The sequence below is a fragment of the Meles meles genome, chromosome 4 (assembly GCF_922984935.1).
Source record: "Meles meles chromosome 4, mMelMel3.1 paternal haplotype, whole genome shotgun sequence".
Classification (NCBI taxonomy): Eukaryota; Metazoa; Chordata; class Mammalia; order Carnivora; family Mustelidae; genus Meles; species Meles meles.
In genome coordinates, this window is record NC_060069.1 from 163,229,008 (window position 1) to 163,351,494 (window position 122,487).

At 60.1% G+C, this 122,487-nt stretch overlaps 5 protein-coding genes across 8 annotated transcripts; all 5 read right to left on the reverse strand.

Moving 5' to 3' along the window:
- Positions 1 to 7,799: 7,799 nt before the first annotated feature.
- On the reverse strand, positions 7,800 to 41,001 carry UBE2G2 (ubiquitin conjugating enzyme E2 G2). The gene is made up of 6 exons (XM_046001706.1): positions 40,859 to 41,001; positions 25,411 to 25,446; positions 25,277 to 25,322; positions 14,605 to 14,723; positions 12,147 to 12,287; positions 7,800 to 8,472 (listed from the first exon to the last, which is right to left on the reverse strand). Exons 1-6 carry the CDS (start codon positions 40,899 to 40,901, stop codon positions 8,360 to 8,362), a joined length of 498 nt encoding a protein of 165 aa, XP_045857662.1. The 5' UTR covers positions 40,902 to 41,001; the 3' UTR covers positions 7,800 to 8,359.
- A 1,548-nt stretch (positions 41,002 to 42,549) lies between these two features.
- Positions 42,550 to 54,044, reverse strand: SUMO3 (small ubiquitin like modifier 3). Its single transcript, XM_046001707.1, has 4 exons — positions 53,914 to 54,044; positions 49,126 to 49,254; positions 45,747 to 45,818; positions 42,550 to 43,806 (listed from the first exon to the last, which is right to left on the reverse strand). The coding sequence occupies exons 1-4, from the start codon at positions 53,932 to 53,934 to the stop codon at positions 43,729 to 43,731; spliced, it is 300 nt and encodes a 99-aa protein (XP_045857663.1). The 5' UTR covers positions 53,935 to 54,044; the 3' UTR covers positions 42,550 to 43,728.
- Positions 54,045 to 55,320: 1,276 nt separating this feature from the next.
- Positions 55,321 to 62,851, reverse strand: LOC123939748. 2 transcript variants are annotated; one of them, XR_006817964.1, is made up of 3 exons: positions 62,440 to 62,851; positions 60,052 to 60,475; positions 55,321 to 55,659 (listed from the first exon to the last, which is right to left on the reverse strand). XR_006817964.1 is itself a non-coding variant. In XM_046001568.1 (2 exons), exons 1-2 carry the CDS (start codon positions 60,380 to 60,382, stop codon positions 59,634 to 59,636), a joined length of 645 nt encoding a protein of 214 aa, XP_045857524.1. In that variant the 5' UTR covers positions 60,383 to 60,446; the 3' UTR covers positions 59,533 to 59,633. The 2 variants fall into 2 exon arrangements, 1 of the variants encoding a protein (XP_045857524.1); XM_046001568.1 differs by lacking the exons at positions 55,321 to 55,659; positions 62,440 to 62,851 and adding an exon at positions 59,533 to 59,947 and having other exon boundaries at positions 60,052 to 60,446.
- Positions 62,852 to 66,351: 3,500 nt separating this feature from the next.
- Positions 66,352 to 82,166, reverse strand: LOC123939821 (PTTG1 interacting protein). Its single transcript, XM_046001755.1, has 6 exons — positions 81,960 to 82,166; positions 75,430 to 75,482; positions 73,964 to 74,072; positions 71,022 to 71,196; positions 70,237 to 70,283; positions 66,352 to 67,964 (listed from the first exon to the last, which is right to left on the reverse strand). The coding sequence occupies exons 1-6, from the start codon at positions 82,072 to 82,074 to the stop codon at positions 67,918 to 67,920; spliced, it is 546 nt and encodes a 181-aa protein (XP_045857711.1). The 5' UTR covers positions 82,075 to 82,166; the 3' UTR covers positions 66,352 to 67,917.
- A 3,247-nt stretch (positions 82,167 to 85,413) lies between these two features.
- On the reverse strand, positions 85,414 to 121,008 carry ITGB2 (integrin subunit beta 2). 3 transcript variants are annotated; one of them, XM_046001749.1, is made up of 17 exons: positions 120,519 to 121,008; positions 108,182 to 108,329; positions 100,654 to 100,714; positions 100,445 to 100,533; positions 97,665 to 97,845; positions 96,703 to 96,873; positions 95,995 to 96,236; positions 94,597 to 94,752; positions 94,192 to 94,287; positions 92,200 to 92,289; positions 91,202 to 91,342; positions 89,616 to 89,803; positions 89,289 to 89,533; positions 88,971 to 89,190; positions 88,349 to 88,554; positions 86,179 to 86,345; positions 85,414 to 85,860 (listed from the first exon to the last, which is right to left on the reverse strand). In XM_046001749.1, the coding sequence occupies exons 1-17, from the start codon at positions 120,977 to 120,979 to the stop codon at positions 85,798 to 85,800; spliced, it is 2,925 nt and encodes a 974-aa protein (XP_045857705.1). In that variant the 5' UTR covers positions 120,980 to 121,008; the 3' UTR covers positions 85,414 to 85,797. The 3 variants fall into 3 exon arrangements, with proteins under 3 accessions (XP_045857705.1, XP_045857706.1, XP_045857707.1); XM_046001750.1 differs by lacking the exon at positions 120,519 to 121,008 and adding an exon at positions 108,461 to 108,480 and having other exon boundaries at positions 108,182 to 108,334; XM_046001751.1 differs by lacking the exons at positions 108,182 to 108,329; positions 120,519 to 121,008 and adding an exon at positions 102,853 to 103,174.
- Between the last annotated feature and the right edge of the window lie 1,479 nt (positions 121,009 to 122,487).

A 122,487-nucleotide genomic window follows, 5' to 3' on the forward strand; every position in this document is an offset into this window, starting at 1 on the left:
GGAGCACCCCTGCAGTCTGGCCGCCGCCCCGAGGCCGGCACGCCCAGCAGTGGCCAGCGATCGCGCACCTGTCTGCCAGGCGGCATCCGGGCCCAGACCGTGGTTACAGACACACTTTCCAATAAAGGGCCTGACGTGCAACAGTGGCACACGGGGGCACACGGGGGCACAGCTGCGTAGCCAGAAACTGGCCGAATCGACCTAATGTGGAGATGGACCCTCAGAGACCCCCATGGGACCAGCATGTGTGAGCGTGTGGACCAGAACGAGACACTGGGGAGCGTGAAATGCGCATGAACGAAACACCCACGTGGGAACCACACAACCTGAAAGACAGGGACTCCCCGTTCCCTCCGGATGCACTGGCGAGCTGGCCTGGGGCGGCCCACAGCCGGGCACACCCCCGGGCTACTCAGATGCCCCGTGGCTCTCCCAGGGCTAAAGCCCAGCAGCTCGGGGGTGGGCTCATGGCTGCACCAGCTTCTGGAGGGGCCACATCCCGTGGCTTGCAGCTCCTCGTCACGGCTCCTCCTCTGACTCGGAGCCCCCACCTCCTCCTAGGAGGGCCCCGTGGTACCATCGGACCACGTGGATAATGCAGGTCACCTCCCAGCTGGAGACCGTAACCGATCGCACCTGCCGGGTGCCCTCCATGGACGGCAAGCTCGCTAGCGGCCGGCGGGGGCTCACAGGTGTCTGAGCCGCGACTCCGCCCCCTCACTGTTAGCAAGTCAAACCTGAAGGCCGGGCAGGACAGCAAGCTTCAAGCACAACTGAGAAGGGAAACAGTGAAGTAGCCAATAGGTCAGAACAGAACACCAACACAGGCACGACAGGCGGGCTGAGCAGGAACAGGGCAGGTGGCGTCCCCCCACCCGGGGAGCAAAGGCAAACACTCAGTGGGGGAAAACCTGTGCTCACGGGGAGGGCTCCCACGAGAACCAGCAGAGACAACAGGGCAGAGGCCGTGCGGCCAGCCCGGACCTCACCCAGCACCGTCCCACACCTAGAGAGCCAACGGCCTTGCTGTGTTCGGAAAGAGGTGGGAGATCACGTGTCCCTGCTGACGGCCCCGGCCGCGGCCCCGCCCCGTCCCCACAGAGGCCTCGGGGATGCAGGGCGCTGGGTCCCGGCCACGGGGATCCCGACCCGTCCCCATGGAGGCCTCAGGGATGCAGGGCGCTGGGGTCCCGGCCTTGGGGATCCCGACCCGTCCCCCATGGAGGCCTCGGGGATGCAGGGCGCTGGGTCCCGGCCACGGGAATCCCGCCCCACAGCTTCCAGGAAGAGCTAGTCTGCCTGATGCGGACATCTGACCTCACGGGCAAACGGGGACTGGGGGCAGGAGGGGGTTCCTAAGAGCTGTATTTATTACTTGCATCTTAAAAATTTGAAAGGAAACTAGTGAGAGTTTTTAAAAAATACAGCTGAGCAGAATCTTGGCTGGTAGATTCCTGCCTGAAGACCCCAATTCCCAGGTGTGCCCACAGCTCTGGAGTAGGGGAGGGGCCCAGTGAGGGAGGGCTTAGGAGGGGTGCCATGGCCTAAGCCTCAGGTGTGGGCACCACTGTTCCCCAATCCTTCCAGCCCAGAGAGGCCACGTCCCTAGCGCCAGGCCCCAGGTGACCGCCGCTGTCCACTGGCTCTGAGTGACGCGACCGCGTCACCGGGATCTGCTTCCACCCGGCGCGGCTCGATACCGCATTCTCCACCATCCATCCAGGTCCTGGGGCCACCGGCCCTTGTCTGAGCTGCCTGGTGGAGGGACACACGCAGGGGACGAGGCAGTGCCGGGCCGCTGTGTTTGTCCCTGCCCAGCACTCTAGCTGGAGGGAGCTGGTGTGGGACCCGCCGTGGGCCTCCGGTGGTCCGGGTCGGGGGCATTTCACCCCCTGAAACGCCCTGCGGATGTGGGCACAGACCAGCTCGTGGCAGCTGGTGGCGTCCGCACATGGGACTGTTCAGATCACAAATGTCCCTTTATGGCAACTGCAATAAGGCTGAGCTGCAAAAGCTTTCAAAGGCTTGAGTTTAGTCATTTTTATTTAGATTCTGTACTTGTTATCATTTGTATTTTACAAATGAACTATAACCTGCATTTTCCATTTCCATACATACACTTAAATACCTTAGCAGATCCTTTTTTGTAAACACCAAAAAATACTCCCTAACTTTTATATTTAATTTCCATATTTTACGGTAATGTGTTCACATTCTGTACACTTTGAACATATGGTTTTTAAAGATATTTTAGACCAACACCGTTAACAGACATTAATGAAAGTTTCGCGTGACGGAATTGGCAACTTGGCTGAAGGTGAGGAACAGAAATCACATGGATACAGACACGAACGAGGCGCGGACCACCGGCGTCCGGCTCACCACGCGCAACCTCGCCCGCGACGCAGAACCCTCGACCTCGGCTAAGCCGCGAGCCTTGTCGCTCGGAGCTGTCAGGCGCAGGAACGCGGAGCCTCAGGCGCAAGACGGGGCAGAAAGTCTGACTTACTTAGCATGGCTTTTGTGGTTTCCGTGCGTGGCCCCGGCAGTGGCCTCCCTCGTGGGCTCGCTCCAGCCCGTTGCTGTCTCCCCGGAGAGCCGCACGGAGGGGAGGGGGCCCCGCCAGCGGGTTCGTGCGGCCCCATGGGGCAGGGGCCCCAGGCACCGCCCACACTGGCAAGAAGAGCGTGACGTCTGGGGGGCCTCTGCAGGGCCCCAGGCCCACCCTGGCTAACCACAGTCGCACACGGTTTGGAGACGTGCACAGCAGCGCGGGTGGCCACCAAGGCCAAATCCTGCACACCCCCAGGCCTTGCCCCAGAGGATCCCCCTCCCCAGAGTGCAGGCGCCCTTGGGCCCCTCCTGCAAGGCTGCTGGTGGGGGCAGCTGTCTCCCCCGTGGTGGTGCTCGCCCGGAGCTCAAGCGTGTGCGGGCTGGTGCACTGTACGTGATTCATGGGGCCCATTTATTGGGACAATCATGCTGAATTCAGGTTAATGGCTTTTTAATCATTCTCCCGGTGGCACAGGAGAGCACTTGAAGGCGATCTACAAGTGCCAAGCTCGGTGCGGTAAGCAGGTCCCACCTGTGGCCTGGACGGCAGCCCGGGCGCAGGGGCGGTGGGCACGGGGTGGCCCGCGGGCCAGCTGCAGGGGCCTGCCGCGTCCCTGGTCCAGCACGCGCAGTGGTGGCCCCCGCACGGGTTTCCAGACACGTCGACGTGAATGTGCAACACGGCAGCGTGCCGGCCTGTCCTGCTCACCGCCCTGCTTGGTGAGCCTGGACGCAGCACCCGCCCGGCTCCCTCTCCCTGGTCTCCTCGCACCCACCCCTGCACTCCGCAGCACAACGGAGCATCCCAGAGGGCGAATCTGGGAACGGGGAGACAGGGCACACCGCTGCTGCACTGCCATGGCCCCCCAGTGGCCCCCTCCCAGGCACTGCCACGGAGACGCGAGCCTTCCCCCAGCGCTCACCGGCGCGCCCTCCGTGGGCTCCCTGGCGGAGCAGAGGTGAGGCCTGCCTGCCCCGCAGACAGCTCCAAGGGGCGCACACGGCCACGGTGACGCCTCCGCCACGGGCTCTCTGCCTCTTCAGATATGCCTGACCTCCAGGTCTGGGTAAGACCCCCAGACGGTGTGGGTTCAGAGAGGATGGTCTAAAGCCAAACACTGCTGGGAAACACGCTTTAAAGGTCATCTCTAGAGGGGAAGACCTGGCATGAAATGGGAGGCGCTGATTTCCGCGTCCCTCCCCAGACCCCACCCGCCAGAGGAAGAAGGCAGAACGCGACACCCCCTCCCCCGAGTGCCTGCGAGTGAGCCGCCCAACAGCCTGGAACACGGCCAGAGACACCTGCTCGGGCGAGGCCACGGCTGGACGAGGGTTTTGGGTCTTCGCCCTACATTTGTGGAATTCCGCCGATAACTCTGTCTGCGGTAACAGCCAGTACCGAGCGAGGACGGCGAGCGTGCGGGCCCCACCGCAGCGCTGATGGCAAGCACAGGGGGCGGAGAGCAGGCACGTGTCTCTGGGCGGGGGACAAGGACTGAGGTCAGACTGTGAGCCCCAGGGATGGGAACGTGAGGACACAGGTGCCACGGATCCCGTCCCGGGGCAGCGTCCATGGCAGCACAGAGCTGGGCCCCCGGGGCAGAGCACGGCCGGCAGAGGGCAGACTGGAGAGTGCAGGGAGGGTGCCGGGAGGGCGCTGCCGGGTGAGTGACCTGCGCTCCGCAGAGCCCAGCCCCTCAGCACCCGCAGCCCTGCCCCCAGCGCGCAGTCGGGAACCCAGCTCCCCAGGCCTTCGGGGGCCGCAGCATCTCCCCTGGCCCGCGGTCTCCATGGCCAGGCTCCCGAGGGATGCTCCAAGGACACTGGTGTCAGGGGCTGTGTTCTTGTCACATGTGTCCCAGCTGCCACCACGGGAGGAGAGCGACGTGCTCCGACAGCGGCCAAGCCAGCTCTGCCGCTCTGGGGTCCCCGCCAAGTGGGCGCTGGCAGGCGCCGGCTCCCGCTCCGCCAGGGCTCCGTGTCTACCATCCCTGCAGACCCGGCGCTTCCTGCAAAGCGTTGGGGGCCCAGGTGCCCACTGCTCAGGCAGGCCCCGAAGCCACGGCCTCACACCCAGCAGGAGCGGCACGCGCACATGCGAGTGCAGGTGCACGGGTCCACACACGCGGGGAAGCCTGCTAAGTGAGTGCAGGCCTGCGTGCCACGGGCACGTGCGCAGAGGCGCGGTCTTAGTGAAGACGGGGGATGTGCTGGGTGGGGCAGCACCCGAGGGGGCGGGAGGGAGGGACGGGGCACCCGGGGCCCCACGTGGCCGCTCCATCAGACGGGAGCCGGTCCAGGTGGGAGAACCCCGTGAGAACCCCGCGCCGGCTCTGCCCTGAAGCCGGGCTCTTTCATGTGGTTCCAGCTCCCAGAGCACATTACCTGGGATTCAAAGAGCCGTTAGCGCAAGACAGTCCCTCTCTCTTGTTTGCATCTGGACGGGTTCCAACGTCAGGTCCTCTGCTGGAACGGTGGGCCCGCACACACATGCACGCACGCACACGCACGCACGCAAGGGACCTGTCTGCACCGCTTCCCGGCAGCACCAACCGGGAGGCCGGGGACCCAGGCGGGCCCACGAGGTCGCTGCCGTCCACACGCTCACACACGCAGCTCGCCGAGGGGGCCCGAGGGGCAGGCCTGCCCCACCGCCCATGTGGACAAGCCCGTCCCACCACCCTGGTGGCTTCTGGGTCTGTGACCCCACCCAGGGGGGCGCAGCCCCTCTGAGGCCCACGGGCCCTGCTCTTGCCCCTGGAGAAGGCAGGCTGGTCCCACAGCTCTGACGCACGGCCCCTGCACTGGGGGGGTCAGTGACCCCCACACCCGGGGCCACTGGGAGCCGCCCCCAGGCTGGCGCAATGCAGGGGCCCGGCACCTGCCACAAGGAGCACACAGGCCTGCGGAGCACAGGTCAGCGGTCAGGACAGCAGCAGCGCAGAGACGGACAGTGCAGTCCCATGGCCTCCCCCCCAGCTCTGAGCCCCCCTCACCAGACACCCAGCACCCCTCAGACCCCTCCCCAGCCCCGGGAGCTGAGCTCCCTCCTGAGCGGGGTCCTGATGCCCTGGCCAGGTGGGGCTCCCGTGGAGGTGCTGAGCCCCCTGCCCCCTCCCCCAGAGGACCAGCACCACGACAGCCTGGGGCTCCGGGGAGAAGCTGAGCGCTACGGAAAGCCCCCCACGTCCGCGGCTAGAGCAGGGCTTCCACGGCCTGCGCGTCCACTGAGGGGAGAGTGGGAGGGGCCAGGAGGGCCAGGAGACCCTTCCCGGCAAGCCGATGCACGCTCGGCTCTTCCACACGCGCTCCTCTCCCTGCAGCCGCGCTCCGTGAGGGGGACACGGGGCCAAAAAGGAAAGCAAGGGCAGAAGACCACTGTGAGCACCCCCTGACCTCAGGCTGGCAGGCCGGCCTCTGCCAGCAGCGCCACTGCCCCCGGCATGCACACGCATGCACACGCACACATGCACGCACACACACCCTGTCTACGGAGAGGCGGCGCCGAGCGCCCCCCCAGCAGGAGTATCAGCGTCTCGGGGGAAGGCAGGTGGGGAGGTGGTGGTGACCCGCAGGGCCCCGCCCCCGGAAGCAGGTGCAGCAGGACCAGAGGGAGAGGGGCAGGCCCAGCCCAGGGCGTGGGGGGTGCAGAGAACCTCCAAGGGGAGGCGAGGGACAGGGCGGGCCCACAGGTCAGCTCTGCTGGCACCAGAGGGGGCTCGTGCTGCCGCAGGAACTGAGGACGTGGGGGACACGGCTGGTACCCAGGGCCCATGAGAGGAGCCTGGCTGCGCTGGGCTGCACCGGGGGGGGGGGGTGCGACCCTGACTCCTCAACCCATGAAGGGCATGGCCCGTCCTCCAACCACCAGTGAAGGGGCAGCTCCCAGAAAAGCGCCGGAGCAGAACCAAGCCCATCGAGTGTCCCCGAGCAAGCACGGGCGCCGCCTCAAGCTCACAGGGAAGAACCAGCAGCCGAGGCCGCCCAACGGCACCTGTCGCCTCAGAGTCCCGCCAGAGTCACTCACTTTCCAACGTCTGCAGAACCGTGTGGCCTCCACATCGACCGAACGGTGGCCCCCGAACGGTGGCGGGGGCGCCGCGCTCCGAGGAGAGGCCGGCCACAGCAGGGCTGCTGAGCGCAGGGCCCCTGTGGGGAGAGGGCACGGCGGGCGGAGCACAGGAGCGAGGAGAGAGCCACTGAAGCACACCTGGGCCTGGGGGCAAAGTGACACCCCCCCCCCACGGCTTCTGCCATGCGACCCTTGGCCGGGGGCCTCCACCGCCAACCCTGGGTGCAACTGGCCCTGGGTTTTTGCAGGATTCCATAAAGTTCAGCAAGGACAAATGCTATGTGGACTGGGGGAAAACAGAGAACTTTATTTTCAACATAGTAATTAAACTGCACCACAGAGCAAGGACACTCTGTTTCCACTTAATAAGTACAAGTGAGTGCAAATACTTTGTTGGTGCAGAGACCGCCCGTTGTCCTTCTCCAGATTCCGCGGAGCCCGGCCAGCGCGAACCCCTCCTTCCCTCTGCGGGAGAGGCCTGCAAATCCCACTGGGGACTGCACCTCTGCTTTCTGGCGCCCTTCCGGGTTCAAGTGCTCGTACTGAACGTCAGCGTGACGACGGCTCCCCCAAGAGGGAAAGACTGTTTCCTCACAGAAGCCCCATGGGGACCGAGCCCTTCCCACCAGCACCCAGCGACACCAAGAAAAGACTCGTCCGCTCAGCGTCCGAAAGGGGGAGGAGGATGATGGAAAGTGTGACCTACTGTCTGTCTTACAACAGTCCCTTATTTCAAAAATAGAGATTCCTACTTAAATTTGACGTGTCTGAAACCGGCCAGGCACCCGACTCTGAGACACGTCCGTCACTGCTCGTTCACGGAGCCCCTGGCGCGGTGCTGCTGGGCCCCCTGGGCTGCCGGGCTCCGGGGCTGCAGCGAGATCACAGACCACCGCTAAGTGCCCTGCCCCCACGCTGGCAGCGCCCAAGGTCGGGGATAAGGCACGCCTCTGCGCCCGGCACTCACGAGGGTGAGCGTTCCCTTCCCAGGCCACGCTGCAAACGACAAGGCCGTCTCAGTGTCAGGCTCCCGCGTCTACACGGGGCCGCGTGTTCCTGCCCTAGTGACGCGCAAGTCAGCGAGGACACAGATCTAACTATGACCGGGAAGACAGCGTCCGTCCTCACAACCAGCAGTAAACCTCTTTGACGCACCCCATTTCTCATCAATCCGTGTTTTTAAAAAGCATTTATTTCCTGAAAGTATCTCTAAGTGTGGTAGTGTGTAACACACGACGAACAAAATGATGTAACGAGATTATAAGGAAACAGGCGGGAAGTGCTCTGAAGCACGGAAGCCAAGTGCCATCCCCGGCCGGGCCCACAGAGCCAGCCTGCCGGCCGCTGCTCGGGCTGCGAGGCCCCGCTTCCTCGGAGGAGCGTCACTGGTTCTAGCCCCCAGGAGTGTGGCACACACGCCCCCACCGACTGCGACAGAAGGGAAGCCACGGGCTGTGCGGTGCACCCCGCCGGGAGAGGGGGTGGGGACGGCTGTCACCATCTCCCCAAAGCGCCAGGCCAGCAACACAGAAACACTGCCTCCGGCGGTCATCATCCTGCACACACCACAATCTCAGAGAAGAAGCCTGTCTGGAGCGGGAAAGGTAGGGAAACGAGAGCTGTGTGGTTCTGCAAGCTTGCCTTTTTTGGTACCAGCACAGAGCGTCATTGTCGCTACGCGTTCAGCAGAGAAAGCCCGGCCGCGGCTGGGCGCCGTGTCTGCGAGGCCGGGCCTCAGAGCCCCAGGGACTTCTGCGCCAGCTGCCGGGCCACCCGGCAGAACTGCTCCCGGTCGTCCCGCCACATCTTGGAAGCGTCCACGTTGGCACCACTCTCATCGTTGGGCTCTGAAAGAGAAGAGACGCACGCCGTGGGAAAGGGGCTCTGGGAAGCAAGGGCCGGGCGAGGTCTTCCAACTCGCTTACACCCTCCACGTGTCCCTCCGGAGCCGTGTCCCAGAACCACGCGCTAGGGGAGGGAGCCGGCTCTCCGACAGACCCACCGAGGGGGGCTGGGAGGCGGCGTGAAGTCGCGACACACACGTGGCAGGAAGACTGACCCTCGTGACCCCTACATCCCGAGCGTCTTGAAGACAAACGTTCTATCTCGCTCTGGACACCCTGGGCCGAACTCCTCCATCCAGATGCCCGCCCAGCTCCTGCCACGGGCCAAGGCAAGGTCGATGCCCGGCCCCGGGGCACACCTGACCCCAAAAGGTGCCCCAGACAGATGAGGACACACACACAGAGGCAGGAAGGCAGGGAGCCAGAGACCCAGAGCGGGCCGGGAGTGGGGCCCACGGGGCCAGGAGCCAGAACAGCAAGAAACGCTGGTTGGGAGCAGAAAAGACAGCCAAGAGGCCAGCCGCGAGCAGGACCCGGGCCCCTCCCTCCTGCCCAGCCTTGCGTCCCTCTGTGGCCGCCCCATCTCTGTCCCTTCAACCATGATGACTTCTTCCTCCCATTTGTTCAAGAAGCTTCCTTGGCAGGTCCTGGGTGTGAGGTCCAGTGCAGGGGACTGTGTGTGCGGAGGGCGCACCCTCCAGAGCACCTACAGACAGGACCGTCCACACGCGCATCGTTCCAAACTCGGGGCTAGAGTGGGCGACGGGAGAACAGGACGCAGAGGACTGGGGATCCCGCAAGCCTTGAGGAGGGGGTGTGCTCAGGGGACCCCTGGGCAGGCCTGACGGCAGGGAGCACACGAGCACGGACAGGGCCAGCCCAGCTCCCTGCCCAGCACCGGTGACAGCAGGAACCCGGGGCCCAGAAGGCTCACAGAGGACCAAGGGCCACAGGCTCCTCTCAAAGCAGGCCAGGACGGAGGGCGCCGAGTGGGGCAGTAGCCACAGCTGAGCTGGGGGACAACCGAGCTGAGAAAGTGTCTCAGAGCACAGGGCACGCACTGGGACAGCAGCGTGCAGGAAATAGGATGAAACACTCTCTTTTTTCTTTCAAGCAAGCTCCACGCCCAGTGCGGAGCCCAATCCCGGCTCGAACTCACAACCCTGGGATCAAGACCTGAGACGAGATCAGGCGCCGAAACAACCGACTGAGCCACCCAGGCGCCCCTCCGGGAAAACCTTCTAACCGTCAGCCTGGGACTCTCCCTCCCTCCACGCCTCCTTGCTCTCCAAAATAAACAGATAAATCTTTAAGAATGAGGAAGTAAATAAAACCTTTTAAGAAAAGAATTTACAGCAGGACTTTACCGGTGGACTTGCAGGACTTGCAGCTGACGTCTGCAGACCCCGACCCACCGCCTCTCACCCGGCGGCCCCTCAGGCGGGAGGGAAGGTCAGGGCCTCTGCCCTCACACACGCACGGACGCCGCACGTCCTCACCTTCGTGCCGCCGAAGGGCCACCGAGGCCCCCCGAGCCTCCCCCCGCGCCTCCCCCTCCTCTTCTTTTCCTCCTGGTGGTCCAGGCTATCGCCCTAGGTTCCCTGAGGAACCCCCTCCTTCCTCGTGCCCTTTTGCACGCTCTCTGTCCTGCCCCTCAGCCACCGTCTCATCCGGACGTGACTCAGCCTCACCTGCACAGCGGGCCTCGGCCGAGCGGCCACCAGGGACGGACACCCCCACTCCAGACGCTTCTCCCAACTCTGCGGGCTCCTGTCCCGGAGACGGCAGCCCCCTGCCCCGGTGCCGAGGTCAGAGACACAGGAGTCACCGCGCACACCAGCGAGCCTGTCTCCCAAATGCAGTCCGTTCTTGTGGCCCCACAGCGGTCCCCGGCCTGCAGAAGTCCTTGTCCCCCAGCCCATCGCAACACTTGCCCGACAGGCTCCCTGCCGCAAGGACAGTCTTGCCGAGGTGCGGCTGCGTGGCCTAATGTCCCTGGCTGAGCTCGAGCCGTAGCCGGTGCGGGCAGTGTCCCCAAGCGAGCCACAGGCCTCACTCCGAATGCCCCTCCCGCCCCCTTAGCTCGGTACCTCCTCCACAGGACAGCCCCTGTGTGTCCAGCTCGGGATGTGTCAGTGACTGGCCGCCATGGGCGGATCTGGAAAGTCCCCTCAGAAAGCAGGCTTATGGCTAGGGTCTGGGACACACTGCGCTGGACACCCCAGGACCCAGCATCAGCGACACGGCAGATGCCCCAGGAAACACCGGCTCCACAACGCGATCCCCGAGGACCGGAGCTCGGCTCACTCTGGCCAACGTACAAACTCATCATCACGATGTGCGTATATAAGTAATTCAGTGAAAAAGCAGAAACGGCGTACGTAGATGAAGCACAAACAGACACGACCGTGACAGAAGACAGAGGAGGAGGACACAGGAGGACGGAGGAGGACGGAGGAGGACACAGGAGGACGGAGGAGGACGGAGGAGGATGGCGGAGGACTCAGGAGGATGGAGGAGGACGGAGGACAGAGGACGGAGGAGGACGGAGGAGGACGGCAGAGGACGGAGGAGGACGGAGGAGGACGGAGGAGGACGGAGGAGGACGGCGGAGGACGGCGGAGGACGGAGGAGGACGGAGGACACAGGAGGACACAGGAGGACGGAGGAGGACACAGGAGGACGGAGGAGGACAGAGGAGGACGGAGGAGGACACAGGAGGATGGAGGAGGACGGAGGAGGACACAGGAGGACGGAGGAGGACGGAGGAGGACGGAGGAGGACGGAGGAGGTCGGAGGAGGACACAGGAGGACGGAGGAGGACACAGGAGGACGGAGGAGGACGGAGGAGGACGGCGGAGGACGGAGGAGGATGGAGGACACAGGAGGACACAGGAGGACGGAGGAGGACGGAGGAGGACGGAGGAGGACACAGGAGGACGGAGGAGGACACAGGAGGACAGAGGAGGACGGAGGAGGACGTAGGAGGACGGAGGAGGACAGAAGAGGACGGAGGAGGACACAGGAGGACGGAGGAGGACGGAGGAGGACAGAGGAGGACACAGGAGGATGGAGGAGGACAGCGGAGGACACAGGAGGACGGAGGAGGACGGAGGAGGACGGAGGAGGACGGAGGAGGACACAGGAGGATGGAGGAGGACGGCGGAGGACACAGGAGGACGGAGGAGGGCGGCGGAGGACACAGGAGGACACAGAAGGACGGAGGAGGACGGAGGAGGACAGAAGAGGACGGAGGAGGACACAGGAGGACGGAGGAGGACGGAGGAGGACGGAGGAGGATGGAGGAGGACGGAGGAGGACACAGGAGGATGGAGGAGGACAGCGGAGGACACAGGAGGACGGAGGAGGACGGAGGAGGACGGAGGAGGACACAGGAGGATGGAGGAGGACGGCGGAGGACGGCGGAGGACACAGGAGGACGGCGGAGGACGGCGGAGGACACAGGAGGACGGAGGAGGACACAGGAGGACGGAGGAGGACACAGGAGGACACAGGAGGACACAGGAGGACGGAGGAGGACGGAGGAGGACGGAGGAGGACACAGGAGGACACAGGAGGATGGAGGAGGACGGAGGAGGACGGCAGAGGACACAGGAGGACGGGGCAGCCCCGCGCTGTCCAGCCCCCCCATCCCCGGGCCGGGGCGGCCGCCGTACCTGCCAGCATGCTCACCACCGACAGCAGGATCTTCTCCACGCTCTGCACGGGGCTCCACCGCTCGGCGCTGCTCTCGTAGCCCATGGGGTCGTCGCCGGGGGCGTGCAGGATGGAAATGCAGACTCTGCCGTCAGGGTAGACTGTGGGGGCGAGGACGCAGCAGGTGAGCCGAGAGAACGGGGACAGCGCGCGGCAAGTGGGCAGCGGCGCAGACACGGAGAGCCAGCTGCTCGCAAGGCGGCGGCAGAGCCCAAGGCCCCGAGTGCCGCACCCTGGTGCACCCAGCCGGCTGGGCCCGTGCTCACCGACCGGGCTCGAGGCCGGCTGCCTGGCCCCAGACACCCCCCACGGCTCCGCCTCCACAGGGATCTGGAATTTTCAGCATCTGAAGGCACTAATGACCAGTAACCTGGCAGAGAACGAGTTGACCAAAATAACTCTCGTAATGAGCGTTACTCACGCTAATTGTCAGAGCTGATTTCTAAGATTTTCCAATGCCCCCGTGACACCCCGGCACTAACTGGACTGTGGAAATCTATGTCCACGGTGCCAGGATGAAGGCAACCAGGATTACAGAGACCTCTGGAAGGAAGAAGGAGGTGCCCTGCCGTCTCCCGGGGCCTGCCTCTAACACACAGCCGGTCCTCTGTGCCCCGGAGGTCCGCCGTGTCCCGTCGAAGCCACGCCCCCCAGCAGCGGCAGGAACCAGAGGCCTGTGCTCGGGGTGGAGACAAACGCGTCTCTGTTCCCAGTGTGTGACCGAGCCTGCCAAGGACACTGCAGCGCCCGCCGCTTCTCTCTCTCACACGGGAGAGCCTCGGGCGGCTCGACGTGGACCCAGGACAGACTCCGCTGTAAACTGTAAGGCCGTAGGTTATAATAACAGAAACGACAGACAATTCAGGATAAATGTTTGTAACTCCCCTTCCTCGTGAGCGCAGAAGCCCCAACCGGAGACACCCGAGTGGCTCGGACGCCCACACACGTGCGCCACCGAATCTCGACCGTGGCCACCTCACAGCCGGCATTCTCGAAAAAACGGTGCTTCTGAGCACCTGCCGCGCACACAGAACTGCATCAGTGTGAGGATAGAAAAGTCCGAAACAGTCTGTCTGAGGAGGGAGCTAACGACCCCCACGTAACATCAGCAGAACGCGAGACGATCCAAATGAGGGTCTGGGCGGCCAGTCCCACAGGGGGCACGATCCTGAGCCCCACTGGCAGGGGTGGGGGTCTGGGCAGGCCTCCCCCCACTGGTGGAGGTGCGCAGGCTAGGGGAGAACGGCGAGGTGGGTTCATTTGTTATTAAGCCAAGGGGTGTCAAAGGCTCGGCAAGTTCTGTAAATGCTCTCGTGGATTAAATGAGCCTTGAGCTGTTTTATATGCAGAAAAGTACAGGAAAATAAATACTCAAATAAGAAAATACTTCATTTCTACAGAACAGGGCATCTTTCTCGCTTTTATTCTCCACAACCATTAAGATCATGATTTTAGTAGCGATAATCATTTATAAAAAAGAACATTATCCTAGGGGCGCCTGGGTGGCTCCGTGGGTGAAGCGTCTGCCTTCAGCTCAGGTCATGATCTCAGGGGCCTGGGATCGAGCCCCCCATCGGGCTCTCTGCTTCTCCTTCTCCTTCTGCTCCCCCTGCTTGTTCTCTTTCTCCTTCTCTCTCTCTGATAAATAAATCTTTTTAAAAAATTTTTTAAAAGGAACATTATCCTAAACGTGATCATTAAAAACGTATTTTCTTACTATACTATACGTACTACATACACTCTTATCTACGACCTTCTCTTGTAAAGGAAAAAGTAAAAACCAGAGCTATCCAGGAATCCAATTCCTACCACTGGACACTTTCCCAACTTAAATCCATAAATGTAATTAATGACGGAATTCCCCCCCTTTTAAAATACATGTTTATTTTAGAAAAAAGATTTACAAAAACCAAAAAAGATGCCATTATTGAAAGAGAATCACTTTCAACATTTTTGTGCCACATTTCCAGCTACGTACGTTTACACACGAATTGTTTTGAGAAAAAGTAAATTGTAACAAGAACGATTACACGTGACCAGCTCTGCTAGTCGACACAGAACTATCATTCTGGATTATTAAGCTCTAGATCACTGAAAGTATCTGTATAGTACTCGGATGTACAGTCTAGCGTGGCTGCTGAAAACCTGGACCGCTCTGACGGTCCCCACTTCGGAACCCACAGCGGGCCGGGGCCGGAGTCGCACTGTGCGCACACCCAGCTCGCGTCTCTGACTGGCCCGCGGGAAGAAGGAGCGAACAGGTCAGAGGGCGCCCAGCATCAGGGCCACATTCACCATCCACGTCACACTGTCTTTCAACTGATGCTGCGGTTTAACACACGGGTTACACTTCCTGGGCTCTGCGTCCCCGCACGCAGCCCCTCACTCCCCGTCGGAACCACGCCCCACAGCACTTACTGTTGGGATGAAACATCTCGCAGGTAAATCTCATCTTCGGGGGACTTAACGGGTAATCCAGCGGGAAGCTCAGGATGGCAGGAAAGACCCCGAACTCAAAGCAGGTGTCTTCTGGGCCCCTGGGGGACAGAAAGGACAGAGAAGCTCAAGTACGTTTTCCAGGGCCCACCACACCAGTGGGGAGCCGGGAGATTTCCACTGCGTCACAAGCGCCCGTGAAGAGACCATGTGACTGCTGAGACCATGTGACTGCTGACGGTGAACCGCTGCTTGTCTCTGAGCAGGGAAGCGACGCCTCCCCGCCCACGGCAGTTGGGTCAGACGTAGGGACAAGCGCAAACCCGAATCACAGGCACAGCGTCTGCACTAGAGGAGGGAAGCGCGGGCGGCAGAGCCTCCCCGAAACACGGGACCGGAGGAGAGAGCCAGCAACTCCGGCCTTCCTGTCCCCTCGCCTGGGAAAGGCGCCGCAGGCACGCGCCACAGCACAGCGCATTGAATGAGGCGTAAGAGTTGCTGTTTCAGAGGCTATTTTGAAATTTTCAAAAGCGCCCAAGAAACGATTTTGTCACCTTCAAGAAACAGGCAAGGAGCACCCGTGACCCCTGACGCAGCTCCTGCGGGAGCCGGGTGTGCACACGCGTGCGGCAGAGCCAGGCCGGCGCTCCCCGGGGTGCAGCGTCACGGGGCACCTGCGGGCCTGTCTGCCTGGGCTTCCGTCCCCATCACACGGGGAGTGGCAGAGGCGGACGAAAGCACTGCTGAGTCCTGTCAAACCCCAACACAACACGTGTGAGTTAACAATATCCGGGCCCCCATGTGGGCCACGACGGCAGCGGCTAGTAGGAGCCCTCCCTTACGGGTGTGCGTTAGGGTCGCTCATATGACCGCCTCTAGGAGGGCCTGTCCCGCTGAGCCAGGATGCGAACCAGCAGCTCTGCAAACAACCACCCCAGGAGCCCGAGACCCAGGCCGCTGCAGGGGCAGCTCGACGCCGGAGACAGGCTCCCTTTCCAGATGAAAACCAGATTGGCTCAGGAAAAAAACAGCTGAAATAGATTTCTTCTGACACAACCTTCATTGTTTAAAAATCATTTTCTCGGGGCTCCTGGGTGGCTCAGCGGTTTAAGCCTCTGCCTTCAGCTCAGGTCATGATCCCAGGGTCCTGGGATAGAGACCCGCATCGGGCTCTCTGCTCGGCAGGGAGCCTGCTTCCTCCTCTCTCTCTGCCTGACTCTCTGCCTACTTGGGATCTCTCTGTCAAATAAATAAATAAAATCTTTAAAAAAAATTATTTTCTCGAAGTATGAATTTGTTTCAAATCAATGAGACTATTTTGATTCAGCAAAATAACAACATAAACTTGCAAGCAGTATCAACGACGTTCATGTCCACAATTAAGGAAAAAGAAAAAATTCAAAAGGACATGGGACAGGGGGCTTTCCTGTCACTTGTGAAGCTGCCCAGGGCTTTCGACAGCGCCTGCCGCGGATGCCCAGATCACATCCCGGGAGGAAGGGGGCCCAGCTGCAGCAAAGCAGTCAAAACGAGACACGGCGAGAAGTGTTTGGGGGAGCACTTTTTTTTTTTCCCCCATTTAAAAGACCGACCTTGATTTTGAGAACTGTGCCCTTGCTACTTTGGGGGGAAACCACAGTGAATAACTACTTTGTGTTGCAGGTGTGAGTGTCCCAACAGCGCCCACAGCCTTGGCGGGAAACCAGGACTGGGAAAGCCACATGAAGAGGGACCAGCAGCGGGCAGGGCGCCATCCCGAAGAAGGGGCTGCCAGCGGCACAGGGAGCGGGCGCTGCCCCCAGCAGCAGCCAGCGAGCAAGGCGGTCTGAGGCCTGCTCTGCACTTCCCATCCCGGACGCCTGTTCCTCTGTGGGCAGATAGTGACTGTCCCTTTCCCCGCCCTCCATCCGCAGGTCCCCAGCAGTGGGGTGTCTGCAAGCTCCGCTCCCCCCAGGGTCAGCAAAGCTGGGGAGGCCGGCGATCACAGAGCACGGCCACGGGCCGAAGGCGTCCAGGTCAGAGTGAGGCACCCAGCACGGCTCCCGGGAGGCCAGCGGCCACAGGCAGCCCTCCAGCGTCCGTCAGGAACGCTCCCCGGTGCCTGGTGCCTCCGCATCGCGGGCACAGCCAAGTCAGAGGAGAAAGAAATCTGGGTAGTGTTTTGGAACAAGCCAAATGTATTTGCTCAACACTCTGGTAAGTTCTTTGTTTCTCATAACAAGGCTTTCTTTAACACTTAAAAAAAAAATCCCCCTGGGTCCCCTGTAGCCTCAGAAGCATGAGCAAACATTTCCCTAAGGGCTCCCACATCTTACATGCCAAAGCTGGTTTCAAATGCCCTAGTTCGCTACTGGTTTGAACGGAGGGTTTCCCTGTCCTCCAGGACGCCCTGCGGCCGCGACAAGCACACGGGGGCCCGTGCCCAGCGGGCCTGCTGACTCTGGAAAATGCTGTCGCGGAGCTGACGCAACCCGTGTTATTTCTGGACGAACCTTGGTGCCACATTCCAGAAAGCCTCACTTCTCTCTCACTAAAGGCCTCATCTCAAAAATGCTCAGATAAAATAAAGTACAAGAAAGGAAACAAACTCATCTGAAACATACCAAGTCTTCAAAGCCAGCAAGTTGTCGTCCATCTGTCCACTAAGACAACGGTCTGCCCTGTTTCAGAGCTCGGAGGCAGGGACTCTCCATCCCTGAGACGAGCATCCGAGGGACATGTCCCACCGTGCTCTACGTGGCGAAGGGAACCACCTTCCAAGCCGCTCCGTCCGGCCGCCAGACTGCGGGAAACGACGGGCTGAGCGGACGCTGGGAGGGCCACACTCGCGGCCTGAAGCTGGCCACTGGCCAGCCACGGCCACTGATGAGCCACGGTCTCCCTTCTGGACGGTCCACTGTCCGGCCCACCCTGAGCCCTGAGCTGCCGAAAACACGCGCTCACGCACCGAGTCCCTGAAACCAGCACAAACACTCCCTTAGTCCCTGCACGCTACATCCCAGTGCGCAAACGCTCTCCCGTCCCCGGCTGGGACCGCGCCGACGTGACACGGGAGACACCAGGCTGCGCGCCGGAGGCCGCAGAGGCCGTGGCGCTTGCCGTGTGCCCTGGCTGTCTGCGTGGGAGGGAGCCGGCGGCCGCCAGGAATGTTCTCAGCCCGCGACCTGTATATCACTGCGGCTGCAGCAGCGCAGAAGCCGGCCGTCCTTTCCAAGCCCACACAGCACACCGACAAACATCCCAGACACCCAGACAAGGCTGTAGGTCAAGGAGAGCGTAAACCACTCGCGAGCGCCTAACCGCAGCTGCACGGCTAAGGGAGAACGCGCTCTCCCGGGTCAGGACCACTCGCAGCGGGCGAGGAAGGAGGCCACTCCGAGACCGCAGTCATTGCCATCGCGGCCGTGGCGCTGCCGAATCCCCAGAGCACCCGGCAGGCGGGCTGGAAGGAGGCCTGCTGTCGGCTGGGGCGTCTCCCCCTCCTGCCATCACTGCCCCTCAGCGGAGCGCCCCAGCTCACCCAGGTGGGGGGTGGCCCTGGCTCTGCCGGGGCTCCTGGCCTTTACTCCCTCTGGCCGCCGGGCTCTAGGCCTCACCAGGACGACCGGAGCGGCAGCTGCACGAGGCCCCCCAGTCACTCTCCGGGCAGCAGGAGCCCACGGCCTGGCAGGAAAGACGGCATGGGCTCCCGGGACTGAGGCTGGGGCTGAGGGGGGCTCCGGGGCAAGGAGCAGGCGGACACAGCCGGCCGGACAGCGGCTTTGCTGCATTCTCCGTCATGTGTCGTGCTCTGTGCAGCCTGATCGTCCCAATGTGCGAACCCGGGCCGAGAACCACGGGAGGAGGACGCGTCTTCTGCTTCGGGAGAGCACGGCGCAGCAGAGTTTCTCAGCCTGGACCAGTCCGTAGGCAGGCTGGGGCGTCCTCTAATGTGGGGTTTTCTGTGACACAGACATCCCCGAACACTGAATCAGATGTATCTGACCCATACTGGAACTAAACGAGCCTATCATTCCCAGAACTTCCGTTCCGTTCTGACGAACCCAACCTTCACGACGTGAACTGACTTTGACTAGAAAAGAGTGTGTTGGAAAACACTCAAATACACGAGGTGTATAAAATAACAAAATGCTCCCCTCCACGTCCCCTCCGGACTCGCCTCCCCAAGGCCGACACAGGGAAGCCTCGTTACTCTCCAAGCTCGTCTCTGCTCATCTACTCACACACCTTCATCCGCAAAACTGAAGTTTTTCAAATTAAAAATGTATCATGGAGGGGCGCCTGGGTGGCTCAGTGGGTTAAAGCCTCTGCCTTCGGCTCAGGTCATGATCTCAGGGTCCTGGGATCGAGCCCTGCATCAGGCTCTCTGCTCAGCAGGGGGCCTGCTTCCTCCTCTCTCTCTGCCTGCCTCTCTGCCTACCTGTGATCTCTGTCTGTGAAATAAAAAATAAAAATCCTTAAATAATAAAAAAATTTTTTTTAAATGTATCTCGGCACGGCTGACAAGAATTTGAAGAGACCTAATGAAGTGGCCTGTGAGAGAGCCCTCGAGGCTGTGCAGGCGGCAGCCGTCCTCGGACCAACTCCACACCATCCCTGTGGAACTCCCTGCGGACACCAACACGCTGATCCTAAGATCCAGAGGGAGATGCGAGGGACCCAGGGAGAGGCAAAGAATCTGGAGGAAGAGAACAGAACGAGAGGATTCGCACTTTCCAATTCCAAAACCTCCTCTAAAGCTACAGGAACCAAGACTGTGACGGCGGGAGGAGGACAGGCCCAGATCAACGGTGCATAACTCGGAGTCACACAGAAGCCCGCGCGCGTGTGGTCCGCCGATTTCCGCCGGGGCCGCCAAGGCAAGTCCGCGACCCGCGCCGATGACTGGAGCTGGGCCCTCCCGAATGCCGTCTCCAGCGCGACCCCAACGGCCCAAAGATGCGAAACACAAACATGAGAGCTGCAAATAGAACACACAGAAGAAAACCTCCGGGACCTTGGGCTGTGCGACACCGAAAACCTGGACCATAAAAGAAAGAAACCGCTGAAATCACACATCTGACAAAGGGTTTGTACACAGACAAACGCAGACTCCACAAGAGGAGTCCACTTCATGGGCAACCGCCGTGCAGGCCACCAAGACGCAGGGGCGGCCCCCAGAGAGCCTCTGCACCGTGAGTCACAGGAGAAGTCACCCACGCCCACGGTGAGCGCCCCGCACACCCACGAGGCAGCGGGGAGGGCGTCAAGCGCGGGTGAGGGTGAGGGGCGGAGAAGGGGGAGCGCCGGCCGTCCCGGTGGTCAGGCAAAAGGGCGAGCTGCCGGGAAAGCAGCGCGGCGGTTGCAGCCGGTGAACGCGAATTCGTCCCGTGGGCCCGGCGGGGCGCGCACACGATGCAGACGCCGCGCAGGGACGGCGGCGGCTCTCGCCACAGCAGCCGGCACCCCCATGCCGCGAGCGGACAGGGCAGGGGCAGCCGATGCCCCCAGGGGACCCGGTTCGGGGGCAGGAGGCAGCGACACACACAGCAGGTGCAGGAGGCATGGACGCGTTCTGAGAGTGGGAGAAGCCAGACGCCCGAGACGGGGTGCTGTAATTCCATTCGCAGGAAAGTCCAGAAGAGCAAATCCGTAAGTCAAAACGCAGGCGACAGGCGGCCTCCAGCCGAGGCTGGGAATGCAGACCGACGCGAGGCACGTTGGAAACGTTGCAGAAGCGTCGCGGGGATGGCCTCAAACCTCTGTGAACTGACTGAAGTCTCCGTCGTCGACACCTGACACAGATGAAACTTGGTTCTCGGCCGCAGCGCTGACCCCAGGGCCCAGGGGCCCAACTCCCCAGTGGTAACGACAAGGAGGGTCTCCGGACCCCACCCGACAGCATCCCAGCGACCACACTGGTCCAGGCCGTCGCTCCCTGGTTTGCTCTTCCCACTCGGTGACACGCCAGAGACCTTCCCACGCCGGCAGCAGAGTGCGCTGGAGCCGTCCCGGTGTCACACGGCATCCGGCGCCGGACAGCAGCGTGTGCCTCGCATCACGTGGGACGACGACGTTTCCACTCCTGAGTCACGGCAGGGAGTGCGGCAGGAGGCCGCCTTGCCCAGGGGCTGCCGGGCCGGAGCCCCCCGGAGGCACAGGGCTGTGCTTCAGTCAGCAGGCGCACCGGCAGGGTGGCCGCACGCCCACGGGCCCGGCGTACGGGGTGGCCACCGTGACCCTGCCCTCTGCACCCGGCCCCCCAGGCCGAGCGCGGGCGGAAGAGCCCCACGTGGGGGTCCTCACACCCACAGCTGTGACGTGTGGGGGGAGCTCACGAGGGGTCCCCAGCCTCTTGGAGGGGGGGAGTCCTCACCGGAGCCCCTGGAGGGAGTGAGGCCGCGGCTCGGGCAGGGAGACCGCTCACAGCCGCCGCTCCGAGAGCCCTGGGGAAGCACAGAATAGGGCAGCGAGATCCCCAAGGCCTCCCCCCTCTTCTAGCCCGAGGACAAAGAGCCGGCCTGCAGCACGGGGCTCCCCCAGAGAAGCACACCCACGGTGTGTGGACAGGGTCCCCAGATGGCCCAGCGCAACAAGGCCGCACGGGCCGGACTCGGGACCTGGAAGAGGCCAAACGGGACACCACGTCCCCACACGGATGGCGCGTCAGTCTGTTTTGCTCCGATTAAGGGCCGAGCGGCAGGCACGCGGGCACAAAGCCGTGCCCGTCCCCCGCCCGCGGGCCCCACAGCTCCCCGTCTGCTGGGAAGCCTGGTCGTCTTCCGGGCCACGGCTCAGACTCCACCGTATGCCCAGCCGGGAGCCAGCAGAATTACCTGCCACCTATTTTCTTAAAGTTTTTATTGAAGTCATCTCTGGACCCACGTGGGGCTCGAACTCATGACCCCAACATCAAGAGTCGAACGCTCTTCTGGTGGGGCCAGCTGGGCGTCCCAGAGGGCCTTCTACTTCTCCTCCGAGAGGAGGCTGTGGCAGTTTCACTCTTCCGTCCCCCTCCTGTGCTCCCGTCGCACACCCTCCGCCTCCTTCTCTCGGGGCACACATGGGCCCCCCGTATCCTTCGCACCTGTGGCCCAAGCACCCTCACTGCACAGCCGAGGAGAGACGGGGGCCCCGTGGGTAAGACCCCATGGCCCCGTGCCCCCCCGGAAACAGGGCACGCATGGTTTCAGAAACACTGGGGCACCACAGAAACTCCGGAGACAATCAAAGAACAAAAGAGAGAAAAGAAAACCTATCACTAAGGAGCGAAACTCAGCCAGGTGTCTGCGAAAACGGCAGCGTGAGGCCGATCAATGGGAGGACAGCTAATTCCCTAATAGGTGTTTTAAGTACATTTGTAAACGGCCTCTTGTTTGTAAAAGGGTCTAGAACAAGACCCAGACCCGGAGGCTCACCAAATCCTGAAGCAGGGCAATTCCATGCTAACGCAACAGCCTTACTCAGATATGAACGTGCGGAAGAAACCGGAAAAGCTCTCCTTACTTTTTTTTGAAGTTGAAGTTGAGGTGTAACTGACACACCATGGTCTACGTCCAGGAGGGGGACAGCGGGGGCCAGGCTCTGGAGACACTACAGGACGACCGCTGTCAATCGAGTGAACACCCATCACCATACGAAGTTACAAACTGTTCCTTCTTGTGATGAGGACTTGCAGATTCACTGTCTTGAGGACTTTCACTTACCGACTGCAGGGTCACCAACCCTGGTCACCACGCTGTCCCTTACACTGCCAGGACAGAGTTATTTTGCAGCTGCAAGTTTGGGCTTTTGTCCTCCTTTGCGCATTTCACTGCCCCCCCCCCATTCCTCCGGCACCCATCTGTTCTCTGAGTTTCGGGGTTTTGGGGTTTTCAGATCCCACCTGAGAGATCGCATGGTATTTCTCTTCCTCTGACTCATTTCACTGAGTATAATATCCTCAAGGTCCATCCACGTTTTCACCAATGCCAAGATTTCCATCCTTTTTAAGGCTGTTATCCCGTGTGTGCGCACACGTGCGTGTGGACACACACCGCCTGTTCTGTCCACTCATCCACCGCTGGAGAGCAACTCTGGCTGCTGTAAATAATGCTGCCGGGAACACGGGGATGCCGACGGCTTTCTGAGTCGGGGTTGGTGTTGTCTCTGGGTAAACGCTCAGTAGTATAATCGCTGGGCCTAGGGCAGCTCTGTTTCAGTTCTGGGGACGCTCCACACAGTTTTCCGGAGCAGCTGCGGCAATGACATGCCTCCCCTTTCTCCTAGCCTCGCCAGCACCTGTTGTTTCTGGTCTGTTTGTGTGAAGCCGCTCTGACTGGTGCGAGGTGATGCCTCCCTGGGGTTCTGATGCGCTTTCCCGGGACGCCAAGTGATGCTGAGCACTTTTCCAAGCACCCGTCGGCCATCTGTGTGTCTTCTTCAGAAAAGCGTCTGTTCAGGTCCTCGACCCGTTGTTAAATCAGATGATTTAAATTTCTGGAGTTGAATTCTGCCAGGTCTTCATGTATTTTGGAGAGGTCACAGGCACGGGATCGCAAACCTCTTCTCCCATCCTGTAGGCAGCCTTTTCGTCCTGTCAATGGCTTCCTGCGCTGAGCAGAAGCTTTTCAGTTGGACATTGTCCTGCTTCTTGATTTCTGCTTTTGTTGCCTTTGCATCTCATTATGACCGTGTTTCCAAAATACTGGTCCAATATTGTAGTGTTTATCTCAAATTAGTACCAGTGACCCTAACAGGTTTAGTTACCCCAACACTTTAGAAACCATACCGGAAGGCTCCCATGTCCCTTAGCGGGCTTCTAACTAAGCCTGCCGACGGGCACAAGCCACTACCCTGCAAACTGTCAGACCTGCCAGGGGGCACGCACCTCTGCACTCAAGCCTTCCAAAGCCCCGTGTCCCTCCCCACAGGCTCGCGGCCAGGTGGCACGCACAGCTGCCTGCACGAACACGGAGAGAGCGCACGGTACACAGCAAGTGGAAAAGCAGGGCTACGACTCAGGTTCCGACGATATAACCTGCTGTTTCCTAAAAAATAAAAGGCTCGGTGCCAAGTTCCACAGACGCCGGACGGTGCTGAGCCGGACACTCGCCATCCCATGGCAACTGCTTCAGGGGACAAAAGACACAAAAGTACAGACTGCAAAGACATCCTTATGCCAGGAACATTTCGGCACGGGAAAAACAGCAGGCATCGCAGGCCCAAGCAATCAGACGGCATGCACGCGGTACTTTCTCTGGACAGTGTAAAAGATTTTGCTTTATCAAAAACCCTCATTCTGGGGCGCCTGGGTGGCTCAGTGGGTTAAAACCTCTGCCTTCGGCTCAGGTCATGATCCCAAGGTCTTGGGATCGAGCCCCACGTCGGGCTCTCTGCTCCACGGGGAGCCTGCTTCCTCCTCTCTCTATGCCTGCCTCTGCCTAGTTGTGATTTCTGTCAAATAAAATATTTTAAAAAAAAAACAACTTTAAAAAAAAAAACAAAACCCTCATTCTTCTCCACATGTTACTCTAACCTCCAGGGACGACACCATCGGTATTCCTCAAGCACAGAAAGCGTGAAGAGCTGATGTGACGCTGGCCCTGGGCAGACCCCAAGGGGGGGGCCGGTGTCTGAAGGCCTGGCTGCCCCTCCCACGGAGCACTCCTCAACCCAACAAATCCAGCCCCAACACCTGCCGACTGACTGCGGCACCTCGTCTTCCTACGGAGAGAACGGAGAGGCCGGGGTCACTCAACTGCACAAATGTCACGAAGCACGTTCTGCTGAAAACACAGCGAGTCTCAGACAGGCCGGTAACTCGGAAACTGCCCGCTAAAGTACGAGGAAGGCAAACAGAGCGTCTGGGTCATAGGAATCTAGAACATTCTAGATTCGGGGGTCTGTTTGTGACATCACTAAGTGAAATGGGCAATCCACGCATAAGCTTTCCACGGCAGGGCCAGGAACCACACGGCTGGCCTCAGAACTAAGCCGCGTGCCGGGGTCAGGAAGGCCAGACGAGGCACCTGGAGAGCAGCAGCAGCAGCAGAGGGGCTCCGTGGGGAGGAGAGAAAGAGGGAGGTGTGGGTGCACAGGCGCGTAGGGCCAGAGGCTCACTCACACCCCAAGGGGCCCATCTCCACTCAGAGCTGAGGACTCCTGGGGAGCCCTCGGGGAGCGGGGAGCGGTTCTCCCCAAGGTGAGAACCACCGGCGCTGCCTAAAGCTAAACCAGCGCAGCCACACAACGTTCAAAACGTATTACTGTGCGGCATCTGGGGACTCAGTCGGTTAAGTGTCCACCTCGGACTTGGGGTGTAAGCCCAGAGTCCTGGGGTCGAGTTCTGCATCGGGTTCCTGCTCAGTGGGGAGCCCACTTCTCCCTCTCCCGCTCCCCCTGCCTGTGCTCGCTCGCCCTCTGTCAAATAAACACAATCTTTAAGAAAAAACCTTAACTACTGTAAAACTCTAGAAATACAACATCGACTAAACCTTTCGCTGGCTCTAAGGAGACATTTCCGCTTCTCAGGATACACATCTGTGCTGTTCTCTGCTCTGAGACTAGCAGACTAGAACGAGCTCAACTCAGGAGACACACGAAGAAACGGACACTTGGAAGCACTGCCGAAGGGATTCAAAGGTCTCGTATCCGGGAAAGTCGTGAAAACCAGAAACACATGTAATGAACTTACATGATCAGGGCCTCCCACTCGAAAAAGTTCTCTTCATTCATGGGGCCTGCAGAGGAAAAACAGTTTCCGCAATTAATTGCGAAGCAACGCTGGCGATCAGAAGTCGATTATAAGAGGTTAAGTCGGTGTCTTACCTGCCACAATTCCTTCTGGAGGATTCAGTGTTAATTCTACAAAACGAAAAAGGAAAACCATTATGAAATACAATGGGCATTACGTTGGCATTTTAATAACACTTTTTAAAAGTATATAAGAGGGCACCTGGGGGGCTCCGTGGGTTAAGCCTCTGCCTTCGGCTCAGGTCATGATCTCAGGGTCCTGGGATGGAGCCCGGAGTCCGGCTCTCTGCTCAGCGGAGAGCCTGCTTCCCCCTCCCCCTCTGCCTGCCTCTCTGCCTACTTGTGATCTCTCTCTGTCAAATAAATAAATAAAATCTTTAAAAAACAAAAAGTACACAGTTAAAGTTCTGGTCACAAGACCATTCAAACGCGGATGCTGCTGCTTGTCCATTCACTCGCTTCCCGGTCCCCTCGGAGCTCTGAGGAGCAGCCAGAGCCACGGGCAGCAGCGGTCCGAGCACTAACCGTCCATTCCATGTCTCTGCCCAGCGCTCCTCCGGCCAGTGGACACGCAGGGGCAAAGGACAGACAAGGGCCCTGCCTTCAGTGAGCTCATGCGCTCGTGAAGGGAGACGGTAGACCAGGCGCACTCGTGAAAAGAGAGTTTCAGGTCCCGCAGAGTACAAGGTGACAAAGTGAGAAAGACGCACCCGCGGGGGCAAGTGACGCCTCGCTGGGAAGGTGACACAGGAGGGGCTCCTTTTTTTTTTTTTAACTGAGATATAGCTGACTCATCCCGTCAGTTTCGGGTACGACACGGGGAGTCAGTATCCGTTCATATTCCGAAATGGGCAGGGCACGTCTAGTTAACATCCACTGACACACGCTCACAAATCCATTTTTCTTTCGAGGAGAACGTTTAAGATCTGCTCTCTGGGCAACTTTCAAGCGTACAACACGGCATTACCAACTGCAGTCGCTGTGCTGTGCACGACATCCCGGGCCCCGCTCCTTTTATAACCGAAGTCGGTACCTTCCGACCACTTCCACGCTTCCTGCCCGTGGCGATCCCCCTGGCTACCACGAGGCGTCCTGTGTCTGTGAGCGGCCGCTCCGATTAAGAGTCCCTACGCGGGTCAGACCGCCTGACACCCGTCCCCGTCTTACTCCACTTACTGCGACGCTCCCGAGGTCCCTCCATGTTGTCGCCAACGGCAAGATTTCATGCTTTGTTGTGGCTGAGTACCACCCCCTGGTACAAGCATTATCCATAACAGCCCCCAAAATGAAAACACCCAGATATCTACCTACAGTAGACGAGATTAAGAGACTGTGGAAGTCGCACAGGGGACAAAAGCGACAATAAATGATGCTACACGACATAAAGTCGTGCGAGGAAGCCAGGTGTCTACTTATCGCCACAATACTCCCCACACTACACACGTACGCACGACACAGAACACACAACACGAACCACACGTACCGCTAGATTTCACTGATGACGGTCATTAAACACCCGGCAAGCTGAGCTGCAGCGCTTAAGAGCGCAGGCTTCGGCGGGAGAACAAAGCAAGGCGGTGATTCTCCTGCGAAGACAGAGCTGCTCTGGGGCGTGGGGGTCCCACACTGTGGGGTCCTGGGGAGCTGCAGACTTCTTGCTTAGTCGGGGCAGTGATGCTCCGGGAGCTCACTGAGGGGAACACGTCCATCCCTGCACCTGTCCTCACACCGGCTGATTTCAAATTAACCAACTTTTTTTAAAAGATTTATTCCTTTGCGAGAAGAAAGAGGGCATGAGCAAATGGGGCGGGGGTGGGCAGAGGGAGGGACAAGCGGAGCCCTCGCAGAGCCGGGAGCCTGCCGTGCACCCGCGGGCCTCGGGCCCAGGACCCCGACATCATGACCTCAGCCAAAGGCACTTAACTGACCGAAACACCCTGGCGCCCCTCAAATTAATGAAGGATTTTAAGAGTTGTTACCACGACAGCCTGGACGGGGAGGTGACGGCTTGAGTCAGCGTAGTACGTGAGAATGGGGTGGCCGGGGGGGGGGGGGTGGTCTGTTGTGCAGGCGGAGTGACCGGGGGGGTCTGTTGTGCAGGCGGCGGAAGCGGCGTGGCCCGGGAGGAAGAACAAGGCTGTTCCGGGTTCCCGGCCGAAGCACTAAGCGAACGGCAGCACTATTCCTGCGACGGAACAGGAAGGGACAGGCTTGAAGGGAAAGCGGGAATTCTCATGTAAACACATGAAAATGGAGACTAAGAAACACACAAGTGGGCGCCTGGGTGGCTCAGTGGGTTAAGCCGCTGCCTTCGGCTCAGGTCATGATCTCAGGATCCTGGGATCGAGTCCCGCATCGGGCTCTCTGCTCAGCGGAGGGCCTGCTTCCCTTCCTCTCTCTCTGCCTGCCTCTCTTGTGATTTCTCTCTGTCAAAATAAATAAATAAAAAAAAAAAAAAAATCTTAAAAAAAGGAAACACACAAGTAAAGAGGCTCCTGGGCGGCTCAGCTGGTTAGACATCTGACTTGGTTTGGGCTCAGGTCATGATCTCGGGGTCACGGGATCGAGCCCCACGTCCGGCTCTGCATTCAGCGAGGAGTCTGCTTGGGATTCTATCTCCTTCTCCCTCTCCCCTTTCCACCACTCACTCTCACTCTCTAAAATACGTAAAATAAACCTTAAAAAAATAAAAAGGCAGGTGGCTGGAGGAACAAGTGTGAGGCTCCAGGGAGAGACGACACTAGCCGGAGACATCTACGCGCACACAGAAGGGACAGAGCCGCCGGAGCAGTCCCCCAGGGAACACTTGGAAACTCAGGTGCCACAGGGACTAGGGAGTGCCACCGCCACGGAGGGAGAAGGGAGCAGGAATGCTCCCCGTTCTGCCAGAAACGAGTCCTCCGCAAGGAAGGCGAGCCGCCGAGCCAGCCGAATCCACCGAGAGCCACAGGTGTCCCGTGGCCATGCCAGCCCCGCCGGCCGCGGGAAGGGAAGGGACAGAGGGGGCGCCAGAGGAAGTCGGGGAAGCAGGGCAGCAGACACCTGGGAGGGGGGACGAGGTGCGAACGAGGAGCAGCAGCAGGAAGGCGGAGCCCCCCGGGTGTGGCAGGACAGACTCTGTCTCAGCCCCTTGTCACGTCTCTGTCCCTGCATGACGGCAGACCTGGAGAAGTGGCCCCGGGGGGATCCCGGAACCCAGCTCACCAGGCTCTGCACACCCAGTCATCTGAAATCCAGTCTAGTTTCCATGTCTAAAGTCAAATCACCTTATTATAAGGAAAACCAACACTTAAAGCAGGCGAGTTGCCAACCGCTGGGGCGGGCTGTGGGGGTGCCCGAGGGCACAACAGAGCAGAGACAGCACTTGTTCCCCGGGAGCCCTGAAGGGGTGCTTCCCCGCAAACGAGCTGGCTGTGTTCTTCACCTGTGGCCCGCTGGACCTCCCCGCGGGACACCCTCCTCCGAGGGAGGGCAGAGGATGCTCTCTGGGCGGCTGCAGACACCAGCACCCAGCCGCCGCCCACCCGCATCCTGATTCAACAGCGGCACCTACTGGTCAGAGGAGAATGGCGCGGCCCGAGCTCCCCCAACGGCGGAAGGGGTCCTGACAGCCTTTCCTTTCCCCGCTTTGTTTCCAAAACACACACACCCACAGCGCTTTCACGTTTACTGGTAAAAACAAATTCAAGAAGAAAAACTCTTAACAATATCAGAGAAGTCTGCACAAACTATAGCCCTGAATCCTTGAGAATGTTAATTTGTTCAAAACATTTTCTTAATAGTGGCTTAAAAACCAGCCACCACACAAAATGCTATATAAACTCAGCCTTCCAGCCAGCGATCCCAGTCTCAGAACCTCCCCTAGCGACAGACACACTGGCACAAATAGGAAAAGATGAAGGCATTAGGCTATTCATTTCAGAATTATTTGTAGATTCTCTCCCCTTCTGCCCCCCTCAACTCTCTCTCTCCCTCTCTAAAAACAAACAAACAAAAAAAGAAGTTACGGAGCGAGGAATACAAAATCTGACCGAAATACAGCCTAGATGAAGCAGAAGAAAGGGTCAGACAGCTCAAAGTCAAGGAGTGGAACTCACGTGATCAGAGCAGCAAGAAGAAAAAAGAAAAAAAAAGTGAAGATAGCTTAGGGGCTTATAGGACAACATCAAACAGACTAATATTTGGATCATGGGAAAAGAGAGAGAGAGAAAAGGTCAGAAATCTCCTTGAAGAAGTAACAGCTGGGGGCGGGGGAGAGTAATGGCTGAAAACTTCCCTAACCTGGGGAAGGAAACAGACATCCAGATCCAAGAAGCCCAGAGAGTTTCAAATAAGAGGAACCCAAAGGGACCCACACCAAGACACATTACGATTCCATGTCAAAAACTAAAGACCAGGAGCGAATCTTAAAAGCAGCAGATGAGGGTAGGGAAGGTCATGGAAGGAGGATAAATCAGCAGCGAGAGAAAAACAGCTTATCACGTACAAGGAAACCCCCTAAGTTTCTCAGCGGATTTTTCAGCAGAAACTCTGCAGGCCAGAGAGAGTGGCATGAGGTACTCAGTGCTGAAAGGAAAACCTCTAACCAAGATAACTCTACCCAGCGGCAAAGCGATCATCCAGGAGTGAAGGAGATATAAAGTGTTTTCTGGAGAAACAAAAGCTCAAAGAGTTCATCACCACTAACCCGGCCTTCAAGGAACGTTCTTCTTTAAGCTGAAAAGAAAAGGTGTTCACAAGAGCATGTGTGAAAGAATAAATCTCACCGGAAAGTTGAATATATAGTAAAAGTAGTGGGTTAAGCACTTACAAAGCTAGGATGAAGGTTAAAAGACACAGTAAGTAAAAATAACTATGATTATAATAGTTAACACACAGATAAAAGAATGTACAGTGGGACATCAAAACATCAAATGTGGGGGTGAGGGAGAGTAAAAACGTTGAGCTTTAGAAACTTAAGCTATTATCAACTTAAAATAGACTGTTACAAACATAAGTTGTTATACGTAAGCCTCATGGTAGCTAGCCACAAAGCAAAAACCTGGGGCAAACCTACAAAAGATAAAGAAACACAAGCATACCACCTGAGAAGGTCATCACACCACAAAGAAAGCAGAGAAGAAGAAAGGAGCAGAGAGGAGCTACAAAAAAAAATGTCAGAAGGGACGCCTGGGTGGCTCAGTGGGTTAAGTGTCTGCCTTTAGCTCAGGTCACGATCCCAGGGTCCTGGGATGGAGCCCCACATCAGGCTCAGTGGGGAGTCTGCTTCTCCCTCTGCCCACTGCTTCCCTGCTTGTGCTTGCTCTCTGTCAAATAAATAAGATTTTTTAAAAAAACTGTCAGAAAACAATTAATGAAAATGGCAACAAGCCATGCCTATCAATAATTACTTTAAATGTAAATGAACTAAACTCTCCCATCAAAAGACAGGGAGTGGCTGAATGGGTAAAAAAAGTCAAGAGCCGTCCCCATACTGCTTACAAGAGACGCACTTCAGATGTCTGGACACACACACTAAAAGTGAAGGGATAAAAAAAGATATTCCACGCAAATGGAAACCAAAAGAAATCTGGAGCAGCTATACTTCTACCAGACAAAACCGACTTTAAAACAGAGACTGTATTAAGACACAAGGAAAGGAAGTATATAATGATAAAGGAGTCAATCCACAAGAAGACATAATATTTGTAACTATTTAAGCACCCAACACAGGAGCCCCTAAATATATAAAGCAAATTTTAAGAGAACTAAAGAGAGACAAAGTAATACAATAATAGTAGGGGATTTTAATACCTCACTTTCATACAGAAAATCAGTAAGAAAACACTGGCCTTAAATAACACATTAGACCAGATTGGCTTAACAGATATTTACAGAGCATTCCATTCAAAAGCGGCAGAAGACACATTCTTCTTAAGGACAAGTACAACATTCTCCAGGACAAATTACATGTTAGGCCACAGAATAAGTCTTAACAAATTTAAGAGGAGTGAAATCATATAAAGCATCTTTTCTGATCACAGTAATGTGAAACTAGAGATGAATTACATGAAGAAAACTGGAATATTCACAATTATATGGAAATTAAACAACATGCTACTAAATAACCAATGAGTCAATAAAGAAACCAAAAAATAAATTTAAAATAATACCTGGAAACATAAAATTAAAATGCAGGAAGCGTAATATACTAAAATTAATGAGATGCAGCAAAAGCAGTTCTAAAAGAGAAGTTCATAGTGATAAGTGCCTATGTAGAGAAACAGGAAAAATCTCAAATAAAGCACCTACTTTACACCTCAAGAAACTAGGAAAAGAACAAGTGAAGCCCAAAGTTAGCAGAAGGAAGGAAGGAACAAACATTAGAACAGAAATAAATGAAATAGACTAAAAAGACAACAGAAATGATGAAACTAAGAGCTGGTTCTTCAAAGATAAAATCGACACACCTCTAGCTAGACTCACCTCGTTAAATGGAGAGAAGACTCAAACCATAAAAGTAGAAATGAAAGAGATGTTACAGCTGACACCACAGAAATACAAGGGATCACAAGAGACTACCATGGACAACTGCCGGCCAACAAACTGCACGCAGAAGAAATGGATGAATTCTTAGGAACACACAACCTCCCAAGAGTGAAGCATGATGAAAGAGAAAATCTGAACACACGGATGAGTGGTCAGGAGACTGAATCAGTAATCAGAAACCTCCCAACACACCCAAGTCCAGGACCAGATGGTTTCACTGGTGAATTCTACCCAACATTCAAAGAATTAATTAATACCAGTTCTTCTCAAACTCTTACAAAACAAAAACAAAAACAAAACAAAACGATACAGAGGGAACATTTTACAAAGCCAGTTTTACCATAATACCAAAACCAGACAAGAATATCACAAGGGAATTATAGGCCAATATCCCTGGTGAACACAGATGCAAAAATCCCCAACAAAATATTAGCAAACCAAATTCAACATATAGTAAGAGGATCCTAGAGCATGATCAAATGAAATTTATTCCAGGAATGCAAGAATGGTTCAACATCTGCAAATGAGTCAATATGACAGACCACATTAACAAAATGAAGGATAAAAATCATACGATCATCTCATCGGGTACAGAAAAGCATCTGATAAACTCCAACATCTGTGTATAACTCTCAGCAAAGCAGGCGGAGATGAAACACAACTCAACATAATAAAAGCCATATATGAAATCCCACAGTCGATACCAGACTCAATGATGAAACGCTGGAAGGTTTTCCTCTAAGATCAGGAACAAGATAAGAATACCTCTTCTTACCACTCTTATTCAACAGAGTAGTCAAAATCCTCCCCCTTTAGGCAAGAAAAAGAAATAAAACACACCCAAATTGGAAAGGAAGAATTAAAACTGTCACTATCTGCAGCATACATGATATTAAACATAAAATAAAGACTCCACCAAAAAGCTGTTAGAATAAACAAATTCAGTAAAGTTGCAGGATACCAAAAAAAATCAATACACAAAAATCTGTTGTGTTTCTATACATAAATAGTCAACTATCAAAAAAAGGAATTAAGAATCCCCTTTATAACTGCATAAAAATGAATACCTAGGAATAAACTTAACCAAGGAGGTGAAAGACCTGTATATTGAAAACTACAACACACTGAGGCGCCTGGGTGGCTCAATTGGTTAAGTATCTGCCTTTAGCTCGGGTCACGATCCTGGGGTCCTGGGGTTGAGTCCCGCATCAGGCTCCTTGCTCCGTGGGGAATCCGCTTCTCCCTCTCCCTCTGCCTGCCATTCCCCCCTGCTTGTGCAATCTCTCTCTCTGACAAATAAATAAAAATAAAATCTTTTAAGAAAAAAAAAATACAAGACATGAATGAAAGACTGAAATGGAAAGATAGCCTATGCTCATGGACTGGAAGAATTAAATTATTAAAATGTCCATACTACACAAAGCAATATACAGATTCAGTGCAATCTGTATCAAAATTACAACGGCACTTTTCAAAAAATAGAGCACGCCTAAAATTTGTATGGAACCACCAAAGACCCAGAGTAGCCAAAGCAAACTTGAGAAAGAACAAAGCTGGAAGCATGACGCTCTTTGATTCCAAACTATATCACAAAGCTACAGTAGTTAAAACACTGAGAACTGGCGTAAAAGCAGATACATAGATTAGTGGAACAAAATAACCCAGAAATAAATCCACACATATATGGTCTATTAACTTAGAACAAAGGAGCCAAGAATACACAATGGGGAAAACACAGGTGAGTACACTTTTCAGACACAATGCTGTTATGCAATCACATAGTGTAAACACAACTTTTACATGTCCCAGGAAACCCAAAAATCCACATGGTCAGCTTGCCTGTAATACTCACTTTCTTGTGATCTGAAACTCAACCCACAAGATCGCCAAGGTAAGCCTGTATGCAATGGAATATTTGGGGGCGGGAGGGAGGGGACTGTTGCCATTTTCAGCAACACGGACAGACCTGGAGGACATCAAGCTAAGTGAAATAAGACAGAACAGGGGGCCTGGGTGGGTCAGTGGATTAAAGCCTCTGCCTTCGGCTCAGGTCATGATCCCAGGGTCCTGGGATCGAGCCCCACAACGGGCTCTCTGCTCCACAGGGAGCCTGCTTCCTCCTCTCTCTCTGCCTGCCTCTCTGCCTACTTGTGATCTCTGTCTGTCCAATAAATAAATAAAATCTTTAAAAAAAAACACCAAAAAGACAGACAGACAGAACACCTGGCATCTCCCACACATGGAGGCTACAATGTATATAAGAAACAAGGTCATAGATACAAAGTACAGACGGGTGGTTGCCAGAGGCGGAGCAGAGCTTGGGGGGGGTGGGGAGGCACAGCGTGGCAATGAGAGAATTTTTCTGGTTTGGGGTTTTCTTTTTTAAATAAATTGAATTTAAAACTTAATTTAAAAAACAAGCACAGAAAGTGGTAGAATACACTAAGATGTCTTAAAAATTAAAACAATGTAAAACTACAATGAGAGACCACCACACACCGAGCAGAATGCCTAAACATTTCAAACGCCGTCCCACCAAGCACGGACAAGGCAGTGGAACCCCAGAACTCTTTGACACGCTGACGGCAGAAGTGTAAGGTGGTACAGCCACTCGGGAAGACAGTTTGGCTGTTTCTTTAAAAATCAAACATGAACTTCCCAGGTAAGCCATGCATTTGCCCAAGAGAGATGAACGTGTCAGTCCACGGAAAGACACCAGCGCTGTTAGAGGATTATTTGCATTAACCAAGAACTGGAAACTGCACAAGGGTCCACCGAATGCAGGAACACACTCTGGTCCGTGCAGACAGCGGACGGTCACCCTGCGGCGGAAAGGCCACAACTCAGAGGACGGACGGCTACAGAGATGCGCTGGATGAAAAAATCCCAACGAAAGGAAAGACGAGACAATCTACAGGGACTCAGAGCAGATGGGTGGGTCGTTACCCGGGGCCCGGGGCCCGGGGGCACACGAAGGCACAGGAGAGCTGGATCCAGAAGCAGGGGGACACTTCTGGGGCAGTGGGCACGCCCCTCACCCTGACTGTGGCCATGGCTTCAGCGGTGTGTGAGTCCACCAAACGTGTCGTGTGTAAGTTAAACCTCAACGAAACAGCTTTAAAAAGAAAAAAAAAAAGACGCCTGAGGAGAAAGACACCACAAAGGCTGAACAAAGACAAAGAACAAACAGGGACAAAATACTCACAAGATACGTAACCAACAACGGATCAGGGATACATAAAGGAATAGAGAACATGCGAAGAACCTACAAATCAGTAAGAAAACGACAAACCGCTCTGTGGGAATTTGGGAAAAGACAAAAGGGACATTTCACAAAGGAAAACACATCAGCCACCTACAAACGTGACAGGACGCTCAACTTCAATCACAGCACACAAATTAAAACCACAAGGGACCATGTCCTTAGGCACCGCGGTGCCTGACATAGACCGCGCCCCACACCAAGGCGTCAGGGAACGTTCCAGGCAATGTGCAGTGACAAGCACACGGGGAACCAGGCTGGCACGAGCCAGGAACAGGGATTACGTGGATTACGAGCTCCACGGCTGTCTTACACCTCGGATACAGACTTGCACAGACGCACCAGCCATGGCCACACCAGCATCACATACACACACATGCGTACACACAGACACATATATACGTAAACACACAGACACATATAAACGAAAACTGGAAACAACCCAAATGCCCACCCATAAAGGACGGGAGGAATTCTGGCTTCCACATGGACTAGACCTCCACCCAGCAGGGAAAAGGAACCACAGCTGTAGCAGGACAGGCCGAACTCTCAGAATCAGTGCTTAGAACACCCACTGCACGATTCCGTCTGGATTATTAAGGCAACACCAGGCAAAAATGAACAGTATGTTGCTTGTAAGCCCACTAAGCAGTAAAACTACAAAGAAAAGGAAAGGAGCCCGTTACTAGACGCAGCACAAAGATTTCCAGTCGCCGCCAGCGCTGCTTCTTAGGGTGATCCCTGTGTACAGACGGGCCTTCTATTTCCCATCGGAACAGACCGGTTTACCTTTACACATACGATACACTTCACAACACAGAAGTGTTTTTGAGAAGTTCAAAAGGGATACTGCCAGGGAGGAAGGACAGTGACCGGAGGGACAGATGGGAGTCTGGGAGTTCGGGGAAGGCTTCCGCAGGGGAGCAGGGCATCCAGGGGAAGAGAGTGCTGATGCCCGGGGGAGAGGGGTGCCCAGGATGCGGCCGGGGGTGGGGGGTAAGGGCACCAGGGTCAGAAGTCAGAGAGGCGGGGCTCACTGCAAGGCCTTCGGTTCTCACGGCAACAGCAGGCGCTGGGCAGAGGGATGTGGGCCGACAAGCTGGAAGGGGCTCTCCTCCGGCTGTGCGGGGAACAAAGCAGGGCAAGGGCAGAAGCAGGAGACCCTTCAGGACTGTCCTGGCTGTAACCCAGGCCACAGCTGAGCGGCTGGGCCCAGCGTGGGACCCCAGATAGAGTCTGAAGGTCGGACAACAGGTTCCACGGGAATAGAAAGCAAAAGGAGTCATCGAGGGCGAATCTAAGGTTTGGGGCCCAAAAACGTGGACGAAGGGGGCTGCTGGCCCCTGACACAGGGGGACTGCGGGGAGCACTGGTGCGGGCAGGGCAGGCACTCAGTTCTCCACGTTCAAGTTCGCGGTTCTTATTCAGTACGTCCGAGGCGGCGCAAAGCCCCCAGAATCTGTGCCTGCGACCTTGTTTGATGGTGACCCTGCTGGGGGGGGGCATGGATGAGGGTGGGGTCCTACGCCAGTGCCTGGCAGCTCCGTAAGAGGGAAGACGGCCAAGTGAAGACAGGCGGAGATGTGGGTTTCGCTGCCACAGCAAGGAGCAGCAAGGGCTCCCGGCGGCCACCAGAAGCTGCCAGAGGCCGGGAGGGACCCCCCCCCCCGCCCCAACGCCTACAGAGCGTGGCCCTGCCGACACCTTGGTCTGGGCCTTCGGGCCTCCAGAAGAGCAGCAGAACAAATTCCTGCTTCGTGAAGGCCCTCGGTCCGCGCTACTTTGTTAAGGAGACCCTGAAACCCAATGCCTGAGTCTATTTCTCACACTCATCAGGAAGGCTGGATGTGTGACAATAAAACATAAAAAAGGTCCACATGGGTTCTGGGGCGCCTGGGTGGCTCAGTCAGCGGGGTGTCTACCCCGTGATCTCAGCTCGAGTCCTCGTCTGGCTGGGTGTGGAGCTTGCCTAAATACAGAAGAAAAAATTCTGGGTTCTTCTTCTGACTCTCCTTTTTCCGGTTGTAAGAACCTAAGCCAATCATTCTGCCTCTCTCCTTCCATTTCCTGCAAGATGGGAAACACCGGGGCCGAAGAGAACCCCATCCACAGCTCCACAGCCCGTAAATTTCCGCAGCTCTGGGACTATTCCCAAATACGAAAAAGTGCGCCTGGGCGCTCTCCCCGTCACCTACTGAACCCTCACGTCACAGAGGGGCTGTTCTACCAAGTCCCCCCGCACGGCGGACGTGCCGCCCTCGTGTGTGCTGAGACAAATGAGACGCTAATGCACAGAAGATGAGGCTCACTGGAACGTTACGACGTTTCTAGACACAGCAACAACAGCACTCCCCTCGGTGACGTACCGTATTCGTTTTCCCCCAGGGTCACCGCAAACTCAACGACTTCGAACAGCACTCACTTGGGGCGCCTGGGTGGCTGAGTCAGTGAATTCAGCTCAGGTCATGGTCTCAGGGTCCTGGGATCAAGTCCCACCTCAGGGTCCCTGCTCTGGGGAGAATCTGCTTCTCCCTCTCCCTCTGCCCCGCCCCCCTCGCCCCGGCCCCACTCTTGCTCTCTCTCTCTCAAATAAATAAATAAAAACCTTAAAAAAACAAAAAACAGCAAACCACCTACGGATGATATCCCAGTTCCTGTGTGTCACAAGGGGCAGGTGGTTCCCCGCTTGGAGTCTCACGGGACAGCGTCAAGGTAGGGCTACCTGGCAGGGTGCCACCCCAAATTCACTCAGGTTCTTAGGAGAACTCAGGTCCCTGCGGCTGTAGGACACAGGCTCCCCAGGGATCAGTCCTAGGTCCTAAGGGCCACCCCGTTCCCCGGTTCCTGGCCTCCCGCGCGTCTTCCACGCCAGCCACGGCAGGCGGAGTCCTCTTCCTGCTTTGAATTTCCCGAACCTCCCCTCCCGCCTCACCCCTCCTGGCTTCCTCTACAGTTTGGGGGGATTATTAGGTTGTACCCCAATAATCCAGGTTAATCTCCCGACCTGTAAATCGGCTACTCGGTAACCTCCAAGCCACCCCTCCGGAGTGGCCCCAGCAGCACTAGACTCGGGTCTGGCGGGTGGAGCAGGGGCCGGCGAGTGTACGGAGACGCTGGCGGGGCTCCGCCGTCCACAACTACGCCAGGACGTCACATTAACACAGAAAAACACATATGATACACTTGTGTGGTACAACTTTGGAAGTCAGGTGTTACTTGCATTTCATTCCTGCAAATGACAGGAGTGTTGAAATATTGGATGAGGTTTTCGTAAATCCAGTAAAAGCAAAAATCATCTTTCCTAATGCAACTATCCTCAGCAAATACAAGTTCAGCAATGCAGAGACGGGATCAGAGCAGCAGCCTGAACCTAACCCCCACACAGGCTTCCCTGATCCCTTCCTGCAGACCGGAGACAGTGATGCTCGTTGCATCTCGAGAAACACCGACGGGCATGGCGAGAACGACAGGTGTCCCCGCACGGACCGCCCCAGCCCAGCTGCCCACGAGGGGGCAGAGGCAGCAGCGTCCCACTCTGTTCACACTCTGTTCACACTCTGCCCCCGGACGCACTCCACAGCAGAGGACCAGGCCGGAGCAGTGAGGAAACGCGTGTCCTGAAGAGCCCAGCTCTGCCCCGCCCTGGCCTGCTGCAGCCACACGCGGGCTCTCCCTGCGCAGGGCCTGCTGGTTAGACACTGGGCTGCTTGAACATTTACCAGTTACTCTGGCTCATTTCTAACCTTCTGAAGGCGTCCTCCGGGTCATCACAGCAACAGCCCCGAGAACCGAGAGCCACCTAACGACTCCTCCCAGAGCAGCCAAGGCAGAGGTGAAGGCCATGCAGGGCCAAGAGCTACTAAGCAGCAGCAGGTGCACCCCCTGACGGTGGCCGTGGAGGCCGTGCTCTCCGCCCCAGGTAGGCCGCGGCCTGTGTCCAGCAGCAGCTGGGGACACGTTCCACACACCCGCTGGGGCGTGACTTCTGCCAGCTCTTCCGCAGAAGCGCTCCGCTGGAAACAGGCAGGACACAGAACGTTTCCACTTCTCGGTTCCACTTTGCTGTCCCAGACATCAGACACTCCCCCGGCTCAGCAAGCGCCCAGGTCTCCGAGCACCCCTGGAAGAACGACACCCCGCTCCCTCGGAACAGCAAAGCCCAAATCTGACCTGTCGCTGCCCGCGCATCACAAGGCGCTTCTCCTCCAGCTACAGCTTTGGTCTCAACCTCTGGGCGCCCCGTCGGTTTCCCCTCTTACCCACCAGCTCTCCCGTGGTGCGAGTGCGGGGCTCCGCATGACAGGAGCCAGACGCAGACACTGACACGGACACAGACAGGGACACAGACAGGGACACAGGCACAGACACGGATGCAGACGTGGGCACGGACACAGACATGGACACGGATGCAGACGTGGACACAGACACACGCAGACACGGGCACACGCAGACAGGGACACAGGCACAGACACGGATGCAGACACGGACACGGACGCAGAAACACTGACACAGACACGCAGACGCAGACAGGGACACAGACACGGACCCAGAGTCAGACACTGACACGGACCCAGACACATGCAGACACGGACACACGCAGACACGGACGCAGACACGGGCACACGCAGACAGGGACACAGGCACAGACACGGATGCAGACACGGACACGGACGCAGAAACACTGACACAGACACGCAGACGCAGACAGGGACACAGACACGGACCCAGAGTCAGACACTGACACGGACCCAGACACATGCAGACACGGACACACGCAGACACGGACGCAGACACGGACACGGACGCAGACACGGACACACGCTGACACAGACACACGCAGACACGGACGCAGACACGGATGCAGACACGGACACACGCAGACACGGACACACGCAGACATGGACGCGGACACGGACGCAGACACGGACACATGCAGACACGGACGCGGACACGGACGCAGACACGGACACACGCAGACACGGACACGGACGCAGACACGGATGCACACAGTCACGGACACACACAGACACGGACATGGACGCAGACACACTGACACAGACACGCAGACATGGATGCAGACACGGACACACACAGTCACGGACACACGCAGACACGGACGCAGACACGGACACACGCAGACACGGACGCAGACACGGACACACGCAGACACGGACACACGCAGACACGGACGCGGACACGGACACACGCAGACACGGACACACGCAGACGCGGACGCGGACACGGACGCAGACACGGACACACGCAGACACGGACGCGGACACGGACGCAGACACGGACGCAGACACGGACACACGCAGACGCGGACACGGACGCAGACACGGACACACGCAGACGCGGACACGGACACACGCAGACGCGGACACACGCAGACGCGGACGTGGACGCAGACACGGACACACGCGGACACGGACGCAGCCCCCGAACCCCACTCTTGCAGCGGGCGGCGCGGGCACGGGACGGCGGAGGCTCGGCCCCGCCCGCGACTTACGGAACGAACTCCCGCTCCGGTGGCCAACGGGCGGCATGACGCGGGGGTTCAGCCGTCCACCACCTCCCCGTCGCCCCCAGCTCCGCCCGCGCCCGGCCCGCCGGGCCACACCGGGAACCCGGGCTGGAGGAGGGGCCGCGGGGCCGCGGATGTGGGAGGCAGGAGCGGGGCAGGGGCGCGGGGTCGGGGGCGAGGGCGGGAGAAGGCGCGCGGGCCGCACTCACGTTTGTACTCGGCCATCAGCCTCTTGAGCGCCGTCCCCGCCATCGTCCGGGCAGCCGCTGTGCCCTCCGGCCTCGCCTCCTAAGCGCGGGTCCCTCCCGCCCGCCGGGGCTGCTTCCGGGTCGCCGCCGGGGGCCGCAAACCCTTCCGGGGCGCGCGGCGCGCCTGCGCAGTGGGGGTTTGCCGAGGGCCGCGGCGCAGGTGCGGCGTCGGGGGCGTCCGGGTGTCGGGGTCCCGGGCCCCCAGCTTCCGTCGGGGCCTCGGCCGCTGTGGGGGTCCGGCCGGCGTGCGGCGACCCGCCTCCCGTCGGCCGGTGTCCCGGAGAGGGCTGTGGCCGCCTGTTGCATCACACTGGCCGGGCCTCGGGAAGGTCGGCGCGGGGGCGGGGTCGGGCCGGGCGGGGGACGGCGGCCTGCGGACAGCACCGGGTCGGCACCGGGACGGCAGGGGGTCGTGGAGCCCGGCGGGCGGGGTCCCTGTCCCTGTGACCCCGTGGAGGGGCTGGGACCGAAGGCCGCCCCTGCAGGGCCGCGCACGCGTGGCAAGGGCCGTTTCGGGGTGACGCTCCGGCGCAGAGGCGGTCAGCGCGCAGGTCCGCGCGCAGGGCTTCGGGGCGGTGGGTCCGAGAGGTCGCGGACCCGGGTTCTGCGCGGCGACAGCGTGTGCTCCCAGCCCGCCTGCCCGTGCCCGCCGCCCGGCTCCCCCGCCGCTGTGTGCCGGGCACTGGGGTCAGGGGTCCTTTCTTGGTGTCTGGTTCTGTGCCCGGTGGGCGCACGGCGATGTGGGACCCAGCCCTGCCTCTGAACCCCGTTCTGAACTGAGTTGGCACACGTCGTACTTTGTGGCCCTGCCGTGCAAAGCTTACACACCCGAAACCTGGAAAAGTTTCAGGGCCGGGTGGCTCCACCCGTCAAGCCTCTGCCTTCGGCTCAGGGCAGGACCCCAGGGTCGGCTCCCCGCTCCGTGGGCGGTCTGCTCCTCTGACTCCGCCGCTCCCCCGCCTGTGCTCTCCCCACCCCCGATACATAAAATCTTAAAAACAGTGGTTGCGTCCACAGCACGGACGTCCTTCCTACATCCTACACTCCTGTGTGGAACTCACTGCGGAACGCCCTGTACCACACACGAGCATCCCGCGGAATTGCCCGTGACTGTCTGCCCCTGCACCCAGAAAACACGGTCCACGAGGGCAAGCAGTTTCCACCTCGCTCGCTCGTGGAGCAGCGTTAGTGCCTGAGCGTGGCAGTCCGTCCGCTGAGCGGAGTGAAATGTGTCAATGCAGACACGCCTCCCGAGCGTGCGTATGTTAGGGCAGAAGCGCACAGGACGTTCGCCAACACTTGCTTCTCAGATGGCTGGCCACGCACTGCACAGAGGACGAGTCTTACCTTCAAACACCAACAACCAGGGAAGCCCAAACTTACGTCCCCATCCATCCAGGTGACGCTCTGGAGAGGAAAGGTGTCATGATGCCAGTTCCCAGCCACAGGCTGGGAGAGCTCGTGAGGAAGGAGGGGGACAGCCAGGACTGGCATGTGTGACCTGCCAGGGTGCAGAGGGTGGCCGTCAGGTGAACACTCCCTTTTCACCAACTAGCCTGAAGATGCCAGGGGCCTCCCTGAATGGTCCATAGGGATGGGGCACTGTGACAGCACGGCCCAAGGCCAAATGCAGTACTTATTACAAGCCCGGAGACAGAATACCAAACTATATTTACTGTTTACAGTAGCAAAGGACAACAAATAATGTACAAACCGGTGAACAAACAGAACAGAGCCAGCAGACACCCCCCACCCCCACGCCCAAAGAGCAGGACACAAAGGAAATGCAAACACCTTCAGCGAGATTTCAGGCAAGCAAGAGATGACAGTCACGGTCACGCTCGGTGACTAGAACAAGGCAGCGCTGGGTCCATACACAAAGACAGGAGGAAAACTATCCGTTTAATTGGTGCAGATCCCAAAACCTCACAGAACCGAGATCACGTACTAAAGCGCACGTCCCACACCAGTTTGGAAAGCAGCGTAGCCCACGTCGTTGGGGCGACATGGAGTCGCCTTTCCACGGGCTTCATGGATGATACACCCGGAAGCAGGTCTTTCACACGAAAACAAGGGCACACCAGCAGTACTGAATCCTGCTTCCTTTAGAGAGACCATAATTACTCAGAGGAGAGAAACGTGAGGCCAGGGCCCTGTGACCAAGGGAGACCCGTGGGGGTGACTTTCTTCTCTAGGAAGGGGAAAGGCCTGTCTCTGCAGCCCCAGGCACCAGGCAGCGCGTGCCCATGCCCAGGACCTGCTTATTTCCTTTTCACCTTTTAAAAAGCATTTCAGTATCTTCCCTTCAACTTTACCGTATCCTGAAACGCAATACTTCTCAGCATTTAAAAAACCTATGCCTACACGAAATAGGGAAATTTGTCTCCCTTCCCCAAGCTGCCCCCAAACTTGTCCAACAGAAGCGCCCCCACCGCGGTGCTGTGAGCTCTCCAACAAGCAGTGGGGTGGGGAGGCCACCCCTGCGGGCCGGTCCCCACCTAGACCACAAGTGGACATTCAGACCACAGGTCGGGGGGCAAAACTGGAGGGGAGAAAGGACAAAAATGAAAGCAAAAACAAACACCCAAACCCTCAGAACACATTTAACCCCAACAGAGACAAGTGCCACCGGCCCGATTCCAGCCGCGGGCTCTCCCTGCACACAGTTCTGAGCTGCCCTCGCCAAATGTCAAAAGAGAGGGAAGTAGTTTTGGTGACCGTCCTTGGGTTTCCGCAGACTCCTTTGTGATGGGCACGGTCTCTCGTTCACTATTCAACAGCAAACGCAAGGACGATGACACGGTGGGGACAGTCCCTGTAGCGGGGCGCCCTTAGACACAGCCGCTCTCGGGCGAGCCTCCCGTCTGCTGCTGGAACACATCGATGGTGTCTTCGTCCTCCATCTCCAGCTGCGGGGGGTGCGGTGAGAGGGGAGAGTGGTTAGTTTCTTCACCATCCCAGGAATGCCGAGCGCCCTCCCGAGCAAATACACAGGCTCACCGCGCAGTCTTCCTCCCCTGAGAGGACACCGTCCAGCCTGGCCACATCTGTGCGTGTCGCACGGGGACAGATGCCCGGCTGCACACTTCCCGTGAGCCCTACTCATCCCCCAAGCTTTCCCCCACAGAACTCACAAAAGATGTTCAAAACTAAGGACTTAGAAAAACTAAGCCTCTGAGGGCACCGGCCTGGCTCAGTCAGAAGGGAGCGGGACGTGTGATCTTAGGGTTGTAAGTTCAAGCCCCACGTTGTGTGTACAGATCGCTTAAAAATAATGAAGTTTCAGGGGCGCCTCGGTGGATCAGTGGGTTAAGCCTCTGCCTTCAGCTCAAGTCATGATCCCAGGGTCCTGGGATCGAGCCCCACATCGGACTCTCTGCTCCGCGGGGAGCCTGCTTCCCCCTCTCTCTCTGCCTGCCTCTCTGCCTACTTGTGATATCTCTCTCTCTCTGTCAAATAAATAAATAACATAAAATAATTTAAAAAAATAATGAAGTCTTCAGAAAGCAAACTAAGTCTCATTAAAAACTAAACAAGCGTCTCAAGTCTTGACTGCCCGTGACCCCCAATCCCATCCCACTTAGGAGCGTCTAACAAGCGGTGCCCGTCACGCCTGTGGACCCCAGAGCCACATGCCACGAGGAGGGTCTGCTAAGAGCAAGAGAGCACTGCTGAGGCAGACGTGTCTTGCCGCTGGCTCTTCTCTCCCGGCCCGGGGTGCTCCCACGTCTACCCCGATCTCCCCCACTCAGAGTCTGCGGAGGCTGGAAGCTCCGATGCTCCCCAGGGACGCTCTCCCAAGGGCAGAGGAGCGGGGCCGAGACAGCAGGGCCCCTCCCCAGCTCGGGCCCCAGTGGCGGCCAGAATGACAGGCAGGACAGCCAGGGTGCTCCCCCAGCCCCCCAGCCCGCGGGAGCCCCCCACGGCCCAGCACCCCAGGTGAGCGGTGCGAGACCTCCCCGAGTGGCATGCACGGCCCCTCGCTCGGCGGTCCAGTCGCGTGGCCCCATCCGCCTGAGTCTCACAACCAGGACCAAAAACAGTTATCGTCTCGCTTCACAGAGAAGACGGAGACTCCAAGACGATCAGGGGCTCTGGATCACAGGGTCCCCAGCTGGCAGCGGCAGCAGCACCCCACCCTCAGCGCCCTCTCTCCAGGCCCACAGCCCTCCCGCTGCGGTGTGCCACGCGGTAACGGGAGGGGTGCGTGGGCCCCGGGAGTGAGCCCGCACGATGGGTGACGCCGTCTGCGCCGGTCTCGCCGCCCAGCCCCACCCCGGGCTCAGCACTGGAAGGTGCAAGATTGGGCGGCCACCGAGCGGCCAGGCCAGCGCCCCGGACAAGGCGCAGGCGCTGGGAGAGGGGCAGGGGTGCGGGCAGCGGTACCCCGTCCTCCGTGCCATCCGCCAGCACGGGGGACGACGTCCAACTTGTCTCCTCTGAAAAGCGAACCCCAAATTTAAAACTTAACTAACTGGGGCGCCTGGGTGGCTCAGTGGATTAAGCCGCTGCCTTCGGCTCAGGTCATGATCTCAGGGTCCTGGGATCGAGCCCCGCATCGGGCTCTCTGCTCAGCAGGGAGCCTGCTTCCTCCTCTCTCTCTGCCTGCCTCTCTGCCTACTTGTGATCTCTCTCTGTCAAATAAATAAATAAAATCTTTAAAAAATAAAAAAATAAAAAATAAATAAATAAATAAAACTTAACTAACTGATTAAAATCATTAAGAAACGGCAGGTATCATATCGTGCGTGAGGCCGCCCAGCAGTGCTCAGACAAGCCCCCCCCCCCGGCACAGTGGAGACGGGAGCCCCACCCCGCCCCAGCCCCGTGGTGGCCCCGGCTTTCCCACCTGCGCGGGGGTGTCTGTCTCATTGATCGGCTGCCCGTCAAACCGGAATCGGATCTGCCTCATTGACAAGCCCTGAAAAGACACACCAGTTACCGTTCGTGTTTCCAGGTGACACACTCATTCCAGAAAAGAAAACGTTTATCTCAAAACATCAGGATTCAGAACATACAGCCTTACGCCCCACGCGATTATAGAACGAGCCCGCGGGACGACCCACACTGTGGGATGCATGGCACGGACATTCCAGAAGCCCCGGCTCTCACACCTTCCAGCCCCCGGGGTCGCACCCTGCCCAGCCCCCACTTCCCCCCAGAAGCGACCAGAAGCTCACACGGCTGGGGCCCCTGCCTTTAAGAAGGTCCCAGAGAGAAGGGTCGGGTGGCCGTCACAGGGCTGCGTGGGAGCGGGAAGCAGGCTGGACAGCAGGCCCCGCCGGGGAGGAGCCCACGCAGACTGCTGCGCCGGAGGCCAGGGCAAGTGCGGCGGGGAGACAAAGAGCCCTCCCAAGAAGCAACTCTGATTCCTCCCCAACCGAAGAGCAGGACTGAAAACTGCATCTCTGCTCCCTCCTGAAGCATCTGACCCAAAACCCAAGGCATGAAGCACAGGGACACAGAGAACAGGAGAGGGGAGGGACCAGCAGACGCAGACGTGGCCACCCGCAGGGCGCTGCATGGCCGTGGATACTAGACCCCAAGGTCAGGTGTGAGTGGGGCAACAGGACACGGACCCCAGAGGCCCAGGGCTGCTCACAGCGAACGCTCCAGGACTGCCTGAAAACTGGCACAAGAAAGGTCCTTCCAGACCCCCAACTTGGGGGTCCCCCTGCCCCAAGCGGCCAGGCACCGCCCTTCCCCGGGCAAAAGATGTACTTTCCGGAGAGATGGGCTCCGAGCCCTGGGCTCAGGACACCAGGGACAAGTGACAGCAGCCAGTGTGGAGGCCAGCCACCGGCCGAGCCCCAACTGCCCGTCCAGCGGACGCCCAGGACGCAGACGGGCGGTGGGGAGGTCTGCTTCCGGGAAATTTAATGGCTCACAGGTCATGACACCTGCAAGGCACCCCCCGCGCGCCCAGTGCTGGCAGGCCACCCCACCGTGGCGTCTGGGCTCTGTGCATGTGGCTTCTCGCCAGCTCTTGGGCCTCACTCATAGATATGAGCAGCAAACCACGGGCTCAGAGACGGAAAGCAAGCCTCCGATGTGCGGGCCATTCCACCAGCGAGGAAGGAACGGGTCCGCAGGCACCGGCAGGGAGGGCCCGGAGGACACAGACCCTGGAAATCCTAGAGACAGTCACTGCTGGGAAAAAGCAACCCTCGGAGAACAAGGAAGAACGAAGCGCGTTTGGAAACTAGAAATCACGGCAGAGGCCAGCCAGCCCAAGAAAGATGGGAGCACGAAGTCAGAAGAACCTCCCAGGAAGAAAACCAACGGCATCAAGCACCAAGCCCAAAGCCAGGTGGGCAGAAACACTCCTGAGTGACCGACTGGTCCAGAAGAGAGAACTCCAAGATGCAGGGGCGTCCCGAACACAGGGGACAGGACGGGAGAGTGCATCATCCTCAAGGAACCAACGTCAGCCACGTTTCCTGAACTAAAAACAAGTTTCTACACGGAGGGGCGCCTGGCCGGCTCCACAGTGAAGCCCGCGACTCCTGATCTCAGGGTGACGAGTTCAAGCCCCATGACTGGTGTACTGATTACTCTAAAAACAAAAAGAAAGAAAGAAAGAAAGAAAAAGAAAAAACGCAGAGGGTCGCCTGGGTGGCTCAGTGGGTTAAGCCTCTGCCTTCGGCTCAGGTCATGTTCTCAGGGTCCTGGGATCGAGCCCCGCATCAGGCTCTCTGTTCAATGGGGAGCCTGCTTCCCCACCCCCCTCTGCCTACTTGTGATCTGTCAAATAAGGAAAGAAAGAAAGAACGAACGCACCAGGAAAGTGAATGGTACAACCACGCCCTTCAAGCCATGGCAGTGACGTTTCAGGACACAGAATAAGGTCTCAAAATCTCTCAGAGAAGAGCAAAGTTACATCAAAGGACAGAGAACTGGAATGTCACTGCACTTGCTACGCCAACACGGGGAGAAGTCGACGTGGTGAGAACGTGCAGCCGATGATGACAGGCTGAGGTTTACAAAAAGTCGGTCACCTTCAGACACACCGTCTCGGAGACGCTGCGCTCTGTAAACCTCCCACAGCTAGATGCCAGAAGTCATGCTCTGCCCAAACAGAGGAAGATTAATCCAGAAAATACACAGGACGGGGGCCAAAACCATCTCCAGAAGCATCCTGAGGGGGCTCTGCGAGGACGGCCCGGCCACCGGGACAGCGGGGCAGGAAGGGAGGGACAGGAGACTGCAGGGACGGGCCCCCGGGGCAGCGGGTGGACAATACAGGTGATGAGTTCACCATGATCACCCAGAAAACCACACGCGGGGACGGCCTCTGAGACCAGATCTGGAAGGTGGGGAGGGACACGAGGAAGGCACACTGTGAGCCCAAAGCGTTTTGTGTAACAACAGGTCCCAAGGCCACCATCCGCAGAGCCAAGAATGGGAACAGGCCAGCAGGATTTCCAGAGTGTTCAGACACAGCTGCCTCCCGCTAAGAGGACCAGGGCATCGTGGAGAGGCCGGGCAGGACCTGGTCCAAGAGCCCGCGTCCCGCACCGCAGAGCGATGTGGACAGAAGCCCCCGCGGGGAGGGATGTGGAGGGTGTCAGGTCCCTGTGTGTGAATGAGAACCAAGGACTGCGAGCTTCAAAACAGTGACGTGTGTGGGCCAGTGACCGCAACACCAACAGCAGAGGGCGAGGCCGTCACTGCGGGAGGGCGCTGGAGACCCCGCCCACGGCTGCTGGCGCCTGAAGCCAAGGGAGGAATCAAGGGTTCTCCGCAAACCCGACCGTGAGCAGGGCCGTGTCTCCACGCACACGCTCCAGCCACTGCAAGAAGTAACAACGGAAGCACACGTGTCCACGACTCTGCAACTGTGCCCCTGACGGACACGGCCACACACGCCCGACTGGGGGGAGCAGGCAGTGGGACCCGGCTGTGAAAGGGCTGACACGCCGCCTGATGAGACACCACCAGGAGCAGGAGGACACAGCCAGCCAGGGGCGAGCGTGCGCGTGCACAGACACACGCACCCACGTGCACGCATGCACACGCACTCGTACACATGTACGCCATGCTCGTGCACTCACTTCCAGGAATGCCCTCGTGCACACACATACACCCACGCACGCGCTCATGCACACACATTCGTGCACACATGCACACGCGCATCCAGGACAGCGAAGCTGGGAGCAGGGGGCACCGCCTGCTGCCACGGAGCCCCAGCTCAGCGTGGGAGCCCCGCCACGGCACGGAGGACGCACCTGCCGCTCGCAGTACGCCTTCATCAGCTTGCTCAGCGGGGTGTGTCTCTTGATTTTGAACTGGACCACGGAGCCGTCCTGCCCCGCCACCTTGAGGTTGATGTGGTCGTTCTCGGTCTTCACGCCCTCCTGCAAGCACACGCGAGACCGCGTCTCAGCACCGGCCCCAGCCCCCCGCACCGGGGCCCCCGCACGGCCACCATGCTCACGGGCCGCGGGTGGGACCCGCTGGGTGGACGGCTTCAGGAGCAGCCCGTCCTTCTCCGGCAGCCCCGAGTCCCTCGCACAACCGCTTCATCTCTGCACAGGACGCTCCCAACGTCTACACAAGTCGACAGAATTCACAGGTTATGAGCTTAAAGGACAGAATCTGCTTAATGACGCTGGGAAAAACCCACAACCCATCTTTGCTGTAGGAGGACTTTCCAACATCCCAGCGTGCGCACACTTCCCAGGACCGCGCCCACACTTCCACGGACCACCACGACAAACGAGACAAGCACCGCCCATGACATGAGCTCGAGGGCAGCGGCCGTGTTCTGGGGGTAGGGGTCACCCCACCGGCCGCACCCCTCTCCGGCGTGCCCACGGCGGGTCCTGCAGGCACCGGGCCATCTCACTACTCTGGGAAGACAGGAGTCCTTTATTTTGAGCAAAATGAGAAAGCTGGCCCGGGGCCCTTTGAAAATCAAGCCCGATGTGAACTGTGTTCGCCGTCCTCGCGCCGCACACACCCCGTCTGGCTCCTGCGCGTCCTGCAGGATGGGCCCCATCTGTCCCACCCCCGCGGCTGCCTCCCCTTCCCTCCTGCAGGGCCCTGCGCCTGGGCTCCCAGGGACACGTAGGGCTGGACGAGCAGCAGCCCCCGAGGCAGGACTCCAGCAGCGCCGCAGAAGGCGGACCCGCTGGGGCACCCTGTGGGCAGGGCCAGGGCAGGCATGCGGGCACCCTGATACCCTCCCTCTCCGGAACGCAGACTCCGCGGTGCCCAACCGGGCCCTGCACGTGGGGTGCTCACTGACCCACGGCCAGGGTGGAGCTGGGCACGCATCCCCCAGAGATGAAGGATGCATTTGTCAGGCTTTTTTTTTTTTTTTTCCAAATCAAGGTTTTATTTCGGAATAATTGAACATTTACAGAAAAGAGCTGGAACCGCACGCGCCCCTCGCCAGGCTTCCTCGCGTGAACGCCCCCGCGCCATCTCCATCTGTGCCCCTGGGAGCCCAGAGCTCACGGCCTCAGTGCAGACGGAATGCACTTCTCTGCCATCTCCCCAGGTTTCCCAGCGGCCTTCCTCTCTTCCAGGATCCAACGCAGGCCACCACACTTACATCCGTTTAGAGACAGGACTTTTTTTTTCAATTTTTGCTGTTAAAATACACATAACAGAGGTGCCTGCGTGGCTCAGTGCTGAAGCGTCTGCCTTCGGCTCAGGTCATGATCCTGGGGTCCAGGGATCGAGCCCCGCATCGGCTCCCTGCTCAGCGGAGAGCCTGCTTCTTCCTCTCCCTCTGCCCGCCGCTCCCCCTGCTGTGTTCTCTCTCCCTCTGTCAAATAAATTAAAAAAAAAAATACACGTAACATAAAACCCACCATCTAACGGCTTCTGGCTGGTATTACACGCAGATGTGACGTCCTCCGACCTTCACCGCACCCACCTCCAGAACCTTGTTCTCGCGGCAGAACTGGGACTCGGTGCCCATTGAACCCTAACTCCCCTCTGCCCAGCGCCCCATTCTGTGTCTCTGTGATTCCATCCCCTCTGGGCATCGCATGAGAGTGGATCACACAGTGTTTGTCCTTTTGGGACCGGCTTATTTCACTTGGCAGGATGTCCTCTAGGCTCAAACCCGGTGCGGCAGGGGCCCGTGTTGACGTCCTTCCGCCACAGGGATGGGCCATGTTTCCCGTGTCCGTTCCTCTGTATTCATCCGTCCACAGACCCCTGGGTTACTTCCATGTTGTAGCGGTTACGAATAATGCTGCCGTGAGCTTGGGGGGACAAGTATCTCTTGGAGACCCCGCTTTCCATTCTTTGGGGCAAACACCCAGGAGGATCGTGGCTCCGTATGGTGATTCTATTTTTAATTCTTGTAGGAACACCCATACTCACTCTGCGGTGACTGCACCATTGGACGTGCCCGCCCTGCGCGGGCTCAGCAGGGGGCTGTTTCTGACGTCGGAGAGCAGCCACCCCCATCGCTGGTTCTGATTCGCGTTTCTCTATTCGTGACACTGAGCGTAGCCGACGGGCTCGGTGGCCATTTGTGTACCTTCATCTCGAGAGATGTCTGCTGGAGAGCTTTGTCCAATTCTGAATAAAGTTCTTTTTCGCTCTTGAGTGTGAGGAGTGCCCTCCGTATTCTGGATATTAATCCACGATCAGACCCGTGATTTGCCAACATCTCCCCCTCTGCAGGTGGCTACTGATTCCGGGGACGGTGTCTCTCGATGCACAAAATGTCTCGTTCTCGAGGAGTCGCGTTGCTGTTTTCCCTTGTGGCTGGTCCTCTGGTTTCCTATCCAGGAAATCACTGTGAAGTCCACTGTCCTACATTCTCTCCTAACACCTTCATTGCCTTGGGTCTTACGTTTTGGTCCCTGATCCATCTGAATTGCTTTTTGTATACGGTGTGAGGTAAGGGTCCAACTCTGTTCTTTCACACGTGCGTGGAGAATGCATTTGCTTTTTTAACGAAAAGATATGAAAGTGTCAAGACAGACACAGGGACTAGAACGCAGAGCAAACAGTCACACAGGGCAGCGGCTGCAGGCCAGTGCAGGAAGGTAGCAGAATTAGGGAGGACACTTCAGGCTGGTGCGGGCAGGGAACATCACAAGCTGCTCTCCCTAAGGGAAGGATACCAAGAACAAACGGCCTGTCCCAGACCCCTGGTGAATTCCTGGTAAACCCGCAGTAAAAAGAAAAAAGAAACAATGATCACAGATCACCAAGGTCACCCTCTGCATCAGCTATCCAAAGGAGCAGACACTGTTTTTCCAGCTGACCCCCCAGGTTTTCTTGCCAGCACCACGATGGCCCACAAGTGCACCCCCATCCTCTCTCCAGGCCTGGGAGGCACAGGCTTTCCTCAGTTCAGAAGCAGCGCAAACGAGGTTATCCTGCCCGGCACAGGGAAGCTGGCCACGTAGCAGCAGAGTCTGAGGACACTAAGTCAGGAGGGCTGGAGCTGTCCTGCGGTTCTGGAACTTCAGTGAGAGGTACCCACGCGGAAAACCCTAAAGGCATTTCTATTTGCCCCGGCAAGCAATCAACCCGAGATGGGAAATCAGTAAAAGGCCGGGCTTCACCTGCCTCTGCCGCGAGGCAGCGGCTCTGGAGCGCGGCCTTCTCTGATGTGCCAGTGGGCACGGTGCCAGCCTGCACATGGCCGGGACGGGGGCAGGGCCCTGGGCTCCACGAGTGTCCGCTGCACCCCAGCCCCTGCCTGCTGTGTGCACGGAGGCCCAGAGGCACAGGGACTCCGGAATCAGGAGCCTACGGGCAGCACCCACCTCAGCGGATGTTCTGCTTGGGCAAAAACGATGGACCCCAACAGCGCAGACCAAAAGCCTCAAACGCTTGTTTTTGACACGAGCAGTTCCCGTAACTCAGACTTCACTAAGAACCGACACAGCACCTAAGTGAGGAACTCACAGGGAGCCGGAAAGGATGGAGGAGCACAAATCCGGGGGACATGATAGGGAGGGGGCGCGGGGGAGGGGGCGCACACTGGAGGACGCCAGGGGGGCCAATGACCTGGACACCAGGAGCGCAGCGATGCGCAGGTGATGTGGGGGGAGGGGCGCACACTGGAGAACGGGATGGGTAAGGGGACGCGCGCACCGCAGGGCAGCGACGGGGTGGGGCGCACTGGAGGGTGCCACGGGAGGGGTTGGGGAGGGGCGCGCACTGGAGGGCAGCGACGTGGAGGCGACGGGGAGGCACGAGCGCGCACGGAAAATGTCCCGGGGCGGTGGCGCACACCCGGTCCACCCCGGTGGGACGCGCGGACGGGGGGTGGGGGCGCCCACCGGAAGACGCGGCGGGGAGCTGCGCGGACACCGGGGGCGCAGCAGGCCCGGCTGGCGGCGGGCTCCCGCGAGGACCCGGCGTGCACCCTCTCGGCGCCCTGCGAGGGCAGAGCGGGGCGCGCGCGGACGCCGCCCGGGGATACGCGGCCCGCGGGGGCGGGGGCGGGGGCGCAGCGGCCGGCAGGTCCCAGCGAGGTCTGGGAGAGGCGCGGCCCGGGGAGAACCTGACGGTGCGGGCAACGGCGAAGCCAGGGCCAGGTCCCAGCACAGGGCTGGTGGGGGGAGACGGTGGGTGACTCCGGAGGTGGCCAGGGGGTCCCGGAGACGGCGGGTCCCGGCAGGAAGCGCCCCGACGGGGAGGGTCCGGGCAGGGGCTGCCTCTGCACGGCGTCCCACGTCCGCCCCAGCGGGGCTCCCCGGAGCGGCGGGGCGGGGCCTGGCCGAGGGGCGGGACCCGGGCCGTCGGGCGGAGCCTCTGTGGGGCGAGGCGCGCCGCGGGGGCGGAGCCTGGGTGGGGCGGGGCCGGGGCCGGGGCGGAGCCGGGCCGGAGGGGGAGGGGAGGGCGTGCGGGGGGAGGGGCGGGAGGCCCAGGGCGCGGGGAAGCCCCGCAGACGCCGCCTAGCCCCCACACCCCGAGGTCGCGGAGGGCGCCCGGGGCGGGCCGGGCCGGGTCGGACCGGGGTTGGGGGGCGGCAGCGACGGCGCGGGCGCGGGCCGACCCCGGGGCCCCGGCCCGCACCCGCCGGCCCTTACCTTGGGCTTCTCCTCGGACATGGCTGCGCGCGGCGGCGGGAGGCGGCGGCGGGGAAGCAGGCAGCGCCGGAGCGGGCGAGTCACGCTCTCCGCCCGCCGCTCTCCCGCCGCAACTGCTCGCGGGGCCGCGCTTTGCCCCCCAAATCCCTCCGCGCCGGTTGGCTGCCGTGAGGTCACGTGGCGGCGCGCGTGCACGAGGCGCGCGCCCCGGGTGTCGGGCGCGCGCTCGACTGGGCCGAGGCTCCTGGTGGTTGGAAATGCGTCACGGGGCGGGCCGGCGCCATCCGGTGGGCCCGACAGCGGGGGCGCTCAGGGCGCCAAGCGACCCGGGGCGCTCAGGACACCGAAGGGCCCGGGGCGGGGCGGGGGGGGCAAATATACAAGGGGGTGCTCAGGGCAGGGAGGGCCCCGGGGGCAGGGTGGGGAGGCCACATGCAGTGCCAGGGGGCGCTCAGGACACCGAAGGGCGGGGGGGGGGCAAATATTCAGGGGGTGCACAGGGCACCGAGGGGCCCGGGGGTGCACACGGGAAGGGGGCGGTGAGGGCGCCAAGGAACCCCACGCAGGGGCGGCTGCTCCGGACACCAAAGGGGTGAGGGGGGGAACAGGGTCAGAGACACTCAGGGCACCAAGAGCCCTGGGGCTGTGAGTAGGACCAGGGGCTGCTCAGGGACCCAGAGGCACACAGGGAAGGGGAAGTGGGGGACGGGAGGGGCCCAGGGGCACCCAGGGAAGAGGAGTGCTCATAGGTAAGGGGCAGGGACAAAGATGGGCATGTTATCTTAGGGACTGAGAAGGGCCTGTCCACCTTCTTGATGCCCCAGTCCACAGACCTCGTCCCTTGCCGACTTGGGCTCTGCCAGCCAAGCCTGGGCACACCCACTGGTGGGGGGGGTGCGGTTTTCAGAGCAAAAGGAAACGAAGGCCAGTGTGGTGAGCCATCTGTGGTGGGCACAGGGGACCCGGTGCATGAGTTGCCTCAGAAGGCAGCCCCACTCCTGGAAAAGGCTCCACTGGCCCTCGTGAGGAGCCTCATGTCCTGTCGGGAGCAACCGCAGGTGGAGGAAGGTGGTCAGAGGCGGGCGCACCTGTCTACTAGCGACAGCTTGCACGTGTTCACTCTGCGCGCCCACGGGAACGCCAGAGCCTGCACCCCCCACGAGGGCGCCGGAGGGGGGACGGAGCCCTGTGCTAGGCCTGCCCGGCCTGGCTACTTGTCTCCGGCTGGAGCCGGGCTTCCGTCTCAGCTGCCTCCACTTCCCTCTTACCAGTCCCTCCCGAGCCTGGTGACTGGGAGCCAAGCTCCTGGCGGGGGCGCTGGGGGATGGGTGCGGGAGGCTGAGTTGTGCCCGCCTTCCTGATGTTTCCGAACGCACACGACACGGCAGAAACTCAGCACACGCAGAATCTGAATAACACCATTAATTCCATATTAGGTCTCTCAGAGAACGTCATGAAGTCGTAAGAAATCATGCAGGGCAGGGTTGTGCCCTGGGATGCAGAAGGCTGGAACCGTCATCAACCGGTCTGAAAATGAGAAGCTGGGAAACCTCCAGAAACACTGCTTTTCTCAAACTATCGCAGAGCTGGGATTGCAGCTTTGCCATCCCTAAGTCCAGGCCCCTCTAATCGGTTCAGGAAGATACTTTCCCAGGTCTCGGGATCTGACCTTAAAGTCGTTGAAGGTGTCCCTTCGTTGTCCTCACTCGGCCTACATCCTGGGCCTGGCCCTCTGGAGGTCTGTCCCTGAAGAGGAAACGGGGGTCCCTGTAAAAGTCCACCCAGATCCAAGGACACGAGGCCTGCCAAAAGGTAGGGCTGGACCAGGGCAACAGAATGTCCACCTGCCCCCACCACATGCACACACACACGCAGACACACAAACGCACGCCCACACCAAGACAGCCAACAGCAAGAAGTAAGCTGGGGGCCCGTGCTCCATCTCAGGGAGAGAGACCCTCGCTCTCCCCGAGGTGGGGAAACACGGGGAAGCCTGGACCCGAAGGTGGAGCAGGGACACTGAGAAACTCCAGCAAACCAGCCTCCCCCTCAGCGCTGGGCAACGCCGGCGGAATGTGTGTCCGTGGACACACTGAAGAAACCAGTACCACAAAACCCCGACCCAGTCACCTCCCAGGCCCCAGACTCAACCCCCTGGGAGAGGAGCATCCATTTCTGGGTAGAAATGCCGGTCGGCTCGGTCTCTGTGGTCCTGTAGATGGCATCTGTCGTTTAGTCAACGATTCCAAGACACACACACAAAGGAAGAAACCCACAATCCAGAGAGGAAAATCCAGATCCGGAGAGACGCAGAAGCTAGGATGGTCTGGCCGGCGTTGTGTCCAGGCTCTGGTGGAAAAGGTCAGCAGCGTGAAGGCAAAGGTGGGACTTCCCAGCCCGGAGACGGAGACCGGGAAGGGGGACGCTGGAGACAAGAGCGCCGATGAAGAAGGACTTCTGCGGGCTCATGAGCGCAGAAGACACGGACAGGAGAGAATCCAGGAGCTTCTCGAAGAGTCGAGAAACCACCCAGACTAAAAGAGGGGAAACGGGAACCAAGAGAACCGAGCAGATGAAAGTGCTGGAATAAATCATTTCAAACGGCCCGACGTGCATGACTGGAGACACAGAAGAGAGAAGGGGAAGGAGAAAGGTTTGCAAAAGTAACGGCTACGGGTTTTCTTTTTTTTTAATTTTTTTTTTAAAGATTTTATTTATTTATTTGACAGAGAGAGATCACAAGTAGGCAGAGAGGCAGGCAGAGAGAGTGAGAGGGAAACAGGCTCCCTGCTGAGCAGAGAGCCCGATGTGGGACTCGATCACAGGACCCTGAGATCATGACCTGCGGCTACGGGTTTTCTAACCATAAAGAGACCACGGCTTGGATCCGAATTCAGGAGACCCAGCCGGGATTTATGCCTGCAGCAGGCACACCTGTCCCCCGCTGGTGGACCGCAAACAGAACAACACGTCCCGAAGGCAGGCAGGGACCCACGCGCGGCAGCCGGAAGGGCAGCGCACCTGTCGCGGATACGGCGCCAGCCAGAGGACAGTGAGGACAGTCTGCCGAAACGTGGCCATGGCCCGAGGAGCAAGCCTCCAGCCCGTGGTCCTCCGCTTCGGCCACGCGTCCGAATCATGGGGAACATTTGGGGACAAGTGCTCGTGGCCCCATGAAATCTGGAGACAGGCTCCGGCATCGGTGGGCTTAAAAATTTCTCAGGCCACGCAGAGAACCGCCAGTGTGGGTGTGCGGGGTGAGCCCGCGGCTCCGGGTGGGAAGCTGGAGCGGGTCTGTCACGGGCAGCCCGCCACGTGCCCTCAGCCACTGTGAGGACACTGCAGGCACCGCGCGGCTCAGAAGTCGCAGGGAGCCCTGCAGGATGGAACTGGGCCACTGCTCTCGGTGGGGACAACGTGGTCCCGGGCGGTGGGTGCCAGATGCCACAGTACGTCACCCAGGCGGAGAGGGAACCGGAATTCTGTGAGCCGTGGGGGTCGTGAAGGCTCGTTGATCACAGGGACCCTCGGAAGGGAACCAACACACAGTGAAGCCACCAGAGGCCAGTTCTAGGTCTGTTGGATGGAATCCCAACGGGGACTCCTGGCCCCCTCGCCAGGTGCTAGGGCTGGTAAGGATGGACCCTGTCATTCAGGCACATGCAGAGACCGTGAATTGGCCCCCAGGCCTTTCCCAGACGGACCCGTGGCCATTTTCAAGGGTCGCGGGGTCCCGGAGCAAAGGGAGCTCCCTGAACTTCTGGAGCCTTCTATCCTGGCTCTGTGGAGACCCCAGCCAGCCACGGAGGCCTACGGGTCAGAGGAGAAGGGCCTTGCCCTGAATCCAGCCCACAGGGCCTAGTGGGAACCAGGGGCCCCAGAGGGTCCCCTCACTGGCTGTGGTTGTAGAAAGGGCCGATAGGGGGCGCCGGGGCTCTTAATTTCGGCTCCTGCCTGGCTCTCAGGGGCTTTGGATTGAGCCCCACGTGGGGCTCCACGCCCTGCAGAGTCTGTTCCCATCTCTCTCTCTCTCTCTCATAAATAAATAAAATCTTTAAAAAAAAAAAGGCTGGATGGGCGCTGACCCAGGGTGACTGGGGTCCTGCAGAAGAGAGGTGGGCACAGAGGGGAGGCCATGCGAGGACAGGGGACAAACGGCTGGCCCACACCTCCACCACTGTCGTTTAGACGCGGACGTTTAAATCCTCCTGGCCGTGGGAGGTCGTCGCGGCAGCCGAGCACACCCACGCACCCCACTGCTCTGGCTGCCCCGGAGCCGGGTGCGCCCGGAGAACCGCTGTGGGCCGTCCGACGCCTACGGGGCAGTGATGCCCACAGCAGCGACCCAGCTGTGCCCGTGTCCCCGACTCCTGCCGGCAAACGCACTCCGAAGCCTTTCCCTCCCGCGGTGGGGATGCGGAATGTCTCCACTCTGTCCTCAGGGTTTCCATGGTTACAGGGCAGAGGGACCGGTGACATCACCCTGAGCTCCTTAGGCTGGATGGGGACAGGAGTGGGCAGGAGGCTTTCTGGCACCTGTGCTCCCCGAGGCAGCGGCTCAACCCTTCCCCACTCAGGGGCAGCCACAGGGGTGCCTTCCTGGGGATCTGGCTGCCAGGGACGTGTCGGAGTGTCCCTGCAGGGAGGACGGTCACCATGCACTGAGCACCGCGAAGGTGGGGCTGCACTCGGGGGCCTCTGTGGACTTCGGAGGTGACCTGGTCCACATGTGCTGTGCTGCTCTCCCCCACGTGTGGGAGCCTCCTTCAGGCTGCCACTCTGGAGAGGCGCCTGGAGCTGCCCGCCCTGGGCCTGTCACCAGCAGACCCTGCCACACGGACGCCTTGTGCGCCTTCGGGCAGGTCCCAGGAGAAGAACCACACAGAGACCGTCTCTCGCCGTTGGGAGGAACACTTCGCCCTCTGCTGACGGCCATTCTCCCCCTTGAAATCAGGTCCTTGCTGGGCGGGGGGGGGGGGGGGGGGGGCGGGGCTCCCTGCCCAGGCTGCCCAGCACAAGCGTCTGACCCACCAGTCTGCAAGTGCACGTGCATCTTGGGGTCGCGAGGAATGGGGTGGCAGGTCGGGAACAAGCCCAGGCCCAGCACCACAGAGGCTCCAAGGTCCCGCAGGCCGACGTCCCACCTCCAGGCCCAGGGTCAGGAGCATCCCCACCCCCCACCCCCAGGCAGGGGTCAGTCTTTCCAGCTCTGAGATGCTGGGGAAGTGCGATCAAAGAGCTGAAATGGAGCCTCAACCTTGGGGCTCCCCGAGTCCCTCCACAGCCCACCTACGGGACCACAGACCCCGAGAGGAGCCCACACGCACACCGCTCTGGCTTTTCAAGGGGGAGCCTTTTCCTCTCCCAGCCAGGCTCACCAAAGCAAATTCAGGAACCGTCTGCTTGGTCTGATGCAAACAGGCTGTCCTAAAGCCACGCCAGCCATGCGGTGTGGCCCGAAGGACAGTGAAGGGCAGGCCTGCCGGGACTCGGGTATGGCCCACGCCACCTGCCGGTCGGCCCCTGGAGCTCATCGTCACTGGGACTCCGGCCTGGACCCTGGGCTGGGGAGAAGTGCAGACCCCACGCTCAGTCACGGACCTCCCCGGAGAGACGGGACCAGAGGCCACAGGCAGGTGACACGGGCGTGGACACCCAGTGCCTCCAGCTGGTGCTGGCGTCGTTCTAGAGAGCTGAGACTCAACAGCCCAACGGCCAGGTCATGTGCCCATAGCCCAACAGTTCTCGCCGCAGTGCCCGGTCCTCAGACCATCAGCTGGGCCACGGGGCCCCAAGGGTCCACCCTCGGGCACCACCCGCTGTCCCTCGCAGTCCAGTTGGTCATAACATGCCAGTGCCAGAAGCGCCTTAGGACAGCCCCCCGCCCAGACGCCCACACCTGGGTCACCTGCTCGTGGCCTCTGACCCCGCCCCACCCCAGAGCTCCTTTTCTCGGGTATGTCATCCTTGAAATGGGCTGGGAGAGAGAGCCCAGTGATGCTCCGGGAGACTCCGCATGTGAACCTGGTCATGCCTACAGGAGACACAAGCTGGCCATCCGGATGGGGCTCTTCTGATCTGGGAACCAGCCTCGTCCTCTCCCCACAACCCGCTCCCACCCAGCAAGTCCCTGCTTACCTGGAAGCCTGCAATTGCGCAGCCAGACTCTGTCTTTGTTCCTGCCCAGGCCTGGAAGGTCCTGGAGACCCTCTACCGGCATGAAGTGCCCAAGATGAGCATTGTCCTGCTGGCCCCAGCTGTACCGGGGACTCGGGACCCGCCGGAGCAGCTTCCATGGGGGCAACATGGAGGTGAGGGCCACAGGCAGAGCCGTTTTCTCCCCCCAGGCTCCTGCGGGCAGACGGTGGCAGGCGCCACCACAGAGGGATGCTCGTGTCCAGGCCTGTCCCTCCCACCAGGCCGTGGCACATACGTCCCTCTCCCCTCTCCTAGGGTTCTTGGGACACATCTGAAGCAGGAATGCGCATCTCCAGTGGACGCAAGTCCAAGAGAGGCTTCTTTCAGGCCCTTCACTGAGTCAGGCTGAGAGACTGGGGAGCCCCTGCAAAACATACAATTGGGTTCATCTTTTACACCTGCACCAATGAAAATTCCAGAAAGATGGAAAACTCTGATGGCAAATCAAAATTAAAAAGGCACCAGGAGCGCCTGGGTGGCTCCATCGGTTAAGCGTCTGACTCTCAAATCTCAGCTCAGGTCTTGATCTCAGGGTTGTAAGTTCAGGCCACACCATGGGTTCCATGCTGGGCGTGGAGCCTACTTAAAAAAAAATTTTTTTTAAGGCACTAGAAAAAAACATAGACAATGTATGCTCATAATTTTGGAATGAAGAAAGGCCAAATACAACCACTGAAAAAGCCATAAAGGAAAACTGATGTTTATCTACATAAAAATACAAAATTTCTTCATGAAAAAAAAAATTTGTGGAATGAATGGATGGATGGGTGGGTAGGTGGGTGAGTGAATGGATGGGGGATGGATGTGTGGATGGATGGGTGGGTGGATGGATGGATGGAAGGAAGGATGGATGGATGGATGGATGGATGGATGGATGGAAGGATGGATGGTTGGGTGGGTGGTTGGGTGGTTGGATGGGTGGATGGGTGGATGGATGGATGGATGGATGGATGGATGGATGGATGGAAGGATGGATGGTTGGGTGGTTGGTTGGGTGGATGGAAGGATGAATGGGTGGATGGATGGATGGATGGATGGATGGGTGGGTGGATGGATGGTTGGGTGGGTGGGTGGGTGGATGGATGGATGGGTGAGTGGGTGGGTGGGTGGATGGATGGTTGGGTGGGTAGGTGGGTGGGTGGGTGGATGGATGGATGGATGGATGGATGGATGGATGGATGGATGGAAGGATGGATGGTTGGGTGGGTGGTTGGGTGGGTGGATGGATGGATGGGTGGGTGGGTGGATGGATGGGTGGGTGGATGGATGGATGGGTGGGTGGGTGGTTGGATGGGTGGGTGGGTGGGTGGATGGGTGGGTGGGCGGGTGGGTGGATGGGTGGGTGGGCGGGTGGGTGGGTGGGCGGTTGGGTGGGTGGGTGGATGGGTGAGTGGGTGGGTGGGTGGATGGGTGGGTGGATGGATGGGTGGGTGGGTGGGTGGGTGGTTGGATGGATGGATGGGTGGGTGGTGGATGGGTGGATGGATGGATGGGTGGATGGATGGGTGCGTGGATGGAAGGATGGATGTGTGGATGGGTGAATGGATGTGTGGACGGGTGGATGGATGTGTGGACGGGTGGATGGGGGATGGATGGATGGATGGGTGGGTGGATGGAAGATGATGGGTGGATGGGGGGATGGATGGGTGGATGGATGGGTGGATGGATGGATGGGTGGATGGATGGGTGGGTGGATGGAAGGATGGATGTGTGGATGGGTGGATGGATGTGTGGACGGGTGGATGGATGGATGGGTGGATGGATGGGGGATGGATGGATGGATGGGTGGGTGGATGGAAGATGATGGGTGGATGGGGGGATGGATGGATGGGTGGGTGGATGGATGGGTGGGTGGATGGAAGGATGGATGTGTGGATGGGTGGATGGATGTGTGGACGGGTGGATGGATGTGTGGATGGGTGGATGGGGGATGGATGGATGGATGGGTGGGTGGATGGAAGATGATGGGTGGATGGGGGGATGGATGGGTGGATGGATGGGTGGATGGATGGATGGGTGGATGGATGGGTGGGTGGATGGAAGGATGGATGTGTGGATGGGTGGATGGATGTGTGGACGGGTGGGTGGATGGGTAGGTGGGTGGATGGATGGATGGATGGGTGGGTGGGTGGATGGAAGATGATGGGTGGAGGGTGAATGTATGGGCAGATAGGCGGGTAGACAGAGACATATCCTACTGACCCCACTTCTCCTGTCAAACCCTGCTACATTTGGTGGCCAAAAGAGCAGGACAGTAGATCTGAGTCAGGGGACAGGTTCCAGCACCGGGCATTTCTTCAGGTAGGCGGCCAGGGAAAGTGTACGCACCCGAGTGGAGGGAGGGACTGGGGTTGGAGCTGCCCGGATGCCTGAGGATGTGCTTCTGGAGCTCCCGGGAGCAAGCAGGGGAGGGCTGAGGCCCAGCGGAGCTGGCGTGTTACGGTCACCAAAGGGGCTCGAGTGCTGAAGGAGGAGTGGGAGATGCAGGTGGAGGAAACCACGGAGGCTTTCCAGGCCGTCCAAGGGCGCGAGCCTTGTTCTCCGTGTGGTGGGAGCTGTGTGAGGTTTGAGTGGTCCCTCCACGAAGCTTGCAGTTTAAAGATGTCCGTCCGGCCAGGCTGGGGAAGAGGCCGCAGGGAGAGCAGAGGCGAGCACGCAGCAGTCTGCACCCAGAAGCCTGGGCTCCTGAGAAGCCACGGTCACGGGGCAAGGAGCCCTACCCAGCCAGGGTCCTGCCCACCTTCTCCCCGCCTGTCAGGCGCCAAGTTAGCAGCCCTACGGTGAGCAGATGAAATGCGCCTTATGCCTGGTTAACGATTCTCTACACCAAGTTAATATTTTTCAGGTCTAGTTAACTCTTCTTTCTGCCTCCTCAACAGTTCTTCACACTGGCTTAACTATTCTTTTTTATTCTTTTTAAAAAAAATTTTTTTAAAAGATTTTATTTATTGGAGAGATTGAGAGAGAATGAGCATGGGGTCGGGGGTGGAGGACGGCAGACGAGGAGGGAGAAGCAGGGAGCCCGATGCGGGACTCGATCCCAGGACCCCGGGATCATGACCTGAGCCGAAGGCAAACGCTTGACCGACAGAGGGCCCCCCAGGTGCCCCAAGGTTTAACTTTTCTTCATACCAAGTTACCTATACCTTATGCCTGGTTAACAATTCTTTATGCTGAGTTACTCCCTCTTCTGATTAGGTCCCCTGGGTCCCCATTTTTGCCCCGGCGCGGCCCCCAGCTGGCAGCACCCCTTCCCCACCCCCTGCCGTGTAAACACGAGAGTCAAAGACCGTCTTGAGTAGCCTGAGGTGGCCCCCATGACTGCGTCAAAAAGCTGAAAACAAGGAAACAGGCAATGCTGTTATCAGGGGTACGAAGTCCGGCATCAGGAGGCCTATGGAAAATCCCGAACCTCGGCCCCCCGCCTGAGAGACGCCGGGACTTCATTTTACCAAATGTGGGTCACTCAGAAGTAGAACAAGAACAGTGGCTCCTACTGAAACCCAAGAAAGACAAGGTTCCTGGGTCGGGAGGCGGAGACCAGAGACCCTGCCGATGCGAGGACTTCCACGCGAGGACGTGGGGTACAGGTGGTTGGGCCGACCAGCGGGGCGCCTGGGGGGCTCTGTTGGTCAAGCACCTGCCTTTGGCTCAGGTCTCCATCCCAGCATCCTGGGTTCAAGTCCGGTGATGGGTCCCCTGCTCTGCGGGGAGCCTGCTTCTCCCTCTGCCCCTCCCCCCACCAGGTGCACGCACACGCTCTCCCTCTCTCAAGTAAATAAATAGAATCTTAAAAAAAAAAAGTGATTTATCTATAGCGAGCAACCGTTCTTAGCATCCAGGGTTCAAACAATGGGACCACTGCTCCAAGACCAGGGCAAACGGCATTCTTCAGCTCTGGGGGGCAGAAACCCCACCACATCAGGTAGGTTGTGGCCGAGCCGCTCCCCTGGCATTTCCCGGCAGGGTCGTGTCTACTCTGTGCACGGGGGGCGGGGCGGGACCTCCAGCCCAGCGTCCTCCAGCGCTTTCCAGAGGACGTGCGGAGCTGTTCGGATGCCGCAGCGGCTGACCCTGGCCGGGCCAGAGAGGCCCCGGGTGAGGGTGGGGTGCACTCCCAGGCCCAGCAGCCAGTTCCTGCTGGTGGCATTGCGGAGGCTGGGCTGCCTGCCGGCAGGGGTGCAGCACCCCAAGGGCCCCAGGGACCCCTGGCTACTAGGCCCCGGGGAGGAAAGCCCTGCCAGCCGGTGAACATCTCCAGGCTTGGGGCCTCCAGATGCGCGGCCATCTGCCCACAGTTGCAGCTGGGGTGACAGATGTCGTGCACCTCAAGCCATTTCTATCCTTGGGCAGATCCTCTGGACTCACAGGCCCTCTTGGGGGGCCATGTCATCAGCAGAATGCATGGGACCGGGGATGCGGGCGCAGCAACACCGCGCCCTCACCCCTCCCAGCATCCCGCAGGGGAGTCCGTGCCTCCCGCCCCCCCGTCAGGCTTGGCCGGACACCTCTGTACCAGGGCACTGCACAAAGACGCGGCTGCCGCCGAGGCGCGGGCTCCTCCACCTGGACATGGGGCCGGAAGCGGCTCTCCGGCGGCAGCGACGACCAGGAGCCAGCAGGTGTCTGCAAAGCACTGGGCACCAGGAGCCTGTAGCTCTGGGGCCTCACAGGGCACCTGCCGGTCCTCCTGGCGGGGTTGGCACCCAGAACTGCCGCCGAAGCAGCCGGACCCGAGACCGGCCCCGCACAGCCCCGAAGAGACCGGCAGGAGCAGCAGGCATGTCTGAAGGGGGCTGGGGGTGGGGGAGGAGGGGGGGGCAGGGAGCCGCAGACCACCCGCAGCAGCCGGAAGGGGCCTGGTCCCGCTGCTGGAATTGGCTCAGGCCTCCCCTGCCTCACGCCTCTCGTCCTGCCTCTGCTGCACCCCCGCGGCCTCACCCAGCAGCATGTCTGTGCCCGCCGCACAGCAGCGCCTGCCAATGAGATGGCCGGGGTGGGGTGGCACGTGGCAGGGACAGGTGGCTGGGGGGAGGGCCGGGGGGGCTAGTGGGGACGGAGGGGTGAGGGGGGGCCGTCGGGGACCAGGGTGATGGCGGGGAGCCCAGGTGGGGACGAGGCCCCCCGGGGAGGTGGCGGCCATGCACTCAGTTGCATCCGCAGAGCCGCACGTGACACAGACGGGCCCCGGAAGGACAGCAAGAACGAGCTGGTGGGACATGGCCACTGACCACCCAGCTGACTGTGTGCTTTTCAAACCCCAACGAGGGGATCTTTTTTCAAGAGCAGACATCATGATTTAAGGACTTTGTTCACCAACGCCCCCGTCCTTGCCAAGCACTGGTCTGGCCATAATTAGACCTTGAACTTTCTCAACGAATCCGAGGTGTTTCCCGAGTGGCCCAGATACCCTAAGGACAAGGGATACCCCATGACTGCACCTGGACCTCAATGTCCCAGGACAAGCCCGCACTGCCTGGTTCCTGCCCTGGACCCAGAAGTGCCCAAATGCAGCTCCTGCACCACCCTGGAGACAGCAGGTGGGCTCACGCGGGGTCGTGGTGCCAACAGACGCGGACTTCAGATTTTGCAGCACAGAGAAGGTCCCAGAGATCCCGCGACTGCGGCCACCATCACATGGGCTCAGCAGCAGCCTGGAAGAGGGAAAGGCGCTCCGCACCAGCCGGGCACTGAACACCCGCACCCCGGCAGTTACAGCCAAGGACGCGAGGCTCCAGGCAGAACCGCTTTCTCCCTGTTCTCTGGATCTGCTTCCAGCGAAGCCGAACGAAAGCAGCGCTGGGCAGAAGGGCAGGGGTGTCCAGAGAACCAGCCCGAGTCCCTGCCCTGTTGGATGGACAGCAAACAGCTGGGGGAGGTAACAGGTGACAGACAACTGGAGGATGGGGCAGTTGCCCCCTTGGCCAGGGTCCTGGAGCCGGGACTGCTCACACCTGGGATGAGTCAGAGGTCTCCATGCGGCAGGCGCCTGTGCGGCGCAGTCGGTTCGGTGTCTGACCCTTGGTTTCAGCTCGGGTCACAGCAGCGAGCCCCATGCCGGGCTCCGCACTGGGCGTGGAGCCTGGGTTGAATTCTCTCCCTCTGTGCCCACGCTGCCCCCCCCCACACGCTCCCTCTCTCTAGAATAAATCTTAAAAAAAAGTCTATGTAGAAGGTCCACCTGCCGCTCTTCAAGCAGTCACCTAATACCACGGAGAAATGAGACACGACGACACGAAGTGTACTGAACAAAGTGTGTATTAAACCGTTTTATGGAAACTGGTTAAAATTAAGGCACTCTAAGCTTCGTGGTTTCCTTGAGGTTACGATATACGGCTGCTCCTGAGCCTGTTCCAGAAAAAAGCATAGGGACCGAGACAGCCCTTGACACGCCCTGCTGTGGGCTCCGCGCCTGCTGCGGGATCACACAGGGTAGGAGAGCCTACGAGTGTGCTGTGCTAACGCAGGGCTGCCAGAGTCGGTTACAAAGTTTCTTTTATGAATACAGAGTGAAAGAGGAAGTCTGCAAGCGGCTACAAAAGACTTAGGAATGTTTCATAGTACTTTAAACTGCAATCAAATGCCCAAGAAGTGGGAGAGACAACAGAGTTCGCGGAGGTCAGCTTCCCCGCTCGTGGGAATTCCGGGACGGCGCAGCCCGACACGGCGGACACTTTACCGGACGCCTGAGGGACAGGGCTCTGACGGCGGGGTCGCAAGTGCGAAGGTGGAATACGTCCCTTTCTTATGTTCCTGTCCACCCACTTTCCCAAAGCCAAGCTTCTTCCTACTCCAAAGCCATGTGGCACCTGGGCCTGTTTTCAGAGTTCAGAAAGGCTGTTGACAGTCCCGTCACCGTCGGCTGCCGCCCTGGACGCCGAACGCTGGGTCTGTTTCCTGAAGTCCTAGATCTTGATCTGACAGGAACGGAACCACATAGAGGCGAGCCTGGAGGCCACAGCCAGCCCCCCGAGACGCGGCCTCCGCAGGAGTCCTGCCCACACACCCGCAGGAGCAGGGTCCCGGGATGGGGCTCGATGGATGAGCCCGTGGAAACCCTGTCACAGGGCAGACACCTGCCTCCCCAGCGGGCAGATCCCCAAAGAGGGGCCTGCAGATGCTTGGCCTCGCACTCTCTCGGGACAACCCAGGGTCCCCAAGTGACACGGTGCTGCCAGCCTGACAGGCGGGAGCCTCGCGCACACGGAGCCAGCCACCTGCTGTCACGGGCAGGAAGGCCAGCAGGGCGGTGGCGGCCTGTCCAGGCCCCACGGCTCTGTGTTCTGGTGGCAGTCGGTGGAGAGGCCACTTTCAGGCTTCCACTGGGCAAAAAATCTTGATGTTCTGGTAAAGATACAAATTAAAAACTATCCAATGAGTGGTCTGAACTTTGACAGTAAGTGTTTTGGTGAAATGTTTTAGGTGGAAGAATGAAATCTAATAATTATTTAAAAAGAAAGAAAACGCGACACAGACCCAAGGAGAGCAGAACCCTGGTGCTGTTTGCGCGCCACCTGGAGACGCCGCTGGGCTCACCGGGAGTGGCCAAGGGACAGCCCACCCCCCCCCCCCGCCATCAGTACGGAAGGCAGGGGCAGGCTGCTCGTCCACAGGTGGCTTAGCGACGGAGAAGAGTGATGGAATGGCCTTTCCTCCTCACATTAGCAACCAAGCCAAACCACCCCACCCCCAACAGGCTTAGTGTCTCAAGTGACTGAGGACAGATATAGAGAAGGGGACAGAAGCTCGCAGGGCGCGGGCGGCCATGTGCTGTGTCCTCGGCAGGGGTGGGGGCGGGCGGTGCTCTCAGTTGTTCTCGAACCGGGCGTACGGGTTTTCTTCTTTAAACAAACCTGGAACGACAGAGCCCCGGTTACAAAGGCACTCACGGGACACAGTGAGATGCGGGAGAGCAGGACCCCGGAGTTCTACGCCCACACCCACGGAGGCCGCACGAGAGACGGGGGTCCAGGCGTGCAGCGAGGCGCTGTGCCATTCCGAACGCTGAACCACGGTGACCTACTCAACCACCTTCCCTTACTCGTCCTCGTGATGGGACGGACTTAGAACGAGGTGACCTTCAATCTCCCTGTCGCGTGTCCTGACGTAACCACAAGGTCATCAACCTTTGCTGCCAAATGCACCAAGACGAGTTCCCTCCCCACACCCCACAAACGCACACCGCCTCTCCCCATTTCAGAAACCTGCACCTCATGCCGCCGTCCCCAGGGGCGCTAGGACACAGCCCTCCGCTGTGGGAGACACTGGGGACGCAGGGCTGCCGGTCCGGGTCTGTCCGAGGGGGAGGACCGCACGCCTCAGGCCTGGGGAGGAGGCCCACGGGGGTCCAGTAAAGGGCGTTCAGATGCCAAACGCCACACACGCCGTTGTGTCCGGGAAAGACAAAGCCCAACGGCTCCTAGTTGTCTCTCTAGTTCCGAGGGGGAGAAACGGTTCTGCGATCAGGAAGTCGAACGGCTTCTAGAGCCAAGAGAAGGGCTTCATCCACGCCGGGGCTGTGTGTCCGCCGCAGCGCGTGCCAATCCGCGGCCCCCGTGGGCCCCTGGGAACCCTCCCGCCAGCTCCTTCCGAAGTCCAGTCTGCTCTGCGGGCTTTGCAGCAACAGGTATGAGCGGGCTTTATCAGTGCAGTACGGACCCCCGAACCATCGGAACGGTTGGCAGGAGGAGCCCCAGGGCGCTGTTACAGGGACAGCCCCTGCCCGAGCCCAGCCTGAGACGCCGCCAGGCCCCGCGCGCAGAGGGCCAAGGGGAAAGCCTGGAAGCTACTTGCGCCGGGCAACGAAGGCACTTCAGTGTGAGTCTGTGAGTGCCCGGGCGCACGTGTGTCTGGTCTTGTATTTACGCTGGCGTTAATCAGATGCCAACAAGCTCCTTTCCACACTTTTCACCGTCATGGAAAACCAAGGGGCCCGGCTGAGGGGAGCAGACGTTCGGTGGGCACCAAGGGCAGAGGGCACTGCGCCGAGACCGCTAGACAGGGCATCTCACCCACACGGAGTCGGTCACCACCTCCACAGGGACAAAGCCCCTGACCCCAGGGCCAGCGCCATGGGCAGCGAGAGGGACACACAAGACCGGCCGAGACGGGCACATGGAGTGGAGGCCGGGCAGGCGCTAACCAGAGAAGGCTCTCTTGGCGGCCGGACATCTCAGCTTCGACAGACGAGACCCAGCGGTGGAAGGAGGGGCAGTTGGGGCAGCCTCGTGCCTGGGAACCGACACCCGTAGGCTGGCAGGGTCACCCCCAACCCCGGGCGACCCAGCACAAGGGCATGACAGTCAGAGGAGGCCCACGTGGATGGGGGTGAGGGCATTGGCCAGCCGCCCGGGCCAGAGGGAACTGAGCCCTGGGGACTCACTGTTTAGTGCCCAGGGTCCTAAACCACCACGAAACAGTGTTCCCCAGCACGGAGAACTCCACAACGAGTGCACGAGCTGGGAAGGATTTTGAAATTTTCCTCAGATTTAGCCTTTGGCCCGGCTGCCTGGTCCACCTAACACAGAGCGTACGATCCTCTGGTCACAAGGTCAAGGAAAGCGCCGTGGCCCAGGGCTGCAGGCCCCACAACGGTCGCCAGGGAGGCCCCGGGAGTCCCCTTCTCCCAGTCCCCACCGCCACCCCCACGCAAGAGCAGGCTTAATGCTCTCGGTCAGGAAAGAATGAGTCACCCCCTGTCCCCCGAACTCTCTCCAAACGAAACCAGACAGAAGGCCGGGGCAGCACGGACAGCTGTGGCCAACTCCCTAAGGGGAGCTCAGCCCGCAAGGTCAGGTGTGGGAGCAGCACGCATCCGAGGCGGGGGAGGCGGGGGAGGCGCGGCCACCACGCACACCTCATGTCCCCAAACGTGGGGACAGGCAAGAGCCACAGAGAGCCTGGTCACGTCCCCCGCCTGGGGGTGAGCAGTACCAGGAAGTCTGGAGAGAGAAAAACACGCCCGGGCTTCACCTTCCAAGACACTCGTGGGTTTGCTCGTCCCAGTCCACACGGGCACGCCCAGCTGCCCAGCGTGGGGGGCGGAGAGGGAAGCCGTCGCAGCCCCCAGCGCGGCATCAGCTCCCGACCAAACCCAACGGATGTGGACGTTCCATCCGCCCTTACCGTATTTTTTTCTGATTTCGTCGTGTCTTGATTTCATCTCTGCTCTCCTAAAAAACAAAAGAATCTTGTTTAGCATCAAAATATTACACGACGCTGAAAGACGTTCTCTTCACTTCCTTCCAGAGAGGCCGGGGACGGGTGCGGGTGGCCGCTGGGCCGGGCAGGGTGACGGCCAGCACCGTCTTCTGAGGCCGCTCCCGTGTTCTGTCATTCGGTTGTTTTAACAAACGCAATTCAAATGCCCAATACTAAGATTTCTTAAAATATTTTTCAAGTAAAGAAACCACGCTGATAAGTGAAAATCTAACAGCATGTTCTGAACGAGGTCGGGAATGTACACGTGTTCATTCTTCTCTAGGGGTGATGACCCTGCGGGGACAGCGCCCACTGGCAGCTGGCCTGACGCGGAAGCAGTCTCCAAGTCACACTCCCGCTTCCCCGTCCGGCGAGGCCCGGAGACCGGCCACACCTGCCGCAGCGGCCCGGCCCGCGGCCGCCTCCCACGCGCTCCCCAAAGCGCCCCGGGAAGAGAGGATGGGGTCCTGGCGTGCTGGCCACAAGAGGCCCGCCCCAGGCACAGGCAGACGGGCGTGCACTGGGCCTCTGTCCCACCCGCGGCCGCCCAGGAGGACAAGCGCCCGCGCAGAGCCCACGCCCTGTCCCACGACCCCAGCGTGCGGCCCACGGGCCCCCCAAAGCTGGAGAGACCTCGGGCCCACAGGCGACACCTGCCGCGGCCTCGCAGGCCCGCCGCCCCACAGCTGCCCAGTGGGCCGGGCCCTCACCTCTCCTCCTGCCGGATCCGGCGCTCCTCGCGCTCCCGCGCCGCCCTCTCCTCGCTCTTATCCGGCTTGCGGCTCCTTTTCCTGCGGCAGCAGCAGCAGGCGCAGCACACGGCCACGGCCAGGAGCAGGGCTCCCCCCACCACCGACAGCGCGATGATCAGCGCCTCGAAGTTCACTGCAAGGTCAGCCAGAGTCAGGGCGTCAGGACGGGGCCCCGAAGCAGCCCCCCACCCTGGGGGCAGACGGCAGTCCTAGAACTGGGCCGGCCCCCAGATCGCCTCTCAGTGCAGGTGTGTGACTCAAGAACTTCTCAAGGAACCGCCACAGCCCCAGGCCACAAGGCCACAGGCCACAAGGCAGCATTTCTCAGCGCGGCAAGCCTGAGGCGACTTAGCAACACAGACATGGGGAGGACAGTGACCATTCTGACACACTTCTAGACTCCGTGGAACTCTGGAAACCCAAGTAAAGCCTGGGGCAGCTACTCCCATCACCTGAACCCAAGTCCACAGCCCACAGCGCCGGCCCTCGAACACGTCTGCACCGCGCGCGCCCATGATCTGTGGGTGTCGTCTCCCCAAATCCAGGCCGGTACCGCATGGGCACTGTCTCTTCCTGAAGGCCCTCTCACGCACATTTCCTTCTCTCTGGCCTACTTCCCTGGGGGAGCGCAGCACAGGGCGCACGTGGCACGGGCGCACACACGTGTACACGCACACGCGCACACACAGGTGAGTGCTCTGCCGTCAGCAAGCCTCTGTCCCCCGCAGGGAGCAGCAGTTCAGCTCCCGGGAAACCAGCAGTCAGGCGCGGGTCTTCAAGAGAGGGGACGCCAGCGCCTCTAACCCCGGGCTCTTCAAGGTCGTCGGCGTTTACTTCCCCGGGGACGGCTTCTGACCCCGGCAGTCAGGGACGACTGTCCTGCCCCTGGTCTGGAAGAGCCGCGAGTGCGCCGGCACGTGATCGGGGAAGACGTTCGCGGGCAGGCGGCAGCAGGTGTGGGGTGTGGGCAGCAGAACTTTCAAACGCGCCCTCTGAGCGCCGCGTCAGCAGGACACCTGCTCAGAAACACGTCCACCCCCAAACAGCTTTTCTGACTAGCAGCTAAAGCGAGTTACAACCACAGAAATCCCACGGGGCGCCTGGGTGGCTGGGTCAGCGAAGGTCAGCTGGTCGTCTCCCTTCGGCTCAGGTCACGATCCTGGGGTTCTGGGATCGAGCCTCACATCGGGCTCCCTTTTCAAGCAGGGAGCCTACTTCTCCCTCTCCCACTCCCCCGGCTTGTGTTCCCTCTCTTCCTGTGTCTGTCAAATAAATAAAACCTTTTGTTTTTTATTTTTTTTTAAAGATTTTATTTATTTATTTGACAGACAGAGATCACAAGTAGGCAGAGAGGCAGCCAGAGAGAGAGGAAGGGAAGCAGGCTCCCCGCTGAGCAGAGAGCCCGATGCGGGACTCGATCCCAGGATCCTGAGATCATGACCTGAGCCGAAGGCAGAGGCTTAACCCACTGAGCCACCCAGGCGCCCCTAAAACCTTTTAAAAAAAATACAGAAATCCTGATCACAATGGGAAAACACACTGCGGGTCCCCATTCCCAGGAGCCTTTCACGGAAAAGCTACGGAGCCTGAGCCCTTAGGGTGACCCGAGTGGGGCGCGGACACCTGCTCCTGCCACCGGGGCAGCGTGGTAAAGACCTCACGTTTCTCAAATGAACACGTATCTAAGGTCATCGCGGTTAAAACCCCAAAACAACTGGGCCAGAGCTGGATAAGATGATTCTGAAGTTCTCTGTCAGAGCAAAGAGCTCCTGTGGAGTGAGGTCTGGAATTACAGTTCCGTGCTGCCCTGACATCTAGGGGGCCTGGGGGCCCTCCCGGGATCCCCAGACGGCATGGGCACAAGCCCCCTGCCCCTTCTGCACCGCCCCAGCCCTCCGCACTGCACGCAGGGACTGGGGACATCGCTGAGCCAAGCCCCAGGAGGCATGCTTCAGGTCCACGCAGCCCCCGGCACAAATGACATCACGTGCACCTTCTCTCGGGAAGCAGGGACACCTGTCCCGCCCACGGACCCCACCTCCCGAAGCCCCTGGCTCGATCCCTGCTCCCCGCCCCGCAGCTGAGAGCTCATCTGACCCGTGCCAGGTGCTCGGCCTGCCCCGCGGCCCTCAGGCCCTCACTGCACAGGAGACTGACCAAAAGTGCCCCCACTTAAAAGGTGTCCAACAACTGTCATCAGAGAAACGCAAATTAAAACCACAAGGAGGCGCCTGGGTGGCTCAGTGGGTTAAAGCCTCTGCCTTCGGCTCAGGTCATGATCCCAGGGTCCTGGGATCGAGCCCCGCATCGGGCTCCCTGCTCAGCGGGGAGCCTGCTTCCTCCCCTCTCTCTGCCTGCCTCTCTGCCTAGTTGTGATTTCTCTCTGTCAAACAAATGAATAAAATCTTTAAATAAATAAATAAATAAATAAATAAATAAAACCACAAGGAGATACCACTTCACAGCCACCAGACGGACTAAAAAGCAGATGCCTGATTACTCCAAGTGTTGGCAGGGACAGGAGACAACGGGAATGCCCGCAGCCGCTCTGGGAAACCGTCTGCAGACCTACCGCGATGACCCCGTGACTGTGCCCGTGGAAGTGAGTGTGGGCTGCTGCCCCACAAGCGCGCGGTCGGCAGCATGGGGACGCCCACGTGCCCCCAGCAGCACCAGGCGTGGACACCTGCAGGGCACCACGCAGCCGCCGCACAGACTGACAGGGACACGGGCGACCAGCCCCCGGGGACCGCCAGCAGCCCTCCCAGGAAGCACACGCTCTCCCCGGCTTCAGACCCCCTGTGGAGAGCACGTGCTCCAGCAGCCAGGTTCACCAGGCACAACCAGACTTTCCGAGACAGCACGGATTCTGCCAGAACGCAGAGAGAAGGAAGACTTACCCCAGCACACGCCCCAGCGTGCGGAGCTCAGCTTACAGAGGGAGCTGGGCGGCAGGATCCTGCTCACGGGGTAGTCCAAGCACGCCCTGCTGGTGTGGCACCACAGACACTGGGAGAGAAGGACGTTCGACGTGGGTCAGAAGTGCACCGCACGCACCCAAGAACCAGACCGACCGGGCCTCCGCCGCCCCCACCTCTGGCTCCCGCTCCGGTGGGGACTGGAAGGCCTCGGCCCCCACCCCACCCCACCAGCCCCACCCATGTGGCCCAGCAGGGTTGAGGTTCCGCAAACCCTCTCCCACCAGGCACCCTGCCCGGCCTCTTGGCCTCCGCGCACGTCCTCAAAGCTGCCAGGTGGCTCCCTGCCCAGAGTCTTAGCGCGGCTACTCCTTCTGCCCGGAACATTCTTCTCCAGACAAGTGTGCCCTCCCCTGAGCACCCCCTCACCACCACCCCCGCCTCCCCATCCCCTTCCCGTCAGCAGCAACCCACTCCGCGGGGTGCCTATCTCCGTTCATCGGCAGGAGGGCAGGTGTCCCCGGCAGGCCCACAGGCGCAGCGCAGCAAGTCGGCATCACTGGGCTTTCGTGACCCTGGAACACACTGGTCTCTCCAACTGCTTGGGGTGCCCGGCCATCTTACAGACAGTGCATCCGGGGGCGCCTGGGTCCCTTCGGCTCAGGACGTGACCTCACGGTCCTGGGGTGGAGTCCGCATCCGGCTCCCTGCTCAGCGGGGAGTTTGCCTCTCCCTGTGCTGCTGCCCTGCCCAGCCTCTCTGTCCCTGTCTCTGTCTCTCTCAGGTAAATAAATACATTAAACAATAAACAGCAGCCCGGCTAAGCTCAAAGGTCCGGGCCCAGAACCTCAGAGCTGGGGGGCACCTCCCAGATGCTCCAGTGTAAGTCCCTGAGAACACCAGCGGCGACGCAGGTGCCGGCCCGCTCGGGCGCTCCCGGCGCCAGGGGCACGCGCACGGCCTGGATGGGTGCTCAGGTAGCCCTCCCGGACCCTCGGGTCAGGCCCTGCACTTGGTACTTTGAGTCTGAAGGGTAAGCATTTCACAGACTTGTCCTCTCTGAGGTTTTCAAAAGGAGAAAAAAACAGGTATTTGAGGCACCGGCCAGGGTCAAGTCCACTGCAGACGTGAGGAAGACCGAGCCCGGGCTCTCCCAGAGCTACACGGCATGCGTACACCACGCAGAGCAGCCGTCGGGCCCCTCCGTTCTGGCCATCGGAGACCACCCTCCCTGCAGCGGCCTGGCCCTGGGGAACAACTTTGGGTAAATCCTCCATTTTCAAATAATGCGAGTTTCCAGTGTCTGGAGCTTCCCAGCTCTTGAACCGTGTTACTGAAAGCCACAGGAGCTCAGGGGAACGGCTGTCGGGAGCAGCTCGGGAGGCCCCAGCAGGTCACTGTCTGGCACAGGGGAGCCCCAGGGCCGAGGAGGGGGCCGTGCTACTTACAGAGACATTTTTCAGGCACTCCTCACAGGTTCTGTTTGTGTTCTGGGAGCAAGCTGTGGGGAAGAAGACACATCACCGAGTCAGGACAGGCTCACGTGCACTCTGGAGGGCTGGGGTGAGTGGGGCAGGTTCCACTCCCAAACCCGGAGCCACACACCGTCTCCTGGCACCCAGACTTCCAGGGGCACCCACAGGGCCTCAGGGAGGACGCAGACCCAGCACGCAGGCTCCCATCTGCAAAAGGGCGTGGGGGAAACAGGCCTCGGCACACAGAGCCCGCGTCCCACAGACCCCGGGCCCGCTGGCTCCTCAGCACACACTCTCTTTGGAGCCAGAGGCCGCAGCAATCCAGGCCCACGAGACCAGAGCCAGGCCTCAGCGCCCCCGGCACCCCAGACCTGCAGGAGAAGGCTCCACAATCAGCCCATGCCGCTCCTGAGGCACCGCACGCAGCCAGCAGGTCTGGAACTCCAGGGAATCCCGAGGAAGGAACCAGGACAGGAATGGAACACGCCCGTCCCTCCCCCGGCGTCTAGCACCACACCCCCTTATTCACAACACACCCCGGGACCTGGAAGCTGCCGGGAGGCTCACCCAGCTGCGAACCGCGGCTAAGGTCAGCAGCAGACCCTCCTCCACCACACCCGCCGGAGGGACCAAAACGAGAAGGACCCACAGTGCTCAGTGTTGGCACGACACAGAGCCACCGGGAATTCTCCAGGGGGCAGGAGGGCAGACGGTTCCACCCCCGAAGAGAAGAGGGAGTGTTTGCGCTTAAACCAAACCTCTGCCTCCCGGGGGCTCAGCAGCCCCGCCCGGGCAGCACGCGCAAGAAAGTCAGGGCGTAAGGCTCCAAGAAGAGCTGCCCGGAAACGCTCAGGCCTTCGTCTGAAAGCCAGAGGGAGCTGCAAGGGAGCACGCTTGGGCGGGGGGGGGGGGCAGAGGGAGAGGGACAAGCAGGCTTCCCGCAGAGCAGGGAGCCCCGGGGGGGGGGGGGGCTCCACCCCTCCACCCCAGGAAGGGGGATCATGACCCAAGCCACAGAAAGACGCTTAACCAGCTGAGCCGCCCAGACGCCCCAGCAGCTTCCTAGCAACAGCAAACAGCTGCGAACAGCCCAGAAGCCCAGCACCGGAGGCTGGCGGTGCGTCCTGCAACGGGACACTGCTGAGCCACTAGAAGCGCACTGGGCGCCTCACACACGGACGAACTTAGCAGCACTCCGGGGACCCGTGGAAGCCCAACATGAAGATCATCCGCTGGATTCCCGGGACACGCAGCCCTGGAACAACTCTCCTACACCAGGAAAGGGACCGCGGTGGCCTGCACCTCCGGAGAGAGAGGCGCGTCCAGAGCTGGACAGGGGGCCAGGGTGACACAGTGTCCCTCCTCCCCCGGCACACGTGAGACCCTGCATTTCACGGTGAGGGCTTCACAAGGTCTCACGGAGGGTTCGGGAGGGCACAGGACAGCCCGGGCCTACAGAGGAGACAGAGCAGATCGCCCGAGGGGAGGCTGTGCGCAGCCCACAGCCCCGTGTAAATGCAGACCGGGCACTCCAGCCCCCGCTATGAATGCGCCCGTCGTGCCTGCCGAGCAGGACACGCACAGAGCGGCCTGGCACCGGTCAGGCCGGACCCGCCTACGGTCCGCCAGCCCAGGTGAGCCTGCTTCACCTACAGCGCGGAAGCCCACTGAGCGCCTGCTGGCCCGTACTCCTGCTGGACGACCTCGCGGAGCCCCTGGCGGTGTGCGGAAGCCCCTGCCAAGTACTTCTCTTACAACATACCTGACCTGGCTCCAGGAAGAAAGAAAACGGACGTCCCGTGGAGCACCTGGGTTTCCGCACCACCCCAGGGCCGCGGCAGCTGACAGCTGCAGGGTGCAGGCGCTGGGCGGCGGGGCTGACCGTGCCCACGGAAGGCCCGGGCCCCTGGGCCAGGCCAGGGACTCGACCGCGATACCCAACCCTTCACCCTGGCTGCTCAGGGGCCTGGAGGACGACACCCGGCAGCACAGGGGCCTTAGGACTCCTGGGAGAAACAGCGGGTCCCAGCACTGGCAAGAGAAGGACAAGATGGACCTCAGACAGACTGCCGCTCCTGAGTGGCACCAACTCCGGGGCCAATGACAAAAGGACCCAGAAGCCCACTTGAATGGGGGGGGTCATCCTTGCCAAAGAGGGACAATGACAAAGGGACTGACAGCCATGGACCCTAGCCTCTGGAATGGTCCAGGATCTCACACGGACATGGAACCAACAGAGGGAGGGCCAATCGGCCAGGGCAGAGCAGAGGCAGAGGGTTAAAGGCCTGCCATTTTGCAATCTCAGTAAACCTCGATGCCAAGACCACCGTGCCCGTCTGTGAGGTGACCAGACACTTCCGGTCTCAAAGTGTCTCCTCAGAAGTGATCAAAGCATCCCCACGATAAGGACAGGACAATGGGACGGATGCCGGCAGGGGCCCCTGGGGTGCAGGGAAGAACCGCCGGACACGCTGAATCCCGTCCCAACATGCTGGAGTCCAAGCCAGAGGACAGCAGACAAGACCGACGGCGGCGGTATCCGGGGGAATGGACGAGTGCCCCGCGGGGTGCTGGACGTTACGGCACCACCAGCGAACGTGTACAGAAACCGCAGGCCACGTCGTGGTGTTCGAGGAGCACACGAACGCTGACCGTCCCGACTGGGCTTGGGGCGCTCCCCTGCGGACCCGAACGCCCTCGTCCTCGGGAGGCCCACCCTGAGGGACGTCGGGGCGAAGGGCCGTAGAGAGCCAAGCTCTGCCGGGTCGGCTCCGACAGCAACGAGCTGCCTGGCAGCGGGAGGGGCGCAGTGGACGGGAAGCGCGAGCACGGAGAGCGTGGCGGGGCCGCCGTACTGTTCGTTCTCCCACTTCTCTGCGGCTCTGACGTTTTTCTAACCGGGCAGGCAGGGGCCGCCGTGAGCCTCCACAGCTGCTGACAGGCCCCCTCGCAAGTTCTTCTGGGAAACCCGACAAGAAGGGGTGTACTTCTCTCAATCTCAACAGAGCGCCACGCTGGGGGACACAGGAACTTTCTCATGGGATTTTTTTTCCTTTCTGAAGTCTTTCCGACAGCTGGACTCGTGTGGACTGAGCTTCAAGACACACACCGTCAGCCTCGCGCGCCCCGGCGTCTGGAGCAGAGAGCCCGAGTGCAGAGACGCCAGTGCCCTCCCGCCCCGACCCAGCAGCGGCGGCTGGCCGCGCCCGCAGAAAGCGCAGACGGCACTCCTGAGAACCGGCGGCCCTGGGAACGGTTGCCCCGTTCTCTCCGTCCACACCACCTTAGCATCTGGGCGACATACGTTAACTCCCAGCTCCCGCGTCAAGGACCGGGGCGCAGAAAACCGCGCGCTGACCGCCAGAGAAGGCCAAGCCGCCCTCCCGTCTCTACGTCTGACGCCAGTAGCCAACAGCCCAGCTCTGGAAGCCCGGGATCTTCGGCGGAGGGTCCACCAACCAATGGTTAGAATGCTGGTCCCTTCGAAAACTAAATGAAAAGACTGAAACAAGAAGAAGAAAGATCCTTGTGTTCAGATATGTAGCCCATGGCCCTGGTCACACTGTGGCCTCGAGATTCCGGGGAGCCCATTCAGGACAGAGGACACGCCTGTTTTGGAAAGGGGAAGAAATGAGTAAGCACACGCTCACTGTGCGTGTATCACACCACAGAGCAGAGGGTGGCACCGGCGGGCCCCTGGGAGGCCACCGTGCTCGCTCTGTCCAGGGACAGAGCACCGACCTCACCAGCGTCCCATGAGGAACAAGGGTGCAAAGTTCATTTGCACAAACAGTCCTGCTCACCTTCGTATCTCAGTAAAAACAGAAGAGCCACGAGTGCCAGACAGCCCTTGGCTTAGGACGGGTGACAGCCCGAGAACCCCACGGCACGTGGAAAAGATCCCATGCCAAACCCGGTTCCTGCACCCGGCCAACCTCAACCGTGCTGAGAACGCGTCCGGCGGCCGGCAGCTGGCCAGAAGCACCTCGCACACCGCCTGTCTGACGCGGGAGCGTGGACTAGCTCCTGTGGCTGACCGGACACTGCACCCGAGTGACCCACAGAACAGCGGTGTGGCCGCGGGGCCGCCCCGGCTCCGGACAGGACCGCACATTGCTGACCTGGGCGAAGACCCACATCCCCAGTTCCAAGCACCGGTTGTCCTGAACGCCTCTCGCTTTCGCGCCACCGCGAAGTCACGAAGTCCTCTGGCGGACCCGTGTAAGTCGGGGGCCGTGTGCCTACACGGGTGACAGGCAGCACACGCAGGCACGCCGTCGCGCCCTCACCCGGGTCTGGAAAGCCCTGGCTCTCAGCAGGACGCCGGCCGGAGAGGAACAGCAAGCCCCCCCAGTCCAGTGCCTCCGCGCCCAGGGTGGGACAGGCCGCAACAGAGCTCTCCGCGTCCTTCAGGCAGCTGGCTCTCGGGGCCATCCCCCGATATACGGATGAGACCCTGCCACGGAGTCTTACCCACACACAGCGTGGGCTCCACGGGCCTGCGGAGGTCCCTGTGATTCCAGGAGCCTCCCTCCGCAGACCTCCAGCGCACCCTGGGTCCTGGCGTCTCTAGGCCACCAAACACACGGTAATAACGCGCCGGAAACTGCCAGTCTGGGACTGCTGCCCAGCACGGGTAACTTACCGTCACCCGACGGGCTACCGGAGGCGCAGGGAGCGGGTCAAACATTTCCGCTCGTTCCAGGGGATCCGTGCTCATACCGGCAGACCGGGTGCAGGCTGCCCTTGCCAGGGGAGGTGCCCATCGCCCAATCCACAGAGGGGCCCCAGCGAACAAGAAGGAGCCGGGATTAACCCCTTCTGCTGAAGCTGGGACAGCTGTGTTCTCCTGCCCTCGCACACCGGTGCTCCTGGCCCTGGGCGCTCCCAACACGGCCTGAATTCCCGCAGCCGTCCTGGGGCTCGAACCTGCCGATGCAGGTCCTGGGACTTCCCGGCCTCCACGATGACGCACGCCGACCCTTCCCAACACTGCCTTTCCCCGCAGCTACACGCGCCCTGCCGGTTCTGCTTCTCTGGAGAACCCTGACTGACACCCTTGCAGGAACACCAAGGTCGTGGCCAGCGCAGCCACACTCCCACGTAAGACGAGCAGAGAACCCCGCACTGAGCACGTGCTCTGGAAGGGGGCCCTCGCTGCTCCCACGGCGCCCTGAGGAAAGGACACCTGGGGCAAGCCCCTGACAGTGCGTCACTGCTCCGCTCGGAAGGTGAATCAGCAGCCGGCCACCGCCCGCCCAGAGCTGGGGCGCCCCCACCAGACAGAGGGACCACCCCGGCGACAGCCCTGGTCTAATTCCCCAGCCAGGAAACTAACTGAAGTCACCGGAGGACACTCCCCTTCACCGCGGCGAGGGCCAGCTCCGGGCAGGACAGAAAGCAGAGCGGTCCAACGGTCACGGGGCTCCACACCCGAGCTGGCAATGCGGCGGACCCGCCCCGCTCCCAGACCGAGCAGTCCCACCGCCTTGTCAACCACGGCGGCGGCAGCCGCCCGCAACGGTCACTCTCGCACACAGGGAAGCAGCGCTGCGACCGGTCCCACGCGGAAATAAACGTTCAACAGGGTCACCCGAGAAGGGCGCCCTGCCGTGCCACGCAGAACCCAACAGAGCCTGGGCTAGCCGGGAGCTGAGAAAAACACGGGCCCGAGGCAGCACGACCTGTGGGCCCTGAGCCGAGGCCGGATGCCGCCGCAGCGATCACACGTACCTCCCGCAACAGGCCCAGCCCTGACCCTCTCCTGCTCCGGGACTCTTCCCCAGGCCCAGAGGCCGAGTGTGAGGACCTTCCGGCCCCTCCACGGCCCCACCGCGGCCACTGCCCGCAACACTGCACTTCTGGAACCTTCTGAAGCGTCCGTCTGGCCCTGGGTCGTACACTGGCCGCGAGAGCACGGATTCTCGCCGGTGCCCCCAGGAACTGCCTGTTGACCGCGGCGGTCCCAGCACCCGGCAGCACAGCGAGGACGCACGCCCACCCCAGGTCCCCGCGGGCACACACGGGAGGTCCCTGGCACCCCGCTCTCCCGCTCCCACAGAGGCCGCAGTGACTCCTCCCCGAGGGGGCGGTGCCCCCTGCGCCACACCTCCGCCTGCCCCCAGTCCTCAGGGCCGGGCACCCGGACACCCGACCGGCCGGCTGCGGGCGGCGGCTTCCCAGCGCTCCCGCAGACTTGGATCTAAAACCGCGGCCTCCCTCACGGAGGAGGGCGGGGAGGCCACGCGGGTACTGCGCCAGGACCACCCTGCGGCGCGGCCCACCACAGCGCTGGACGCTGGACCGACACAAAGGGTGGCCTCCACCCGCCCCGGGCCCGCGTCCCCCCCACCTCCCCGCCCCTCCCCGCCCCGGACCGGACCCCGCGGCCCACTCCACCTCCCCGCCCGGGCCCCGCGTCCCTCGGCACCGCCCTGCCCCGACCCCGACTCGGACCCCACCGTCCCCCCAACGTCCCCGCCCCGGACCCCGCGTCGCCTCACCCGCTCCGGACGGCTCCTGAGCCGCGGCCGCCGAAAGCAGCAGCAGGAACAGCGCGGCGCCGCTGAGGAGCAGCTGCCAGCGCCGCACCAGCCCGGGAGCGCCGCGGGACGCCATGCTGGCCGCAGCCCCTCGGCCGGGAGGGTCAGACGTCAGGCGGACGCCGTCCAGCTCCGCGGCGGGGCTAGTCAGTCTGCCCCCCGCCCCGGAAGAGCCTCGCGCCGGAAGTAGGCGGGGCGAGCGGCACGTCCGAGTGCGCAGCCGCGGGTCCCGGCTCGCCCCGCCCCGCCCCAGCCGACCGGCCCTCCCTCCGCGGCCCGTGGTCCCCCGCCTCCCGAGGCTCAGAGAGCGCGGCTCAGTGCGCGTGCGCGGCTGTAGGCCGCGCTGCGTGGGCGGGGCCTGCGGGGGCGGGGCTTGCTGCGGCTCGCTGCGCCTGCGCGGTTGCGGGGGACGGGGCGGGGTGGTGGTCGCCGGCTGCGGGGGCGCGGTGACCTGGACCTTGAGGCGGTGGTGCCGTTGCAGGGTGGCCCCGGGACCTGGGGGTGGTGTCCGCGCCCGCAGCCGGGCGGGCCCCGTGCGCACGGAGGGGAGCTCGCAGGGCCGCGGGCGCCCGTGTCGGGGAAGCCGCGCGGACACGCACCGGGCCCGGGTCCGCCTCCCCGCCGGCGGCCGCTGCGTCCGGACCGTCCGCGTGACCGCGGGGCCGGGGGCGCGGGGGGCGCGGCTGGGGCGGCGCTCGCGGGGTCCGCCTGCCTGCCCGGCGTGCGGGGTCCCCGTGCGGTTCGCGGCCTGTGGCTCTGCTGTCCCGCCGCTGCCTCGGCGCCGAGGGAGGCGGGACCGCCGTGGGCCCTGCAGTCTGATCGGGGGGTCTAGACCGCCCCGTCGGGCAGCGGGTCGGCCCGTGGCCTCTGAAACTTCGTTCCCTCCCCTCCCTGGGAGGATCCCACCGCCCGGTGTGCCAGGACTGTCGGTCATGGTGCATTTGTGCCTCCTTGTCCGGGCGACCCTGGAGGCAGCTTGACCTCGCCTTTGCCCCGTCCTGCGGTGTGGGAAACCACCCCCAGGGCTGGGCTAGGTAAGTGCCAGGTCCGAGGGCCAGAAGGAGGGTGCCTCGCGCCTAGCATGGTGGCCTGGCCACTTCCTGCCTTTGGAAACGAATACACCCCTGCCTGGCTTTAGACGTGTGGCCCAGGGGCGCCTGGGCAGCTCAGTGAGTTAAAGGCTCTGCCTTGGGCTCAGGTCATGATCCCAGGGTCCTGGGATCGAGCCCCGCACCGGGCTCCCTGCTCAGCGGGCGAGTCTACAGCCAGGCCAGTCCTGCATCTCCTACAGAGTCGCCGGGGAGGTTGGGCCTGTGGGCCGTGTGGCTCTGGGTTGGTGAGTCTCAACCCAGTGGCATGCTGACCCGAGCGGGGAACTCGTGTAGACAGTGACAGGGCCCGCGCCTGGGCAGTGAGGTCCGCCTCAGTGGGACGCTGTCGTTTCCAGCTCCCCAGGTGCCAGTTGGGCTGAGACCCTGAGCTGGAACGGGCCGCCGGCCTGGGCCGTAATGGGGCGTCGTCCCTTCTGGCTGCCCCACCTGCCCAAGCAGAGACCCTCACGGAGAATTTACAAAGTCCGGAACCCAACACCAGGTACCCCGCGCATAGGCCCAGCCACCGGTTTGCGCAGGATGGGGGCGCCAGGGTGGCATTGACGTGGGGGACAGAGGCAGAAGGGAATGCAGGTAAAGCTGAATGTCCTTGTAACCGTTGCCCTGTGCTTGACGGGGGCAGAGGGTCACCTTCTTCTGGGAAGCTCCCTGCTGTCTGCATCCCTCACTAGAGGGAAGAACCTGACAAGGGTTTGGCCTCCAGGATCCCGAGATCCTGGAGCACAGGAAAGTCCTTTTGGAAACTTCCCTTTTCTTTACTTCCCCTGCTCCAAAGTGCGGAAGTTGCTCAGCACGATCCCTCGGAAGCCTTGTGGTCCTGGCCCACGCTTTTCATAAGACCCCCTCTTGCACCAAAGGGGTCTCAAGAATTCTTCCCTGGCCGTCAGCTCCGGACCCCAACCGTCCAAACCACATCATGTGGCGAGCGGCCCCCCGGGTGTGGAAGCTGGGCACCCCCACCCCACCTTGCCCTACACTGTTCATTCACATCCTTTGTGATAAACCCACAACCCAGCAGCGAGTGAGCCGCTCTGCAAATTCACGGAATCCACTCGTGGCCTGTCATCAGAGGCACAGCCAGCTGGGGTTTGCACCTGGCCCCGGAAGGAGGGGAAGCAGCTTGGTGGGCCTGAGCCCCTGGCCCGTGGGGTCTGATGCTACCTGCAGACAGACACTCCCGGAACCGGGTCGGATTGCTGGGACACGCGCCTGGGATCCTCAGAGAACTGAGTTCATTGCATGATGGTGCAGCAGAAACACGGCCATCTGTGTGGCCGACCATCCCGTTGACCCTGGCTCTGTGGGTGTTTCGGGAGCCCCCCGACAGCAAGGAATAGGTGTGTTGGCTCAGCCTTTCTCTACCGTGAAGGGCATGCGGCGGTGCCCCTGGAGACCATCTGAATGACGGCTCGAGTGTTTTGTTTGTTTCAAATATTTAAGAGAGAGCCTGTGTGTGCAAGGCACACAAGCAGACCCCCCCCCCCCCGGCAGAGCGTGGAGCCCGACGTGTGCTCCAGCCAAGGACCCTGAGAAAACCCCCAATCTGAAACCAGGAGTTGGACGCCCAACTGACTGAGCCACCCAGGCGCCCCACTGAGGGGCTGTTTTTAAGTCAAGAATTAGGATGGGGTTTTAACATGTATGCACATAAAGGAAATAACGTCGGGCAATCCCCTCTGAGGGTATGTTTACGTGTGTGACCACAGACCCACAGGCCCCCTCCCCCTGCTCCCCTGCACTGAGTCGGCCTCTCGCGTGAGAGAGAGCCCGCATCCCACTGTGGCTACACGGGACCGGAACGTGGCCCTTCCCCTGGGGGCTGTGAGACCTCCCCACCCCCGACAGGCTCCCCCCCACCCCGACCTGGCTCCCCCCTGCCCCGACACTGGCCCACACTGAGCCCTCTGACCTGTGCAGACTGTGGGCACTCCCGTGTCCTGGTTGTCACCAACGGACACCAACACCTACCACCATGCCACAAGATGGGGCTGTGTCCCGTGGCTGTGTGGTGCTGGATCCACGTGACCTGCAGACCCCCGTGACATAGCCCACGAGAAATAAACTTATTTTAAAACTTATTTTAAAACTCAGAGTGATGCCGATTTCCCGGTTCTGCGGACGGCCCCCTTCTGTGAAGCCGCCCCGAGAGTCTTCTGAAAGCTGCTTAGGATGTGGGGCAGGGGTGGGGCGGAGAGGGCTGTGGACATCCGGCGGACAGGCGAGGAAGGAGAGAAACGCGCGCCACTGCCCGCGGGCCACACGGACCCTTGCAGGTGCACAGAGCCCAGCTTCCACGCACGGCCTCAACTGAAGTTTTCTTTATTTTTTCCACACACACGATTGGGAAACAACATCACCAACAGAATGTGATTTTATACCACAATAAGTTCAAACATAAATAAATCTGTGCCACAATGAGATCGCCACTCTAAGTTTTATAGGAAAACGCACCGAACCTCATAAGACCCAAGCGATTCCTTCTTCAAGTCTCTACTACAAGGTCAGACATGTCAGAAGGGGGAGGCTGTCCCTTCGGACACATCCGTATTGTCACCGACCGTACATATTATCTCAAGCGCAGAAAACGACAGTGGGATTTCGGGTTAATGGGAACTTGTCGAGGACTGTGATCCCGTCCCTGGAGGAGATGCGAGCTGGGGGTATGTCTGCCTGGTTCACCGAGCGCCCTAGCTCTCGGCAAACTTCGGGTTCATGACTGTCGTAGTGGCACTCTTGAAAAGGGGGTTGTCCTGGAGGGAAGCGCGACTCATCAGTGGAGGGGAAGAGAGCCAGGAGCAGGGGTGACCATCCCGGGGGCTGAGCTCCGCAGATGAACTACGGGAGCGTGTGGACCAGGGAGCACAGTTGGCGAGGGGGGTGTGTGGGCCAGGGAGCACAGTGAGGGGGGCGTGTGGACCGGGGAGGCGGGGGGGGGCGTGTGGACAGGGGAGCATGGTGTGGGGGGGGCGTGTGGACCGGGGAGCACGGTGGGCGGGGGGAGGGTGTGGGCCGGGGAGCACGGTGCGGAGGCGTGTGGGCCGGTCTCAGCCCCAGGGACAGCCACTCACGTTGTTCCACTGGGACTTAAGCTTCTCCTTCTCGAACCGCTTGTACTCGCGGAGGTCACTCACGTGGGTCAGAATCTTCCAGATGGCCAGCAGAAGGATGCCGATGGCCACAACGCCCGACACGGTGCCGCCCACAATGGGGGCGACTTTGGGGCCCCCCACACACTCTGAGGCAAGGAAGAAGTACACACGCGAGTGTCAGGCCCGCCCCGGCTCACTGGGCCCCATGGGTGCCCTGCCCCAGGCCACTGCCCAGTGCTGAGGTGGACAGAGCTCTCCCACCTCCACGCTCACCATCGAGGCAACAGGAGGGTAAGGGAGCCCCCAGCCCCCAGCAGGGACCCCCTCCTGTGGTTTCGGAGGAAGCTTAAAGAACCCTTGTTACCCAGAAAGAAAGTGGGGCCCAGGATGCCCCTAGCCAGGGCAGAGCCTGGACAAGACACCCACCTCCCAACTCGGTTGCCACCAGCTGGGACAGCCGATGGCCCCGTCCTGGAAACTCGCAGAGACAGAGTAGGAAAGGGCGCCCGAGGCCCCCAGAAACTCTTCCCTGAGTCTGGGGAGGAGCACTCAGCCTGCGAAAGCCTCCCTAGGGAACCTGGGCGGGGTCCAAACGGCCCGACCCCTCCCTCAGGTTTGGACTGGGCTGTGTCACACCTCCGCCCCTGACCAGGGGACGGAGCCCTTGTCTGCCTGCCCCAGGACTCCCGTGTTTCCCTGTGCTCCCTCCATCGTACTGGCCTTTCTAGGGGGCCTTAGTGTCCTACAGAGGTTGAACGACTTGGCCACGGCCGCACAGACCCAGACAGGACCCCATCTGCCCATCAGAGGAAGCCAGCGGCAGCTCTCCACGCTGGCAGGCCACACTGTGCGGTCCCCGGGCACGGGCCGGGAGCTCCCGGCCACACAGAACCCGAGCGCCATCCGCCTCCCCGGGGTTCCCTCCGTGGGGCGGGGAGCTGGGAGCAGGTCTCCGTCCTGCAAGGGCCCCGGGGGATGGCTTGCCCATGCCTGCGGCATCCACCCTGGGGACTGGGCCCCCAGCCTCATGCTCCCTTGCCCTCAGCCTCTCTGAGCAGGAAGGAGGGGGAGCCCCGCACACCCCTGGGGGCTGCATGTCCAGAGCCCTGAGGCGCACCCCAGTGTGCGTCCGTGCTCCCGACATCCCGGCACCCACACGCGTCCGCCACTGCCACCCACCCAGTGTGCCTCCTAAAAAGTAGCCTGACCCCCACACCACGTGTTGGGGCCTGCGGGTCTGCCTCTTGCTCCCCCTGGTCCCGTGCCTGTGTCCCATCCACGGGCAGGCTCTGTCCACGCTCCCCACCCCCCCACACATGTCCCTCTGCACGCCACGGTGCCCACGTCCCGCAGGAGCCCCTCGTGGGTCCGTAGTCGGCTTCCGCACACACAGCTCCAATGCGTCCCTCGCTCTTCTCAAAACCACTCACGGCTCTTTGGTATGTTTGGAGGGAGACCCAAATGCGTCGCAGGCCTCACAGGGGCTCCATAAAAACCCGGAGCCAAGGGCCCTGACCCCACGCCCTCCAGTTCCCGTGCGTGGATTCTGCCATGCTGTGGTCTCAGCGGCAGTGGTCCTCCTCCGAGAGACCGTCTGACCTTGACGTCAGGGGCACACACACCCCCACCATTATCTTTGCACCTCGTGACCCTGGCCACAGGCCCACGCTGTCTCGGGTACTGGCCACGTGTGCCCCACCCCTTTGGAACGTGAGCCCCATGCGGACCGGCCTGGTGTCCCCTGTCTTCAGCCACTACTGGGCCAGGCATGGCCCCGGAGCCCAGTGACGGCTAGGCAAGCGGCATTTCAGAAAGCCTGCCACCTGGGCTCCTGGCCCCGGCCCCCTTCCAGGGCTGAGATCGGAGCCCGCGGTAGTGTTCACACGGCTCTCTGTGGACCCACTCTCGGGAGCCCCAGGCAGCGGTCCAGGGGTGGGGGCCCAGCCCACACGCGTCCCCTTGGCCGGAACAGCGCTGTCGTGCAGGGACAAGCCATGCACCGCCTCTCACGGGTCACGACGTGAGCCAGGAAGAGGGGGCAGGCCGGGACCGTGGCCGTGGACGCTTGCCTAACTCCCAAGCCAGCCATCTGAGTGGGGAGAGACACCCTCGCCGGCGGCGGAGGTGCTGGGCCCCCCGCGGGCCTCACCTCGGCTGTCGTCCACGTGGATGTCGTAGCTGTCCCTGCCCGCCCGCTGCCGCAGGGTGAAGGTGATCCAGCAGCCGTCCAGATCCCGCTCCTTGCACCTGCGGCCTTTGTCCGGGGGGGCGCTCAGCAGGCCCACGTTCCCGCACTCCACGCTGCAGTTCTTCCCCGTCGGGCCCTGCTTGAACTTCAGGCACTGGGCGCAGGAGCTGCAGGGGGTGTGGGTGTGAGTGTGAAAGTGAGTGTGAGCACAATGTGAGCAAGACTGTGCGTGTGAACGTGAGTGTGAGCACGACCGCGAGTGTAATGTAAGCGTGAGCGCAGGTCTGAGTGTGAGCATGAGTGTGAGTGCAAGTGTGAATGTGAACGTGTGAGCACAAATGTGAGCGTGAGCACAGGTGTGAGTGTGAGTGCAAGCGTGAGAGTGGTGTACGTGTGCGCACAAATGTGAGCGTGAGAGCACACACGCAGAGCTCGTGCCCAGCGGTGGGGGGGCTCTGCTGGGGGGAGGGTGTGAGGGGCTCCCCCGGCGGGGCCTGCGGAGACGCGGGCTGTGAGGACGGAGGTGGGGGCGCAGGTGCTGGGAGGAGCCGCAGGGGCGGGGCGGGCGGGGCGGGGCACTCACGTGTACCGGCCGCAGGGCGACGGGCAGCCCAGGCATTCCAGGCACAGGGGCGGCTGGTAGCCCGCGTCGCACTCGCACACGTTACAGCGACACCGGCCGCGCCCGTTGCACTCGTAGCCCTCGGCGCTCAGGCAGCCCCTGGTGGACCGCTCGCACTGGCACGCCGAGCCCTCGAAGCCCTCCCGGCAGTGGCATTTGCCGCAGTCGCAGGTGCCCCGCTCTGCAGGAGGTGGTGGGACTCAGCCCCGGCCGCCCGTCCCTCCGCCCACGGCCCGCTCGCCCCGCCCGCCGTCCGTCCGTCCGTCCGCCCGCGCTCACCGTCGCCCCCGCAGACCCGCCCGTCGAAGCGCTCGCAGTTGACGTTGTCGCACTCGCAGTAGCGCCCGAAGATCTTCTTGTTGGGCACGTCGCTCTGGTGGCACACGCACTGTCCGCACAGGCAGTCCCCCAGCCCCGAGCAGATGATGGAGTTGTTGTCGCGCCGGCAGCTGCCCTCCAGCTCCTGGCTGCTCCGGCCGTGCGTCTGGCATTCGCAGCTCTTCCCGACGTAGCCGGCCTCGCACCTGCGGCGGGAGCGGCGGGCTCAGGCCCCGGGCCGGGTCGCGGTGGCCCCGCGCTCTCTCCGTGGCCTCACCCCCTCCGCACCTGCAGACGCCGCACTCCAGAAAGCCCTTGCCGCTGCAGAGGCCGCGGTCCCGGCTCACGTCCCTGCAGTGGCACTCGCACTGGGGGACGACGCGCACGGTCACCGTGTCCGTGAAGCCCAGGGCGCGGATGAGGAAGGACTGCTCCTGAATGCACTCCGAGGCGGTGACCTTCACCTGGAACGTGATCTGCGCGGGGAAGGCAGGGCTCAGGCCAGGCTGGGACGGCGGGACCACACCTGCCCCCGTCTGCTCGTCCTGCGGCCTGGCCTCGGGGTTTGTCCAGGAGCCCGGCTGGAGCAGGGGGAGGACCCAGCCCTTCCCAGACCCCAGGAGGGGATGCAGGGAAGTGGGGGAGGGGAGGGAACTAAGAACACAGAACACCCCATGTTAATCCAGGACTTGGCACCCAACACGAGGAGAGAGAAGGGCATCTGGAGCATCAGAGCTGGACCCGCAGGAACGTGGGGGCAGCATCCCCACCGGGGCCTGCCCCAACGAGCTGCCCCCCACACCCATCATCTTCTGGTTTGGCCTGACGCCGGGGGGTGGGTGTCACTGGAACATTTTTAACATTCATACGTTAGAAAGCAGCCTCAGTGGCTTGGGAAAGGACACAGATTTTCTCCGTGTCTGGAATGCTAAGACGCCAAAATCCCACAGGAGGCTCTAAATTCTGGATATGGAGTTGTGCTCTGACCCCAGATAAAGGGTAGGGGACCGCGCCCCAGGGGAACCAGGCGGGACAGAGCAGAGTCCCCGCCCCCCCACACCCCAGATCCGTCTCAGTGACCTGCCGTAGGGGACCCTCACGCAGAGCAGAAACACAACGGAACATGAACGAAGCCGTCAGCCCACCGAAGGACTGAATTAACTCCCGAGTGGGTCGCCCCACGGGAGGGAGAGAGAGTTCCGTGAGAGCCTGGTGCAACCCTGAGCGAGTGGCTACTTGAGGGAATTCCAATGTCCTATTTAAAATCGCGAGAACAGCAAGTACTTTTGCTGAATGTTGTTCCCAGCCAGAAAGAGGAAAAACTTAATTTTTATGATCATAATAAAATCACGATATTATGGAAACAACTCCTAGAAATAACCCTATTTCTAATCGTCCGTGTGGCCCATGCTTTAATATCTTTGTCAAAGAAAGAAAGGAAGAAACAGGAGCGCCTGGCCGGCTCGATAGAGCACCTGAGTTTTGATCTCACGGTCCCGAGTTCAAGCCCCGCATGGGGTGCAGAGCCTACTTAAAAATAACTAGATAAAATAACACCCTTGAAGAGAACCCCCCAAACCGGAAACCCAGGAATCAGGAAACCAGACCAAACCAATCAGATGTCCCAGGGCAGAAAGGACCCCCCCTTTGTGGGCATGCGCTGGCCAGCGCCCGCCCCCAGGGGGCGCTGCCATGCCCCGTCCTCCGTCCGCCCCGGGGAGCCCACACCTGCTTCAGCCTTGTACAAGAAGCGTCTGGTTGCCTGGGTGACTCTGGCCCTTGCCCTTGCTTGTCCCTGTGCTGGCCCGGCGCCTGGGCGCGCTCCTAGCTGTCCCCGGGGGAGAACCTTCCGGAAGGGTGGGGCGGCGTCTCACCGGGACGTTGATCTGGACGCCGTCGCAGTCCCCTCTGGGCTGGTCCACCTGTGACACCCCATTACTGCAGAAGGAGTCATACGTGACTTTCAGGGTGCTGGGGATCATGTTGTGGTCCAGAAAGACCCTGGAGGAGAGTTTCTGGGGGGAAAGAGTGGCTGTGGGTTAGGGGGCTTCCTCCCGCTGTCCCCGGGCCCTTCCCGGCCGAGGCGCTGACGCCCCTGCATTGCTCATCCTTCCCTCCATCCACACGCCCGTGGGGAGCTGGGGAGTCAGGGGAACCAACGCCACGGCCCCCCAGGACAGGCTGGGGAGGGAGCCAACAGGGACAGACCAAAGTCACAAGGATGGGGCCTGGCGGTCACCCACCACCACATGCCCCGTGCCTGGCCTGGGCTAGGAGATGGGGAAACTGTGTAAATGAATGAGAGACAGAGAGACAGCTACAGACAGAGACAGAGACAGAGGGAGATGCAGGGAGACAGAGGGAGAGGGAGACAGAGACAGAGAAACAAGGAGAGACAGTGGTAGAGAGGGAGAGACAGGGAGAGACTGACAAAGCCAGAGACAGAGAGACGGAGACTAGAGAGACAGAGAGAGTCACTGGTGGGTGAGCAGGGCCAGTGTTGTGGGTGTGATGACGCAGGAGGGCCTGCCTGGGGGGTTTCGCCCCACAAGGGCACGAGGAGCAGCTCTCAGCAATGCCCTAGCTCAGTCCGAGGGCACTTCCCGGGAGCCCTCAGCCTGCAGAGCCGGGAAGCCCACCGGACCGCAGCCGGGGAGGAGGCTGGAGGCCGTGTTTCAGGGAGGGCGGAGGCGAGGGTCGGGCAGGGCACACACATGCCATTCCTGGGGCAGGGCCTGCCTGGCCCGTGGGAAGAGCCAGGCTCTGCTTGCCCAGAACGCCCTCGGAGACCACCCTTCCACAGGCCTGCGGCGGGGGCGGAGTAGGGGTGGGGTTGGCCCCCCCGGGACCCCGCGAGCAGCCCGGCTCTCACGTTGTAGGCGTTCTTGATGAGCTGCACCACGTTGCTGGAATCGTCCGACAGCTCCCCGACCGCCGACTTGGGGATGACCTCGGTGAGTTTCTGTTGGGCCGGGAGACCAGACCCGTCTCAGCCGGCGCCCTGGGGCCACAGACACCACAGTGTCCCCGGAGCTCATAACACCCAGAGGGTTTCCTTCTCGACTGTAAAATGGCCCAGACCATCCCCCCAGATAGCTTATCGCACAGTTAAGACGGCGCGTGGTCAGCGGCCTGGGACCAGCCCGTTTCCTTGCCGGGAGCACTCCTCCTTGGCCAACCTCCAGCTCGTGACCTGCTGGGGCGAGCTGGGCCTCGCCACGTGATCGGGTGTCCCTGCCCCGTGGACGCGTTGGGTATGGCCGGGGCAGAAAATCACAAAATGCGCCGACACCATCAGGAAGGGTGAGTGGTGAGCCCTTCCATACTGATGTGATGTAATCTTAGCAATGACCGTGGGGAGCGGGCTGGGGGTCCCGCGCGTGCGCAGGCTGGAGCGTGTGGAGGCCGACGACTCTTTTTCCCCATGTCCCTCTCTCTGTTGTCCATAGAAGACCGAATCCTGGCTCTATCTTACAGAACCGATGTTTGGGTCACTTCTCTGCCCCAAAGCCCCCCGTGACTCCCCAGATAGAGTCCAGGTACCCCCACAGAGCCCACAAGGCCCGCCACAGCCTGGGCACCAAGCCCCTGTGGCCTCAGCGCCCTCTCCCCTCCACCCCGGGTGCAGGACCCCGACCCCCATGGCTCTGGGAAACTGGGCTCTTCCCTGTCCTGTCCCTCCAAATTGCTATCCCTCAGTGTGGGGCACCAAGGACAGTCCAGGAAATGCTCTCCCTACGTGCTCTGGGTGGCCTCCATGCCCCTCACCCAGGAGTCCCACAAATCAGGAAACAGGCTCAGGAAGGCCTGGGACCCGCCAGGGCACCGTCCATGCTGGGGCTTTGCGTGCGTTCAGATCTCCTGCTCCCACTGCCATCAGCACACTGTCCTGCCCCGACAGCAAGTTACCCGAGTGGCCCCTACTGTGGCCAGCCAGGTCCTGCACCCGGTCACCAGCCCTGCCGGAGCCCCTGTCCCTGTGGTTTGGCAAGTTCCGGGGCCCGCCCCAGGGCTTCTCCTGGACCCTTGCCCTGTCCCACCTCTGTGTCCCCTGCGGGGTCCTGTCCTCTTTCAGAGTCTGGAAAAGCGACAGCAGGAGCTGCTCATCTCTAGGGACTGGGCCCCCCGCCAGCATCTCACCCCCTATAGAAGTGCAGCGGGCCCCACCTCGGCGACAACCGGGACCAAGGGTGGGGGGCAGGCAGGTGCCCTCACAGCCCCCCTAGCCGAGAGGAGGCCAGACCCGGCGCGCTGGGAAGGCAGGACGGCAAACCCGGTACCAGACAGCAGGCGGGAAGGGCAGAGGAGGAACAGAAAGGTCCCCGCACTCTGTGGGAATCGGGCAAGGACCGTCACCCCGAGAAGCCCCGACAGACCAGGGTTCCCAAAGCAGAGAAGCAAGTGTGGTCGGCGTGCAGAGCTGGTGCCGGTGGGGACCGGCTCCGGCACGGGCGCGTGGGGGCGCGTCCCTGCGGACCACAGCCGACCTGGGACAGAAGGACCGGGCAGCGTGCACGCGTGTGAACCTGGTGAACTGGGTGAACCGGGTGAACCGGGTGAACCGAGCCCTGGATCAGCAGAGACACTCGCTGCGCCGCCGCGGACACGGAGACTCGGAGCCTCGTTACCGTCCACCGCAGAACGTCCTTCCTCCTCCTTGGGCCTGCGCGTCCTCACCCGCCGCAGGGCCCGGGCGCCCCACTGCCCCCCACCTGCACCCCGCCCCCATGCCCCTCCCCCTGTCACCCCCCCCCCGCCTCCTACGCCCCCCTGCGCCCTGCCCCCTGCCCGCAGCCCAGCTGTGCGCTCTGCCGTCCGCCGTCCCCCTCCCCCCGCCGCTGCTGAGGACCCCCACGCCACCAACCTCGTAGGTTTTCACCATTCTCTTGGTCACCGCGAAGATGGGCTGGATGTTGTTTTCGGCCAGTTTGTGCGCCAGCTGGCCCACTGACGGGTAGTCCTGGAGGGGGGATCTGGTCAGACAGCCCGGGGTCAGGGACCGCGCCCTGCCCTCTGGCCGCCCCACCCCCGGACAATTCCAGGCTGCAGTGTCAGGTCGCAGCGGGTGAAGGGAAGCTCCTGGAACGGGTCAGGGACCAGACCAGGGGACGCCGACCTCCCCCCAGTCCCCTGGGCCCCCTGCGCCGCCAGCAGAGCTCCCCGCCCCGGCTGCAGCTGGGCCCTGGCGTTCCCTCCCGGGCCCCTTGTGTTGTCCGCTCCTCTGGGGACACGGGGACATGGGACACGGGGACATGGGAGGGCCACGCACAAATTCATTGCTGCGCTTGTATGTGTTGTCCTCCAGGTGGCAGCGGCCGTCATTGGGGGTCAGGATGGCACCCAGCTTCCCGTCACCCGCAAAGTGGAAACCGTCGTCTGTGGCGTACACCAGCAGCCGAGTGACGTTGCGCCAGCCGATTTCCTCCTGGGGAGACGGTGGGATGACGGCCTCAGTTTCCCCTGTGGGCACAGCGTGGTTGGGCAGCCGCGAGACCCGGGCCGTGCCTGTGCCCCAAACCTGCTCTTCCCGGGAGCAGGAGGACCCCTGCCGGGACCAGCCGTGGGACTCGGGTCCGCAGTCCAGTCGGGACTCCAGCACAGGGCTGCTGGAGAAATGCCCTCGCATATGGCAGGGAAGGGGGGGTACCGTCGGCTGAAATACAGCCCATGGCCTCTGTGGCCACTCCGGCCAGGGACCAATCCTAGGGAAACATCCCCAAGACAGAAAATGCTCACAGAAATGCGTATTACAACATGAAACACAGTAGACCAGAGGATGACAGAAACCGGGGAGGTGCAAGGGGACATGGGGGAGACGGGGACACTAGCGACACGCGCGTGGTCACAGAGCAGGCAGGACACAAAAACAGAAACGCGGTCGCTCGGCCTGGGCCCACAGGGAGGCTCGGAGCCTGCAGTCTGGTTTGGGAAGGGTTAACACAGGGTGTCAGCAAAATAACAATAAAACAAAAATAAAAATAAATAACAATAACATTAAAAACAAAACAAAAAAAGGGGCATCTGGGGGGGCACAGACAGTTCATTGTCTGACTTGTTCCCGCTCAGGTCATGGTGTCAGGGTCCTGGGATCAAGCCCCGCATCGGGCTCCCTGCTCGGCGGGGAGCCTGCTTCTCCCTCTGCCTGCCGCTCCCCCTGCTTGTGCGCTCTCGCCCTGACAAATAAATTAATAAAATCTTTACAAATCAAACAAAAAAGCCAGGGAGCGGTCCGGACCGTAACACCCACAGCAGAAACGCAGCAGGTGGGACAGAATGGGGCGACCACCGGGGTTGGTGACGAGACAAGGGGAGGGCTGCTGGGGGGAGGGGCTGGTGACCCACCACTGAAACCACACACGGAGGCGCCTGGGGGAGAGCCACGGCAGGGGTGACGCCGTTCGGGAGCTGCGAGCACCACACTGCTCTGTGGGCTCCCCCTGCAAGATCGGGCACCAGACTGAGGTGTCGATGGTGGCCCAGTGTCACAGGCCCACGGTGACATGTGTGGGTGAGTGGCAGGCCCCACGGCCGCCGGGAAACCCCGGGGCCGACGGGGCCCTCTGAGTCCGACGGGGCCACCCTCAGCGGCCAGCCCCGTGGCTGCAGGTCAGAGGTTTGGGGAAGGCGGGGGGCCGGGCCCGGGGCCAGGCCGGGGACAGGACCTCACCAGGCACGCGGCGACCTGCATCATGGCGTCCAGCCCGCCCTCGGGGGCGTCCAGGTTTCCGGAGATGAGCTGCTTCCCGACCTCCCTCTGGAACTGGTTCGAGTTGTTGGTGAGCTTCAGCACGTGCCTGAAGGCGAAGGGGGGCTGGCACTCCTTCTCCTTGTTGGGGCACGGGTTCCTCAGCTTCTCGGGGTGCGTGTTGACGAAGGGGAGCACCGTCTTGTCCACGAAGGACCCGAAGCCTGGGGGGGCGGGCGGGGTGAGGGCGGGAGGCAGGGGTGGTCCCAGGCAGGGGGGGGTGTCTGCCCGCGAGCCTCGGTTTCCCTGCTGCGGACCAGGGCAGGCGAGAGAATGGGACGGCGCACACCCACGTGCATGAGCGTGGGGGCAGATGGGTATGTGCATACAAGCGTGTGCGTGTCCTGCACGCAGGGACGACGGCCGGGGAGGGGGCCGAGATGAGAGGCAGGTGTCCCCTTGGCCCCGACTTGCAGCGGGTCCGTGGGTGGGCACGTGTGTTTGACAGTGCGACTGCCGTACAGGTCACAGATCTGCGCGCGGCATGACGGTGTCAGGGGAGCCAGCGTCCCGGCGTGGCCTGGGGGCATGGGGGGTCCCTGGCAGAGCCCCCCTCAGTGCCCCGCCCCGCGCGGCCGTGGGGAGGCGTGTGAACGGCAGGGCCGGCTGGGACTAGGGGGGTTGCCTCACCGATGCGGCCAGACTCGGTGATCTCGTTGAGGGCCCGGAGCAGGTCGCCCCCCAGCTTCTTGACGTTGATGAGGTCGTCCAGCATGGAGTACGAGAGGTCCATCAGGTAGTACAGGTCGATGGGGTAGCCCTTGGCTCGCCGGAAGGTCACGTTGAAGGCAGCCGCCTGACCTGCCGACAGAGACGGGAGAGTCAGGGCGTCCTGGGGCACCGATGTGCCCTCCACAGGTCCCAAAATGCTCACGACTGCCCCCTGAGGCCTGCGGACAAGTCACAGGGCACTTTGGGAAGGAACCGCATTCCGCCACAGAGCGCTCCAGACATTCGTCTACTGCTGAGAGCTCGCAGTTCACCCTGCACTGCTGAGATTCAGGTGGGCCCAGAGGCCTGGGCAGCCTGCTCCGTCCCCGCACCAGCACCCCAGCGGTCCGGGCGCAGGCCTGGGTCCCAGCCCAGGGGCAGTGGTACAGGGTAGGCTCCGCCCCAGCCCTGCCCTGGCCTGTCCCCGTGGTCCTGCTCCTTCACCATGTCCCCTTCCTGAAGGGCGCCTCTTGGAGCACAGACAAGGTTCTGGGGTCAAATCAGTTTGAGCAACACTGACTCAAACAGTCGCTCAGGTTGCTTGGCTGCAGGACTTATCAGAGCCTTGACTCTGCCAAGCACACCTGGCATGCCGAGAGTGGGACAGAACAGTGTTTCCCCGATGGTTCCCTTTCCCATCTGGGAAGGACACAGAGCGGACGCACACAGCAGCAGACACCGGGTGTGGGCATCCTCCTGCCGGCAGAGGGGACAGGCCCATAGGGGAACTCAGACTCTGTTCTCGAGGTTCCAACAGTCCTCGGGGCTCACCTACCTGCCTCCTGCCCTGGCCACGTGGACACTTGTGCCACCAGTGGGCCCTGGCACCCAGAGGGACCGACACACACACGCTGACTCCCCCCGGCCAAGCCCGAGCCTACCTGGTCTCAGGTAGAGTGTCACCTTCTGTGGGGACAGCTGCTGCTGGCTGCCCTTCCTGTCCCCCTGGGTCTCAGCCAGGCTCCTGGGGTCCATGATGTCGTCGGCCACGCAGCCCTTCAGCAGGAGCTGCTCCCGGGTGTCGCAGCGAACGGAGTCTGGCTCCCCGAGCCCAGTGAAGTTCTGGGGGGGGGGCAGTCAGGGGTCAGGAGGAGGGCAGAGGACACGTGGGGGCCACACAGTGGGGGCTGCACAAGTCCAACCCTCGGGGTCCTTCGAGGAGGCTGTCCCTCCTCATTTGCACCTGGGGTTCCAGACAGGTGTCCTCACGGGGGTGGGGGTGGATGGGGCTGGGCAGTTAGGAAGATAGCCTCCTGCGGACGGCCTCCCCATGAGGCTCCAAGATCACCCCAGTGTGGGAACAAGGTGCTTGTCCCCACTGCCTCCCGCAGCAGAGATGACTGAAGGACCCATGTGCCTAGCCCCGAGCTGGCCAGTGGGGTCGCTCAACAGCCCCAGGGCCGGGAGCAGCCTGCTGGGGCACCTCGCCAGAGGTGGCCGGGGGTGGCCGGGGTGGCCAAGGTGGACAGAGGTGGCCGGGGGTGGCCGGGGGTGGCTGTGCCCTCCAGCAGCAGATGCTTTGGTAGAGGTGCCCTCCTGAGAAGACACGTGGGACCCCGAGAACCCCGGCACAGGCCAGGACACAGGGCCAAGCCCCTCGCTGTCTGTAGAGGAGTGTGGGGGTCCTGGGGTCAGGGCAGTGTCCTCATGCCCACTTTGCCCCATAAACGGGGCAGGAGAAGGGCCTTCCACTCCGTGGCACGGACACCTGTCCTGCCTCCTTGCAGGGAAGGGGACTCGGGAAGGGCAAGGCTCTGTGCGGGGCCGGCTAGGTACGGCGGGGGCTGCGGGGCAGGGAGGGCTGGTGCTGCTCCTCAGGACTGTCAAGGCTCGGAGAACTCGAGAAATCAAGTGACGTCCCCGGGGACCGGCGAAGCCTCCCGAGGAATCCGCTGGGAAGCTAACGGAGGTTCCGCAAAATCAAATGAGCTCACGGAGGGACTGGGGAGCTGCGACCTGCTGGGGGACGTGTCATCCACCCCCGCTGTGGCCTGACTGCGTCCAAGCGGGGAGACCACACCCTGCCGCGTCTCTGGGCTGCGTGTGGCCGCTCAGAAGGCCCCATCCGAGCGTTGCGGGAGGGAGAAAATGAGGAAGTGTGTGCGGACGTCAGGAGCTTCTGAAAGGGAACCGGGAACCTCCAGAGAAACCGAGTTCCAGGCTTGGGGCGGGACGTAGGTCTGGGCCTGGGGCGACTTACTCTGGAGTCAGAAACAGCGACGAGGGGCGCGCCAGGGGGACACGGAGCCAGCCTGGGGCGGGGGCTCCCCGCGGCCCAACCTGGAACTATTTGAGCCTCAGATGACGGGGACGCCTTATAAGCTACGGAATAAAATAAAACTCTAACACTCTGTGGGGCCGCTCGGATGAGAGAGAGACAGGGGAGAAGGACCAACTCCTCCTCACGTCGGAAGCCCTTACGGGCGTTTCTGGACCCGACGGCCGCCTCGCGGAGTGAGCGACGCCGGCGCAGATCACCCCGGGGTGCTGACGTGAGGGGTGTGAGCCCGACGGGAAGGGAAGGTCTCCTGGCCCCGGCGCAGCTCCCCACAAATTTCGGAATCACTGCAGAGGAGCAGTGACATCGGCTGAGTGGGCCGAGCTGGCGTCACCCGCGCTGGGACAACGGGGACAGCGTGAGCCCGTGCAGGGCTCCGGCCGAAACACAGGGGCTCCTGGCCCCGGGCAGAGGGGACGCCGGGCGTGGACACGGCTGCCCTTCTGCCCTGGTCGGAAACGTCACGGGTGCATGACGTAGTGGGGGGCTCCTCGGTCGTGGTTCCGGGAGACTAAAGGGACAGGACCGCCGCGGGCCGAGCGGGAGCCTGGGTCCTCGGCAAACGCTGCCCAAGACACCGCTGGAACGGCGGGAGACGTGTGCGGGGGCGGGCCGGTGCGGCGGAGCGGCGGGCAGCTGTCCCGTCCCGGGACAGTGTATTGTGGGTCTCCGGCGGGCGCCGTGTGCGTGAGAAGGACGCGGGACGTTTTCGACAAACGGGCTTCGGGTCTGCAGTCTGCTTGCGAGTGCCCGCGGGAAGATAATAGTGTGTGCACACCCGCGTGGGGCTCCCGCCACGCCTGCAGCGCCGGAACCTCAGGGACCTCCAGGGCAGGGGGCAGGGTCGGCATCTGGGGGGCCCCCCAGGGTCAGGAGGGTGGGGTCGGGATCTGGGGCCTCTGGGGAAGGAGCTGTGGCCGGGATCTGGGGGTTCTGTCCAGGAGGAGGGTGGGTCTGTCATTTGGGGGCCGTGTCCTGGCCGTCCGGGCCTCTGCCCTCCTTCCCAGAAGGCCTACAGCCGGACAGGACAGAAGACAGCGGCGGAGTTAAGCTCCCTGCGTGGAGCCTCCCACACGTTCCGCACTGAGAGCTGTGCCTCTCGTTTCCCTGGAGCCTCCTCGCGACCCGCGGCCTCCGGGCAGGGCTCCTGCCTGGTCAGGGGGCACGCGGCCGCCCTGGGTTGAGGCCCGGTCTGTCTGTCTGTCTGTCTGTCTGTCTCTCAAACAGGCCACGCCCTGGGCTGCTCCCGCCCTCCCAGGGAACAGAGTGGTGGCGCCCCGGGTGCGGGCAGCTCCAGAGGCAGAGAGAGGGCGCCCACTGGGGGACGTGCCAAGGGACAGACGTGAGGACCGTCAGGGGCCCGGCGGTGCCGGCGGCTCTTACCAGCTTCTGGCACCAGGCGCAGCCGGGGCCCGACTCCACGCACTCCCGGCATGTGCTGACTTTGTACCTGGTGCACTCCTGGCCGAGGGCTGCGGGGAGGGGACGCGGCTCCGTGAGTACCGGGCCACCCGCACAGAGCTGCGGGTGCTCGGGCAACCCAGGAGCATGGGGCAGCCCCCTTCTTCCCCACCCGGGATGAGGGAACTCACCCGAGCGGAGGCAGAGCAGAGCCCCCAGCGCGAGCAGCAGGGCGCGCCGGCGCAGCATGTCCTGTGGAGGGAAGGGGACTCGGTGATGCAGCCCTGCACCCCCGACGCTGGGCCACTGGCCTCCAGACGCAGCACTGGGCGGCCCCGTGTCCCTCCGCCCCTGGCTGGGGAGCACCGGGGTGAGCCCCAGCCACGGCCTTTCCCCAGCGTCCTCAGTGGTGTGGTGTGTGCCCACGGGGCCTCCCAGGACGAGCAGGAAGCACACGTGTGTGCCCACCTCACGCACACATCACACGTCACACGTCACACGTGAGGGGCTGCATGTGCTGGGTCACGCCTGAGCCCCGGGAACTGAACACTGGGCTTGGAGCAGAGCCGCACTCGGCCCAGGCCTCCTGGTGGCCGCAGAACCAGGACAAGGACGAGAAGTCACTGGAGCACCTCCCAGGTGCCAGGCCCGAGCCAGCCACCGGCTCAGATCCCTGCAGGAGGGCGAGCACACAGAGTCCAGGCCTGCCTGGCCCAAGGCCATGGCTCTAGGTGACCGTGATTTTGTCTGGACACACGTGCTGTCCTCAGAAACGCGGCACCTGCGGTAAGGCGAGGACAGGCTGCGCACGGATGGATCCCGACGCCCCCGGAGCCACGGTCGGTGGGGGAGGCCCGGCGTTCGGGCTCTTGTTCTGGGTCCTCCCTCCCCCTACAGGGCCGAAGGTCAGGGGCTGGGCCCAGAGCAGGAACGGGGCCATGCAGGCAGGTGCCCCCGTCTCAGCGCTCTGTAGCTGGCTGTGGTCTTTTCAGTCGACCTGGAGAGCTGCCCGGTGCAGGAAAGCCAGGAATCAGGGCCGGCAGGAGGAAGGGGCTCGACCAGAAGCAGACCTGCCCCCCGGAAGGTGCTGTGAATGCCGGCTCCAGCCCCTGCGGCGGGGCTGTGAGGCTCCCGGGACTCCCCAGCCCAGCACACGGCCTGGGGGAGGGGGGGATGCTCAGGGCCAGTAGAGGCCACAACCCAGGACCGGCCGCATGCATGTCCCCACCTCGGCCTGTGGGGCTCTGGGCATGGCCTGTAGGTGGGCCCCGCTTTGCTCTCCTGTAACACCTGCCTCCGTGCCGGGCCCGGGCGGGGGCTCCGCGTGAGGGAGAGTCGGCGGGGGCTCGCAGGGAGGGACTCCTGCGCTTGGAAGCCCTGCCCAGCCCCGAGCTCCCGTCTTTTTGGAGGTGACCCTCCTGCTCCCTGGTCCCCACCAAGATTGTAATTGGGACCCAGAAATGTCAGAATGCTCCGTCCTTCCCGTTTGGGGTCAAAAGCAGAAGCCACACAGCGCAGCGGCTTCCTGGGTCAGAGCAGTGGCCGGATGGGCCTGGGGGGCGGGGGGCGGACAGCTCGGGTTCACGCCAGGCCCCATCCGTGCCTCCCAGCCAGGCGCATGGGGCTCAGGCCAAGGCTGGCTGTGGCCAGTCCCAACTTCGCTCTGGATCCCTCCAAAGTTCACAGCTGACTGCCCGTGCTGACTCGAGTGTTCCCCCTGCAGCCCTGGGCCTGCCTGGCCACTGTCCAGGGCACGTCAGCCTCTGAGGAACCCCGCCACTCTGCCCCGAGGCTGCTCCCAGTAGAGGATGGGAGGCTCCTTCCCAAGCACCCCAGCCACACCCATGCTCAGGCAGGGTGAGCTGGTACCAAGGTCCTGGGGCAGTGGCTTCCCTACTCGCTCTCCTGGGGCCCAGACCGAGCCCCAAACATTCCCAACAACCAGCGTGTATGCTCTGTGGGCCCTGAGCACCAGCAGGATGTGGACCCGGGTGCTGGTCCCACCGAGAGGGAAGGGCCTCACTCACTAACCCACAGACTGCGAGGTCCTAACCCTGACCTTGGGAAGTTGGGCGGGGGTGGGGAGCTGCCCTGTCCCTAAGCACTCCTTGCTCACAGGAGCACTGGGGCGGCCACGGGGACGGCGCGGCCACGGGGACAGCAGCACCCCAGCCCGCGCGTCCCCCAGCCCACGGGGACAGGATGCCCGGACGCACGGTGGCTCTGGGAGCTCAGAGGGAGGACAGACAGGCAGAGCCCGCAGCCTGTCCTCCTCTGCCCCAGGCAAGCGGGGCAGGCCAGCTCCCTCCTTGCCCTCAGGCAGCGGCTGGCAGGCATGTGCCCAGTGGCCGGGACTGGACCTCGGAGGCCCGGCCTTGCCCGACACTGACCTCGTGGAGCTGCACAGACCGAGGGCTCTCGGAGCGTTGTCCTGCCGGCCGCCCTGCAGCACCCGACAGCGGCGGCCAGTGTCCAGCGGCACCCGACCCGGATGGCGGCCCGCCTCGCCAGCACGTGCTGCCTTGACTTCCTCCGGGACCAGAGGGGTGTGTGGACCCCCGGCTCCGGGTGGGGGACTGGCCAGGAGGGCGTGCGTCTGCAGCACCACAGGACTGGCCGCCGGGGGCCCTTGACTTGTAGGGACGCCGACATGCGAGCAGGAGGCCTGGCTGAGCCTGGGGAGGAGGAGGGGGAGGGAGGGACGCAGGCTCGGGGTGGGCGGGGCCTCTGGCTCAGCCGCTGGGGCTCAGGCCACCCGAGGGAGGGTGCCCGCTCTGCCCGCCCTTCGGCCTTGTCTCCCCAGAGAGCAGGGCCGGACCCACGGTGCCTGAGCGCCCTTGGCTGTGAGGACTTGGCGACACGGCCACCATTGCACGCCCCGGCCCGTGGCGGGGACGCCGGCACAGCCTGGGGGCAACTGCCGGAAGTTGTGGGTCTGTCCCCGCGGGTGACTTTCCGGAGACCCGCGACCTCGGGCCAAGCGCACCCCCCGGCCCGGCCCCACCGCCCCCAAACCAGTGCAGTGAACCAGGGTCTCCTGCAGAAGGTTCTGAGAGCGGATGGAGCGTTAGAGGAGCAGCACCTTCCTTCCTGGTCGCACACGCACACACATACACACGCGCACACACAGCCCGTATTTGGTAAAAGACGAGAAAAAGCGGAAACTTTAGAAAGAAAACAGTGTGGGCAGCAGGCAGAGGGAGGCACGGCGTCTGAGTCAGGACAGCAAGCTGGTGTCAGATCAGGCTTCCTGTCAAACGCGAGGAAGGGAACAAAGACAAAACAAAGGCACAAACAATGAAATCCCCTTTCCACCGAACCGGGCACACACAGGGACCAACAGCAGAGACGGGAGGGTCCTCCAGGAGCTCACAACCGCAGGAACGCTCAGGCTTTGCTGGAGGCAAGAAGCAACCTTAACGTCCAATAGCCTGACCTCCAGGAGCCTGTTAAGTCTTTCAGAAAATCCCTTTAGAAATTGCCTTTCTCATGAATACCCAACTTTTGTAGCAACATGGACGGGACTGGAGGAGATTATGCTGAGCGAAATAAGTCAAGCAGAGAGAGTCAAGTATCATATGGTCTCACTTATTTGTGGAGCATAACAAAGAACATGGAGGACATGGGGAGATGGAGAGGAGAAGGGAGTTGAGGGAAACTGGAAGGGGAGATGAACCATGAGAGACTATGGACTCTGAGAAACATCCAGAGGGTTTTGAAGGGGCGGGGGGGGGTGGGAGGTTGAGGAACCAGGTGGTGGGTAATAGGGAGGGCACGTACTGCATGGAGCACTGGGTGTGGTGCAAAAATAATGAATACTGTTATCCTGTAAATAAACAAATAAATAAAAAAAAGAAAGAAAGAAAAGAAATTGCCTTTCTCTCTGCGCCCCTGAGGCAAAAGATCATAATCGTCCCCACCTCACACTTCCAGGGCAGCTCTTTCTGCCACAAGTCCCGTCCTCGTGCTTCGTAAAACCATCTTTTTGCACAGAAAACATGTCAAGAATCCTTTCCTGATCGCAGGCTCGCATCACATCAAAAGAAGGTTTTGGGCGCCTGGGGGGGCTCAGGTGGTTAAGCCACTGCCTTCGGCTCAGGCCATGATCCCAGAGTCTGGGGATGGAGCCCGGCGTGGGGCTCCTGGCTCTGCAGAGAGTCTGATTCTCCCTCTGACCTTCTCCCCTCTTGTGCTCTCTCTCTCTCTCTCTCTCTGTCAAATAAATAAATAAAGTCTTTAAAAAAATGAAGAAGAAGAAGAAGAAGGTTTTGCAAAAGTGCAACCCTCAGACCAGGCCACTGTCAATTCCAAGGGCTCACGGCACCTGCAGGCCTGTGGGGCCAGAGGGCCAATCCCCAGGGGCTTACAGGGGACACGTCCAATCAGGTGACATGGGCCGCCTGGGGGGTGGGGGGCGGTGCTGGTGGGAAAGTTCAAAGATCAGCGGCAGAGAAGGGAGGGGGCAGGAGGCTGGGGTACTGGGGGATGGGCACGAAGAGGGGCGCCAGGCCTGATGGGCACCGGATGTTACGTGCAACCAATGAAACAATGAACTTCGGAGCTGCTGAAACGGAAAAGAAAAACGATGGGACGCAGGGGACCCGGTCTGTGCTCTGTCCGTGCTCACCCCTGGAGCTGGACGACTCTGGCTGCTTCACGGAGGGAAAAAGCAAATGCGTACAATGGAGCTGAACGAGGCGTCCGCCTCTGCTTACGCCACAAGACAGAGTGGAGATGGGGTCGTTTCTGCTTTTCACAAGAAAGCACAGAATTGGACAGAAGCCGCACGCTGCGGGTGGGGTGCGGCTGGACCCACGGTGCTTAGAGCTCGAGGCTCTGGACAGAGGGACAGACAGACAGACGCAGGGACAGGAAGAGCAGGGGCCGGAGAAACGTGACCTGCGTCCTCTGTGTAGCCCGACAAGCGTCTGCAAAAGGCGTCCAGGGTGAGAGGCCCCAGAGCAGACCACGTTTCGTGGCCGTGGGAACACGGTGAGACGCTCTCCCGCGTTCATGGGACAAAGAGCATCTCGCGAGTCAAAGAGGAATCGAAATCGCGTTTGCAGAGAACAGCCTCGGCCCGGGCGGTGGAAAGCCTGTGTCCGCGGTGGGGACGCAAAGCCGATACCCGTGCGTCTGGCCGCGGACGAGGACGGAGGGGACCGGATGGGACGCAGATTCAGAAGTGGCAGAAAGAGCAGGAGAGCTCTGGAGAGGGAGGCGGAAACACGCGGATACGGGCGCGCGTCTGAGTCGGAAAACAAACAAAAAAGCTAATTCGACAAACCCATCAGAACCTGTTTCCTTGAAAAAGGCAACAAAATTGGTAGAAGGATGGCCACGCGGCTTCGGTCAGAGCCGTCCGGAGGGCGGCCCCGCGACGGTGGGGGGCGGGCGGCGCGGCTGTGGCCATGGCTGCGTCAGAGACCGTGAATGGGCTACGCACCAGCCTTCAAAGGGGGTGAGCACAGATGGGGGTTCCCCAGGAAGGGGCCCCTTCACACCAGAGGCCCACGTAGGCTCCGTGTGGGGAGACGGGATGATGAAAGTACCCGAAGAACGTGTATTTCCGAATCGGGAAAGTTTCTGCGCATACAGACTATGGAGGAACATGTCAAGACAGATGGACCCTAAAAGAACGGATCTGTACCTAAAACGGGGGACGCGTAACGAATCCAGCGTCAAAGGGCAGGGCCATTTGGTGGCAAGGAGGTGTTAGAAGTCGCGAACAAACAGGCAGGTGTCCCCGGGGGCTGCGGGCGGGAACGGTGGTCCCAGCGGCTGACCTCTGGCTGCTGCCCACTCCGCCCCCAGACCCCTCCAGCCCCAGCTGTCCGGCTGGACAATATTCCTCCCTTCGGAGCGGCCCTCCCAGGGGCCCCCGACAGCAGAGAACGTGCGGCAGCACAACTCAACTTTCATGCGAACAAGGACGAGTGACTGTCCCCCAGCACCCACATTTCTGTCTGGGCGGTGGCACGGGGATGTCTGCACCGAGGGGGGAGCCACGCCAGGGGCTCACGTGGAAGCCGGGGTCTGCCTGGTCCCCGACCCCACAGGGAAGGGGGTTCTGAATCATACATTTGATTACAGCGTCCGTGGGAGTTTGAGCTACGGGTCTCCCCTTGTTACAGGGAGGCCTTCTCCCGGGGTGCTGCCAGGTCGCTCCTGTCCCCCGAGAGCGGGCAGCGCCCTCCGCACCGTGGTCTGCAAGGCTCTTGCGGGTCTCGGCGCTCTGTCCCTCACGAAATCTCCCGGCATTGCCCACACTGGCCCGGGGCCTGCGGCCTGGGCAGGGCCAGGAGTGCCACCCAGATTTCCTGGAGGCCCAAGGTCGGGGCAAGGCCCAGGGGCCAGGCTGAGCCCCCTCCCCGTTTCTCCTCCCTCCGGGATTCGCTTACCAGCTCCGCAGAGAAACAGGTGCGAGCCCCGGTGCAGGGACCCCGCAGAGCTGGTCCCCCCCGTCACAGGAGCCCAGCCGGGCCACACGGAGCCAGCCCAGCCTGCGGTCACCTGGACAGCTGGTGTCCCCAGAGTGAAGCCTGGTGCCTGCACCAGATGCGGGACGGAGTGAGGGCTCGGCCGCTGGCACCGGAACCTTCTGTGAGGACCGTAGACTGAGGGGGCCCCGCCCCCCGCGGGCCCCCTCCTCGTCCACCAGGGTCCCGGGAGTCCCCCACCTCCAGCAGGTGTGGCGAGCCTGGCCAGGCAAGCGGGCAGGACCCAGCCCGGGGTCGGGGACGAGGACGGGGCACCGGGAGGAGGGGAGACCGAGGGATGGTGTGGAGCGCGGCCGTGTCAGCTGCAATCCGGGGTGACCCCGGGGTTCTGGCCCCCCACTCCTAGGAGACGTGGGGACAGGCTTCCAGGAGACTGGCTGTGAGCACACACCTGACATCCGTCCCCTGAAACCCAGCCGTCCTGTGACACCTTCACAGCACCAGGCCGGAGCCGGCGACCCTCTGAGAGTCTGAGAGGAGAGGTGGGCCCGGCAGCGGGAGAGCACGGACGCACACACCACACACACACGCACACACAACACACACTCACATCTGTGCAGCTCACATCCTCTAACACTTACAGAAACACACGCACATTTGTGCACACGTGCTCACAGATGATCTCACGCTCACAGGCCTTCACGCAGCACGTGCACCCTCTCACACCTCCACACACACTCACACACACAGACGCTGGGGGGACAGACCACCACGGCCAACCTTGGGGGCGTGGGGAGGAGGGGGTCTGAGCAGGAGGAGGAAGGCGGGCCGGGGCCCCCAGACTCCCCGCACGGCCCTGGTTCTACCCGCTCTGGCCCCTCTGGGAGGTTCTCGCCTGCCCCCCAGCCTCCTCCTGGCTCTGCAGGGCCTCAGAGCCCCCACGTCGGGGCCTCGGTAAGTGTCTGGGACTCCTCAAGAGACCCTAAACCCAATGTAGAGGGACTGAGCCTAGGCCCCGTCCTCCAGGCATGCTCGGTCCTGTCCCTGCTTACAGTCGCTCCCGTTTCTTTCTGGGGCTCTGGCCACGGTGGGCACAACAGTCCCCTTGCCGGATCTCCGGGAACGGGGGCCTGGAGCAGACAAGCCCAGGGAGGGTAAAGGGGACCAGGTCTGCAGGGCCCTCTCTGGGGCCGGGCCACTCCTGGGGAAGAGCCCCAGGGCCCAGCTGTTCCCCTCTAGAAAAACGAGCCTGGACACAGAGGAGCCCCTGTCCACTCACCCCGCTGATGCCCTGGTGACCTTGGTGGGACATCCTGACTGGGCAGGGAGGGGCGTCAGCTCCGTCGATACCCCGGCCGGGTGCTGCACGGTCCAGCAGACGAGCCAGCGAGCGCCGCTGGGGAGGGCACGGTGCTTCCTGTTCCCAGCTGCTCTGGAGGAAGTGCTTACATGGGGCGATTGCACCACAGGGGGCCGTCAGACCCCGGCCCCCGCACGCCCCGCCCACGGGTGTCCGAGGAAGACCCCAGGAGCCGGCGAGGGACTTGCCCTTCCTTACACACGTTTCCATGAGGAGCAGAGCGGCGTGAAGGGAGGGATGGGTACTGCGGGCATCGTCCTAGGGTGGCACCCAGGACTCGCCCCTGCGGGTGGAGGGGGCCGTGCCTTGCAGGGACCGAGGACGGCAGACTTGCACGCTGGGACAGGGGCCCAGCCTGCGGACTGCAGCCATCAGAGAGCAAGGCGCTAGGACTGAGGGTTGTGGTCATGGAACAAAAAGCGTGACAGGGACTCAGGAGTACAGGGACCCTGGGAGTGAGCCGGCGAGCAGGACAGGAACGGCCCCAGCACAGGCAGGAGGACGCAAGACGGATGCAGGGGCACAAAGCCCGCGCCCGTCCGACCGGCAGTGCCCAGTAGAGACCCGGGGTCAGAGAGGACCAGACACCCAGTGACGAGAGAGGCTCCGGACCCCAAAGAGCAGCCAAGCGACAGGCCACTGCTGCCCTTGGGGGGCTTCTAGTGCCCTCGCAGGGCAGAACAGAGAGCAAGAAAATGCCACGAGGTGGAGGGATTCGGGTGGGGACGGGGGCAAGGAGAGGAGACACAGATCGATCAGGTGAACCAGACGTCTCCAGCCGGAGCAGGACGCAGGCACCCAGCTCCCTGCACTGTGCACAGGCGCTCCCCAGAAACCGGCAGACAGACAGATGGACAGATCCGACGGGGACATGAGGGTGGGGGACACAAAGGCCGAGCAGGGGAGCAAGCAGAAATGAGGAAGCCTAGTAACTACAGGTTTTAAAACAGACGTAAAAATAGTTAGAATCTGAAACAAAAATCCCGTGGGACCAGAGCAGGAGGTCAGCAGAGCTCGCTGCCGTTTCTGGTACACAGCAATGGACGTTTTGTTAGAAAGTATTTAATGTTATATGTAAGAACTATCAAAAAGCCTTCTTAAGGATATAAATAGGATGTATACATTTGAAAAAAAAAGAAAATATGACAATTGTTTGAAAAAAGGCAAGAGAAATAGAAAAACATAAGATTATAAATTAAAAACATACAATAAGATATTAGGAATGAGTTTTTTTTCCTAAAGATTTTATTTGTTTATGAGAGAGAAAGACAGAGTAGGGGGAGGGGCAGAGGGTGAGAGAATTCCAGGCAGACTCCCTGCTGAGTGCAGAGCCCCACACGGGGCTCAATCCCACAACCTTGAGATCATGATGAGCCAAAATCAAGAGTCAGACGCCCAACCGACTGAACCACCCAGGCAATCCAGTAATGATTTCACATGTTCTAGAATATTCCAGAATTTCAGGAATCATAGCACCTAGGAGGGGCTTACCGTCTCCCACTTTGAATAAACAAATTATTGCATCGGGTTTTAAAAATAAAGAGACAGACGGGTTCCAGCAACATGTTCTTTATCAAGGGCATCTGGACGGTACAGAACGATTAGAGAATAACAAAGAAGCACAGACTGAGAATGTCCCCGTGCCACACCACTGCGGCCTCACTAGATAAAGCAGTGACTGTCACTGGCCACCACACCACAGAGACAGATACCACGCACGGTGCAAGTGCCTTTGTGGTGCAATCGGGGTGAAAGGGCGGGACAAATTTAGACACTAATGAAGTAGCCAGTAGCCACTACTGCACCCAACTCGGACCAAGACTTTAGATCTACTACGGGGTTACAGGAAGAACAGAGGACAGAGGCACATGCTAAATGACACTGCAGGGATTCAACCCACAAAACCCCGCGAGGCAAACCACAAAGTGCAAGGGAGGAGAGTGGGGGAAGGAGACCGGGCTCAGGAACTCACGGGTTAAGAGATTTAGGAGAAAATCAACCAATCGCAATGTACGGAGGAGGTGATTTAAGAAACTATGGTTGGGCCCCCAATGGGCTCCGTTGGCTAAGGATGAGACACTTGATTTCAGCTCAGGTCGTGAGCTTGGCCCCACACTGGGCTCTGCACTCAGCACGGAGTCAGCCTGAGATTCTCTCTCCCTCTGCCCCTCCTCCCGCTGTGCTCCCTCGCTCTCTCTCAGATAAGTACATAAATCAAATAAGTACATAAATAAGACAAGTGCTGTTAATTGTCTTAGGTGTGATAGGTTTTGCGATTATACTCAAGAGTCGTGGCCTTTAAGAGTTACACACTGCAGTATCTGCGGAGGACGCGGTGCCCTGTTCCGGATTCGCTGCCAGATAAGGAGTGGGGGGAGGGGTGGTGGGGGGGGTAGGAGAATTAAGGAGACGTTCGCCTTTCCATACACATAGGCCCTGCTCCTGGGCCCCCAGGAAACCTATAGTTTGACATTTACCCAAGGTCAAAATGACTCGGCAAAACCTCGAAGCATGGGCTGTACTTCTGCTCCGATTCTGTTCCAATTCTGCTCCGAGCACATACCGTATATCTGCTTCATTAAAAAAATAACCAAAAAGGAGCATTCCAAGCATAAAAAGAAGAAAAACAAAAAAACCCTCCCTGACTTCTATAAGATTAAAGTCATGTAGCATCACATACACTAAGAATGTTCTAGAATATTCCTGAATTTCAGGAATCATGGCACCTAGGAGTGGGTTAAAGATAAGACAGTCTATTGTTTTCTGGAATGCACTTCGTCGTGGTGACGGGGAGCTCTGTGTAAAAACACACATAACAACGCTCGTCTCTGAGTGCTGTCATCCCGTGAGCACTGTCCCCGGGCAGCGGTCCTCGCATGCGCTCCAGTAAAACTCTTCTCCTTTCTCTTTAAAATGTTTAAAAAGTTTTGTTCACTTTGCATCAGCAGTGGGTAAGGCTATAAATGAAACAAGATTGGCCAAGTTGAAGATTGTTGAAGCAAATGTTGAGGGCATATGGATTCATGAAACTGTTCTGTCAACTTTCGCGACTGTAAATTTTCTGGAGTAAAAAGTTTTTTTAACTTTAAAAAGAAGTGTAAATTTGCTGAAGGAGGATACGTTCAGTTTTGCAAGATGAGAAAGTTCTGGAGATGTTTGCACCCAATGTGGACAGAACACCTGACTGCACACTTAAAAATGGGAAAGGTGGGTGGTTACATGGTTAAATTTGTGTTTTGTGGTTTTTTCTTAAGATTTTTTAATTGTTTATTTGTTTATTTGAGAGAGGGAGAGCATGAGCAAGAAGGAGAGGTAGAGAGAAGCAGATCCCCGCTGAGCAGAGAGCCCGATGCGGGACTCCATCCCAAGACCCTGGGATCGTGACCTGAGCCGAAGGGAGACGCTTCACTGACTGAGCCACCCAGGCGTCCCTATGGTATGTTTTTGTTTTTGTTTTTTACCACAGTTAAGAAGGAAAAAGTGCAAAAAATTCTGTCTATCAGATAAACTTAAATCAGATGCTGAAGGTCAGAAATCAAGGGCTGGACGGTAGACACATCACATCATGTGCCGGGGAATACTAAAATTAGGTAGAAATGATGTCGAAAGGTATAACTCAAGGTGCACCTGGGGGGCTCCGTTGGTGAAGCCTCCAACTCTTGATTTCAGCTCAGGTCATGATCTCAGGGTCCTGGGATGGAGCTCTGCACTGGGCGTGGAGACTGCTTAAGATTCTCTCCCTCTGCCCCTCCCCTCTCCTCTCTCAAAAAAAAAAAAAAGGTATAATTCAAGGCAAAAAGCATTAAATGCTTAAGGAGTGATGGAGGTCGTGGAATTATCTCCAAAGAAAAAAGAGTTGCAGAGGTGCCTGGCGGGGAGGGGGGGTGCTCAGTGGGTTAAGCCTCTGCCTTCAGCTCAGGTCATGATCTCAGGGTCCTGGGATCGGGCCCCACATCGGGCTCTCTCTGTTCAGCAGGGAGCCTGCTTCCTCTTCTCTCTCTGCCTACTTGTGATCTCTGTCTGTCAAATAGATAAATAAAATATTAAAAAAAGAAAAGAAAAAAGTAGCTGCACAACACAGAGAACAGAAACTGACAAACACATAAGCCAAGGGACCCAGATGCAAACGCAGCAGATGTCTTTAATGTCCTTCTCTCAGAAATGAGCAGAGGAGGCTTGTGAAGACTTTGAGGGTTACGACCTCTGTAACCGACGAGCAGATCATGTACTAAGCCACAAAGGACATCTCGACATGCTCTAAAGCACAAAGGTCACAAGGAAGCAAATTCACGGGCACAGTACAAGAAAATCAGATGTTAACCAAAGGGTGACATTAAAGAAAGAACCCAGCATCCGGAGACACTGGCAGCAAGCCTCACTTAGGATCGGTAGACACACCACGGGTTGTTCGTATGGCGGGATACCGCGCGGGAATTTAAGTATTTTTCTGGAGTTTGTGTATCTGCAGGACACATCTCAAAACCTTGACCTTGAGGTTCTCTAACGCACGAGTTGCAGAAGGTTGCATGGTGTGACCACGCAGCCCGAGTGATGCCGGAAACACCCACGTGCCCATGAGTCCTAAGTTCAGGACAGTGGTCACCTCTGAAGGCACAGAGGACAGCGGTCCTGGAAGCGGAGTGCAGAAACCTCCAATTTTATCATTTTAAGAAGAAAAAATGCTGGGCAAAGTAAGGTGAAACGTTAAGATCTGACAGACGAGGACGGTGGGTATGTGGGTGGTGATGATGTTGGTCTTCACACTTGGCTGCCGTCTTGAGATTTTTTTTTAAAGGAACTAACAGGGAGTGACTACAAATAAGCAAGAGGCATGTGGGGTAATGGAAATGTGCTAAAATTGGGCTGGGGTGAGGATTTCACAACTCTGTCCACTTGCTAAGATCATTAAGTGCTATACCTAAAGCTAGTGAATATAGGCATGTAATTCTACCTTACTGAAGTTGTAACAAATGAAACAAAATGAAGAATATTTAGGATTAAAAAGAAGTCACCAGCAGCTTCCAGTCCCTCCTGAGACCAAGCAAGCACACCCCACTCCATCTCTGATCACAACTAAAAATATCACGCAGAATGAAACAGAACAATTTTCTGAAAGATAGGGGAGAGAATTAAAAACTTGATGAAAGACTGATATGGGGGTGTCCCGCCCCCCAAAACCGCTGGCTTAATTCAAGGTAGCCTGCACCCCAGAAGAGCATGGTTCCTATGGCCAAGAGAAGCCCTCCTTTCTGGACTCTGGGCTGGGAAGGGATGCCCTGATGGATAGAGAGGGAGAAATGCCTGCTTTTCTTTGTCCTAGTCTTGCCCTAGAGGCAATTCCTGCCTTAAACCTGTGCTCCCAAGAGGGTGGGAGCAGCTGAAGATTTTATTTTATTTGTATTATTTTATTTCAGCAGAAGCTACTGCAATCTTCACTGTGGCCTAGGGTAATGTAGCCACAGGAGGTACTCAGCAGTATGCAGGGACTATGACTCCCACTTCACAGCCAGAGGAGCAGGGAGGGAGGCCTCTGGAGGCAAAGAGTGTAGGGGATAAGAAGGAGGTCTAGAAAAAGATCCCATGAAGCTTAGCATGATGTTCCAGACTCACCCTTGAGCTGGACATGTGTGGAAAGGCTTTGAGCATTGAAACATGGTACAGACCACTGCCAAGGTCAAAGACTGGACCCAGGGGCATGCAAGCGTGAGATGTATCCAAATAACACTGTGAAGACTGTGAAAACTGATCTCACGTGGGAACCACAGCCTACAGGAAGCAGGGCTGAACCTGTGGTCTGCTTCTAATCAGGCTGACCTGACAACAAAAACAAAATGAGCAATGTTGGAGATTTTGATAGGATCCAGAGACTCATTAAGTAATACTCAAAATGTTTAAAATACAATCCAAAAGTACTCACATGACAATAACACCAAAGAAAATCTCAAGAATTTGTAAGAGAAAAAATTATGAACGATACTAACTCTGAGATGATCCCAGTGTTGAAACTACCACAGAAAGCATTTAAATCAGGTATCATGAATATGCTCCATTAAGTAAGGAAAACACTCTTGAAACAAATACAAAGGTAAAAATTTTCAGCAGAGATTAAAAAAAAAACTATGAAAAAGAATAAGATGAGATTCAAATTAAAAATACAGTAACAGAGATATAAAAAATATCATTGAATGGGCTTAATGGGAGAATGGTGTGATGAAAGAAAGTGAGTGAACTTGAAGACCATTGTGAATGGCAAAGAGAAAAAAGAGATTGGCAAAGACAGAGCCTGGGCCCCTGCAGGATAACATTTACATTATTGAAGTCCCAGAAGGACAGAAGTGAATGGTTGATAGAAAAAGCATTTGAGGGATGTCTGTGTGGCTCAGTGGGTTAAAGCCTCTGCCTTCAGCTCAGGTCATGGTCCCAGGGTCCTGGGATAGAGCCCCGCATTGGGTTCTCTGCTCAGCAGGGAGCCTGCTTCCCCCTTTCTCTCTGCCTGCCTCTCTGCCTACTTGTGATCTCTCTCTCTCTCTGTGTCAAATAAATAAATAAAACCTTAAAAAAAAAGGAAGAAAATTCTTGAAACCAAGTAGAGAAAAATGATACATTCCATGCAGAGGAACAAGCATTGAGTAACTATAAACCATAGAGGTTTGCAGCATCCGAAACCATAGAGGCAGGGACACTTGAGTCGTTAAGCATCTGACTCTTGGTTTCAGCACAGGTCATAACCTCAAGGGTCGAGAGACTGAGCCTCGCGCATCAGGCTCCCTGCTCAGTGGGGAGTCACCTTGAAGATTCTCTCCCTCTCCCTCTCCCTCCACTCACTCTCTCTCTCTCAAAAATAAATAAGTAAATCTTTAAAAAATACCATAGAGCTTGGATACAGGGCACAGTGCTCAACGGAAAGGGCTGCCAGCCTTGGATTCTACTGCAGCACTCTTAGTCCCCACAAATGGAGAAGGAAACACATTCTCAGATGGGGGCAAAGTGAGAAGATTTGTCTCCAGCAGAGAAGCTCTAAAAGCAATCTTAAGATTTCAGAGGGAAATGATACTGGAAATGCGGATACCGAGGACTAAAGACAGAGCAACAGATAGGGATAGAAGAAGGAAGAGGGAGATGTACCACAGAAGTGTTAATCAGTGCAAAACAGGGAATTACTATGCTAACTTCAATCACAGTAGATGTCACAGCAGCGGAAACCGTCACGAGGATGACCCTAACAGGCCGAGTCCATGAGATGTAAGGTTTGTAAATGGGCTCGCGGCACACAAACACAGTAAGAGCTGAAAGGAGAATGGGGCAAACGCACTCTTACAACTACAGGGTCGGTGCCCTCTCAGCAGTCTGCTAGAAAGGAGACGAGTGCGGCAACCACACAGAAGACCTGAAAACACGTCAGTCAGCAGCCGCAGGGTGTGCGTGGCCCCTGCACCAAGGGGGCAGACTCCTGCACGCATCTAAGAGAACCGAAATCACTCCCAGTATGTTCTGTTGCCAGAGTGGAATTTAACTAGAAAATAAGCAACCGGAAAGATGTAGAGAAATCGCCAAAGAGACAACACACTTCTTAGTAATCTGTGGGTCAAACAGAAGCCTCAAGGTAAATTAGGAAATATTTTGAGGGGTACCTGGGTGGCTCAGTCATTAAGGATCTGCCTTTGGCTTAGGTCATGATCCCACGGTCCTGGGATTGGGCCCTGTATTGGGCTCCCTGCTCGGCGGGAAGTCTGTTTTCCCTCTCCCACGGCCCCTGCTTGTGTTCCTGCTCTTGCTGTCACTCTCCGTGTCAAATAAATAAATAAAATCTTAAAAAAAGAGAAAATATTTTGAATGGAATGAAATGATATGCTGCCCGTCATACCATGGGATGAAGGTAAAGCAGCACCTGGAGGGAAATTGATGGCATTACGTGAACATACGAGAAATTCAACAACATGAGTGAATCCCAAGCATTCTTCAAGTGAAGAAAGTCAGCAGAACAGAGACTCAGTGGACACTGGGAAGACAGACACCAAAACCACAGGAGATACCATTTCCCATGGGGGCAAATTCAGGAAGATGGTGAGGTAATGGGGGGCAGTTGGCGTCCCTTATTTGTATGGTTAACGTACACACCATTTGTTCTTCCTGGTAGCTACAGCCAGGACCACAAAGTGCCTGTGTCTTTATTGGGTCATTAGCGTCTATAACGTCATTAACTTACATCTGTCTAGTAATGGGGAAACGTCTAGGTAGACCGTGGCACACCCAGTCTCCAACACCATGGAGCAGGCGAGACCAGGGTGTGGCGCCAGTGACGAGGGCAGCGAGGTGGGAGACAGGGAGTCCTGGGGTGTGTGCCAAGGGGTTTCTCCACCCAGGAATAATGGTATGAAACAGAGGAAGTGATGGTCCAGCCAGCAGAAGCCTTTGTGGGGCGTGAGCATGAGAGACGAGGTTTGGTGTTTTGAGAAAAGCTGAAGCCAGGGGTGGAAGAACAGAATTCTGGGAATAATCTTTCCCCAAGGTTGGCCAGTCAATTCCATCTGTGGTCACTTTCCTCTAGCCTTCTCGTAAATCCACTCCATTTCATCAGGTGTTCGTGGAGGACGTGTTGCCTGGCCCAGGGCCGAGTTCGATGCCCAGAGGGCATGCAGCCTGCGCCCTCCAGGACACCATGGCCCAGTTCAGGGACGAGATGTCACAGTGCTATAAGGCAGAAAGAGCGGCGGTCCCTCAAATTATTCTGGGCATGGGGTGGGGGGAAGCGGGCAGCCTAAGTGATGTAAAACAGGGAAGAGATGCAAGAGGCGGGCTGTTTCCATTCTCAGGCTGTCCTGAAGGCTGACCTGGGCACCCGCGGCCCCACTCCCCACCCCCCAGCCACATTCCCACAATACAGAGGTCTCAAAGATTAAGAAATAGTTTAATGATGGCCAAAGTGAGGCTCCCTTTATAGAGACTCCCAGGCACGCTGCAGTGTCTTAGCCGAAGCCGGGAAAAGTCTGGAGAGCGAGACAGCACAGCCCACTGTGCTCCTGACGAGCCAGGCCTGAGAACGGGGGACCCACTCTCAGAGGGGGCACTGGGGAAACACAACCCGGCACTCAAAAGGCAGAAAACAGGGGCACCTGAGTGGCTCGGTCTGTTAAACGTCTGACTCTACATTTCGGCTCAGGCCATGATCTCAGGGTCCTGAGATCGAGCCCCAAGTCAGGCTCTGGGCTCAGCCAGGAGTCTGCTGGGGTTTCTCTCTCCCTCGGCCCTCCCTCTGCTTGAGCAGTCTCCTGCGTGCTCCCTCTCTCTCTCAAATAAATAAATAAATCTTAAAAAAAAAAAAAGGCAGAGAACAAGCTTGGCCCTTGAGAAGGTGCCGTGACGCGGTGGCATTCAGGCCAGCAGCAGGGCTGGGACAGCGTTTCCCAGCTCACACCCTCCTGTCCTGCACCCCTTTGCGACTTCCTTCTGCCCCAGCTCTTGTCTTTTCGTGACTGCTCCCCGATCTTCACTTTTATTTTCTTTTTAATTTCTTCCTCGCAGTAACTTCCTTCTGCAATGTTGATTCAGCTGCTGCTCCCTTTGTGGGGCACGAAGGGGGCAGAGGAGCCGGCAGGGGCAGCTGAGAGACGGGCGTGAGCATGCTCCCATGGGGTGGGCAGAGCAGAGCGGAAAACACTGCCGGCCCCGCCGAGTGCTCTCAACGGTTCTCTCACTGGAGCCCCCACAAATCCACACCGACAGGCAGAAAGCCACACTGCCAGGGCCACAGAGATCCCTACTGTAGCCCAGGCCACATGGGCACTAGGCCAGCCAGGCGAGTGTAGAGGGTAGGGAAGATGTTTGAGGGCTTGGGCCCTTTCCAGCCATTTACTGTCCCGGATGCTGGCCCACGTGTCCTCGTCCCCTTGTACTACCTAACTACCACCTTCCTGTCCTCTTTCTGGCCTCCTCCTTCCAACTCGGCTAAAGCAAGGACACCCTGCGGAGGCCGGGGCAGACGCTGGCCTATGGCCTGAGCAGGGACTGTTCAACCCTCACCAGAACAGAAAGATTAACCAACAGACTTGACTTTGTGGAAGGTCACACCGAGAACCTGTTGGAGGGCAGGAGACTTGGCTCCAGCAAAGGAGATTGAGCCAGAAAAAGTTAGGCAATTATCAACTCTGGGGGAAAACCAGAAGTTGTATAAGGAAGAAAATGTAGTTCTAGAACGTTCCCTTGGCTCAGTAGTGCACAGTTACATTGTCAGAATAACCAAAGTGCTGAGCCCAGGTTAGAAATGGAACTGTTGGAGGGCACCTGGGTGGCTCAGGTGAGAATCTGGTTGAGTATCTGCCCCTTGATCTCAGCTCAGGTCTTGATCTCAGGGTCATGAGTTCAAGGCCCGTTTTGGGCTCCATACTGGATATGGTGCCTATTTTAAAAACAATAATTTAAAAACGAAACTGTTCATCGTTCTACAGAGATGCGATGGGCGGGGGCGTGAGGAGTCACATCCTCAACCACAATAGGAAGGTCATAATACCTTCCCGGTTCCCTGGAATGTAATTTCTCCTTTCAGTATGAAGACCAGGCTGACCGGTGGGGGTTCCAGTAGGTCAGGTGAGCCGCCTAACCCTAACCCAGGTCCCAGGGTCATTTCTCTCCTTACGGCACCTATCGAATTGACATTTCCTGTTCGATTTGTCATTTCCACCAATGCCAAATACAGCCCCTTTTGGACATCTTTAGGGACGTGTGCCCCCTGGATGCCTCGGCTGCCTTTGTCAAATCAACTTTGTACCTTCCAACCCTGGATTAAGGAACTCAGTTTCCATGTTTGCCTTCTAAGTTCCTCTGGCCATAGGGGCCTGGTTTGGGGGCATGGATGCTGAGCTAAGAGAGGAGCATGGACTTGGGTCCAACAGACAGGCCCACTGGTAGTCGTAGTCGTCTCCAGACAGCCAATCCCTTTTCTCCCCTGGGCCCGGACAAATGGAGACATGAAAGGGCTCCTCAAAGGGCCTGGCACACACAGCAGGTGCCCAATGAGTGTGAAGTTGCAAATCATCAAAAAGATGGCAGCCACCGGGTCCCAGGAAGCACGGAGCTCTCAGTCTAATTACAGCAGACTTTTTTTTTTTTTTTTTTTTTGAGGGGAGTGTCCATACCTGGATTTATAGAGAAATTTCTTTTGGGGATACCTGGATAGCTCAGTTGGTTAAGCATTGACTCTTGATTTCGGCCCAAGTCGTGATCTCAGGGCTGTGAGATCGAGCCCCGAATCGGGCTCCGTGCTCAGGGCAGGGTCTCCTTGAGCTTCTCTCTCCCTCTCCTGCTGTCCAGCCTCCTGGCTGTGGTGACAAGCAGTTGCTTCTGGCCTCGGGCTCCGTGCCTGTCCATGAGGTCAGTGATCCCTGGCCTCCCCTCGGTGGGTGTGAGGTTATGGGCGGACGGGGACAGAGAACGGGCCCGGCCCAGAGAAAGTGCGGGAACGGCAGGCGGCATGAGTCACGGGGCTGCCGCGGAAATGCTTTGCGGCAGCGGGGAGCCTCGACCCGCCACACCTCCGCGAGCTTAGCTGGGCTCAAAACAGGCAGAGCCCTGCCCCGCGCCGCTGCCTCTCTGGGGAGGCCGCTGAGTGGCAGGGGAGGAAGTACACGCAGGAATCTGGAAATCCCGGCCTAAGCTCTGCGCAGGGTCCGTGGGAGGAACGCAGACCCGGGCCCACGCGCAGCCCGCGGATCTCTATCCTGACGGGGGTGGGGCCCGAGTGTCTGTTTCACCTGCTCCAGGGGGTCTGATGGGGCGCTGGGTCCGGAGCCCCAGCAGACTCTGAGCCCTGGGCTGCTGGGCCTGCACTGGAAAGGCACTTGGTGCTGGGGAAGAAGGACGGGAGGACCTCAGAGCCCGGGAGAGAACCAGGATCCCATGAAGCTGAAGTCAACACTAGGGGCCTTTTTTCTCTCTCCAAAAGTTTCTCCCTCGGTGTCCCACACCAGTTTCAAGACTCCCCCTCCCCCGCAGAGGAGATCCAGGCACTTCATTCCGCTCCCCAGCTCCCCACCAGCACCCCAAGCCCCAGAGGTGGGTGTTCCCATGCCTGTCCCCCCTGGGCTGTCCCCCCGGGTCCACATCACGCTGTGGGCAGCCAGCTGGGGCCAGGGCCCTCCTTTCCCTCTCCCATGAAGTGCTGCAGCTCTGCCCGCCTGCTTCCCATCCCCGCCTCGGCTCGGGGTCCCAGCCGAGAGCTCTCCCGCAAAGAGCTCTCCAGGAAAATCTCACCCTCCTTCACCTGGGAATCCCTTGCTGGCTGGGGGCAGCCTTCTCTGTCTTCTTCTTCCTGTTTTCTCTCTCGAGAGAACAGCAGCACCTTTCCAGCACGGGGCCCGTGGTCAGGGTTGCTTCTGGCCCACAGAGGAGCAGGCAAGTGAGCAGTGCTGGGCCACTGGGCTCTGGGAAGCCCGGAGGCAGTTCCAGGCCCCCGCTGGGCAGGTGGCTGCCAGGCCTTAGCCCAGTTCCTGAAAGGTAGGGGTGATGGGCCCGCCTCTCAGGGCACCCGAGATGAAGAGCCTGGAAAGGGGGAGGTGGGGCAGGGGTCGGGGCCCAGAGCCCAGGGCCCAGCCCACTAGGGCTGGTGAACAAGATACAGCAGAGGGGTAGGAGAGGAAAATCCCATTCCCGTGGGGAAGCACCCAGGAGCCGCCTAAGCTGGGGTGAGGCTGAGGTTGAGCGGGGGAGGGGGAGTTGGGACATTTGCCCTAATCTGGGTGTGACCCTGGCCACCCTCGGAATTGCTCACTGAAGGTCACATGGGTAGGATGGGGGGGGGGCTGGACTGAGACCCAGGGCTGTGTGCCGTGTGGTCTCCAGGGAGACCTACCCCTTCTCACGCCTGAGCAACATGAAAATTTCACGTTTTTAAAAGGCAGCAAGACCCAGACAGGTGGGGGAAAGGCGCTGGGGGGAACTGACGTTCATGGCCAAGCACCTCTGGGCAAGGGGGTCAGAGGGATTTTAGCTGTTTAAAGTAGGTTTCTATGTTTTCCAAAGTGTTTCCGACAGCCACGTATTCATTCCGTAATGGGAAAAGGACGTTAACTATAAACTGAGTTCATCACACGTCAAACGTCGGAAGCCGCTCTCTGCCTAGCTCGGAGGAGGGAGGCCTGGAAGGAGAGGCCAGAAACCGAGCTGGAAGTCTGGGGTCTGGGGCTCTGCGGCCGCCCCCGAGGGTGATGGCGGGCCCCACCCCACAACCCCTCGCACAGAGGCGCTGGCGAAATCGCGACTTCCCCGGGCCTCTTCCTCCCACTCCTCGCTCACCACTTCCTCCAGTCAACCCCCGGCATCACTCAGTGAGTCGGACACGTTATTTCTACCCAGAAAGTTTCCAAATTCAGGAACTGCACAGCCCCAGAGCGTTCGCATCTGAACTTCCTGTCGCATTCCTGGGCGCGGACGGTCCACCCCGCAGCCCGCGCACCACCTGGGGCCCCGCCGCGCTGTCCAGGAGCCACGTGGGAGGTGCGCTGCCAATGCCCGGAAATTCCCCCAGCTACGGAGACCTTCAGACGACAGCGGTCCCGCAGAGATTCAAACCCATCATTTTAACCCCTGAAGTGCCCGAAGCAAAGCCAAAGGTCACGGGGGTGGAGGCGACCACGAACCCAGCTCGCCGCCGTCGGCCCAGCGTGGCAAGTCCCCACCGGCCGCGGACCCGGGTCGCCTCGGTCCGGCGGTATGACCAAGAGGCAGCTGGGCCCAGGTGCTGACGTGTCTACGGGGCTGTGCCCTCTGGGTCTTGGAGAAGGTTCTGGGCACGGCCTCGGCGCTCCTTGCCCAGAGACCAGGCCAGGCGTAGGATGGCGGGACCTGGTGCCTGCCTTAGTCTCCCAATCTGTAGCCAGGAGATCGAGCGCCCTGCGCACCCAGTGGGGCAGGTGTCAGCCACATGCCCTGCAGCGTGGCATCTCCTTCCCAGAGTCGCTGGGTCCAGGACACTGGGGAGGGTCGGGAAGATGGAGGAGGGGGGAGGGAAAACACCCTCCCTTCCCTTCGCCCTGGAGCACCCGGGCGGGGCAGGATGGGCTGGGGTCGCACTCACCCCGCCGACCCTGAGCCGCGAACAAGGCCACGTTTGCTGCCTACATTTGCAGGGCCCTGGAGCCCACTGAGCCAGCTGCTGCGGGGGCGCCGGGGGCACTGTCTCCCCAAGAACCCCGCATTGGCTCCCCCGCTGCGGAGATGGGGAAATAACCCCA

Bases quoted from the DNA above. Each gene is read 5' to 3' on its own strand.
- LOC123939748 (XM_046001568.1), bottom strand. From the start codon at position 60,382: ATGTGTCCCAAGAACCCTAGGAGAGGGGAGAGGGACGTATGTGCCACG. The intron at 59,948-60,051 runs GTAAGCAGGGAC...TGTCTCCTGTAG, and splicing joins GCGCAATTGCAGGCTTCCAG to GCATGACCAGGTTCACATGC.
- LOC123939821 (XM_046001755.1), bottom strand. From the start codon at position 82,074: ATGGCGTCCCGCGGCGCTCCCGGGCTGGTGCGGCGCTGGCAGCTGCTC. The intron at 74,073-75,429 runs GTAAGTAGCACG...CTTCTCTCCCAG, and splicing joins AGTGCCTGAAAAATGTCTCT to TGTCTGTGGTGCCACACCAG. The intron at 67,965-70,236 runs GTAAGGGCGGAT...CTGTCGTTCCAG, and splicing joins CGAAATCAGAAAAAAATACG to GTTTGTTTAAAGAAGAAAAC.
- ITGB2 (XM_046001749.1), bottom strand. From the start codon at position 120,979: ATGTCCCAACTCCCCCTCCCCCGCTCAACCTCAGCCTCACCCCAGCTT. The intron at 108,330-120,518 runs GTGAAGGAGGGT...CCTCCAGAGCAG, and splicing joins AGCCAGCAAGGGATTCCCAG to CTGGGAACAGGAAGCACCGT. The intron at 100,715-108,181 runs GTGAGTGGACAG...TTCCCTCCACAG, and splicing joins GTCACCAGGGCATCAGCGGG to GACATGCTGCGCCGGCGCGC.
- UBE2G2 (XM_046001706.1), bottom strand. From the start codon at position 40,901: ATGGCGGGGACGGCGCTCAAGAGGCTGATGGCCGAGTACAAAC. The intron at 14,724-25,276 runs GTAAGTTCATTA...TCTGTCCCCCAG, and splicing joins GAGTGGGAGGCCCTGATCAT to GGGCCCAGAAGACACCTGCT. The intron at 12,288-14,604 runs GTAAGTGCTGTG...TCGCCCCCACAG, and splicing joins CGAGATGTTTCATCCCAACA to TCTACCCTGACGGCAGAGTC.
- SUMO3 (XM_046001707.1), bottom strand. From the start codon at position 53,934: ATGTCCGAGGAGAAGCCCAAG. The intron at 45,819-49,125 runs GTGCGTCCTCCG...GTGTCTTTTCAG, and splicing joins AGGCGTACTGCGAGCGGCAG to GGCTTGTCAATGAGGCAGAT. The intron at 43,807-45,746 runs GTGGGAAAGCCG...CACCCCCCGCAG, and splicing joins AGACAGACACCCCCGCGCAG to CTGGAGATGGAGGACGAAGA.